This window comes from Leptodactylus fuscus, chromosome 2 (genome assembly GCF_031893055.1).
Source record: "Leptodactylus fuscus isolate aLepFus1 chromosome 2, aLepFus1.hap2, whole genome shotgun sequence".
Lineage (NCBI taxonomy): Eukaryota > Metazoa > Chordata > Amphibia > Anura > Leptodactylidae > Leptodactylus > Leptodactylus fuscus.
Window position 1 is genome coordinate 179,940,580 of NC_134266.1, and position 123,428 is coordinate 180,064,007.

At 40.4% G+C, this 123,428-nt stretch overlaps 3 protein-coding genes across 3 annotated transcripts; 1 reads left to right on the forward strand and 2 right to left on the reverse strand.

Moving 5' to 3' along the window:
* Positions 1-20,813: 20,813 nt before the first annotated feature.
* On the reverse strand, positions 20,814-32,649 carry LOC142194106 (cytokine receptor-like factor 2). The gene is made up of 6 exons (XM_075263131.1): positions 32,583-32,649; positions 31,422-31,558; positions 25,227-25,419; positions 25,019-25,130; positions 22,407-22,491; positions 20,814-21,056 (listed from the first exon to the last, which is right to left on the reverse strand). Exons 1-6 carry the CDS (start codon positions 32,647-32,649, stop codon positions 20,814-20,816), a joined length of 837 nt encoding a protein of 278 aa, XP_075119232.1.
* Positions 32,650-56,901: 24,252 nt separating this feature from the next.
* Positions 56,902-97,353, reverse strand: GRK1 (G protein-coupled receptor kinase 1). Its single transcript, XM_075265246.1, has 7 exons — positions 96,313-97,353; positions 83,470-83,597; positions 79,151-79,308; positions 77,761-77,844; positions 74,097-74,221; positions 68,383-68,584; positions 56,902-57,613 (listed from the first exon to the last, which is right to left on the reverse strand). The coding sequence occupies exons 1-7, from the start codon at positions 97,012-97,014 to the stop codon at positions 57,333-57,335; spliced, it is 1,680 nt and encodes a 559-aa protein (XP_075121347.1). The 5' UTR covers positions 97,015-97,353; the 3' UTR covers positions 56,902-57,332.
* A 13,818-nt stretch (positions 97,354-111,171) lies between these two features.
* Positions 111,172-121,230, forward strand: ATP4B (ATPase H+/K+ transporting subunit beta). Its single transcript, XM_075265264.1, has 8 exons — positions 111,172-111,340; positions 113,411-113,539; positions 114,201-114,314; positions 116,539-116,741; positions 117,297-117,353; positions 118,503-118,592; positions 118,678-118,865; positions 120,775-121,230. Exons 1-7 carry the CDS (start codon positions 111,229-111,231, stop codon positions 118,837-118,839), a joined length of 867 nt encoding a protein of 288 aa, XP_075121365.1. The 5' UTR covers positions 111,172-111,228; the 3' UTR covers positions 118,840-118,865; positions 120,775-121,230.
* The last annotated feature ends 2,198 nt before the right edge of the window (positions 121,231-123,428 follow it).

Below are 123,428 nucleotides of genomic sequence, written 5' to 3' on the forward strand. Positions count from 1 at the left end.
GCACCAGAGTTGAAATCTATGCCGCTCAGGAACTGCCATAGATTTCAGTTATAAGTCAAGCCAGCTTTCTGGCATGAGCTATAGTAAATTTGTTGGGCTGGGTCTATGACCAACTCCACCCATTTTCTTAACAAGTGGCAAGTCGGGCACAGAGTCTACAAGGTGGCTGTGTGCCAAAGATGCTTTCTATTTAAACCCATTTGCTTTCCAAAACCTGCGTACATGAGTCAAAAAATTCTCCCCATTGTTTTTTAATATAATTTTATTTTTTTTAAAAACCACACCTTTTTCTCATTTTAAAGCGGCTGTTCCATGTCAAGGATCTTATCTATACTGGTAGCTTGTGTAAATTGAAGACTTTTCCTAAATATATTGCTTTAGAAATTCTGCTTTGTTTGCCTGCTATGTGATCTTATTCCTCCCACTGTTTACAGAGCGCTGCTATAACCATGGACCTTGGAGATAGGACAAGTGATGTCACTTAATGCCGGCAGGGCAAGCATTCAGCTAATTGCAGTTTGCTGATAAAGCCTGTCTGTCATCTCTCTATGTAAACACACAGATAACACAGAGTCTGTTCTATACAAGCATCTGCATATTATCTGATCTGCAGAAGTGTTTTGTGTCCTATTCAGCAGGGGGGAGAAATACAGGAAGTGAGAAGTAGACACTGGCTGCAAGAGTGAGATGGGAAAACCCCTTTAAAAGTATGTTCACATAGAGAATTTGCAGGCGGATTTTGACTTGGAATCCGCCTCAAAATCTCCTTGCAAAAACGTCTGCCATTCATTTCAATGGGAGTCCCTCACTTTTTTTTTTCCGTTAGCTGAAAAAAAGAAAACGGCATGACTTCTCTTCATACGGCTCGAGATATCCTCCTGTTTAGGTCAATCCATCCGAGCCTTATCAGGAGCGGAATGCCGTGACTGACAGCTGATACTGCATCGACATCCCGTCGCGGGTGGCCGCATCAAAAAGTCACGCGGTGGAAAAGGTTTCCGCCGTGTGAACTTACCCTTAGTCTTTTTTTATTCACATACATCAAGTATCTCAAAAATATTTAAACGTAAAACAATAACACATTTATAAAATAAAGAATAACTGAGGAAAGTTGGTGTCTTTGGCATTAATTTAATAGCAAGACAAGATAGATGTTGGTTTTGGTAACTAATTACTATGCCATGTATTACTGTTCTACATTGCCATACTGTCTATGTAAGATTCATTGATGGGTGTCTACTAGGTTTGCTATATCTGAATCTTTTATTACAAACATTTTTACAACACTCCTTAGGTCTTATAAGAGTCTGCATGTACGGATTTGAATGTACTAAGAAAAAATATGTTAGCATAGTATTAAGGATAATGTAAATTTCACTTTTAAATTAAAATATATGAATCTCAATGACCAGAAATACTCATTATATTAAATACTTTAGCGTCTTAAAAAAGGCTGTAGACAGACAGAAAAAAATTGTAATAGAAGAGCTTAAAGAGATCTGCTGCCATCTGCTGGACACATTCTAAACTTGCAATACCTTCTAAAGTCTTACAATGAACAACACAAATTCAGAGAAATACATTTTCACATGACACACAGCAGGCTTCTTACTGTTAAACACAGATGTTTCCACCCTTAGCTTGAATATATCATGAAACCAGTTCAATATAATATCACAACATTCTTGCAAAATCCTTTAAAGACTGCAATGCACCAAACAAACAATGATACAAAACAGTATTGTCTTAAAAAGCTATTGCCACATATCTGGAGATATCCAGCCAAAATGAAGATAAGAGAGAACACATTTATATTGATGTTTTTCTCTGATATACAATTGTACATATTTAGAAGACATCCATATTTGTGCTATTGCATATTACGTATATTATTAAATAAACCTTTGTCCACACTTTAATATTTATATTTGATATATTGATATAATGGTGTAACGTTTCGGTTCAATTAAGACCTTCATCAGACCGTGGGATTTCCCAGTGTGCAACATTAAGAAACCATTAAGAACGTTCCACAGCAGCTTTGTCCGCAATACATCTTAACACTCTATACTTATGATAGTCTTATCCTGGGCAATCCGATGGTCTGATGAAGGTCCTAATTGGACCAAAACGTTACACTTTATTTTGTAGATTGCATATGAATACAATATATCATTAACCGCTCCTGAGACCCTGAATCTTTTCATTATTACATTGGATTGAATGAAATGTGTTCAGTGCACCAGAACTTTCCCTGACACTGGAATCATTGTAGAAATAAAGATTATTATGAATATTTTTATTCAGTCATTTCTTTCCAAATTCCCTTTTCTGCATTGAATCCAAAAAAGATTTTACTATTAATTTTTATTTCATTGACGTAAACCTGAAAAGTCTACACTGCCAGCAGCATGCTACAGTGCAGGAACAGCTAAGCAGATTAATATAGAGTTTTGTATGGAGAGATATAGCAAAACTTGCAATTTCTCATTGTAATTTGTACTAAATCTTAATTTAGACGTCCTGTGGGTCTTATACGCAAAGAAGAAGACTGTTAGTCATTAAGTAGCATTGCCACTAGACTACCCAGTATGAGCAGAAATAATAAAAAAAAAATGTTATAGCGTTACAAGTTATAAGATTTTCCCACAAAGCTATATATCAATCAGATGGTATATACTGGCAGATCAGACTGCATGTTCAATGACTCAGATTCACTTTAAGATGAGGTTATAGCCTTATTGACTATGTGATTGCTAGTACAAGAGGAGTCCTGGACATAATGATACGGCCCCCGCAGAGCCCTGATTTCAACACAATCCAGTCTGTCTGGAATTATACAGGAAGATACAGAACAATTTGAGCAAGTCTACATCCACATAAGATCTGGGCTTAGTTCTCCAAGGTGTTTGGAACAACCTCCATGCTGGTCTGTCCCATACACCTGTACCCAATGCAGTTTGTAGAGCTATAGGATTTGCCAAAGGGGGATGGTCACTTGAAATGGCTGGATCTACAAACATTTTCTTGTATATGGCATCATATGAAAGCTGAGATTCTCAACTTTCACATGCTGTCACAATTGCAGCTTTAGCTATAATAAAAAATGTAGATTTAATTAGTTAAAAACACAGTTAGGAACACTGTTTTTATATGTAACATGAACTGCCTCATATATTGCTCAAATGCTAGTTTTTAACTAGGGATCTCTCAGGTTATTTTATAGGTACAGCAGTCTTGGCTCTATATGAAAGCTTGGAACCAGAACCATTGTTCTAAGTTGTATAAACCCGGAGATTCTGCCATTTGAAGTGACCATTTCTCCTTTGGCAAATGCTCTACATACTAGCAATACAAATGTGTATGGATTTCCCTGATCACAGCTTTGTAAGGGAGAATTTTAGAACCTAATTTCTATGAATAGGAAGTTAGATTAACTCCTTCGTGATATCCGCCGTACTATCATTAGGGAATATTATATATAGATAGATAGATAGATAGATAGATAGATAGATAGATAGATAGATAGATAGATAAACACATACACATACTGGTCAAAAAATAAAGGGAGCACTCAAAACAACACATCCTAGGTCTGAATGAAATATCCTCACTGAGTACTTTGAATCTGATGACAACAAAATCACACAAAAATCATCAATGTAAATCAAATTTATTAACCAATGGAGGCCTGGATTTGGAATCACCCCAAAAGCTGATCCAACTTTGATGTAATGTCCTTAAAACATGTGAAAATGAGGCTGTGTGGCCTGCACATGCCTGTATGACCTCCCTACAATGCCTGGGCATGCTCCTGATGAGGTTGCAGATGGTCTCCTGAGGGATCTCCTCCCAGACCTGGACTAAAGCATCTGCCAACTCCTGAGGGAGTAGAAATAAAACATAACTTTTATTTTTTATTTTATTAAAATTGTGCCCATTATAGCATAAAATATTCCAATAGGGAGATTCACTAACCAGTAAAGAGATTAGGTAGATATGGCTTCTATCTCTTTGATAAAGTGAAACTCTCCCCTTTATCTTTCCAATTGGCAGGAAAAAATAGATAAGTATTCCATTTGTTCAGCAGGACTTGGAGGAGCAAGAGTTAATATGCAGCATTAGCTCCCAACAGTTGCAGTCTAACCTAATACCACGTCCTACCACCAAGGACGTGGGAAGTGCAGTTTCCACTGCAGCTTTCATCTTTCCTTAGAAAAATCTCTTGATGAGCTAGAATATCAGCTAGTGAAATACGTATAGAGGGTATTAGGAAATAGTTTTTTCTCCATGTAGTAGTTCAGGGACTTACAATACATTTAAATTGAACCAGAGGATAGATAGGACTGCTGCTTATCCATTGTATACTGGCTATATCATTACCTGGTCAGACCTCTGAGTACTGTTGGGAGCTAATGCTGCATATTAACTCTTGCTCCTCCAAGTCCTGCTGAACAAATGGAATACTTATCTATTTTTTCCTGCCAATTGGAAAGATAAAGGGGAGAGTTTCACTTTATCAAAGAGATAGAAGCCATATCTACCTAATCTCTTTACTGGTTAGTGAATCTCCCTATTGGAATATTTTATGCTATAATGGGCACAATTTTAATAAAATAAAAAATAAAAGTTATGTTTTATTTCTACTCCCTCAGCTGTATATACAAAATATTTTGAGTAGAATACCCGTCAGTGAATTGATCTGCCAACTCCTGGACAGTCTGTGGTGCAATGTGACATGCTGGAGGCGCTACCAGGAGACAGGCCAGTACACCAAGAGACGTTGAGGTGGCCGTAGGAAGTCAGCAACGCAGCAGCAGGACCGCTACCTCCGCCTTTGTGCAAGGAGGAAGAGGAGGAACACTGCCAGAGCCCTGCAAAATGACCTCCAGCAGGCCACAAATGTGCTTGTGTCTGCACAAATGGTTAGAAACCGACTCCATGAGGATGGTATGAGGGCCCGACATCCACAGATAGGGGTTGTGCTCACAGCCCAACACCGTGCAGGACGCTTGGCATTTGCCACAGAACACCAGGATTGGCAACTTCGCCACTGGCACCCTGTGCTCTTCACAGATGAAAGCAGGTTCACACTGAGCACATGTGATAGAGTCTGGACAGCGATCTGCTGCCTGCAACATCCTTCAGCATGACCAGTTTGGCAGTGGGTCAACAATGGTGTGGGGTGGCATTTCTTTGGAGGGTCGCACAGCCCTCCATGTGCTCACCATAAGTATCCTGACTGCCATTAGATACTGAGATGAGATCCTCAGACCACTTGTGAGGCCATATGCTGGTGCGGTTGGCCCTGGGTTCCTCCTAGTGCAGGACAATGCCAGACCTCATGTGGCTGCAGTGTTTCAGCAGTTCCTGCAAGATGAAGGCATTGAAGCTATGGACTGGCCTGCCCGTTCCCCAGACCTAAATCTGATTGAGCACATCTGAGACATCATGTCTCGCTCCATCCACCAACGTCACGTTGCACCACAGACTGTCCAGGAGTTGGCAGATGCTTTAGTCCAGGTCTGGGAGGAGATCCCTCAGGAGACCATCTGCAACCTCATCAGGAGCATGCCCAGTCATTATAGGGAGGTCATACAGGCATGTGGAGGCCACACACACTACTGAGCCTCATTTTGACATGTTTTAAGGACATTACATCAAAGTTGCACCAGCCTGTAGTGTGTTTTTCCACTTTAATTTTGAGGTGACTTCAAGTTTCCATTGATTTTTGTGTGATTTTGTGGTCATCAGATTCAACTTTGCACAAAACAAAGTATTCAATGAGAATATTTCATTCATTCAGATCTAGGATGTGTTATTTGAGTGTTCCCTTAATTTTTTTTGAGTAACTATATATATATATATATATATATATATATATATATATATATATATATACACACACATATATATATATATATATATATATATACACACACACATATATATATATATATATATATACACACACATATATATATACATATATATATATATATATATATATATATATATATATATATATATATATATTAGTACATCCTTAGTGATCTTGTTTTCCTAAATAGGTTTACCTGTACTGTAAGCATTTGGCCCGTTTTTGTATTCTTGTTACTGGCGATCTTGACACATGTACAGTAGGTAATATATAAATGCTAAAACTATGGAATCACAAAACAGCCTCTTGCAATAATTTTTTTCTTAAGCTGCTATTATTTCTCACATTCCTCCTCTTTATTATTCTCATTTATTGTAAGTCTGCTTGTTACTTTTCTTCTTCTCATTATAAGTGCTCCTAAATGCTTATGAAAGACTTCTGTTTTTGCTCATTCATTCAACCTAACCATATTCTTGGTAATTTTATTTCACTTTATGTATGGGAAATGTCTTATTTGCCAAGATGGAATTAGATATGAATGTTTAACCACTGCCATCTAACAGGTCATAAAATACTTTAATCCACAAGGTTTCTATCTTGTAAGTTGCATAATGTGTTATTCATTGAATATTTATAAAGATAATATTTCGGATACACAGATATATTCATAGATATAGATGCATGTGTTTATTTTTAATATTTATTTTGATTTTTAAGTAAAATAATGCAGGTAATAAATTCCATGTAAGTCCTTTTATATATTTTTATATTAAATACATACATTCGTATATTGTGCCAAAATATAAGCACATATGTGCGTATTTATTAGACTGCATGATATTCGGTGAAATCAGTTTAATGAGGGTAATATAAAATGCATACATGTTTGACAAAGCCATTTTGAATAATTGTTAAATCCTGTGCTGGCCTCTTAATAGGAAGCCCTGTTTCCTTTTAAAAGCAAAATGTCTATTATATTCTTCAGTGGAAAGTTTACACATTATATTTCTTCTTTCATATGTAATTTAACTTTTGGCAGTTTCATTTCCCTACTTAATGTAAAGGAAGTTGCCCATCTGCTAAAATTTTGCTGATCAGCATTTTAAAAATCTGTTAAATAGTAAGAAAAAATAGCTAAGAACCAAATATAATCAGCTAGTTGCAAAATAATTAGGATTTTTAGCATTTAGAAAAATATAAATTTCAATACTTTCAAAAATTGTTAAATGTAATAAAATAGTGTGTGTGTATATACATATAATAGTAGTATTGTGTTGTATTTTAATAATAGGTTCTAAATATGTATACAAAAATATGCCACACAGATATGTGATGTACCTGAATTCAGAAAATCATGGGTTGAATTTGAGATAAAATGAAAAATAACCCAGAATTAATATCAGGAATCTATTTAACTTCTGCTGCTTTAAGGGTACCAACATGTGAAGTTTCTGCAGTCTTCAGCACTCACTTGATCTGATTAGCAGCTGTGGAGGGATATTTAAAGGGGATATGCATTTTAAACTAAACACACATCGGAATAGTCTTTAGGGTGAGTTCACATGGAGTTTTTTGGTCAGGATTTTGGTGCGGAATCCCCGTCAGAATCCACGTCAAAATCCACCTCCAAAAACCACCTCACAATAGACTCCTATGTAAATTGTTTAGCATTTTATACAGGTCTGTAAAGACCAGATTCACTATTAGTGTCCTGCAACACCACAACCCCCCAAAAAGGGCAGCACCTTCATTCACTGAGTCAATGCCTAAAGTGAACGATAAAGGAGGGATATGAAGCACAGAACACACAAAATAACACATATCCATTATCTAAGAGCCAGTAAAAGCACGACTGTATTTGCTAACTGACCACTGACTTGGGAGCTTACATTACACTCCCTCAAATTGCTTTCTAAGGTGAGAAAATCAGCCATGATTTCCTTATTGTGGCCGGGACATCTTCTGATACATGTAGTGTCCCTGCCTGATAACCCCGGTACAATAAGAAAATCATAGCTGGGTTCCTGACAAGTCCCAGACCATAGAAAGTTTCTGCAATGGTGGTCATATCCATGACAACTGATCAAGATCACAGACTGTCACCACTAAGAAAGTTAGAGAAAATCTTTAAAACTCTGCAGAATTTTTAATTACTTATATTTGCAAAAATGTTTAACTTTTAATTATCTACAAATATAGATATGATTATGTACATGGAATACCCCTTTAAGAGGGAAAAACAATAACCACTACCATTACCAATACTGAAAAAAATCAAGTGTCAAACCGCTGTTTTTTCACTGTCTTTGAAAAAATTCTCCAAAATGGTATAGCTAATAATTACACAAGACCTTGCAAAAATAAAAAGACGCCCTATGATATATATATATATATATATATATATATATATATATATATATATATATAGATATAGATATAGATATTATATTATTATTATATATTATTATTATATTATATATTTTACAGGTGTCAGAATATGGCGACTTTTAAAAAAAATTCTTTTGCAAAGTTTTAGATTTTTGTTAAGTGGTTAAAATGTAAATAAAACCATATAAATCTTCCATAGATTGCAGGTTCAAGCCCCCTAGGGGAGGCTTATAAAATAATAGAAAAATATACAGAACAGACCAAAAGTTGGGAAACACCTTCTCATTCAAAGAGTTTTCTGTATTTTCATGAAAACTGTAATTTTCACACTGAAGGCATCAAAACTATGAATTAACACATGTGGAATTATATACTTAAAGTGTGAAACAACTGAAAATATGTCTTATATTCTAGGTTCTTCAAAGTAACCTCCTTTTGCTTTGATTCCTACTTTGCACACTCTTAGCATTCTCTTGATGAGCTTCAAGAGGTAGTCACCGGAAATGGTTTTCACTTCTTTTCTTATAAATAAGGTTGGGACCATCAGTTGTGTTGTGCAGAAGTCAGTTGGATACACAGCTGATAGACCTACTGAATAGACTATTAGAATTTGTATTATGGCAAGAAAAAAGCAGCTAAGTAAAGAAAAACAAGTGGCCATCATTACTTTAAGAAATGAAGGTCAGTCAGTCCGAGAAATTGGGAAAACTTTGAAAGTCTCCCCAAATGCAGTTGCAAAAATCAAGTGCTACAAAGAAACTGGCTCACATGAGGACCGCCCCAGGAAAGGAAAACCAAGAGTCACCTCTGCTGTGGAGGATAAGTTCATCCGAGTCACCAGCCTCAGAAATTGCAGGTTAACAGCAGCTCAACACACTAATGGTCCCTATTTGAAAAACAAAAAGAATAAAACTTAACTTTTAATACCTAGTCATTAAAACTTAGTCAATTCAGTCACTATAAGATAATTAGACACTCATAGTTAACCACTCTTTTTGATTCAATTAAAGTGGATATATAGAGCAAAAACACAAATAAAGTGTGGTTAGAGAAATTTCACTGGGCGAGTCATTAACAGTCTCCTTGTTTACCACCTGCTGTTCCTCCCCAAAACTTCCTCGTCTCTCTCCACACTTAAAGTAATCACACTGTTGCTGGTCTATTAAGAGCTGTTAGTGTATCAACTTCGGAGTCATAAACAGAGTTATAGTAGACTGGTAGTGGTGCATATGCCTGGTAAGATAATTAGAACGATCCCTCGTCAGTCAGTCCGTTCCCCAGCCCACAGCTACCAGTCCCTCGTCTCCACTAACTGATTAGAGTGGTCTACTCCTTCCACTAACAGACTTTCATATTTAAATTGGCCCTACGCATTTCCCTACAACAAAAGTTCATCAGGGGGATATTGTTTCAGATAAGCCTTTAGACCCAGTATGCGGTAAAAACCACAGTTCGCGGGACCACGGTGGTTGGCCCCGCTACTTTAGTGACTGACACTGAGCGTTGGATCTCCTCAGACTTAAATAGAGCCGTCCGGGAGCGATCCCCCTCCAGGTCCCCGCCTCCTAGTACAGACCGCACCAATCCCTGTGCGTCTGGACACATTACATCAAAAGTAGGTGGGGTCAATGTTCTGGTCCGGGATCGCGAATACTTGGCACATATGACCAACATGCCACAGAAGTCTCCAACATTTTTGATAGATATTGGGAGATATTGAGACAAGATAGTGACATAAGGGATGTCATTACAACACGCCCTTCTATTACCTACAGAAAGGGGAGAAATGTGGCTGATATAGTGACAAGGAGCCATTTGTCCCCCAGGACCACTGATGGCACCTGGCTGGACGCGGCCAGATTGACAGGAACATTTAAATGTGGCACATGCAGACAGGGTCGGACTGGGGTGTCTAGGGCCCACCAGTGGAATTGTTTCTAGGGGCCCACCGCCAGGACCCTGCAGATCAGCGGTACCGAGACAGGGTGGTTAAAGGTTATAACATTTTGGGAGCCATGCTACTCACGCACTATACCATGTGCACTACATATACCTACTGCTACAGCCTCTATGGCAAGTGAACAGCATGGCTCCTAGAAATGTTACCATTACCCGTAGCTGAAGTGTCCTGGAAAAAGCTGATCTGCAGAGGTCCAGGCTGTTGTATCATCGCATATGTAATATTGATGGCCTATCCTAAGGACAGACCATCAATATTAGAAACATGGCTAAATCCTTTAAAGGGGTTGTTCAGGAATTGGAACGACCCATGTGCTGGGAGGGAGGTGTAAAATAAAAAACAAATAAATAAAAAAAGAATACTCACCTGTCCCCGGTGCTCCGTTGTCCACCGGTAGTGTCTATTCGGTTTCGTGCCGGAGCCTCCATGCTGGGAGTCCTGCACCTCATGTGATTGCTGAGACCAATTAGGTACAGGATTTCCAGAAATGAAGCCATGAGACCTAACAGACACAGGTGGGGACAACGGGGTGCTGGGGACAGGTGAGTAGGCTTTTAAAAAAAATATATATATATTTTACACCTCCCTGGTGGCCACCACAGCGATCACTCCAGTTTATAGACAACCTGTTTTAAGGGGTTGTCTGGGACAAATATTTTATGGCCACTTCACTGGTCTCCCGTAATGTTTTCCGGGAGCCGTTTTGTTCCAGCTCCTGGAAAAAGTAGCGTGGTGCTCATTCTTCAGGTCATTTCGCCTCACGATTCGGCCTGAAGACACTCACTCCTCCCATCTAGGCCCATTTATTGGGCCTAATCTGGAGCAGAGTGCGTGACTGGAGGCCGGTGCAGTGCACCGGCATTCAGTCAAGGCTACCTGTTTTTTGGTCCGGAACCTGAGGCAGCCTCCGCCTCAGGTTCCGGAGCATAAAACCCTGTGTGAACTTAGACTTATACCTATAGGGAAACTGCAGGTGTTTCTGCAGATATAAGTGACATGCTGCGATTTCCAAAACCGCAACAGTTTTGGAAATTGCAGTGTGTCCACCATGTGTGTTTTTCTGCAATGTGTGGATGGGATTGCACTCACTATATACCTACACACTCAGGCCTGGTTCACATCTGCGTTCAGTAATCCATTCGGGGAGTCCTCATGGGGACCCTCCCAAACAGACTACCGAACGCATTAGCAAGTGGTGTGCAGTGAAAGCACACATAGACTATAATGGGGTCCATGTGCTTTCTGTGCAGCGTCCGCAAAGAACATGCAGACAGAAAAGTACTTCACAATCTACTTTCCTGTCCACATGACTCGTGCGGACACCGCGTGGAAAGCACCCTATTATAGTCTATGGGGTCCGCATACTTTCACTGCACACTGCTTGCTAATGCGTTTGATAATCCGTTCGGGGGGGGGGGGTGTTTCCCATGCAGACTCCCCAAACTCACCGAACGCAGATGTGAACCAGGCCTTATACATATACAATATATACTCACACATATACAATACTATAGCACATATACATTTATATACATTTATATACCATATATGTCATATATATACTTGTATGAATACTATATATACACACATATATATATACATATACACATTATTATAGCATACTGTATATACTCACACATACCTGTATACAAACATACAGTACTCACACAGTATACAGGACACATACTTTACACAAATGTACACATATATACATTAAACATACAGATTTTACAAAAAGAATTTACTCACCTATTCCCGCAGTAGTAAACTCATCAGACGACTCCTGTCTTCCCCACACGCTGCGATGTAAGAGCATTCAGTGTGAGGGGGAGGGGGAGAGAGGAAGTGCGTGCAGGAGAGACCTCACAGGAGAGCAGCAAAGCAGCTGCAGGTAAGTGAAGGGAGAGGCCGTTAGCTGAGGCTGAAGCTGCACATGCTATACAGCTTCAGCATCAGCTAATGGGGGCCCCTGTGTGTGGAGACAGATGCATTGGCCAGGTACCCGGTTGGGGCCCCTGGCCATCCCGATCGGGCCCCGACCAATGCATCTGCATTGTTAAAATGAAAACTTTAAGTCGGGGCCCACCGGGGGATTCCCCGGTGCTCCGGCGGGCCAGTCCGACCCTGCATGCAGAGCATGTGCATACATCAAAAAATGCACGGAGGTGAGGGCACATGGAGCAGGTAGGATGTTTAAGATCAAACAATTTATCAACTGTAAAAGCGAAGGGGTAATCTACGCTACCACCTGCTCATGCCCTGTCAATTATGTTGGAAAGACAAAACGTGAACTAAGGAGGAGAGTGTTGGATCATATAGGGGACATTGTCCATAGAAGGGACACACCTGTGGCCAACCATGTATGGCTGCATCATGCAGGGGATCCTTTTGCCATCAAGTTCCAGGGAATCGAGAGGGTTCCAAGGTCCATTAGACGGGGGAATTGGGATGGACAAATTCTCCGAAAGGAGACACAATGGATCTTTCGATTTAAGTCGGTAAAACCGACTGGTCTTAATGACTCCATCTCATTCCTACCTTTTATACAATGATATAATGGACTACTTTGAGGCCACTTGTAGGGTGTGTTCAAATATTGTACAATGTGTCATCTCTAATAACACATATAGCAGAACATGTGACACGCATGTGTAGTTACTCTATTTCCATGGTGCCCATGTGATATGCTACATAGGTTATTGATTTATAACAATTGACAAAGCATTCCTAATGTTGGACTTTATCGATATATTCTCATTGATTGAATCGGGGACACCTAAGCGGTTAAATATCTGTTAACAGTTCGGAGTTGGAATGGGGATGACAGAGTAGGAAGATTGGATGAGGGCTATATATAATCTGATGAAGTATATGATGTTATATATTCAGAGATGTCATAATCACTCATTGACCATCTGAGGATATTACAAATATGACCATAATAGTCTGGAATGATTAACTGGATGCAACATCTTGATGGTATACCTGCATGAATAATAAGCCCCATACTGAAATACTTACCTTTCTAGGCTGTAAAATATACTTCCATGAGACTGGAGCTGTAGAACATACTGTAGGCATCCCCGACGCAGTGATATAAACAGACCGCAGCGGAGAAGAAAAACTTGCGCTTTATTTTCAGATCGCGCATGCGCGAGTATTCGCGATCCCAGACCAGAACATTGACCCCACCTACTTTTGATGTAATGTGTCCAGACGCACAGGGATTGGTGCGGTCTGTACTAGGAGGCGGGGACCTGGAGGGGGATCGCTCCCGGACGGCTCTATTTAAGTCTGAGGAGATCCAACGCTCAGTGTCAGTCACTAAAGTAGCGGGGCCAACCACCGTGGTCCCGCGAACTGTGGTTTTTACCGCATACTGGGTCTAAAGGCTTATCTGAAACAATATCCCCCTGATTAACTATTGTTGTAGGGAAACGCGTAGGGCCAATTTAAATATGAAAGTCTGTTAGTGGAAGGAGTAGACCACTCTAATCAGTTAGTGGAGACGAGGGACTGGTAGCTGTGGGCTGGGGAAAGGACTGACTGACGAGGGATCGTTCTAATTATCTTACCAGGCATATGCACCACTACCAGTCTACTATAACTCTGTTTATGACTCCGAAGTTGATACACTAACAGCTCTTAATAGACCAGCAACAGTGTGATTACTTTAAGTGTGGAGAGAGACGAGGAAGTTTTGGGGAGGAACAGCAGGTGGTAAACAAGGAGACTGTTAATGACTCGCCCAGTGAAATTTCTCTAACCACACTTTATTTGTGTTTTTGCTCTATATATCCACTTTAATTGAATCAAAAAGAGTGGTTAACTATGAGTGTCTAATTATCTTATAGTGACTGAATTGACTAAGTTTTAATGACTAGGTATTAAAAGTTAAGTTTTATTCTTTTTGTTTTTCAAATAGGGACCATTAGTGTGTTGACAATTGTTAGTTTCCCTATACGCTTGTATTTATATTAACAGCAGCTCAGCAGTGGCATGCTATTCCATTTGGTTTGTGTTTAGTTGGACCATCATTTATTTTTCAAAAGGACAATGACCCCAAACACACCTCCAGGCTGTGTAAGGGCTATTTGACCAAGAAGGAGAGTGATGGGGCGCTACGCCAGATGACCTGGCCGCCACAGTCACCAGACCTGAACCCAATCGATATGGTTTGGGGTGAGCTGGACCGCAGAGTGAAGGCAAAATGGCCAACATGTGCTAAGAATTTCTGGGAACTCCTTCAAGAATGTTGGAAGACCATTTCCGGTGACTTCCTCTTGAAGAGCATCAAGAGAATGCCAAGAGTGTGCAAAGCAGGAATCAAAGAAAAAGGTAGCTACCAATGCCTTAACTAGGAATGGCAGGGGCCCGTGATGAACTTTTGACATGCCCCCCCCCCCCCCGACCGACACCAAAGACTTTGACCACCCCCCTCCTCCGCACTCTATTATGCCCCTTAGTGGCCCCTGCACACAGTATTATACCCCATAGTGGCCCCAGCACACAGTATTATATCCCTTAGTGGCCCCTGCACACAGTATTATGTCCCTTAGTGGCACCTACACACAGTATTATGTCTCTCAGTGGCCCCTACACACAGTATTATACCCCTTAGTGGCCCCTGCACACAGTATTATATGCCTTAGTGGCCCCTGCGCACAGTATTATGTCCCTTAGTGGCCCCTACACACAGTATTATGTCCCTCAGTGACCCCTGCACACAGTATTATGTCCCTCAGTGACCCCTGCACACAGTATTATGTCCCTCAGTGGCCCCTGCACACAGTATTTTGACCAACTATGGACACCCATAAACAATTATTATAATAGAGGCTCATCTGTGAGGAGGCGGAGTCTAAGATCGGATCACAGCAGTCTCCATTGTGGTCTAATCTTAGATTCCGCCTCATCACAGACGAGCCAGCTGCAGAACCAGCGTTGATTTGCCAAATGCTATACACTGTATAGCATTCAGCCAATCAACGCTGGTTCTAAATAGAATCTTTCTAATACCGTAGTATTCTATCGAATGCCTACTTGATTGAATACTACTTGCTCATCTCTAGTAGAGTTACATTTCCAGTTTGAGGTGATGAGAGGCTTCGGAATTGAGGATAAATTCATCAACATTGTTAAAAAAAAAAAATTTATATAATGTTCTGAGAGTTTGGATAAACATCAATGGGGATCTCTTATGTAAGTTCCAGCTACACAGGGGTACCTGACAAGGCAATGTCTCTTTTTCCCTCTAATCTTTGGTTATACAATCTCTACCCGTATCAATAAGCGATGACCCCTTAACAGAGGGTTTGAAGCAGGGGAATAAATGCTAAAACATCACTGTATGACTATGACATATTTTGGACCCTATTAATCCATATAAATTAATTGTTTATATAATACAGATGTAAGGCTTTTTCTTAGGTTTACTAATTAATTTGTCCAAATAGACACTAACGATGCTCAGGAAGGTTGACCTCTTGCTGGGTAATAGGCTCAACATTCTGGCTCAAGATGAAAGCTTTGAATATTTAGGTGTTACTATATCTGAAAAACTTGTCAAATTTGCTTAATTAAATTTTATTTCAATATTCAACTAAATTAAAAGTAAAATTCCTATTTGGATTGAACTCGCTATATCAATGGCTGAAGCACTGCCATAATTAGTATGGTGATTCCTTGATTTCTTTGTCTTTGTGCGATCTAGCATAATGACTAGATAAACTGCTCCCTATCTAGTCACCACTTTACAGGTTCCCTTCAAAGGTTCACTTAAAAATAATTATTGATTGATACAACGTAAAATATTATGTAGAGTAAATTATATATTACAACTTTTGTTGATCAAAATGAAAATTAAGAATAATTCTTAATGCCTTAGGGTTGGGTCAATTATAGTGGGATTGTTCATAAATAAAAATTAATCTAGGAGAAAGGCTTTGGAGCTATTTAACCTAATTATTGTAAGGGATTTTTAACCCCACCCCCCACCCCCTTCTCCAAAAAAATAGACATTTAGGATATATTGTTAATAACTAGAGATGAGCGAACACTAAAATGTTCGAGGTTCGAAATTCGATTCGAACAGCCGCTCACTGTTCGAGTGTTCGAATGGGTTTCGAACCCCATTATAGTCTATGGGGAACATAAACTCGTTAAGGGGGAAACCCAAATTCGTGTCTGGAGGGTCACCAAGTCCACTATGACACCCCAGGAAATGATACCAACACCCTGGAATGACACTGGGACAGCAGGGGAAGCATGTCTGGGGGCATAAAAGTCACTTTATTTCATGGAAATCCCTGTCAGTTTGCGATTTTCGCAAGCTAACTTTTCCCCATAGAAATGCATTGGCCAGTGCTGATTGGCCAGAGTACGGAACTCGACCAATCAGCGCTGGCTCTGCTGGAGGAGGCGGAGTCTAAGATAGCTCCACACCAGTCTCCATTCAGGTCCGACCTTAGACTCCGCCTCCTCCGGCAGAGCCAGCGCTGATTGGCCGAAGGCTGGCCAATGCATTCCTATGCGAATGCAGACTTAGCAGTGCTGAGTCAGTTTTGCTCAACTACACATCTGATGCACACTCGGCACTGCTACATCAGATGTAGCAATCTGATGTAGCAGAGCCGAGGGTGCACTAGAACCCCTGTGCAAACTCAGTTCACGCTAATAGAATGCATTGGCCAGCGCTGATTGGCCAATGCATTCTATTAGCCCGATGAAGTAGAGCTGAATGTGTGTGCTAAGCACACTCATTCAGCACTGCTTCATCACGCCAATACAATGCATTAGCCAGTGCTGATTGGCCAGAGTACGGAATTCGGCCAATCAGCGCTGGCCAATGCATTCTATTAGCCCGATGAAGTAGAGCTGAATGTGTGTGCTAAGCACACACATTCAGCACTGCTTCATCACGCCAATACAATGCATTAGCCAGTGCTGATTGGCCAGAGTACGGAATTCGGCCAATCAGCGCTGGCTCTGCTGGAGGAGGCGGAGTCTAAGGTCGGACCTGAATGGAGACTGGTGTGGAGCGATCTTAGACTCCGCCTCCTCCAGCAGAGCCAGCGCTGATTGGCCGAATTCCGTACTCTGGCCAATCAGCGCTGGCCAATGCATTCTATTAGCTTGATGAAGCAGAGTGTGCACAAGGGTTCAAGCGCACCCTCGGCTCTATAGAACTACAAGAGCAAGAGAAGCCGAAGAGGCAGAGTTGCTGCAGAACAAGGAGGCAGCGCAGGAAAGAGCTCTGTGCAGCAATGGGGACGCGCTCATCGGTGTTTCAGCACTGGGGCCCGCCCTCATTGCTGCGGAGAGCTCATTTGCATACCGGTTAAAACCGGTATTTCTACGGAACGGCGCGACGGAGACCATGTCTAAAGGTAGGAGACGAATAGCCTTTCTTAAGGCTATTCCGACGTGGTAATTAGAAAAAAAAAAAAGTAGTTTAATGGTAGAATCCCTTTAAGGTCAGTTCACACAGAGTTTTTTGTGAGGATTTTGACGCTGAATCCGCCTCAAAATCAGCATCCAAAAAAGCCTCCCAATAGATCTTAAGGCTAAGGCCCCACGGGCCGTATCCCTAGCACTAAAGCGCTGCGGGAAGAACCGCTGCATGAACGTATTGCGGTTCTTTCCGCAGCGCTTTTAAGAGAAAGTTCACATAGTTTTCCTCTGCAGACTTTCTCTTAACATTATATCTACGGGAAAGCCGCCAGCATTTCCGTAGATATAATTGACATGCTGAGATCTTTTCCGCAAAGTGGGGATGGGATTCGCATGATTTGCATGAATCCCATCCACTTTGCCTGCACTGTACAACGCTGCAATTTTTCCCGCAGCGGCTCCGCTGCGGGCAAATCGCTGCATTTCCGGTCTGTGGGGCCCCGGCCTAAAGCAGATTTCCATACTCTGTGTACTCATATAGAGGCTGGGAACACATTCTCATTAAAACAGCAACACAAGTGAATCAGCATTCTACATGTGCGGAGGACCTTTACTCACAATTAGGATGCATAGCCTCAGACTGAAGACTTAGAGAATCCAGGGGTTGCAGAGTTCATTACAGGTTTAGCAGGCTGTCCATGATATCCTCAAACCCCTATTGCAAAATTTATCTCCACCACATTTCAGCATTGAGACAACAAGAGTACACCGCGCTCTTACTGTGCCATGGGCTGAAAGTTTGCCAAGAGATATAATGAAGAAACCTCATTATTTCTTGGTGAAAGAACATATCATGAACCGGATACAGTTGTCCTGTATATAGGGGGCTTTGGTACTTGCTATGTCTGTTCCTGATGTATTCTTGCATTGCGAAGCTAGCAGAAATTGCAAATTGGAAACTGCAGTGTGTTAACTGTGCATATTTTTCCACAATGTGTGGATGGGTTTCACTAGAATCCCATCCACTTTGCCCTGGCCTTAAAGTGATTAAGAATATAAAAACTTAAAATTTATAAGCAATATAGAAACAGCAATAACAGGCTGTGTAATAGAATTACTAAATCAAGCTCATATAGAAAGTTCCACAGAACAATGATCACAAGTAAAATAAAAATATTTATGTGTTTGTTTTTATTTTGTATTTGTTTGTGCAATAACAATAAAAACCTAATTAATTAAAAAGCAATAGTAAATTTAAAAACACCCCAAAAATTACATTGGGTGTTGTCTAGAGCAACCAAACCCTAGTATTGTGTAGATACCAAACACCCAGCTCACCACAGCATTATATACATGATTTTATTTAATGTAACATTTACATTAACAAAAGCAAATATTAGAAGCTTCTTCTTACAGAAATTCAGATGTGACATCACCTAAAACTAAAATTGCTGTCATATAACTGCCCATAGGATTGCATTCAGTAGTTTAAATTTCTCTTCAAAACTGCACAAGTCAAGGGTCAATTTATTTTTTTAAAAGGAAACCTGTGAGGTTAACTTGGAACGCTAACACAAGCATAGCAAGTATGACACACATGCAAGGGGGATATGTTATGAGACCCTCCATTATGGTACAAAATAGGCAAGATTAGCTATATTGTACAAAGTAACTTTACATATGAAAAAGCAAAATATCAAGGTCATGAAATCCTAAATTTTAAGGGGTTTCCCATTTTTAAAATATTGCTGACCTGTTCTTAGGTTAGGTTGTCACAATGAGACAGGTATGACACAGGACAGCGAATATCAGGAGTTGCTATTGCTGAGTAAAGGACACTCATCTTGTGGTCTATATTCTGATTCACAGCATTTCACTTCTTTAAATGCATGTTAACTTTGCAACAAACTTTGCAAAAATCAATGGTAAAAATAAATGTACATGAGCTCTAGCAGGTCATGCTAGATACTTACATCCTCCTCCTGATGAGCCCTTTGTACCTGAGTATAGCTGATTCATCCTTCAGCATACGGTGTTATAGGACATGTTTATCGTAGATACTCATATCCTTTTAATTTGCAGTCTCAGAGTAGGTCAAAACTCGCCAATTCCGTTTCCCATGGATTATCTGTTATATCTGTGTTTTGTGTCGATAGTGAGTGCACACTGGTTCTGAATAACCTATTTCTATCTTTAGAATTTATTAATAAGCACTAAATTGTCATTTTCAGTCTTTATTCCCTTCAATGATGCGTTTTTCAGACTTGAGTAATAAATATCACAGTGATTTAGTCAAATAAATATACAGTAAGAAACTCTGTATTATATGTTATATTATATTAATATGTAATGTATGTTACATTATATTAATATTCACTCTAAACTCTCTGATTCTCTTGAATGTGTCTTACTAGAATAAAAGGGAGAGAAAGTCACAGGTGTCACATTATAGATGACCAAAGAAGGCATGGTAGATGGGAGGAATGGGCAGGAGCTGAATGAGAGACAGCGTAGAAATAGACAAAGACTGCTGCAGATAACAGTAAGTTTTGGATCTCACCCCAAATTCTTTACTTACATTAATATTAGTCTTTGCCTTTCTATAATGTCCTTTATGGTACTGTAGATGCTTTTGGTTAAGAGAGTTATGGAGCAGTTTCTCCTGTATTTACTGTAGCTAATCTCCCCCCAACCGGTCTGAAACTATAAAAAAAATATCAAAAGAGCCAGCGAAAGGAAAGCTGCTAAGATAAAATGCAGGATGTATATAATGGCCAGAAATAGTGTCACTCCTTGTGGTTACACACTGTATTATTGATTCTCGTGAAATTTATAGAAAGGTTTGGTACTCTTTAACTCCTTAAAACAAATATTTCAATTAATACATACAATGTGGGAAAATAGCAAATGTAGATCTTTTTTAATAAATTGTTGCAAAATACATTGCAAATAGCTATTCAAAAGGCCATATTTTTGGACTGCGTGCTGTCCATGAATACTGCATCCATCTCTGTATCCATTGCACCCATTTCAATAGGTATCTGCAGCATCCAAATCTTTGGACATGCTACCCCCATTCTTTTAGCTCCACATGCTCTAATAGAGTATACAGTAAAGTGTTGTCTTGAGCAGGAAACCCCTTTAAAGTTGATTCAAAGGTAAGTAGTATATCTATAGCAAATATCCAGATCACTATAGTTTTACATACATGCTTTCATTCATTGTAAAGTTCATATTTCCAAAGCAAATATTAAAAGCATTCTCCTCGGATGCAGGTTTGACATTGTCCTCTTGTTCCTCAAAAACAGATTGATTTACTGGCATCACCACCTCATTTTCCTTCACATATGTTAATAGCGGCTGGTCATTCTGCTCATCTGTGATGCACTCGACTATTTCCTGATGAGTGTCAGTCATTGTTGTCTTTACCCATTCCTTAATAATCAGAAATACAAACATATTCAGAGAAAAGTATAGCCAAAAAGTGAGAAATTGGGTATGTGTGATTCCAACCATTACGGCACAAATTTGAATCTAACCTTTGGTGTGTATAACCAAAAGAACTCAGCACTTCTATAGAGTAATGTAGTCAGGTATTTTATAAAAAAGTAATTCACAACAAAATCACAAGTGACGTTTCGGTCCTCTGGACCATCATCAGACTGGGAAAGGTGGATGATCACTAAGTAATGTGCAGCATTACACCATTACTTAGTGGTCACCCACCTTTCCCGGTGCCAAACATTCTGTACCCATAACAAGATGTAAGTCTGATGAAGGTCCAGAAGACCAAAACATCACTTGTGATTTTTTTTTTTTTTGTGGATTATACTTTATGAGTAGAATACCTGACTGAATTACTCTATGAGAGTGCTGAGATTTTTGGTTATATGCTATAGGGTTGGGAGCCTACTCTAGCATCCTGACCTTGATAATACAGAGTACCACACACAGATGTTCTTTGCTGATATAACATTTGAAGCTATCACATCACAATAGTCTAATATTTTGTAATATATGGAGTGATGAGGAACCACTGAGTGTAAAAAACTGCTCTGAGTATAAACCCACAGAATGATTACCAATAGGATAAAACTTCAACAACCAGCTTCTTCTAAAAACACATCTACTAGAGGACATTTACCATGCCATCACCATCACATCACATCCCTTTATCTTAATAGTAGCTGTAACTTGTTTTCCAAAGCTTTTTATTGAGATATAGAAAAAATACAAGCACTTGCTCTTCACCTATTTTGCACCCTTAAAGGGAGTCTATCACTGAAAAAAATCGATTAGATATCGATAGATCCAAACAATAAAGCTACTATACTATACATACTGTAGTATTTTGAATAGGAAGCGTTATCTTGGCAAGTGTTGACAATTTTATTTGGAAGTCTTATTGAGGTGTTATTTAAAGGAAATGTGAGGGGAATTGATAGACTTTAAGGCACAAGGCACCAGCTCATTTTATTTTCATTATTTTTTGTGGTTATAAAATAACTCTGTAAACTTTAATATAACCGTGCCTGCTGTTCTATTGTGTTATTGTCTGTAGCTACGAGCTTAAAGGGGTTGGCCACTTTCAGACCAATATTGAGAGACGAATGCTATTGTTTTTATAATAAAAAATATATACAATTTTCCAATATACTTTCTGTATCTCTGTACAGCCTGTAATAGAACCAGAGAAATTTTACAACGCATTGATATTAATATAATAAATATTGTATTTATCATTTGGACTTTCTATTTATTCTATTTATATTAAATAAATGATACCTGAAAATATCCATTGTGATTGTCAAATAAGTTATGAAATGAATTCTTTGGATCAGGTACTATTGGAAATACATAGTTCTTCATTCTGTTAAGAGAACACCCACATATATAGACAAATTAGACATTGTGAAAACACATAAGCTTTTATCTATCCCAGACACGGGAGAAATCTTTAAAGAAACTGTAACTTCCTGTCTGTACAGTATACTGAAAAGTGCTATCTGTGATCTCAGTCACTAAAAGCACAGGACTATATAAGGAAGTCAATAAAGACTACTAGCATAATATATAACAAAGCATTTATATATTAATAAATGTATGAAGTTATGACATTTTACCCCTTTAAGAAATTGTCATTCATCAATAATATCTATTACAAATCTAGGGGTTTAAAGGTGTATTCCCATGTACATAATCATTTTTAAATTTGTAGATAATTAAAAGTTAAACATTTTTGCAAATATAAGTAATTAAATATTTTGCAGAATTTTAAATATTTTCTCTAAATACCTTGTGGTCACAGTTTTGTAGTCTTGATCAGTTGCCATGAATACGACCATGAATGCAGGAACTTTCTAAGGTCAGAAAATCAGCCATGATTTCCTTATTGTGGCCGGGATATCTTCTCATACATGTAGTGTCCATGTCTAATAACCGAGCTACAATGAGAAAATCATGGCTGGGTTTTTCACAAGTCCCAGACCACAGAAAGTTTCTGCATTGGTGGTCGTATCCATTGGCAACCAATCAAGACAACAAACTGTCACTACTAAGATGATTAGAGGAAATCTTTAAAATGTTGCAGAATTTTTAATTACCTATACACTGTATTTGCAAAACTGTTTAACTTTTAATTATCTACAAATATAGATATGATTATGTACATGGGAATACCCCTTTAATGTAAGAAATTTTTTTCCAAATTTCAAATAACATTTTTACTATGAACAAAGAGGTAGTCAGCTTTAAATTGAATTTATCACCTCCCTCATGCTTACTCAACTGTCTGCAGCATATTACAGAGCACAATAGAGTGATGAATAATATACTTTTTTCATGTATGTCACTTTTGTAGATTAGGAGAAAAAACACTTAGAATCCATATGTAAAAGAGGCGGTTGTGCACTGGGGCAGACTTTCACTTTCAGAGAAAACTCACAAACCTAAGGTGGGACCTGTTCAGAATAGAGATGGGAAAACCAACTCATACTGAGCCGGGTTTGATCCAAATATTCTAAATTCTTTTATATTTTTTAATTAAATCAAAGAAATGAAGATTCATCTTGGGTGAACTAAAATGGACACTGTATTATATTCTCTTCAGACTCCAGAGTATAATAGGTAGAGGCCCAAGGGAGGTGAAAAAATAAAAAAAACATTCATACTCACCTTCCCTTACCTTTTTTTTTTTTTTTTTTTAAATGTAGATTGTGAGCCCCACATAGGGCTCACAATGTACATTTTTCCCTATCAGTATGTCTTTGGAATATGGGATGGAAATCCATGCAAACACGGGGAGAACATACAAACTCCTTGCAGATGTTTTTTTGCCCTTGGCAGGATTTGAACCAAGGACTCCAGCGCTGCAAGGCTGCAGTGCTAACCACTGAGCCACCGTGTGGCCCCCTTCCCTTACCTTTTTTTAAGTCTCCTCGTCGCATCTGGTGCTTACCTGGTAACGGTCATGCACCCACGATCACTGCTGAGGCCTGGGATTTGGCTACCAGCGATCACATGACCACTCAGAATGTCATGACCTCATATGACCCTTGTGCCCATGTCACCGCTGAAGCCCAATCACAGGTCTCAGCAGTGACCTGGATGCATGACGTCACTGATGAAACAACTTCGGCTGTTTTTGCCTTAGAGAACTAGAATTTGGATAGATAGGTTGCCAGGAGACCTAAGAATGTTCTACACTATGTTTTAAGGTGTGGTTCATACCAAACTTGTTAGACCCAAAACAAATCTTGGACCCGAGCCACCCCAAACTGAAGCAAAATGAACACCCATCTCTAGTTCAGACCCTATTAGCCAAAAGGAAAGCTGTTGAAAAGATCATTTGGCACAATCATTTATTACATGGGTTAAACTTAAAGGGGATCTGTCACCAGAACACAGCATATCAACCCAGACCCGCACATAGATTGATTCAGGTGACCCTATCCTGTGTATGCCGGGTCCTGGTCATAGATTCCCTTTAACAATGCCATGATTGCCAAGATCACTACATTCTGTAAAATAACTGTGTTATTGGGACACTTTTTACCTCCTGTACAGTATTATTTAGATATAAGTGGCAGATCTTCTTGGTCTCCTCTTGCAGTTTGTATAGTTTTACAAAGCCTTTCCCTCCTTAGCTTATGTATTCTCTGAGAACGTTTTTGATTTATAGCACTTATCTTAGCTTGTCAGTTGTAAAGAACCTCCACAATTAAAACTCAGATATAAATAATGAAATATCTACATTTACTGCTGTATGTAGGTTTTGGCATCTGATAACTTGTATCTAAAATGAGTCACACAGTATACAATGAACATTTCTAGCTGAGATGAATAGTAAGCAGTAGCACAGCCCACCTTATAAGCTACTAAGTTACTAAGTCACGTACCTTTCAATATTACACCTGATAAACACTATAATAAATATGATCAGTGTAGAAATTGATGAAAATAAAATGATGAAGTCTGACACTCCAAGTGCTGTGGGTGAATCACACGACTCTGAAAAAGATGAAGGAACAAATAAGCATACCATATCCAGCAAAACAACAGGACAAAGCACAGTATGGTGCCGATATGACATGGCATGACTCATACCTACTAGACGGTAATTCTTGATGAAGATTTCATTACTCCACTCACTATTAAGCTCAAACCCACAAACATTTTTAGTCTGAAACAGCAATCGTGAATAGAAACACTTCTCTGGATCCAGGTTTGGATGGTCAAAATTGCAATGCATTTGTGTTGATGAGGCCATTTTGTAACATCCTGAAGATGTAATATTTCTCTAGCAAAGGGTAAAGCAACATGTTACAAAAGAAAACGTGCAAAGAGCGGATATTTGTTGGCGTACAATAATGCACTTGCTGAAGCATCCTGGAGCACTGCTATTTTTTTGTGTTTGTCTATTGTGCCTTTAGGTTATGTTGGTATGTCCCGTCTTCTATGTACTGTGTTACATGTATTTACTATGCAGCTTTCCCTGTGTTTTTCCCCCTTGGTTCAGGCCTGGCCAATCACATGCCACCTGGCGGGGTTGTAGGAAAACTATAGTCTTCCCGGTAACCATTGAAAGTCAGTGCTAGCAGTCACCCTGCATGGGTCATGCTGGACTGTGCATAAGGAAGACCCAGACTGGAGGTCCAGTACAGTCTCTAGGAGGATTATACAGGGCCCCAGGCTAAATCAAAAACAGCCCTGATTCAGGAAAATTCCTTTGTGTGTCTTTACTGGAACATTTGTCAGCAGTGCCAGGGGGAGTAATGGAGGATCCTGACAGGAAATAGTCATTTGGGCCTAGTCTCCAGGTAACCAGATCCCTGTCAGGACTCCTTGCCTCACTACTATCCCTATCATCCTAGCTTGGGAGTGGCACGAGGGGAGTAGTAGTTATAGTCTGTTATACCTGAGCCTGTAACACCTCTGGGCAGCCTCCTATGACCAAGGCAGAGGGATTGGACTGTGAACTACTACCCCTATTTGCAAGCTGCTGGTTCTGCTGTTCAACTCAGTTAATAAGCAGTTACCTGGTTTTCACTGCATCCTGCACTCCTGAGTCGTGCCTGCATTACCATCAGGGCCCTTCTGAACACCACCACACCGGCTCAGCGAGGAGAGGTCCCATCTCTGAACTAGAAGTCCCCCAGGGGAATACTACCACCACTATCCAGTAGTGCTGAAGGACCCCCCTCAACTGTATCCGGCCCTGGAGTGGGATTGGGTGCATGTGGAGTGTGCTCGGCCTAGCAGGTGGCACAGCCGACACCACTTCTACTCCCATCTTCCAGTCTGCTCCACTGGGTTGCAGCATTATAATGCCCATTTGATCCAATATCCATATGGTAAAATCAGCGCATTCCCAGGAAATCCTTCATTGAAATAACCAATTTTAGGCAGAATTTCCATAATCTTCATAGAAAATTCCTGGCCAATCCCTTTAATGAGGACGCAATCAATATCATCTAAGGATTGGTCACCTCCACAACCAATCAGCGTCCAAAGCATTTACGTATGCACTTGGCAACAAGAGGGCTGTCAAATCCATTGTTCACATTGCATTACCTGTAGTCTACCAGTTTGGAAGCTGCTTTTGCCTTTAGCTAATATGAGATGTCCCAAGGGGAGAAAAAAAACTAGCTACTCATGAAATAAGAAATGAGAAGAAAAAAGATGCCAATTGCTTGTATTAAGTGGTGTCTCAAGTTCATTGGTTAATTATCAAAAAGGCATACACATAGGATATCTATTTAATATTGGGAAAGGGTGCTATCTATACAATAAGTACTAATGTGGTCCACCAGTACAGAGGCGTCACTAAAGCTTCTGGGCCCCTATGCAAAATCTGTCATGAGGTCCCTATAAGCTATGTACCATTATTATATTTTATATGGCAGATAAATCTGGAGGTCCCCTTTAGGGTCCAGGGCCCTATGCACTAGTTAGATACTATGAGAAGGTCCAAAGTCTATTGCCCTAAAGGTGTCCTAAAGAATGTATGGAAATATGTCCTAAAGAACATAGGAACAAGCTATTATTTTTCTACATATTTGTGACATTGTATTACATGAATTCCATCTTTGTTATTTTCTTTGATTGATGTTACATTGTTGACCTAAATGATAGAGGTCATATAATTGGTCACTTTAGACACCAATAATGTTTATATGCAACTCCTTTATATATTTCTTCCATTATCCATTGTACAGTTCAGTGGAGAGCTTTATGCTATACCACTTGGGTGAACACTGGAAAATTTTTGATGCAATACCTATGATGATGCCACAAATCATTCCATGCTTACTAAGAACAACCAGTGTAACAGTTGAAAGTGTAACAGTTGCTGATGTAATATCTAGAATCAGATAACCAAATGCTGACAATAAGGAAAACCACAGAGATAAAAAAGGTAAGAATTACGTAAAGAAGTTGAAAAAATGTATACAGTAATAAGAATAAATGTATCAATCTGTATATTGTAGGTCTTGTATGACTGCAACGTCGTACTACAGCTCTCCATCTTATTAATTAAACTTATATATATATTTCATGAATATGTAGAAGGAGACCCTGATCCAGTGGCGTAACTAGGAATGGCGGGGCCCCGTGGCGAACTTTTAGCATGGGGCCCCCCCCCAACCAACACCGACGCCGAAGACCTCGACCGACCCCCTCCTCTGCACTCTTTTATGTCCCTTAGTAAGCCCTGCATACAGTATTATGTCCATTAGAGGCCCCTGCACACAGTATTATGTCCAATAGTGGCCCCTGCATACAGTATTATGCCCCATAGTGGCCCCTGCACACAGTATTATGTCCCATAGTGGCCCCTGCACACAGTATTATGTCCCCACAGTGTCCCCTGTACACAGTATTATCCCCCATAGTGGCCCCTGCACACAGTATTATGTCCCATAGTGGCCCCTGCACACAGTATTATGTCCAATAGTGGCCCCTGCACACAGTATTATCCCCAATAGTGGCCCCTGCACACAGTATTATCCCCCATAGTGGCCCCTGCACACAGTATTATGTCCCATAGTGGCCCCTGCACACAGTATTATGTCCCATAGTGGCCCCTGCACACAGTATTATCCCCAATAGTGGCCCCTGCACACAGTATTATCCCCCATAGTGGCCCCTGCACACAGTATTATCCCCAATAGTGGCCCCTACACACAGTATTATCCCCAATAGTGGCCCCTGTCACCGGGCCCCCTAATGGCCTGGGCCCTTTGGCAGCCGCCTCCGCTGCCTCTATGGTAGTTACGCCCCTGCCCGGATCCCAATATTAAACCAGCAGATAGAAGAAGAGAACCTGATGCAAGCCACAGCGGTCACCATAAATAAGGCCACAGACTCTTTATTTTTCAATTCAAACAAATAACACACAGTGTTCTCCTATCCGCTGGTTTGGTGTTGGGATCCGGGTCTGATTTTGTTCTCTTACTACATGGTTTTGAACGTCTCTCCAGTGACATGTATTCTGGTGTCAGCTGCTTCCATGGGCCCTAACCCAGTAAGGGGTGAAATACAAGTAGGGTTGTTGTGTCTAACACACAACCCCAGAAGATGAGTCTTTTCACTTGATCTGCATGAATACCAGCATATATTATGCTATGCACTACTCAGTGCTATTCTTATTTTTCTAGTATATTTGATGAATAGTCCTCTTCTGTTATTCTACCAGGGTGAAACACATTAAACTAGCAACACAGATAGGTCAGGCTCACCAAAATGTAACACCTTTTACTCCTGAAATTTCGTGCCTCCATTGCATAAATATTCATTTTTTTTTCACACTATGCAAATAAGTAGTTTTGAGCACCGACAGCGGCTCCATTGTTCCAAGTTGTTGTGCCCCACACAATGCATCAGTGCAAACACAAGGACAAGCAAGCTTTCAACTTCCACAAGTTCCCTGGCCATGTTGCTAAAAAAAAAAGGAAGAGTGGAAGGAGAGTGTGTTAGAGCATTGCGAAGTGCTGCAGTTAGGAGCAAAGGAGCTACCCTCAGTGAAATAAATTAATATTTTGGAAGGAGGCACAAATTTTCATGGGGGAAAAGACATTATGTCACATTTTACACAGGTAAACCTGCTAAAGGAATGGGAAGGCAGAGAGAGTCTGCTTACAGAAAGGTCTTCAGCTAAACTGTCTCCCGTGAAATCCCCACAGGATGTAGTTGGGAGTACAGAAGTAGCAGCAGGGGTAGGAATATCAGAGACCCTCACAAAAAGCCAGCAACAAGAATGCAAAGAGTTGGCATCTAGGAATACAGATGTGTTCTCTGAGCAACTCGGGTGTACATCTCTAATCAAACATGATATTGTTACTGAGCCCCATGTGAAAGTACGGATGAGGCCGTACTGGGTCCCCAAGGCTCGCCGACAAGCCATTTCAGGGGAGGTGCAGAAAATGCTGAAATTGAGTTATCGAGGAGTCCAAAAGTGAATGAGCCAGTCCCATTGTTCTAGTTCCCAAACCAGATGGGACATTGCGTTTCTGCAATGACTACAGGAAACTAAACGAGGTGTCTACGTTTGACGCCTACCCCATGCCGCGGGTAGACGAGCTTATTGAGACGCTGGGAGGGGCCCTGTATTTCTCTACGCTTGATCTAACTAAGGGATATTGGCAGGTATCCCTGACAGATAGCGCCAAAGAAAAGACTGCCTTTATCAGCCCTGAGGGACTCTTTCACTATGTCGTGTTACCGTTCGGGCTCCATGAGGCCCCAGCTACATTCCAACGGTTAATGGACATAGTGTTGTAACCTCATAGAAAATACGCCTGGCTGACATCATCATTTTCAGCAATGACTGGGAGAGTCATTTGGCCAAGGTACAAGCTGTAGTGGATTCTTTGAGAGCAGCTGACCTGACTGCCAACCCCAAAAAGTGTGCTTTGGGGATGGAGGAGACACGCTATTTGGGGTATGTGATCGGCCGTGGTATCATCAAACCCCAGGTCAACAAGGTCGACACTATCCGGGAATGGCCTCGACCTCTGAGCACCAAACAAGTTAGGTAATTCCTGGGCATAGTTGAGTATTACAGGCAGTTTATACCCAATTTTGCCATGGTATCTGCTCCCCTGACGGACTTTCTAAAGGGTAAAAAGTCCGTTATGGTGCAGTGGAATGACCAGGCCAGGTGCTTTTCAGGCGCTAAAGATGGCCCTTTGTGGATCTCCTGTCCTCATTACGCCCAACTTTAAGAGGGAGTTTGTGGTCCAGACGGACGCATAAGATGTAGGGCTGGGAGCTGTCCTGTCTTAGGAGGTGAATGGAGAAGAACATCCAGTCACCTACCTGAGTAGGAAACTCACGCCAGCAGAAAAGAACTACAGCATAGTGGAGAAGGAGTGTCTGGCCATAAAATGGGCATTAGAGGCCGTGAGGTACTATCTGCTTGGGAGGCAGCTCCACCTGATGACCGACCAATCACCCCTCACTTGGATGAGCAGGACCAAGGACAAGAATGCCAGGGTTACTAGGTGGTTCTTGTCACTTTAGAACTTTAGGTTCACAGAGCCGGAAAACTGCAAGGCAATGCGGATGCCTTGTCCTGGGCTTATTGTTTGGTGTCTGGAGTTCGCCCCAAGGGGTCAGAACTGAGGGGGGGGGGTATGTGAGAGAGTGAAGGGTGTGGTCTGGGAAGACAGGTATGTCGCAGCCAGGCAGCTAAAGGGTGTTTGGTAAAGACTCACACCAGGGAGGTCAACTGACTAATCAGGTCCTAATAATAGTCTGAGTGTGAAGACTAGCAGTGTGACACCACACTGACAGAGTTGAACTGTCCAGATCGGACCTCCAAAGCAGGTACTGTGCCACCCGTTGTTGTTGCCAAGGTGGGAGACTGGTAGCCAGTCTCTTGTATAGTCAGGGAAAAGTTTCCTTATGTTTAAGTTAGTTTCTCAGCCAAGAAGGGTTTTGTTTTGTTTATCCTGTGGCTTTGCAAAAGCAGTGTATGCGTTACATGTGAATAAAAGCCTGAATTCGTGTGCAATCCAGTGTCTGTGTCCCTGTTTCCTGCACTGCTACAAGCATCTACCTGAGCGATTCCCCACAGTATTTTATTTATTTTTCTTACATTTCTTTTAATCCTACTATTGGACTTGACCACTGAGGGGCACACTCACTAGTATAATACAGTAAATATTAGGCAATGATAGGCAATACTAGTAGCTCATTCTGAAAGTTGAACTTAGAAGGCAAGAAGGTTTCAAAACTTAAAGAAGTGTGCAGCTTTTATAATCTTTTAAAGTTAAGAATATGAAAATGACTACTGACATGCCATTCGCTCTTTTGTCTGGTTTTCAGTTGCAGAAAAAGTTTAAAGCAATCTTCTGTGATTTCCCATGGAACCTTTGACGTTTGAATTACCATAACTGGGTTATTCCATGTCAAAGTTATATTTTTGGGGGGACCTGCAAAAATAAAACATGGTAAATATTACTGTATGTCACAGTATTATAATTATGATATATTTTGACATAAATTATATAAATATAGACATAATGTTAATAAAAAAAAAAGGAAAAAAGCAAAAAATAATTGAAGTAGTTAGTGTGGCTATAAAGCTGTAAGGACATGTGTGTGCAGGGCTCATTGACCTTTCAATACTGTTTTTGATGAATTTACCTGATTTTCATTGTTATAGATACGGCAGGTAGGTCAGAAACCTCTCTCTTCCTTGGACATCAGTACTTTGTCAGTGGCTTAAATTAGTTCCTCCAGTCAACTTGCGTGGCCATGGTGTACTCTGTCTAGATAGATATGGTGTCTTCCCCTTCATGTCTTCTCTTGAACTATGAGTTAGCCCTCAATCAAGTGAACACTGATACAGACAAACAATCTGACTCTCCCTCCATTTTTGACCTGTTGCTGTCCACACTAGTTCTATTCAGAGATTAAACTTCAGATAGAGGTTGGTCTCTGTTTGTTCTGAAACCTATAATGTTGTCCTCAATTCAACTTGAGCATCAGCAGTTAAGGCTGAGTTCACATGGAGTTTTTTGGACCATATTTTGACGCGGAATCCGCCTCAGAATCCGGCTCCAAAAAATGCCTCCCATTGACTTCAATGGGGACCGTTCACTTCTTTTTTCCGCTAGCAGCTTTTTCACGCTCGCAGAAAAAAGAAGTGAGCTGCCATATCTTGCCGAGGATTCCACAGCTGAATCTGGCTCGGCGTCCGCGACGCGACACTCCCTCCCAACTAGGCCCATTCATTTAGGCCTAATCCGGAGCGGAATGCCACGACTGGATGCTGGTGCACTGCATCGGCATTCAGGCGAGGATAGCCACGGGAGGCATTTTTTGTACCAGATTCTGAGACGGCCTCCACGTCAAAATCCAGTCCAAAAAACTCTGTGTGAACTCTGCCTTAGAGATCTGCTCCTCACTATACTGACAAAACAGGATCCTGGTGACCTGGTGCCGTTGACTGACCTGTCAACAGCAGAGCTTTGAAACACTTTGAGGTGATATTGACCAACTCTCTACTCTCTTTAGTCATTGCCATTAAAACTATATATCACAGTTAATTCAATATTGTATTTACTATATCATAAAAGTTCCAAGAGGCGCGAGTGACACTATCCACCCATAGAAATACTAAAACATCACTTTTATTAAATGCCCTTACAAACAATCAAAAGATGTATAAACATTGTTAAACACTGTGCTCAAAGTGTTCCCTCAATTGTGAAGAGAAGATCAATGGAGCGACAGATTGTTGGTACCTGTCCCTATGAGACAGTGTTGCCCTCACTCACACAATTTCCCACGTGGCTATTAATCCCATATACCTGTCCAAAAGGGACCCTGTATGCAGGCTCAGTGGATACTACCCTCCTCCCTTCTGAGGTTACTGGCCTACCGCCATGCCAACAGAGAGGAAGGAAGGCATCGATGGCCAGGTTTCCTCTTTTCCAAAAAGATTCATCAGGGGTCCTATAAGTATTTTCTCCCTCACAGCTAGAAGTAGTAAAAATTGCTATTGTGTAACAGTGTGGTGTTACCACTGGCAGCACCGCCACTCTACATTCAGCGGTCTGCATTCAAGCCACAAGAAAATGCCCACTTACTTACTGTGTCAGTGGCCATTTTTCTTGTGGCTGCAGCCATGTGCAGTCTGCTCTGCCCGAGACCCAAGGCCGAGAAGTTTCACCTCCACTTCTGGAAAAAGACGCGTGAGGAGGCCGTTATTGAAGAAGATGGAGCCAGCGCTGGAGAGTTCTCTCGCAGCATTGGGGACGCCCCCAGTGCTGTTTGAGTGCTGGGGACCACCCCCAGTGCTGTGAGAGAACTCATTTGCATACCAACGAAAACCAAGATTTTTACCATACAGCAGCACGGAGAAGACATCTAAAGGTAGGAGAAGAATAGCCTTTCTTAAAGGGGTATTCCCATGTACATAATCATATCTATATTTGTAGATAATGAAAAGTTAAACATTTTTGCAAATATAAGTAATTAAAAATTCTGCAGAGTTTTAAAGATTTTCTCTAACTTTCTTAGTGGTGACAGTCTTTTATCTTGATTGGTTGCCAGTGGATACAACCACTAATGCAGAAACTTTCTATGGTCTGGGATTTTGTCAGGAGCCCAGCCATGATGTTCTTATTGTACCTGGGTTATCAGGCAGAGACACTACATGTATCAGAAGATATCCCGGCCACAATAAGAAAATCATAGCTGATTTTATGACCTTAGAAAGTTTCTGCATTGGTGGTCATATCCAATGGCTACCGATCAAGATAACAGACTGTCACCACTAAGAAAGTTAGAGAAAATCTTTAAAACTCTGCAGAATTTTTAATTACTTATATTTGAAAAAATGTTTAACTTTTAATCATCTACAAATTAAAAAATAATTATGTAGATGAGAATACCTCTTTCAGCTAATTCCTACATGTTAGTCACAAAAAATTGTGTTTTAATAATAGGATCCCTTTAAAGAGGACCTTCTATTTTTTGTAAGATAGGGAATGTAATATACCATTGCAAAACTAATACTGCACTGGATTCAGAGCACGTTCAATGTTACAAGCATCTGATATACTTCCAGAAATATCTGTGCCACTACTGGACAGTGAGAAACACCTTCCTGACAGTACATTTGTATGGTCTTGTACAGTGATACTCACAAAAGCGAATGTGTGATGAATTCAGTCAGCTTTGCAACAATATATTATATTCCCTATAATAGAGGACAGGAAAGGTCCTCTCTAAAAAACTAATTGTAATAAAGTAACACAGTGCAGAGAGATAAGTAAATAAACATACACTTTTGATCAAATCAGCTTGCATGAAATGCATATTAAAGGTAAGCTTAACTTACACACCACTGTGGTGTAGTAAACCTCTACAGGAGTTTCTACAGAAATTTCCTACATTTCTATTGCTATAATGATTTGACTCTTCCCTATATCTCCCTAAAATACCTGTGAAACCACTGTCTAAGACATAGGTGGAGCTGTCAGGGCAGTCAGCACCGGTCAAACTCGTTTTTATTTTAGTGTGGAAGAATGAATCAATGGTCTAAAACAGTGTCTTCTGAAATTTTGCAGAGCTCCCACGGATTCTCCTGTTGACCATTGCTGGTGTTGCATAAATGAGATAGGCTCCCTTGTCCACATCTGGTGGGATTGCCGTCCAATTAAACCGTTCCAGCAAACATTATTCAGTTATATCAAACCCCTTACAGGATTAACTATTTCTATTTCTTCACCAGTAACTGTGCTACTTTGAGTCCCCACACCATGTTACAGGCCTGTGAGAAATGATCTGGCCACCAATGTACTCGCAGCTGCCAAGCTCTTAATACTTCTTCATTGGAAGTCCTCATCACCAATTGTATATGAGAATCAGTAAAAAAAAAAGCAGATCATATCTATAGTATGGGAGACTTGTGTAACTATTTTGTTTTCTCTTTCAGCACTGGAACTGTTATATATAGTTTTAGGTACCCCCTCCCTTTATATACACACATTGCTGTTTCAGGACGTGCTACTGAGGACTACGATGTGAATCATCTCTTTCTGGAGTGTCCAATAATCTACTACTTTTCTTTGCTACTATGTGTTACTTTCTTGTACTCATATTTGTTCTTGCTCTAGTTCCTTGTAATTCATTTAAATTTTCAAGAAAAAAAAAAGTAACTTGAAAAAGAATGAATTGTAGTTTATTATTGTTACTATATAAAAACATAGCTTGTACAAATAACCACTTACACAATTTTACATTGTACATATTGGTAAAAATAAAAAAATAGATAAGTAAATTTTTACTCAGCTTCATCTGTGACTAGAGGGAAAGCTTAAAAATAGTGCATATGGACATGATAGAGGGGGTTCCTTAGCCAGAAAGAATGAAAAGTCACTTTGTAAAATACAGATGTGGTCCTTGCATTGTATAGTTGCAGGACAAATAAATGGCTGGACATAATATCACTCCGCCAGCCTTTCCCTGTAGTTGAATGTTCAGGGTTAGATAAATCAGATTTACAGAGATTAGCTGAATGTTCAGACACATATTGTTTAAGGCTAAGGCCCCACATAGCAAAAAGCAAATGCTGTCGAAAAAAAATGCAGCAAAAACATGTTGCATTTTTTTGTCAACATTTTTATTGAGTTTTTGCTGCTTTTTCACATGCAGTTTTCTAATTCAAAGCCAGCAGTGGTTTTAAACAGAATGAAAAAAATAAAGGAAGGCCATATATGTCTTTCTGGTGGGTTTTTACTTCTGACTTTGGTGCAAAAAGCTGCAGCAAAAATGGCCACAAAAAGTCTGTTTCCGGAACCATCTTTGGAATGAGGCCACACTTTATGGAGGAAAAAATTCTGCAATGTACAGGCCCAGCAAAGAGAATTTGATTTTTTTAATCTGATCTCCCCATTGTAAAAAACACAGCGTTTTCTAAAACTCACATGCTGCATTTTACCTATGGACTCATATGGGGAAAGAAAATGACAAAACACAGCATGATCCTGACACTGGAATTATTTGTCACTGGTGACCTCTACCCAGAGAAAACAATAATGGCCTCAATCTCTCCATTTATAAAACCTATTCTCATCCAGATACTGTGAGTAAATCCTATAGTGCAGAGTGACTTCCTCAGCGTGCCAACTATTACTGCAGGCTGTACCTGTGGACTTCACCCCTTGCAACGAATAGAAACTGCATACAGATAACCCAATCAGATGTCAAAACAATCCATTTGGATTTACTTAAAATGACAGCTTCACTTTAGATAGGTTTAGACATTTCTATAATAACTTATCTATAATACATGAAATCCTAAAGTTCCCCCACAAATCTTTATTACTTTACCTACCTTTAAATTTACTTGAATGAGTCTGAACAGATTCAATGAAAGAAATGCACATGAGGAGGAAGAACATTGTCTTCTGCAGATGATCATGCTGATGTGTCTCAAGTGGGGCAGGCGAGATTCTGTATCTTATATTTTGTCACTAGGAAAATGATCTTTAATGATGAGGGAAGAGTCTGAGGAAGTGACAACAGGAAAGAACTATTCAACAGTCTTGTACAAAACTGAAAAGATTCAAGATAAAAAAAAAACCAGTTAAAGATTCTTTTATCTGTGTTCATTGGCTTGAAGCTGGTTATTACTAATAGATACTAGATATAAGCTGTGATATCTAAGGTTGAGCTGATCTTGAGATTTCAGGATCGATTTTGAAATCCAATTTCCGATCATTTTCCATTCGAACCCAATCTTGATCCCAATTCCGGTCCTAATGCAAGTCAATGGGATTTTTTTATTTTCTAAGATCATTTTCAAAAGCTATAAAAAGTTACCAAAAAATACATACACATTCTTAGAATGCATAGAAAAAGCAAGGGAACACTTAAATGGCCATGAAACATTGTTTTTTAATCATTTTGTGAGGACACCGAGGCACTCGTCATATAATAAGCCATGGCTGAAGTTCGAGAGTAGAGATACTATCCAGCAGAAAAAAACTCTTCGGGATAAACTGTAGTGGCAAAGCATCACGGTTCTTCCCACAGCACTTTTGACAGAAAGTTTGAAGAGTTTCTGCTTCAATTATACCTATAGTGAAACCACTGGCATTTCCATAGGCATAGCTGACAAGCTGCGATTTCCGTAACCATCATGTCCACAGCGTGTATTTTAACACAAAGAGGGAATGGGATTGTCTAGAATCCTATCCACTTTGCTGTGGCTGTAAAATTCCGCGGGCAAACTGGGGTTTACGCTATGTGGAGCCCCAGCCTGATACGTTTTCTTTAACCTCCTCCTGTAAGAAAATCCTCAGTATGTCCTGGACATAGTATCTCTATATTTAAAGGAGTACACCCACCAACCATATTATGTGTTCCCTTTACTATCCTTTGTAAATAGCATCCAGATTTTACTATGGAAAATACCCAATACAGTGGCATACTTACAATGACAGACTGACCCATGCATCATGTATCTGTCACGTTAACCTTTATGTATTTCTAGGAACATTTCTTTAACGACATGTCAGAGAATTACTTTTAAACAGAAACATTGTATAAAATCATGTTATTGCTATATGGAAACCACAGATACAAATCAGTGTGAACTGCAGAAAAATAACTTGCTAAAGCACAAAAAAGGAAATTCAAGCGGATAACTGTCAAGATAACATTTTGCATTTGGTTTATTTTCATAGCAGTATTTTACAAGAGATGAGTGAGTCACCAGAACTTTGATTTGTGGTGATTCTTGTGCCATTTATGTAAATTGACTTTAACCCCTTAACGACCGGCCCATAGTAAAATTACGTCGGCACTGACAGGTCCTTCCTGACTGCCCTATAGTAAAATTACGTTGGGCAGTCAGGGAAGGATTCCCTGTCAGTGCCGACGTAACTGGAGCGGATCTTAGCTGTACCTGACAGCTAAGACCCTGCTCCATTACCCCCTATCGGAGGGGGCTCCGATCGGGGGGTTTTAACCCCTTCAGTTCCGTGATCAAACATGATCACGGAACTGAAGTGGTTCCGTGATGCTGCCGGCCGAATCGGCACCCCCGCGGCGAGATCGGGGGGTGCTGATGTCTCTAACATGGAGCCTGGGGTCTGGCCAGTGACCCCAAGCTCCAAGAGACCCCCAATACCTGGTTGATCCTGCCCGGGGTAAGAGGAAGTCAGCCGCAGGCAGCCCCTGCGACTGACTTCCTCTAGACGCTGCAAGACACTGACTGCTGTGTCCTGCAGCGTCTAATACAGAATTAGTGATGCTTTTATCAAAGCATCACTAATCCAAGTGTCCTAAAGGGACACATGAAAAAGTAAGAGAAAAAAAGTGAAAAATAAATAAAGTTTATAATAAAAATGAATAAAGTTATAAAGCCCCAAAAATGCCCTTTTTTTTAATAGAAAATGAATTATATAAAAAAAACCTAAAAATTAATAAAAACAATGCATATTTGGTATCGCCGCATCCGTAACAATCTGTACAATAAAACTGAAGCAATATTTAATGTACACGGTGCACGTCGGAAAAAAAAAAAGGAAAAAAAACCTGCCGAAAGTAGTGATTTTTCGAATCTTACCTTACAAAATATGCTATAAAAAGTGATCAAAAAGTCATATGCACCCCACAACAGTACTAATAAAAAGCGCAGGTTCTCCCACAAAAAATAAACCCCCCAACCAACACTGTCAACCGAAAAATAAAAATGTTACGCCTCTCAGAAGATGGTGATGCAAAAATCACTGATTTATGTCCCCAAATGTGTTTTTATTCTACAGAATTAGTATCACATAAAAAAATAATATAAATGAGGTATCGCCGTAACCGTACCAACCTGCAGAATAAAGGTCACATGTTACTTACGCTGTACGCTGCATGGCGCAAAATTAAAAAGGTAAAATGCAATGCCAGAATTGATTTTTTTTCTTTTTTAAATCCAGCAAAAAAGTATGTATTCAATAAGTTGTAAGCACCCAAAAATGGTGTAATTACAAAAATGCATCTCATCCCGCAAAGAATAAGCCCTTATATGGCCACGTCACCAGAAAAATAAAGAAAATATAGCATCTAGCAATGTGAAGGCAAAAAAGCCCCAAAATCGCCAAATTATTAGAACACAACTGGCTGCGGCAGGAAGGGAATGTATAAGCTGTGCGAGCGAATATCAGGGGACACCCCAGATTTACAGCTTATGAGGGATCAGACACCAGAAGTGACCCCCTAAGTGACCCCCAGAGTGACTCCCCCAATCATAGGAGCTACTGGGACATAGTAGGGAATTTGGTGTCTGCAATGTCCTCCGCACCGCTTACATATTCCCTCTTCACCATCCGCTGTGCAGTCACGTCTGGGATACTAATACTCACTACACCCCCTGAGAAATTCTTTGAGGGGTGCAGTTTTGAAAATGGGGTCATTCCTTTGGGGAATCCACTTTTCTGGTACCTTACAGGCTCTACAAACATGACATGGCTTCAAGATACCAAATCTGTATCTTGAAGCCATGAATCTGAATCTGTACTCCAAAAGCCGCATCGCACTCCTTCCCTTCTGCACCCTGCTGTGCGCCCAAACTGCAGTTTATGCCACATGTATGACACTGGTGTACCCGGGATAATGGACGTAATGTCATATGTGGGAATAAACTGATATTAGGGCACAGCCGGACACATAAGGGTTATTGGGTTTTTGGAGCGCAGACGGTTTGGTTTTTGGATGCCATGACACTTTTGCAGAGCTGAAACACCAGTAAAGTGGAATCCCCTGATATGAGACCTTATTTTGGAAACTACACCCCTGAAGGATTTATTCAAGGGTACAGAGAGCATTTTTAAACCCCAAGTGTTGCTATAACTTATTATCCATAAATGAATATGAAGCTGATTGTGAGAGGTGAAAATAACAATTTTTCCAGGAATCCGTCATTTCAGTGCATAATATGTTGTGCCCAACTTGTATCAGAGATGAACGCTCTAAAAGCTGTTGTGCCCGGGATACCCACTTAACAGTTTTTGGAGTGTGTATCTCTGCTGACATAAGTTGGGCACAACATATCGGGCACTGAAATGGCGAATATCTGGAAAAATTTTATTTTTAACTTCTCATTATCAGCTACGATTTCATTTCTGGAAACTAAATAAATGCAACAATCAATGGTTAAAATGCTTGCTACGCTACTTGATAAATCCCATCAGTGGGATAGTGTCCAAAATGCGGTGACATGTCTGCAGATTCCACTTTATTGGCACTTCAGGGGCTTTGCAAAAGTGGCATGACGCCCAAAAACCAAACTGCTCCAAAAACCAAAATAGCGCTCCTTCCCTTCTGTGCCCAGCTGTACCCAAATAGCCATTTCTACCCACATATGGCATTAAGTATGTTATCTGGGGTACACCAGTGTCATACATGTGGGCATACACCACCATTTGGGTACACAGCAGGGTGCAGATGTGAAGGAGCGATATGTGCTTTTGGAGTGCAGATTTAGATTCTTCGTTTTTGGACACCATGTCACATTTGGGAAGACCCTAAAATTGCCCCTACAAAATGGGGTCACTTCTTGGGGAATTCCAGTTTACTGTCACCTCCAGGGCTCTGCAAAAATGTCATGGCGCCCAGAGGGTCCCTCTAACTCTGTACCCCAAAATCTAAAAAGTGCAATGCACCTTCCCTTCTGAGCCCTGCTGTGTGCCCAAGCAGTAGTTTACACCCACATATATAATTTTTTGCCCCTTGGTATGGCCCACTTAATAGTTTTAGGAGTGCAGGTCTCTGACAACACAAAGTGGGTGCAATGTATTGGGCACCGAAATGGCATATTTCTTTAAAAATTTCAATTTTCATTTTGTACATTAATTTTTTGGAAGAATTTTTAGGCTCAAAGTGATAATACGCCTTGATACATTCTTTGAAGGGTGTAGTTTTTAAAATGGGGTCACATTTGAGGGGTTTGCATTGTATTGGTACTTTAGGGGCTCAGCAAATGCGACATGGCACCTGAAAACTATTCCAGCCACATCTGCCCTCCAAAAGCCAAATAGCGCTCTTCCCATTCTGATCCCCCCCCATGTACCCATACAGCAAATTATGGCCACACATGGGGTATTGCCGTGTTCAGGAGAAATTGTTTAACAAACTGTGGGGGGCTTTTTCTCTTTTAACCCCTTGTGAAAATGAAAACTTTGGGGATAAAGGGACATTTTAGTAATTTTTAACCTACACATCCCAAGGTTAGTAAAATCTGTGAAACGGCTATAGGGTCAAAATACTCACTATACTCCTCAATGAATACCTCAAGGGGTCTAGTTTATAAAATGGGGTAATTTATTGGGGTTTTAAATTATTTTGGTAACGCAAATCTTGTTTTAATGCGCAATGGGCCTGAAACATTTGGAAGCAAAAATTGTGTCTTGAAATCCAGTTGGTGCTCCCTTCGTTTTGGGGCCTACCGTGCGTCCGTACATAGGATTAAGGCCACAAAGTGTACATTTTTGAACACGGGGGAAATGGGGCCATCTATTTTGGGGTGTTTTTCTTCATTTTCATGCGTTGTTGTGTAAAAAAACTGCCTTTAAAATGACTCTTTTGTGTAAAAAATATGAGAATTTTTTGTTTGACACATTCTTTTAAAATCTATGGTGTCAAAATACTCACTATACCCGTCAATAAATACCTCAAGGGGTCTAGTTTATAAAATGGGGTCATTTATTGGGTTTTTCAATTGTTTTGGTAACTCAAATCTTGTTTGAATGTGCAATGGGCCTAAAATATCTGCAAACAACATTTGTGTCTTAAAATCCCGTTGGTGCTCCCTTCTTTTGGGCCCTACCGTGCATCCGTACATAGAATTAAGGCCACAAAGTGTACATTTTTGAACACAGGAGAAATGGGGTGATCTATTTTGGGGTGTTTTTCTTCATTTTCATGTGATATGTGCAAAAAAACTGCCTATAAAATGACACTTTTGTGTAAAAAATATGACATTTTTTTGTTTGCTGCAAATTTTCTCAAAACTTATGGGGCCAAAGTACTCACTATACCCCTCAATGAATACCTTAAGGGGTCTAGTATATAAAATGGGGTCATTTATGGGGGTTTTCAATTGCTTTGGTAACTCAAATCTTGTTGAAATGTGCAATGGGCCTAAAATATCTGCAAGCAAAATTTGTGTTTTGAAATCCATTTGGCCCTCCCTACCTCTTGGGCCCTCCTGTATGTGCGTACATAGTACTAAGGCCACAATGTGTACATTTTTTAACACGGGAGAAGTGGGGTGATATATTTTTGGGGTGTGTTTCTTCTTTTTGATGTGTTGTGTGCAAAAAAACTGGCTTTAAAATGACACATATTTGAAGAAAATGAAAATGTAATTTTTTTCATCATTTGTAATAATTCTTATAAAACAATATTTGTTTGATCAAAATGCTCACTATACCCCTCAAAGAATACCTGAAGGGGTCTAGTTTTCCAAATTGGGTCATTTAATGGGAGTTTCTGTCATTATGACACCTATTCCTGTCTGCAAACATAGCTTGGTACAGGAAAAAATCACAAACTCAAAATTTGCTTATAAACTTGATAAACTTCTAAATTGTCTAAATTACTCAAATATGTTAAAATTATTTCAAATATGCTTGAAACACAAAAGGAACATTTGGAAGTATATAACTACTAACTTTTTTGCCCTGCATTATTGTGCATATGTGAGATATTGCAGCTGAAAATGGAAAACATTGAAAAATTTTCAAAATTTTCAGCATTTGCGAGTTTTTTAATAAATTTACGCAAGTTATATCAGTCTAATTGTACCTTCTCAGTAAAGTACATGTCAAGAAAAAACAATATCAGAATCTCTTAGATGCCTAATACTGTTACAGAATTATTCACTGATAAAGTCACACAGGGCAAATTTCCAAAATGTGGCTTGGTCATTAAGGTCCAAACCAGGCTGGTCACTAAGGGGTTAAAGATCCTCTAAAAGGAATTTTACATGACCATGATGTCAGCTTTTCCTTGAAGACATGAATCTTTTCTTATGCTGTTATTTAGTTATGTGGGCACTCCTCTGAATGGGTAGGTAGGACCACCCCCATGGCTAGATGAATTTTTCTAAGCATGGAAAGAGCAAACATAAGAATAAATAAATGTCAAGCTATTCCGAATCCATCCCACAGAACTCTATGGCAGTATGCCCAATGACTATAAAACCTGCTGTTTGCAGATTGCATTTCATTTTAATGGTGACAGGTTTGTTCTAACCATTTAGTTATATATGATTTTACAGTTATCAGCTCAATATGTGGCCATTCTATTTAAGTCCCATATTTCACTTTTTATATAGTGATGAACAACTAGCATGACATTTGCTATAGTGATGAAGTTACTAACATGAATCTCTACCCAAAAAAACTTACAATCTTAATTCCCTCTGCCAATGTTTGCTGCTTTGTACTTTTAACTAGAGATGATCGAACAGTAAAATGTTCGATATTCGATATTCGTTTCGAGTAGCCCCTCAATATTCGACTACTCGAATTGAATATCGAATCCTATTATAGTCTATGGCGGGAAAATGCTCATTTCAGGGGTAGGCAACATTCGATCAAATTACACTTACCAAGTCCACGAGTGAGGGTCTGGCTGGATCCTCCGAGAAGTCTTCTCCGTGCAGCGTCCCCGTGGCATCTTCTGGCTCTGAATTCACTCTGCCAGGCATCGGGCCTGGGCAGAGCTGACTGCACATGCCCACACTACAAGAAAATGGCCACTTACAGTCAAAGCGGCCATATTCTTGTAGCGCGGGCATGCGCAGTCGGCTCTGCCCAGGCCCGATGCCTGGCAGAGTCAATTCAGAGCCGGAAGACGCCGCGGGGAAGCTGCACGGAGAAGACTTCTAAATGTAGGAGAAGAACCAGCATTGATTGGCCGACTGTATAACATTCGGCCAATCAATGCTGGTTCTGCATCAAACTTTTTCATTCGAATAGCGAGTGGTACTCGATTGAGTACGAGTATTTCGAATACCGTAGTATTCGATCGAATACCTACTCGATCGAATACTACTCGCTCATCTCTACTTTTAACCAATAAAAAAATCCAATCCAGTGTGACTGTGAATCAGCCCATTGAAGTGTGCGTTCTGTCCACCCACTCATCGGGTTCTCCAACTGGATTGTTTGCATCTTTCTGACGTCCTTGTTGACATAGGACATTTTCACTGCCACCCATCACTGGGTTTTCATACAAAGTCATATCGGTTGTTGTAACCCCTCACAACCCATCAAGGTGAGAGGTCACTCTAGCTTGCTATTGTTAATTTCATTCAGTGAGAATTTATCACACGATGTGCTGCTCGGCGTTTTTCTTTCTCTTCTTGTGAGCATCGAAGACATATTCACAGTGTGACCTCTTTTTTCTAGCATGTTTTGCTGTACAAACAGCTGCTGCCTGCATCTACTACTGTGATTTACCATGAGACTTCAGTTTCATCAAAGTCCTGCTCCCTGGGATGCTGCCTCACCTCTTCTGCATCTCACATAATCTGCTGGCTATAGCCCCTATCTCTCACATATTGCCCACAGTCAGGTGACTATCATCATTACCTTTCCCAGTTCTATCAGCAGCAATTTGTGGAGCTTTAAGGACCTGAAATCAACCTTATACTGCAGGATTGTGGAGGGTCAGTTCTAGTATCAGCTTTGCGAAAAGGAAATAGATTTGGGTACAACTACTAGATAAGGAAAAAAGCTAGTGTGTCACTTTAATATGAGGCTGATTTTTGCAGAGAATTCTGTGAATCCATTCTCTAGATATTGGGGTTATTTAATCTGTATGTACGGGGATTTCTGCATATACCTTAGTTCTACTAGGTAGTTATAGAAATTTCTGCAATCCATTTACTTCATGTGACCATTATTGGCAAAGATCAAAAATCACAACCAACTACCTCTTAAGAGTAATTTAACACAAAGCTTTTTTGGAAAACACTGCAGTGTTTTATGTATTTTTTTCAGCCAAAGCCAGTAGTGTATTCGGCAGGGAGGAAACATATAAGTCTTGTTGGGGACATTAAGGGGTCCCCATGATAGAGTATGTTGCTGAGTTCCAAATTAAATATCAGGCCTGAAGTAATTACGCCCATTATCAGGTCTGGAGAAGCCACACACACACAACTGATGGTGTATCAAGTGAGTTCTAATTTAATGGTGCACAAAGGTGGTTTAAATACAATACAGACAAGAGCAGGTTGGACTATTCTAACATAGTTGGCATAAAATAATTGGTTATAAGATAAACCTGGCACATGACTATTGGCTGAGGCCTTATGTATTTTGCATATCATTACAGCTTAATGGACTTTGTACTTTGTCCTTAAACAAAGAAAGCTTCAAAAACACTTATGTGTGAACTAGCAGCTCACAGTATGTCTATATGCATATATCATGTAAACAGAGATAAGATGTCATGTTGGTGCTAAATGAGTCTCAGTGATCTCCATATACCATGAAGATAAGATATACAAATAGCCAGCTGCGACTTACTTATACAGTTTATGTGTGAAAGGTTACAAGATGACTGACAAAATACAAAGATGGAGGATTTGACTCTAACATTCCCCCATTTTGAGATGGTTGAATACAGGAATTCATATTTAGGTACTTCAGTGACCTAATGTCTACTGCCGGACTTTACCAGATTCCCCTCATATGTTCCTGTATTCTAACCTAATCTCAATCATAGTTCTGGCCTTTTATATCTTGGTCTGCTCATCCTTTTGTATATGCTTTGTATTAAACAAACAAAATGAACATAAGATTTTTACTACAACTTGCTGATATTTACTTGTTTATACTATGTATTGTTCCTAAAATATGAGGTGGTATTTTCTTAACTATATACTTCAAACATTTCCTGTTGCGTCAAAGAAACAGCTATATATGACATGACTTAGGCTAATATGGGGTTATGAGGACATATCCTACAATCTGACACATTCAGATCTTCGATCAAAATCATATGATGTTTAAGAAACGTATTGTCCCACTTCATTGTTAAATGTTCTATGCAGGCTTATCGTCAGGACCATCTGTAACAGCATTATCAGGAGAATCTTCATCGCTTTGTGTGTAGATACTTTCTTGCAATATGAAGCATGGATACAATTAGGCTCTCCTTCAAATATCACAGAAGGACTGGTTATCAGCAGCATTTGGAAGGACCATCAAATCTTGGCTCCAAGGTTTTTCTCACGTGTCTCTTCATCACCATCAATCTCTTGGCTCAAATGAATAGGTCCCGCCCACTAACTTAAAATCTGAGAAGGAGAGAAAACTCAAAACTATACATTAGTCAGATGTTTTTGCCAAGACATCACATAGTCAGCCAGTACACCATACCACATCTGTAGGAGTTGCCAAGAATACAACCCCCAAAGAAAGTTTGACATGGGTTAAAGCCAATTCTTCTCTTAGGAGGGTACCTTACAGAAAATACCAATACAAGTGACACACTATTTCTTCAGTAGCCGTCTATCTGCAGCCCCGTTTGTGATGGCTTTCTTCACCAGATATGCCTCAGACTTTTCTGAAGATAGATAACTATACACACAAGCACGTACTTATACCGTCTCACCTTTAGTAACTGCATATAGTTAACCTGCAATCTCTGGAACAGGTACAAGGGCTCTGGGCCTGGCTCTGAGAAACTTTTCACTTTTTGGCCTACTTTGCATTTAACACATGCCATGCAGTGTCTGTAGTGATGTTAAATCCTGCAGCCACCCATCCTCTGCTTACCAGGTCACACATGGCTACTCCTAAACACTGCTTTATGCCATCAGTGGGGACAATGCACTTAGTAAATATATTCTCTTACCACCGGAGATCAGGACTTGTACATCCTCTTTTACTGTAGTCCTGGACCATTTTTGGTGCCTCAGTGTTGTAAAACCTGAAAAGAGAACTAAAAGGGGGGTTTGGGTCGAGTATAGTGACCACTTCTCAGTAAGGCATATCCCCTAGGCCTCTGCAACTGGGTTAGCGGCAGTGTCTCTGCCCACATGTTACCTCTACCTTCTTTCATATCAGCCTTGGTGTGTGTCCTGACTTTTGACTATACCCACCTATGTGGGGGCAGCAGGGTCTATCACTACCTGAACAGCATGGAAATCCTTTTAAGCTTAACATTGACCCTACAGAAAGCTCTCGCTTTCCAGATTGGACCATAGTCCCACTATATCAAACACCTACCCTCAGACATTGTACCCTGTCTCAGTGATGGCTTCTAGTTCAACTTCATGAGCTGAGACCCATACAGTTCTATAATGGTTCTACTTGTGCTTGGTTTTACCCTTGGTTTACCTCATATTCAGTGATCATGACATATCTGGTGCAGAATCCACCATCATTCCCAAATCGAGAATCATCTAAAATAAAAGAACTCTCATCAGAGTTAACAATAGATTCATCATTTACATAACCAAATCAGCAAAAATAAAATTAATTTTAAGTTATCTGACTTTCCCTCCCCTGAAACTATTGTTAACAGGTTAGAAGGGACTTGTAGTGCAGCACAGAATGCAAAGCTTACATTAGAAGACATAGATAAGACACACTGCAGTCTGAGATATCCAGCCATTGTCATCTTTGTTTCCAATGAAAGATTTATTACCCCTTTGTCTTATCATGGAAGCAGCTGCGCTGGCTCTCCCCACACTTGTCATAGCTGTAGTACTACATATCCCAGCAGACTTATTTATACAATCCCAAGTAAATTCAGTTCTTTAAAACTTCTAAACACTCCAAAAATTCATTAAGGTAAGTAAATACTCAACATATATCAGCAGAGAAGGCGGAAGCCTTAAATTACAGAGCAGATATGCGAGTGACTTCTGATCTACTTACACAGCTATCTAACACCTTGTAGCAAACAATGACCCAGAAACACCACTTTAATTTTGTAGAACTGCAATTTATCTTTACCTGCATGTACATATTAGGGGCGTTCTGTGCCCCTTGTGGCAAGATAGTTCACATGTATTGCCTACCCCTATGGGGCCTAATCCCATATCAGAAGGAACATCTGAATAACTTTTTCACACAATAAATCCCGATTGTTAACATTCATGGATTTATAGTATAAACCCATAACAAATATTTATGTTACAAGTGTAAAGCCCATCTGATATAATTGATACACATACGCACCAATAAACACTGAGTACATAATACATGTACATGGTATATCAAGTACATCTCATTTACACCAGAACACACATATATGTATTCAACAATGGAAAGAACTTTTATGCCTCCCTCTCATATCTACTTGTCACCACCCTCTGTGGTTATCAGCATTCAATATCTGCTTGCTGTGGAGACTGAAAATGTAACAATACAGACATGGACAAACAGAACATGTACACATAGCAGACACATGTAACATGTACATATAACTGACACACATATATGGGCCCATTCACTTTTCTGAACCTTCCATACAAACATGCAACGTCACACTGGAGCTCCAGACAAAACAAAACAAATGTCAATTAAATCAAAAAGAACTTGTCTGAACTAAAATAAAAATTTTCATATATTTTGTACCGTGATATCACTTATCGTCTCGGGACGGCTTATTCCTACAAATAGGCACAGAGTTAGTTATAATTCCCGCACAGCTAAATATTGAGGAGAAAACAAACCAAAACATGTAAATAGTTGCCTTCATCTTCTTACCAATTTGCATATTACTATAAAATAAACATAATAATGTTGATCTCATATTTATGCCATTTATCCAATTTTAAAAACATTACCATGAGAGGAGCATTCTCAAAATGGGAAACCTTTCCTGAATAAAAGGACACTATAGACATTCTAGAAATAACTTAATGTCCACCCCCAAGCCTATATACACACATATGTGTATACACATACCTACACTTAACCTGCAGTATCCTCACCACAAAACATATCATGTTTCCACTTTCCACTAACCAACAAACTAACAACACAATGCTAAGTGCCAAGCACATTAACCCTTTAGCTGGACTGTCAATGGATGCTCACTATACATTTCCTTACACTCAAAGCCTTTGTCCTTCGCTTAGGACACCAGCAATCTCTAGCCAAATGTCCCTGGTTTCCACAATTAAAACACTTCCTGGTTACCCTCTATCCCTGTATCTGTCCTGCCTATTCTCCATTGGTAACTCCTGCTCTTTTTTTTTTTTTTTTTTTTTTTTTTTTTCTTGAGCGGCATCTTCTTCTCTCTCTCCCATTCCTATTAGTTCATATGGGGGTATACCCTACCTCAGAGGGTCCCTCCCCCATAATAGCTGATGGCCAGTCAGCCGTGAGCATCCCACTCCTCTAGGGCAATTAAGACAATAGAGGGTCACTTTTGACTCACCTAGTGGGACCTCCCAAACAGTCACTCTGTTTTCATTGAACTAATCTCTAATGTGCATGTTCTGGCGTAGTGCTCAGGGCAAAACCCTCATTTGGTTTCCACAGACTCCACTTTGTCTGTGTCCCTCTATCGAACACCCCTGAATCATTGCATGTACTTACTCAGATTCTACTCAGTCCTTAGTGTCCAAAACAAGGACTTTTCAATCACTCAGTACTTCCACTCTCGCAACTCTAGGGATTAAGGATGAAGAATAACTCTCTCTTCTGCACCGCTTTTTACACTCTATAACAGATGTAACAACCAAATGACAGCATGGACAGTAGACAAAGAATGAGGTATAACATTTCCCACCCCACTACAGACAACATACTATTCAATTCTTGCACACTATATAATATGGCATCGATTGTTATAACATATGCAGCACTAATCTTCACTCACCGACACACAGGATCCGGGACACGTAGGAACTCAGATTAGTTATTTGGCAAGAAAAGGACTTACCGTTACAGCGCCGTTTTATTCATCTGAGGTCCTCCGGGCCCGTCTCCAAATCGGTTGGTGAGTGGATCAGTACACTATCGGCTGCACATTAAACGATTATCGATTCCCCACGATGGGCGTCAGGTTCTGTTAGGGACATTAAGGGGTCCCCATGATAGAGTATGTTGCTGAGTTCCAAATTAAATATCAGGCCTGAAGTAATTACGCCCATTATCAGGTCTGGAGAAGCCACACACACACAACTGATGGTGTATCAAGTGAGTTCTAATTTAATGGTGCACAAAGGTGGTTTAAATACAATACAGACAAGAGCAGGTTGGACTATTCTAACATAGTTGGCATAAAATAATTGGTTATAAGATAAACCTGGCAGATGACTATTGGCTGAGGCCTTATGTATTTTGCATATCATTACAGCTTAATGGACTTTGTACTTTGTCCTTAAACAAAGAAAGCTTCAAAAACACTTATGTGTGAACTAGCAGCTCACACTATGTCTATGTGCATATATCATGGAAACAGAGATAAGATGTCATGTTGGTGCTAAATGAGTCTCAGTGACCTCCATATACCATGAAGATAAGATATACAAATAGCCAGCTGTGACTTACTTATACAGTTTATGTGTGAAAGGTTACAAGATGACTGACAAAATACAAAGATGGAGGATTTGACTCTAACAGTCTTTTCTTCATATTTTTTTTTTTAATTGACTTCTTGCCCTGGCTCAGAAAACTGCATAAACTGTGACATCTGTCTGAAGAACATGGCATGGGAAACCAAAAGGAAAATGTAAAATATTCAAAAAATATTTTTAATATTTAAATGGTGATAAATATTCCTTTTTAAACCTGTTTTTATTGTCTTATTGTAGATATTTTTATTCTATTTAATATATAGGATTACTGTAGCTGTTTTTAACAGCATTTACAGATATGCTTTGCAACTAATATATTGGCCATTAATAACAATAGTCTGGAGATTAACCTTCATGGCTGGGGTTTTCTTACCTGTACAGAGATCAGATGCAAACATTATGCAAAGAGTGACCATCACCTATTATAAATAGTATATCCTATAATACAGGGGCTAATGGTTAATGCGATAAATATAAGATTCTAAAATGTTTTGTAATTAAAATAAATATAACCAAAAATGATTTAAAATAAGTTTAAAATAAAATCTTGATTCAGACAATAGGCAAATTTTTTATTACACGTTCCATTTAAGCCCTTCTCCAACTGCGCCTTACTAGCGCCGAGCATTACTTACTGCTCGGCACCTTACTTACTGCGCCGAGCATTAATGTACAAACTACCCTGCATCCTTAAAGGGTTAAACTAACAACATAAAATGTGATTACCGTATTTTTCGGACTATAAGACGCACCGGACCATAAGACGCACTAAGGTTTTAGAGGAGGAAAATAGGGAAAAAAAAATTTTAAGGAAAAAAAATTGGTGAAATATTTAATAACCTAATAATATAATATTTCACCAATGTAAATAGAACCGGGGGCTTTCGGACACAGGGATACCAAATGTGTATGTGTTTCACAGTAATGTTTTTGTTTTATATGTATTCTAGGGATATGGGGGTGATTTGAACATATATCTCTATCTATCTATCTATCTATCTATCTATCTATCTATCTATCTATCTATCTATCTATCTATCTATCTATCCGTCTGTCTGTCTGTGTCTGTCTGTCTTTCTGTCTATCTATCTATCTATATCTAATCTATCTCATCCATGGATGGAAAGAGACACCCTGCAGTGAAGCTATGCAAGAAGAGAAAAAGGGGCGGGCCAGACGGGTGAAGGAGGTGTGGTTTTCTAAGCAAACTTGAAACCACGCCTCTTTCACCTGTCTGGCTCGTCCCTCCTTCACTGCCTCTCACATCTTGCTCCGGCAATGAAGCCACACAGACAGGGAAGGAGGGGCGGGCCAGACGGGTGAAGGAGGCGTGGTTTCAAGCTTGCCGAGAAAACCACGCCTCCTCCTCCCGTTTTGCCCGCCCCTCCTTCCCTGTCTGTGTGGCATCATTGCCAGAGCCAGATCAGAGAGGCAGTGAAGGAGGGGCGGGCCAGACGGGAGAAGGAGGCGTGGTTTTCTCGGCAAGCTTGAAACCACGCTTCCTTCACCTGTCTGGCCCGCCCTTACTTCCCTGCCTCTCAGATCTCGCTCCTGCAAAGACGCGACACAGACAGGGAAGGAGGGGCAGAGCAGGCAGGCACCGTGCTGCTCTCCTTTTGATTCACACAGACGGGACACAGACGCTGCACACGCTGCATTCGGACTATAAGACGCACACACATTTTCCTCCCATATTGGGAGGAAAAAAAAGTGCGTCTTATAGTCCGAAAAATACGGTATATAACATTTCAAAAATATTACAACTAATTGTTTAAGAAAAACAATGATTTTTCTCATTTTTATTTTAACGTTTAACAAAGTCATTCTATACAGTATATTCAGCAGTGTACAAAGCAGATAAGTTCACATTACAAATTTACATTCTTAAGAGAAATGTAACTCATTGCAACTATGTCATAAAAACAAAGATAACACATTCAGTGGGATGTTGTGAACTGAGAAATATTCAGAAGATAAAGTTTCTACAATTATGCTGAATTTAAATCAATGTATTCACTTATTTAACTATTTTTGTTGAAAATATATTTTAAAACTTTTATTATAAATTATGAACAGACTATATGTTTGTGACACTGAATCACTTTCATCGAATATTTTACCTAATAAAAAAGAAGTGTAACATCAGTAATTTGTAAAAGGCAGTCCATCTCATTACAACGAATTTTGCCATTTTCTATTTTATTTTAATTCTGTTTCTAGTATTGTAAAGCTTAAACAACCGCAATGTTTATCTACTAGAATCAAAAATGTAGAATCAATGCAGATATAATAGTAATAAATCATCTCAAATAAATAAAGTTAGTGACGTGCAAAACATCTAAAGAATATTACATTTTTCAGATAAAACCCTTAGCAGATAAGATTTCAATGTATCAGCCATGTTTGACTATCATTAAAAATATAAGAAGAAAAATCTAAGAATTATTGATTTTAGGGGAACTTTTTAAAACTAAAAATAAATTTAGAAAAATACATTTTCTGTCATCTTTTTTTGGTTTCTAGATCTATTGTGCATCAGTTACACAATTGTTTAGTGCCAGATAGAAATGATCAAGCACAGCTTTTCCAATAATAAACATTATGCACATTTGCTTTAATATAGTTTTATTTTCCATAGATAAAACACTTTTGTGGTGACATAGAGAAGCGGTATATATGTGAAGACTATGACGTTTAAATGTAAAGCTCAAATAACTAAGAGCCTTTGTGATTTATATCATGTCCAAAAGCCGCCCCTTAGTAGCATTACGTTACTTTAAGTGGTATTTCTATGAATAATGTGTCGCATTTCCTGTCTAATGTTGCATCCGCTGCCCATGTTTCTAGTCTCAGCATTCATGAAAGTACATCTCCACAGAGCATCTTCAGATCTACATATGGAAGTACTGTATAGACTGAATTCTAAACTCTATAAGGCTAAAGCCCCATGTTGAGCAAACACAGCTGTTTTTAACTGCATCAGAAACGGGAAAGAAACATTGCATATTACAATATCAGCAAAGTGAATGAGATTTTGGTTAAGCTCATCCACATATTGCAGAAAAAAAAGAGCTGAGGAAAAGATTTAATAGGGGAAGGAAAAAAAACAGAGAAAACCAAAGAAAAAACACTATAAAAAAATATGCATTTTCACTACATTTTTTACTACAGTTTTATATACCGCTAGAAAGACAACAGTGCATTGAATTCAGCGCACTGTCGGCTTTCCCGTTATGTGCCCCGAGGGAAGAGCTATTGGTGCCGTTACCAATAGCTCTTCACTGTCAGAAGGATGGTTCCTGACAGTCTAGCTGAGAACACCCCTCCAAACAGTACGGTGTGTAGCGCTATACTGTTAGAGGGGCATTCCTTACCACCTAGCCATGATGCTGAGTGGTGAGGAATGCCCCCCCCCCCCAGTTCTAGTTTATGGACGAGTAGGTAGAGGTGGCGTTCCTCGCCACTCAGCGTCATGGCTGGGCAGTAAGAAATGCCCCCTCTGACAGTACAGCACTACACACCGTACTGTCTGGAGGGGTGTTCTCAGCTAGACTGTCCGGAACCACCCTTCTGACAGTGAAGATCTATCGGTAATGGCACCAATAACTCTTGCCCTGGAGTATATGATGGGAAAGCCGATAGTGTGCTGACTTCAGCACACTGTTGGCTTTCTAGCAATATATAAAACCACATGTGCCCGAAAACATGAAAGATCCTAATTATTGTTTTTTTGTTTTTTTTTAGCTGCATTTCACTATGTAAGGTCTTAGCCTAAATGAACTTTATGGACGTCTTTGCATAAACAAACAGATTGCTCATAGCAGCCAACCACAGAACAATTTTCTTTTTCTGTGTTGCAATTGTTTGCTATGAACTGTTTTATAACTCTGCCCCAAAGTATAATATGTATTCCGGAGAGTTCAGCTTAGGCACTGTATTGGGAGATAATATAAATTACACAGAGCCACAATTTCATGTGTTAACATATAGTATAAGCATAGGTAATAATAATAATAATAATAATAATAATAATAATAATAATCTAGTTTAAAATTTATTTTTGTACACTTTGGTTAATTTGTTATAGTTTTTCATACTTACTACAGTTATAGAAGTAAAATCATTAAAATGTTTAATAAAAAAGGTTTTCATTTTTAGCAACTTTTTAAAGAGGACCTTTCATGTCCTTGGGCACACGTGGTTTTATATACTGCTAGAAAGCCACATTATGTGCCCCTGGTGAATAGATATTGGTTCCATTACCATAGCTCTTCACTGTCAGAAGGGCGTTTCTGACAGTCTGTGAGGAAAGCCCCTCCTGACAGTAGAGTTCATAGCGCTGTACTGTCAGAGGGGATGTTCCTCACCACCCAGCCATGACGCTTCCTCATAGCTTAGCGTCTGGGCGGTAAGGAACACCCCCTCTGACAGTATAACGCTATGGACTCTACTGTCAGGAGGGGTGTTCCTTAATTCAGTGCACTGTCGGCTTTCTAGCGGTATATAAATCTGCATGTGCCCGAGGACATGAAAGGTCCTCTTTAAATAAACCTTATTAGGAGATTCCTGAGAGTTTTATTAGAAATAATTCTCTGCCCCCTCCCCAGAGACTAAATGAGCTTTGCTAAGGAGTATCAGTATTCCATAGGTACGTGCTGAATATGGATAACAGAACATGCACAGGCCTATGTCAGAGCCTCCATAAAAACTATCATTTCTATATTTTCCCTACACTATTCCATTTGTATTTGAGCACTGACAGTCCGACTTCCCTGGTCTTCCAGGTATATCCCAGCAAGCTAGTCATTAAGCACACCAGGAACATAGAGGAGAGCCGGTCTGTCAGTGCCTGGAGGCACAACTACATTAAACATACACATACAATAGCGTAAGGAGACATAGAAATCATAGTTTTTATGAAGGCAATGGTGCAGGGACAGGAAAGACAGGTTGAGAAGCCTCTGCATATACTGGTATCCACATTTGTGCATGTAATACGCAACAACTCGGTTATTGAAGTACTGGGGGGGTGTCACTTTTCTTTTATTTTATGACAAAATTTTCATAAATTTCCTAATAAAGTATATTACATGATTTTTCTAAAATCCCTTCCCATACATCTAAAAAAATGTACACTGTAAAGGCAATGCACACCTTCACAACCAATTTTTGTTGCTCCAATACAACCAAAATGTGCATGAAACAATTTTTAAATAAATAAATATAATAAATTAATATCCTACCACTTTATGTATACAGGGGTGTACCTATCACAAAATTAAGAGTGCAGACAGCCTCCTGTTGTTTTTTTTTTTCTTTTTCATTTTTCTTTTATATAGGCTGCTATATACGGGATTACTCCAGTGGGTAATGGACAACTTTCACGTACCTTTCCCTGCTATCTCAGTAGGCCCAAGTGGAAACAGACATGGATGCAAGCGGGGAAAGGTAAGTGAAAATTGTCCTTTATACGCAGGAGTAATCCAACTGGTGAGCCTATGGGGAGCCCTTAATCTATGGGGGCCTGTAGTAGGGACAGTATACTGTATGGGTCCAATAAAAGCGGCTATACACTGTGTGAAAGGATTAGTAAATGGGGAATTAAACGAAGTGTGGGGAGATGAGGCACCCCAGTCAAAATCTTGCTATGGGGCCCCATTTTTCCTTGTTATGCCCTTGTATGTATGTATGTATCTTATATGCAAATCTATATGTACCCATGTTTACAGACTACGAACAATCCCTGTGCAGTCTGATCCTGACTCCCTTCCATTCATCAGCAGGAAAGTAGTAAAAGAATAAAAATGTTGCAAAAGTATACATATCCTTAAAAGAGAGCCTATCAGTGCCAAAAACATTACAAAACCAGGCCCAGTACCTTATAGTGCTCAGAGCCATGAGTACAGTTCTATAGTTTGTTCGTAGAATGGCTGCTCAATTATGACAAGAAGCTGCTTTTTATTCCCATGTAAATGAGCTAGGAGTGTACCGGGGAGGCTGAGTATTACAACAAATGATTTTCCTCTTGCTCAGAATGACAGTGGTTGGGGGGGGGGACATAAAAATTAAACAAAATTCCACAAACACATTATAGCACAGTACTCACAGCTCAGAGTATATTATAGCACATTATAGCTATAGTACTCACTATAAAGTACTTGGGCTGGTTTAATAACGTTTTTCGTCCCTGACAGACGCCTTTTAACCAAGCTCTTTTACAAAATTTCATGTTGTAAAATTTATAGGTATGACTTGATAATATGGTTATAAAAGGATCTTTTACATAGTCATATTTTCCATCAATATGTCCAAGAAGTCCATAAAATCCAGTGTTGGCAAATCCAAGGTCAAGAAAACACCTTCACTTAAGAGCAGAATATAAACGTCCACGTTAATGTGTTAAATAGAGTTTTATTGCAAATACTGATCATTGGATTTCTGGTCCATCCCTGGCCCCTATTTTCAATAATTAACTAATACATTCTTACTTGGGGAAGGGGAGGGGAAAATTGTATTTGCCGTAATATAATGTCTTTAATTAGTTCTGAATTCTTCAACAGCCTAATGTGAAGTTCTTACATACAGACAGAAAATAAGATAATTAACTTCACGTTTATATATCTGGAGAAGGGAGAGAACTCTTTCTATGCAATTCGACATACTCCAGACTTAGCGTTAGAGTTGTCATTCGCAACGGAATGTCGCCTGACGTCATTCACTTCTGATTCTATTTCATCATAAATGCCAGTTTCAATCATTTCTTCTTGCCATGGTATAGAAATGTTGCCAGAAGCAAATTCCTCAAAGAACTGCTTATCATTATCATCAAGGTTAACTCCTCTTACTGTTGAAAATGCTCCTACATCCTGAATATCCTTAGCATATACTGTCCTGGAGTCGGGGATGAAAGGTGGCGGAAGAATACCTGTTGGAATGAAAAAAAATAAAGAGAAATTAATTCAAAGAGGCTTACTTATTAACACAAGTCAAAGGGAAATGTCTTGACGGATATTATACCGTATCTCAAAATACTGTATAATATTACAAGCTGACCCAAATCTGTGGATACTCCAAATAAAATATTAAAAAATACAGCACTAATGCAGCAAAAAGGCAATGAAAAAGATGCAAAAAAGGTTTCTTAGCCTATATCAGTGCAACATTTCAGCTCCCCAATGGATGCTTTTTCAAGCCATGTGAAGCAGTTATTTCAATGGAGCAGAGTAGAGATGAGTGAATTTTTCAAAAAATCGATTTGGCAGCTTTGCCAAATTTTCTGATTTGATCCGATCCAAATTAATTTGCAGTGAACCACACTAAAAAACAGCAATTTCCTGGCTGAGGAGAGACTGTATAGTGGTGTAGAACACTGAGCCTTGCAAGGATTCTTAGTGATGTCCCATTACGGAACCTGAACCAGCGATGCACTGATCACTGGTTCAGCACTATAGAGTGCAATACTCGTGTATTGTAGTCTATAGAGGAAATCAGACTATGAAGACGCATAGGATGACTTCCTCACTTCTGGGCAGTATCAAACAGGTACTGGGGACTACTAGCTGCTCAGGGTCATTGCCAGACCAAGGGCTGCAAAAGATGCATATAGGCACCTCCAATCTCGCCACGTCAGTTGCCAAGGGGGACATGTAGCATGGCGGAAGCCCTTGGATGCTGCAGTCATATTTGACTGCTGCATCCAAGGGGTTCAAAAACCCCCATCAGAGCTGTGCTCCAACCAGGGGGCTATTGAGCAGGGTATTTGCTGTCAATTGCAGCTAACACCCGCTCCCAATGCCATGGGCAGTTGCGAAGGGGTAAAAGGCTGTGATATCACAGGGCTGGCTGGCAGCTGATTGGCTGCACGTATGGCATTTTTGGTGATCCCATGTTCCCAGAGTTCCTTGCCCTATGTCCTAATATATGCAGCATGTTTTTTTAGAAAAAATGTGATCCATTACTGTAACGTCTCTGCCTGTTCGGGCCTCTGCGCCACCCTCTGCTCGCGTGCTGCGGCGCAGGAGGCTTGTGCAGTTTGATAATCTGCTTAAAGTTTTTAGTCGCACTGTGTGAACTCAGCTCTAGTTCTGTGATTGCATTTGCACCACACCCGTCTTCTGCCAATGTTGCCTCTGTCCATTAAGTGTTTGATTTTGTCTTGCCTGTGATTGACAGCTTTCCTTCCTATCAGGTTCAGGGTGGGTTCTTCCTCCCCTATTTAGTCTTGGCTCACATTCACACTGGTGCCGGTTATTGCCTCTTGCTTGCTGGTATCTCTTGCTGTTAAATTACTTGTATTCTAATCCTTGACCTCTGGCTTCCCTACTGATTATTCTTTTGGATTCTGATTTGGCACTGCATCTTTCTACTGTTACTGAACCCTGGCTAGCTGACCTCCCTTTGTTGTTGTTCGTCTTGTCTGCGTTTTGTGTATCACTTATACGGGGAGGGACTGTCTTCATGGTTGTCGCCTATTACCTAGGATAGGGTCTGGCAATAGGAAGGGAAAGTTGGGGGCTTCAGCTTAGGGCTCACTGTCCCTTGTGCCCCTTCCTCCAGGGTTCACCAGCAGCTTCTGGGGAATTATCATCTGGCTATTCCCTAACAGTTACCACGAAGAATTAAGAAATCCGGATTCAATGCAAATCGAATATTTCCTGAAATATGGATCGAACTTCACTTCGTCAGCACGATTTGCTCATCTCGAGTGCAGAGCAATTACATTATTAAATGCAAAGTGCCAAAGAAGATGACAAAGTGAATATATAGGCTTTTATACAATCAGGACATACATATGTATCAATGACTGGTAGTTGTCTGTTGTTCCCTCCCTACACATATGTATCTACTGATTACAAACTGATCAATTTATTGCTATAACTGTATTTTATGAATTTGGACACTTTGTAGCACTTGTTCCTATTATATGAACATTCATAAACTATACATCATTGTGTTTTTATATGTTTATATACTCAGCTTTGTCATTTCATTCAGCACTTTGCATTGAACAGTGAAATTGCTCTGCACCATTCAAGGCTAATGCCCCATGTTGCGAAAAAGCTGCTTAATTTGTTGCAGGTTTTGCGGCTTTTTTTTTTTTTTTTTTTAAGCCAAAGCCAAGAGTGGATTCAGCAGAAGGAAGAGGTATAAGAGCTTTCTTTATATTTGCCATTCCTACTGCAGCAACCTCTGGCTTTGGCTTAAAAAAATGCATCAAAATCTGTAACAAAAAAGCAGCTTTTCCACCACAAGGAGATTTAGCCTCAGGCAGTGAGTGCAGCAAAAACAAAAACACTGCAGAAAAGAAACACAGCATTTTTCACAGAAAGTCCACAGGGTTTTTCTCTACTGACTTTCTGCCCCTATTATACCTATACAGAAAATGGCAGCAATTCCACAGGTATAAATGACATGCTGCGATTTTCAAAAATGCGAGCGTTTATAGTCCCTGCCGTAGTCTTAGGCTAAGGCCCCACATTGCGTCCCACAGTAAAAAAACGCAGCGGCAACACATCGTGGTTCTTACCACAGCGCTTTGCACAGAAAGTTTGCAGAAGTTTCCTTTCTGCTTTAATTATACCTATACGGAAACTGTTGGTGTTTCCGTAGGAATAATTGAAATGCTGCAATTTCCAAAACTGTGTTGGTTTTCAAAATCGCTGCACATCCACTGCGCATATTTTACTGCAAAGTGGGGATTTACTAGAGTTTTTGGATTTTGGATGCTACAGTAGGCTGGAGTTACCGTGCACCATATTGTCAAGTGAAGCTAATGACATGGGGAGCTGATTTCTTTGTTTATCTCTATAATATTTCTGTTGCAGCAAAGTGAATTTATAAATGTTTTAAAGCAAAAAAAAGTCAGATTATTCTAATTATTAGCAGTGGATGGGAATCAGCTTCAGTCGAATCACACCATTATTTTGCCAATCACAGGTCCTGGACGTGACAGACATCTCCCTCACAGTCTCCTCAGTCCCTGGCATCACAGTGGAGATGACAGCCATGCCCAGGAAGTGTATTTTGTAACTTAGGTTCATTTACATGTAACTTTTTATGCTTTCATGCATTTATAACTTCACTTTTCTGCAACAAAAAAAGATTACAGAGAGGCCGCCATAGAAAGGCAAATACTTCATCCTGCACATGATGGGACCGATATCTGCTTCATATGTATTAGTATGCTTGAAAAAAGTTCCATTCTGTAACTGAAATGTTGCACTGACATGAGCTAGTAAATTTTATTTGATTTTAAATCATGCTATTATAGATCTGATTTGTGATTATTGCCGGAATATTCTATTTTATGTTATTAGTTGATATTTCAGTTAGGTAGAATAAAGATAGTATCAAGTACCAAGAATGAGAATGGGTTTAGCAAGACTGCTACCAACTTACCACTAATTCCTAGAAGATACTTGTGATGATTTTTAGAAGATATATCAAACTTTACACAACATTGTATGCATTCACCTCTAAAATAATGTATGGGTGAGGGAAGGTACAGTGAATTATAAGGGGTTATATATTCTGTTTGCCTCAGCAGAACCATATGTGCTGCCTTAAATTCTGTCTGGCGTCATTGATGTTTTAAATTAGTGGATCAAATAAAGTTGTGTAATGCACAATGAGATGTCCATGTGGATTGGTAGTTTACTTATTCTATTTCCCGCTCTTAAAGGATCCCTGTCAACCACTAAACTACCAGAATTCCATGATGCAGATGGGATTGAGGGTTCCAAACCATGTAACTTTCAGAAGCTACAACTGGCCTGGTGTTCACTCATTGGAGGTCAGTACCAGTAGCGTAACTAAAGTCTTGTGTGCCCAGGTACAATCTTTTGTCTGGGGCCCCCTAACTCATCCCTACAGCAAATTCTTGACAGTGATGGTTACAGGAGCTAAGGAGTTTTATCAACCTATCATTATAATCCTTTTTTTTCTAACTAACACGTAGGAATAGCCTTAAGAAAGGCTATTCTTCTCCTACCTTATATACCTATCATATACCGACCGCCAGGACCTACCGCTGCCTTTATCGACCACTTCACCACCTGGCTCACACACTTCCTATCTACAGACACCCCCACCATCATCATGGGGGATTTCAACATCCCCATTAACACAGACCACCCTTCCGCCTCCAGTCTCTTGTCCCTCACCACCTCCTTTGGTCTCTCCCTCTGGTCCTCTTCTGCCACCCACACAAAGGGGGGCACACTAGACCTAATATTCACCCGCCTCTGCTCCATATGCAACCTCTCTAACTCTCCATCCACGCTCTCTGACCACAACCTGCTAACGTTCTCTGCCCTCTCTTCTCCAACGGACCCCCCACTCTCTAAACCACCACGCCCCCGCAGGAACCTCAACCGCCTTGACACCTGCACCCTCTCAGACTCTCTCCTACCACTCGCTGACATATCCTCAATCCAGGACATAGATGCCGCTGCTGCCTTCTATAATACCACCATTACCTCAGCCCTTGATTCTGTAGCCCCCTACACAAACTCCAGAGCCCGACCAACCAATAGACAACCCTGGCACACTGACCAGACTAAAAAACTGAGACGTGCCTCGCGGGTTGCAGAGCGCCTCTGGAAGAAAAGCCACTCCCAGGAGGACTTCCTCAGGTACAAAGAGGCAGTTCTCACATTTAAGAACGCACTCACCGCCGCCAAGCAGGTCTACTTCACCACACTCATATCCGCACTCTCTCGCAACCCCAAACAACTATTCTCCACCTTCAACTCCCTCCTCCGTCCTCCCGCCCCCCCTCCGACATCACTTATCTCAGCTGACGACTTCGCCTCCTACTTTAAAACTAAAATTGACACCATCAGGGACAGCCTCACCCTACTCCCCCGACAATCCATCCACCCAACTACTCGCTGCTCCCCATCCCTGACCTGTTTCTCCTCCATCACTGATGAAAAACTCTCCTCCCTAATCTCCAAATCCCACCTCACCTCCTGTGCGCTCGACCCGATTCAATCACATCTCATCCCCAAGCTCACTGAAGTTATCACTCCAGCCCTAATCCATCTCTTCAATCTATCCCTAACCAATGGATCCTTCCCCTCAGCCTTCAAACACGCCACTGTCACTCCTATACTTAAGAAACCGTCCCTCAACCCGTCCTCTCCTGCCAACTATCGTCCCATCTCACTGCTCCCGTACGCCTCAAAACTTCTTGAGCAACACGTCCACTCAGAACTCTCCTCCTATCTCTCGTCCAACCTGCTCTTTGACAGACTTCAGTCAGGCTTCAGACCCCGGCACTCCACTGAAACTGCCCTAACAAAAGTCACTAACGACCTGCTAACCGCCAAAGCCAAGCGCCATTACTCTGTCCTCCTCCTCCTCGACCTCTCCTCTGCCTTTGACACAGTTGACCACTCCCTCCTGTTAGAAATTCTCTCATCCCTTGGTATCTCAGACCTGGCCCATTCCTGGATCTCCTCATACCTCTCTGACCGCACATTCAGCGTCTCCCACTCGCACACCACCTCCTCACCACGCCCTCTCTCTGTAGGTGTCCCCCAAGGCTCCGTCCTAGGACCCCTCCTGTTCTCCATCTACACCCTTGGCCTGGGCCAACTCATAGAATCTCATGGCTTTCAGTACCATTGCTATGCCGACGACACCCAAATATATATCTCTGGACCAGACATTACCTCCCTGTTGGCCAGAGTTCCAGATTGTTTAGCGGCCGTAGCCTCCTTCCTCTCCTCCCGCTTTCTCAAACTCAACATGGAGAAAACAGAGTTTATCATCTTCAGCCCATCCTGTATGGCCCCTCCACCTGACCCATCTATCAAAGTTAATGGAACCCCACTTACCCCTGTCCCACAGGCCCGATGCCTTGGGGTAACCCTGGACTCCGACTTATCCTTCAAACCACATATTCAAACCCTCAACACCTCTTGTCGCCTCCAGCTCAAGAACATCCACCGAATCCGCTCCTTCCTCACCCCAGAAACTACCAAGATGCTCGTCCAGGCCCTCATAATCTCCCGCTTAGACTACTGTAACACCCTTCTGCATGGACTCCCGGCAAACACCCTCGCCCCCCTCCAGTCCACCTTAAACTGTGCTGCTCGCTTAATCCACCTCACCCCCCGATCTTCATCAGCTGCTCCCCTCTGCCAGTCCCTCCACTGGTTACCTATAGCCCAGCGAATTGAGTTCAAGCTACTAACACTAACATACAAAGCCATCCACAACCTGTCCCCTCCATATATCTCTGACCTCATCTCCTGCTACCTGCCCACACGTAACCTCAGATCCTCCAACGACCTCCTACTCCGCTCTGCCCTCATCCGCTCCTCACACAACCGTCTCCAAGACTTCTCCCGTGCATCCCCCATACTCTGGAACTCCTTACCACGACACATAAGACTGACCCCCACAATCACAGGATTCAAGAAGGCCCTGAAGACTCACCTATTCAGGAAGGCCTACAACCTCCAATAACACTATCACCGCACTGCCATCTGTACAGTCTCCCCCTCTCATTCTGTCTCTACCCCCTTCCCTCATAGATTGTAAGCCCTCGCGGGCAGGGCCCTCTACCCCACTGTGCCAGCCGATCACTGTTAGTATGATATGTACCTGTATATTTTGTGAATTGTATGTAACCCCCAAATGTAAAGCACCATGGAATTAATGGTGCTATATAAATAAACAATAATAATAATAATAATACCTTTAGATGTCTTCTCTGCGCCGCCGTTCGGTAGATAATCCGTTTTCCGTATTTATGCAAATTAGTTCTCTTGCAGCACTGGGGGTGGGTCCAGTGCTGCGAGAGAACTCTGCAGCGGTGGCTCCATCTTCTTCAGGAACCAGCCTCTATGTGTCGTCTTCCGGCCTGGCTTTCAATCTTCTACGCATACGCAATCGGCTCTGCCAGTAGACCTCGGGCAGAGCCCACTGCACTTGCGCATGGCCATTTTTTTATGGCGACTTACTACAAGAGCTCGCATAAGAGGCCATAAAAAAATGGCCGCACGCAGATGCAGTCAGCTTTGCCTGCTGTTAGAGCCGATTGCGCTTGCATAGAAGATTGAAAGCCAGGCCGGAAGACGGCGTGTAGAGGCCGGTTCCTGAAGAAGATGGAGGCAGTGCTGGAGAGTTCTCTTGCAGCATTGGGGACGCCCCCAGTGCTGTTTGAGTGCTGGGGCCCGCCCCCAGTGCTGCAAGAGAACTCATTTGCATAAAGACGGAAAACTGAATATCTACTGAACGGTGGTGTGGAGAAGACATCTAAAGGTAGGAAAAGAATAGCCTTTCTTAAAGCTATTCCTACGTGTTAGAAAAAAAGGGATTCTAATGATAGGATCTCTTTAAACCTGTTCAACAAGTCAACAGCCAATAGACAGGTAAAGGGCAAGTAAGAGGATGAGATGCATCCATACTTCCTCTTTTATAAACTAAGCACAGTTCCTATTGGTTACGATGATTCTTGCCAACATTTGGCAAAAAGGTGTTGTGAGAATGGCAAGATGTGTGTGCCATGAGAATTTTTAGGCAGAGGACATATCCACATTAGTTAGGTCATACTGTCCCCTCTTGGGACCTATAATGCCACATTTTTGAGGGCTACAAAAATGTGCTAAACACATTTTTTTTCAGGACATGGCGTAATGTGCTCATGTCACATCTAAAATAACAAAGAGCCCACCAGATGCAGGAGGAATCCTCAGGACCCAGGAGATTTGACAGCTTTTCCAGGAGTCTGGGAGGACACCCCTTTATTTCGCAGCCTCCCAAACATTCTGCAAGAGTTGGCATGTATGGCTACCATTGACTGTTAAGGCAATACTATCCATGTCAGTACCCCATGTTATGGTGTGTATTTTATTACTAGGAAATGCTAGTGTTATATCTGCTATATGGCTATGTGCATATGTAAAGCATAGATGTATACTAAACTAGTCTTAGCTATGTAGCTGTGGTGCTATAAAGAGAATTACACTCACCGGCCACTTTATTAGGTACACCTGTCCAACTGCTCGTTAACACTTAATTTCTAATCAGCCAATCACATGGTGGCAACTCAGTGCATTTAGGCATGTAGACATGGTCAAGACAATCTCCTGCAGTTCAAACCGAGCATCAGTATGGGGAAGAAGGTGATTTGAGTGCCTTTGAACGTGGCATGGTTGTTGGTGCCAGAAGGGCTGGTCTGAGTATTTCAGAAACTGCTGATCTACTGGGATTTTCACGCACAACCATCTCTAGGGTTTACAGAGAATGGTCCGAAAAAGAAAAAACATCCAGTGAGCGGCAGTTCTGTGGGCGGAAATGCGTTGTTGATGCCAGAGGTCAGAGGAGAATGGCCAGACTGGTTCGAGCTGATAGAAAGGCAACAGTGACTCAAATAGCCACCCGTTACAACCAAGGTAGCCAGAAGAGCATCTCTGAACGCACAGTACGTTGAAATTTGAGGCAGATGGGCTACAGCAGCAGAAGACCACACCGGGTGCCACTCCTTTCAGCTAAGAACAGGAAACTGAGGCTACAATTTGCACAAGCTCATCGAAATTGGACAATTGAAGATCGGAAAAACGTTGCCTGGTCTGATGAGTCTCGATTTCTGCTGCGACATTCGGATGGTAGGGTCAGAATTTGGCGTCAACAACATGAAAGCATGGATCCATCCTGCCTTGTATCAACAGTTCAGGCTGGTGGTGGTGGTGTCTTGGTGTGGGGAATATTTTCTTGGCACTCTTTGGGCCCCTTGGTACCAATTGAGCATCGTTGCAACGCCAAAGCCTACCTGAGTATTGTTGCTGACCATGTCCATCCCTTTATGACCACAATGTACCCAACATCTGATGGCTACTTTCAGCAGGATAATGCAATGCCATGTCATAAAGCTGGAATCATCTCAGACTGGTTTCTTGAACATGACAATGAGTTCACTGTACTCCAATGGCCTCCACAGTCACCAGATCTCAATCCAATAGAGCATCTTTGGGATGTGGTGGAACGGGAGATTCGCATCATGGATGTGCAGCCGACAAATCTGCGGCAACTGTGTGATGCCATCATGTCAATATGGACCAAAATCTCTGAGGAATGCTTCCAGCACCTTGTTGAATCTATGCCACGAAGAATTGAGGCAGTTCTGAAGGCAAAAGGGGGTCCAACCCGTCACTACCATGGTGTACCTAATAAAGTGGCCGGTGAGTGTATATTGGGATAACACTCTTTGGAGTCATATAAGATGTTTGCAGGCCATGTAAACAAATGTGTAAAATGTATTTTTAATATGTATTTTGTGAAAACATATACATATATTCCTAGTGGTGTAGAAAGTATTGCTAAGTGCACAAGGATCAGCCACTAGTGGAAGTGACGTATCAACTATCTTGGTGGTGGTTAGCTAGCAATGGGGTGACACTTGACAATTGTTGTCAGGGCTAAATTTTTAGTGGCTAAAGAAGACCTCTAGTTTGCAATAGCACCTATAGTACTTTGGTAGTATTCAGCAGGAGCAGCCAACCAAAGCACTTCCTTACGCTCGCACCCACAAACATTCAGGACTTGATGAAGTTGCCAAGTCAGAAGGAACTGACCGGAAAGCTTGCCACAGTAGAGAATCCTGTTGTGATTAAGAAATACTAAAATACTGGACTATATCTTGAGATCTACAAACCAGTCTCTACACACATTAGTATTGTTACAAAACCATGAACTTTGTCGTTTAGAGGGAGTCTTCCACCATCAATATTGTTTCTAAATTGATTTTGTGTTATTGTAAGAAGTGGCACAACCACCACTACGACTACTGTGGGTCCCTGCTACCTTTATTAGTTGCTTCAGCCCAATTTACTTACCGTTCCCCACTCCAGCCCATGGCTGCCTCTGTTTCCCCTTCAGCCTTTCTGGGGCCCCATGTGTCACGCTGTCATCACTGAGCGTCAGGAAGTCACTGACAGGGATGTCATATGGAACACATGGGGCCCGCTGGAGGGTTGAAGTGGAATTGGAGGAGGCCATTGGCAAGAGCAGGGGATCAGTAGGTAGCCGGAACTCGCAAAATTCGTCTTGTGAGGTTTGTTTGGTGACAAAACACATCCAAACCAAAATGCTATTATTATACTCTGGGGTCTCTTCAGACCCCAGAGTATAATGATTGGAGACCCAGAGGAGGTGATCAAACATAGTAACCTCTAGAGATAAGCAAACACTGTTTGAAACAACTGTTTCGAATAGCACGCTCCCATAGAAATGAATGGACGTAGCCGGCACGTGGGGGGCCGGCCGCTTCCATTCATTTCTATGGGAGCGTGCTATTCGAAATGGCTGTTTCGAATAGTGTTCGCTCATCACTACTCACCTCCTATGTGCCCTGGTGCGGGTCTTCGGGAATCTTCAGCGATTCACAGACATCAAATGGGTCGGCTGCCGTAATGACATATAATGATGCTGGCATGCCGAGTCTGTGATGCTATTTAAGAGGGCCAAAGACCTGCAACGGAGCCCAGATATATGAATACCACTGTTGTTTTTGTTTGATCACCTCTCCTGAGCTTGTGATCATTATACTCTGAAAGACTCCCTTTAAGGCTAAGGCCTTAAATATGTGACCAAAAAAACAGCTTTTCCACAACCTAAAACAGTAGTAACAATTTTGTAGTGGGTTTTGATTCAGTCATTCATATATGAAGGAGTTAGACGTACCGGCTTCAAGCTTCCTCCAATTTATATTTTTAAAGAAAGGAGATACTCGCAGATCATTGCAATTTCCATTTCTAAACCCAAGACGTTTCTTACAGTCTTTTTCCAGTAAGGCTTCACAGAAGATTCTGCAATCCCTACTGAACTTTCCCGTGTATGTGACTGTATCATTGAGGATTCGATTCTTTAAATCCTTATTCTCTACCTAAAACATAAAATCACAAAACATATTATACATATTAGTATTCATACATTACTTGTTTATTCAGTTTGTGAAACTATGAGTTATGGCACAATTCTTATCCTTGGGAAAAACTATTTCAGTTTTATACTTTTTCAGCTTTTAAATAAATGTATAAATTGGTGCTGACAAGGGGAGTAAAAATATTACCTATAGTCTAAAGTATAGATCATCTACAACTGAAATGGATGGGAGATGAAACTGAAAATTTACAAGAATTCTCAAAACTAAACAAAATGACTTGTCAAGCATTTGGTTTCACCGTCAGATGTTACAACAGACCACAGGAGGGCAGTGCAATGCTTTCTAATACAGATACTATACCGTCGTCTAAATGTCGTTTTGTGAAATAAAGTATATTTAATTCCAGCTGAACAACTGGAGGTAAGATTAAAGAAAATAGGAGCCTTCACACAATGTAACGCTGCACTCATTCTGATCGTAAAAACACGTTCAGAATGAGCTCGTAAAAAGCAGCTCCCATTGACTTGAATGGGAGCCGGCATATGCGCGCTCCCCATTGAAATCAATGGGAGGCCTTTTTTCCCCTATGCTTTCAATGGGATACGCGCGTACGCATACATTGAAAGCAATAGGGAAAAAAGCCTCCCATTGATTTCAATGGGGAGCGCACGTATGCCGGCTCCCATTCAAGTCAATGGGAGCTGCTTTTTATGCGCTCATTCTGAACGTCTTTTTACGATCAGAATGAGCGCAGCGTTTACTGGTTTACTGTCACTAAATAGTTAAAATTGATCAGTAGCATTACAAAATGCCAGTGTGGCCCCAGCTTTGAAATAAATATTAGAGATGAGCGAACAGTAAAATGTTCGAGGTTCGATATTCGTTTTGAGTAGCCCCTCAATATTCGACTACTCAAATCGAATATCGAACCCTATTATAGTCTACGAGTGAGGGTCGGGCTGGATCCTCCGAGAAGTCTTCTCCTTGCAGCATCCCCGCGGCATCTTCCGGCTCTGAATTTACTCTGCCAGGCATCGGGCCTGGGCAGAGCTGACTGCGCATGCCTGGACTACAAGCGGACATGCGCAGTCGGCTCTGCCCAGGCCTGATGCCTGGCAGAGTGAATGAAGAGCCGGAAGACGCCGCGGGGAGCTGCACGGAGAAGACTTCTAAAGGTAGGAGAAGAACCGGCGTTCAATGGCCGACTGTATAGCATTCGGCCAATCAATGCTGGTTCTGCATCGAACTTTTACATTCGAATAGCGAGTGGTACCCGATCGAGTACGAGTATTTCGAATACCGTAGTATTCGATCGAATACCTACTCGATCGAATACTACTCGCTCATCTCGATTTAATCTCCCATATGCGGCGATCCTTTTTGTTTCTAAAATTCCCTCTTAGTACCAGGATCTTCATATCCTTGGTCATATTATGATTTTCATTGCAGAAGTGTTTTGGCACAGGGAGGTCCAGTCTCTGTTCTCTTATTGTATGACTGTGTGAGTTCATCCTTGATCAAGTACGAGTATTTCGAATACCGTAGTATTCGATTGAATACCTATTCGATCGAATACCTATTCGATCGATAACTACTCGCTCATCTCTAATAAATATCAGTGTAAGGGTGCATTCACACTGAGTAAACGCTAGCTTATTTTGTAGAGTAAAATTACACTTGTAAATTTTGCTATTCCATTGACTTCAATGATATTTTTTTACAAGTGTAAAAATACGCCTGTAAAAAATACGCCTGTAAAAAATACGCCTGTAAAAATACGCCTGTAAAATGTCATTGAAGTCAATGGGATAGCAAAATTTACAAGTGTAATTTTACTCTACAAAATAAGCTAGCGTTTACTCAGTGTGAATGCACCCTAAAGAGTTTGATTTAGTAGTAAGTCCATTGTACAGTAAACCTGGCCACACGCCATTGACCTGTGGATTTTGCTGCAATCAACAAACCATCTAATGTACATGTGTGCCTCCATTGACAACATGTTGGATTGTTGGACAACCTTTCAGGAAGAAAAGACACTGCCCTTCCATTCAGTATACACAGTGCTTAAAGGGGCTCTATCATTGGGAAAAAGCATTTTTAGACAAGCACATCCTTGCATAGCCTTTAGAAATTCTATACCACACATACCTTTATTATGTAAATTGCCTCAGTAGATTTTGAATAAGTCCGTTTTTATTCATATGCTAATGAGCTTCAACCATGCAGCGGAAGTGTCTGTGTGCACTGTCTGCTCTATGTGTATGCATGGCAGAGACGAGTCATCAGCACAGCAGCCTCTGCTGTCCATATACATAGAGCAGACTTATTCAAAATTGACTAATTCAAAATCTACTGAGGTAATTTACATACTGAAGGTATGTGTGAAATAGCCCTTCTAAAGGCTATGCAAGGATGTGCTTATCTAAAAATGACATTTCCCAATGATTGAGCCCCTTTAAATTGAGGGGAAAAAATTAGGGGGAACTATGGGGCATAATTTATAGGCATATAATGGCATGAGCAGAGGGCTAAAGGTCCACCCCCAGTGCACCGATTTATTTGCATAAGGCTTTTAAGTTGTTTTTTTTTCACCAAATCTACATAAGTGACATACATAACAGGTACATCACTGTAATGTGCTCTGTAAAAGAGTTGTAACAGTTGATATACTCAGGGAAGGTGGTCGACTCTCTTTAAGCACCCCTGATTCTGATGCAGGGGACATAATGACCAGCAATCCCCCTATGTGTTGTTTTACATGAGGGGTGTGTTAAAAGTGTTGTTTGTGTGCCCCCTGAAAACTGTTTATAATGTAGTATGTCTAAGGCTGCATTCACACGGAGTAAACGCCGCGTATACGCCGCTTTAACGCCGCGCTATTTAGCGGTGGCGTTGCCCGGCGTTAACGCGGCGTATACGCGGCGTTAACGCGGCGCTACGCGGCGTAAACGCGGCGCTATGTGCAAAAAACACACAAAAAACGCCAGCGTTTACTCCGTGTGAATGCAGCCTTATTGTGCATTTTATGAGGTATATTGTATGGCATATGCTGATGCCTTTTCCACTGTTTTTATGCCTTTTTTCAGTAGTTCTCTCCAGTGCTTCCAGTGCTTTGCTGCCATCAAGTGGCCAAATAGTGTAAATAGAAATGTGCTGCATCATTGCTGTTATTAAGTTGCAAATAAGTTAAAATATATTATAGTTAAAAGGGCTGTCCAAGATAAACTGAGAATTAACCCCAAAACTATACCCCCTCTCCCCACCTAACTTCTAATTTACTTCAATTTAAAAAAAATCCACTGACATTCCATTTCACTGCTTCCGAAACGGAACATCACCATTACTCTCCCCCACCTATCCCCATCAATACTTATCAAGCCTTCCTAACTCCGGGAACAGTTCCTCTCGTCTTCCTCTCTGCCGTTAGTGGGCGGAATAGGTTAGCTAGGGAGACAGGGGAAGGTGGGAGTGGCTAGTGAGAAGGAAGAATGAGGCAGAGTGAAATAGAGCTACTGTAGAAGTTACACAGGAACCTGCAAAGCAGGAAGCTAAAAACTGTAAACAAATGCAGAGGATGCTGGCAGCAACCAGAGACACTCAGAAATCACTGCAAACACTGTTAAAGGTATATGGGTGTACTAGCACTAGCACTAACAGACCTTTCTAAAAAAAAAAAGAAAAAAAAAAAGTGCTGGAAAACCTGTTTAAGTATACTATGGTATATACAGCAGAGTATAATATAATGTTGTGTCTAGGAAAGCCTGAAATTCTGACTAGGTACATTTAGGGACTATAAACTACTGCCATATTGTTTGAATAGTGTTAGACAATCCAGTGTGTGGGAAGCTGAAGAGTCCAGGCCAGAATAGCCCATGCCTTGGGACACAGGTCTTGACTTGAGCAATAGAGGAGAGATCATCAAGATGTTTGTTGTTTTTCCACTTTAGTTTGTATTTTTGCATTTTCTTACACTAAACACGATATACACCATCAGGTTTCTGTTTGCTGTGTCCGTACCACACCTGCTATACCTCGGTTACACCTACTGTAGGTAACCCCTATATCTACTTCCTGTTCCCTCTCAACACACAGGGATTGATGTAGCAGAGACGAGTGTGCACACTCGGCTCTGCTATATCAGATGGGCTGACCGGCACATCAGATGTAGCAGAGCAGAGTGTGCACACTCGGCTCTGCTACATCTGATGTGCCGGTCAGCCCATCTGATATAGCAGAGCCGAGTGTGGATATAGGAATCCATAGGAATGCATTGGCCAGCGCTGATTGGCCAGAGTACGGAATTCGACCAATCAGCGCTGGCTCTGCTGGAGGAGGCGGAGTCTAAGATTGCTCCACACCAGTCTCCATTCAGGTCCGACCTTAGACTCCGCCTCCTCCGGCTGAGCCAGTGCTGATTGGCCGAAGGCTGGCCAATGCATTCCTACATCTGATGCATTCCTACATCTGATGTGCACACTCGGCTCTGCTACATCAGATGTAGCAGAGCCGAGTGTGCCGGTCAGCCCATCTGATATAGCAGAGCCGATGTAGCAGATGTAGCTACATCTACATCTACATGTAGATGTAGCAGAGCTGATGTAGCAGAGCCGAGTGCACACTCGGCTCTGCTACATCTGATGTAGCAGAGCCGAGTATGCACACTCGGCTCTGCTACATCTGATGTAGCAGAGCCGAGTGTGCACACTCAGCTCTGCTATATCAGATGGGCTGATAGGCACACTCGGCTCTGCTACATCTGATGTAGCAGAGCCGAGTGTGCACACTCGGCTCTGCTATATCAGATGGGCTGACCGGCACACTCGGCTCTGCTACATCTGATGTAGCAGAGCCGAGTGTGCACACTCGGCTCTGCTATATCAGATGGGCTGACCGGCATCAGATGTAGGAATGCATTGGCCAGCCTTCGGCCAATCAGCGCTGGCTCTGCCGGAGGAGGCGGAGTCTAAGGTTGGACCTGAATGGAGACTGGTGTGGAGCGATCTTAGACTCCGCCTCCTCCAGCAGAGCCAGCGCTGATTGGTCGAATTCCGTACTCTGGCCAATCAGCGCTGTCCAATGCATTCCTATAGGAAAATGTTAGCTTGCGAAAATCGCAAGCTGACAGGGATTTCCATGAAATAAAGTGACTTTTATGCCCCCAGACATGCTTCCCCTGCTGTCCCAGTGTCATTCCAGGATGTTGGTACCATTTCCTGGGGTGTCATAGTGGACTTGGTGACCCTCCAGACACGGATTTGGGTTTCCCCCTTAACGAGTATATGTTCCCCATAGACTATAATGGGGTTCGAAACCCGTTCGAACACTCAAACAGTGAGCGGCTGTTTGAATCGAATTTCGAACCTCGAACATTTTAGTGTTCGTTCATCTCTAGTAAAAACAATATGTCATGATTCTCAATGAATACATTTTGCTAGAATGAACTGCAAAACTTGAAATATTAAAAAAATACAAATAGTCACGTGATCAGAATGATTTACTTATATTTAGTTACCTTTTCCCCTCTAGATCTGAATGGACCACGTGCAGCAATCATTTCATATAAAGTTACACCCAAAGAGAAGTAGTCCACGGAATAATCGTATTCTTCTCCATTTAGTAGCTCAGGAGCCATGAATCCTGGAAAAGATTTATTTTAGTCTGTATGAAACATAAGAATATTAGTAAACAAATTGTAAAACGCTATACGGGCATTAAAGAGGACCTTTCACCACTTTTGGGCACAGGCAGTTCTATATACTGCCAGAAAGCTGACAGTGCGCTGAATTCAGCGCACTGTCGGCTTTCCCGATCTGTGCCCGGTGTGAAGAGCTTACGGCCCGGTACCGTAGCTCTTCTATGGTCAGAAGGGCGTTTCTGACCATTAGCCAGGAACGTCCTTCTGCCTCGCGGCGCCAATCGCGCTGTGCTGTGGAGCGGGGAGGAACGCCCCCTCCCTCTGCTCACACAGCTTGTCCGTAGACGAGTATTATCAGGAGCGGGAGGGGGCGTTCCTCCCGGACCCACAGCACAGCGCGATTGGCGCCGCGAGGCAGAAGGACGTCTCTGGCTAATGGTCAGAAACGCCCTTCTGACTGTAAAGCGCTACGGTACCGGGACCGATAGCACTTTACACCGGGCACGGATCGGGAAAGCCGACAGTGCGCTGAATTCAGCGCACTGTCAGCTTTCTGGCAGTATATAACACTGCCTGTGCCCAGATATGGTGAAAGGTCCTCTTTAACCACTTCCATACCGGGCCAGTTTATGGTTCAGGACCAGATACATTTTCAGGTTTTTTTGTATGTGTGGTTTTGAGAGCTATAACATTTTTATCCTTTGGGTTATTCAACTAATTTCTACATGTTTTTTCGGTGACACAAAGGGCTTTATTTTTAAGTACTTCCGTACTATAATTAGAATCCCCAAAATTTAACCCTCCTCTGTCCCCGCTCCCACATTTTCCCACATGATATGATGTCTTTTCAGGCTAACCTTATAGGTCCAAGCTCCATCCACATGTTAAAGGACACGACTAGTGACGGCTCATAAAGTTTTAAGTTTGTGTAATGACAGTCACCTCTATTGCAAAAGTGTCTGACCTCTGCATAAGCAATGCCTCCCCTGCTACCTCTTGTGTCACCCCCTCTACCTCATAGATTGTAAGCTCTTGCGAACAGGGCCCTCAGTCCCATTGTGTGAAATGACTTTCTTTGTTATGTATCTTTCTGCCTGTATTTGAACCCTACAAATTGTACAGCGCTGCGGAATATGTTGGCGCTATATAAATACATTTTATTATTATTATTATTATGTTGTTTTTATTTTTGCATGTGTTTTAACTTTATTAATTGCCAGAAAAATATAAACAAAAGAGGAGGGAAATCATGTCTTTTTTCACTTTTCTTTTTTTTTTAATTTAATAGCTTAAATTGCTACTAAAAAAAACTTTATAAAATAGTTTTTCCTCTCCATTGCAGTAATTTTATTTTTTATGGTGTTGTTGGGGCTGAGGCTAGAACCTTTAATAAGGGCGACTTATTGCTGTATTATTTTATTTTTATTTTTTTTAATTATTTAAAGTTTGGGGGGGGGGTTTACTTTTCTATTAATTTTTTAAAAATGTTTTACATAGTGTCCCCATAACGTCATAATAGACCTTTGGCGAAATCTGAACACTATTTTTTGGTGGGAGGAGGCTGATTTCCCCTGTAACTGGGGATGGTACATTTATTCTCTCTTACAGGAAGAATATAGCCTCCTACCCATAACTACAGAGCTGATCTGGGACCTGTAGGACACAGTAGCTCTTACAGACTCTGAACCCAGCAGAATCACTTGACAGCTGGGTCAGAGGGGAGCCGCATCATGGTGATGCCCATAGCTGTGTATAGCTCATTATAGTTAGAAGCGGCTCCAGATTGGACGTACCAGTATGTCTTTGCAGAACAAAGCAACCACTTTCTGGAAGTAAAGACCCAATGGGTGGTTCACAAGTGGTTAAGTATCTTCCTGCACGATGGTCCCAACTAGGATATTTTTGGAAAATAGCAAAAGTCTACACTTAGGGTCCATTCACACGGAGGTAAATGGTGAGGAATTTGGTGTAATTTCAGCGCTGAAAAAAAAGCCTCCTATTGACTACAATGGGTTCCTTCAAATGCTAGCAGAAAAATGAACCCATTGAAGTCAATGGTAGGCTTTTTTTTTCAGCGCTGAAATTCCACACCAAATTCTTCACCATTTTCCTTCGTGTGAATGGACCCTAAGGGTGGCCCACCTAGCAGCAGCCTTGTCTGCCTAGTCATTACTAATGCTAGTCTTCTTTGCCCAGGAGCTGGCAGAGGGTGCACCTCCTATACATGCCTCGCAATAAACATTTAATACATTCCAGACTAGTGAACAAACACAATAGGCAATACACAGGAAGAACTGGAAAGGAAAGGGAAGCCAGCCAGAGATTCTATAAAAGATAGTGAATGTCCGAGCCACCTCACAGTTTACTGTGTGAAATCTCGGTAACCTATCAATCCCTAGAAATGGATGAAAGGTATTGAAGAAAGTCATTCTGGGTTTAGGATTATTTCAACTGTTTTTTAATTTTGCGCTTCCCTGACCAGGGTTGTGGACTGCACAGGACCACCAGCGCTGCCAGATTTATGATCATTTACACCAGTTTGCTGACGTAAATGGCTCTGAAATATATGTCTTCTCCCACTCTGCTCAATCCACTCCTGGCTTTGGCTAAAAAAAAACGCAGCAAATTCTGTAACAAAAAAAGCTGCGATTTCGCAATGTAGGGCCTCTGCCTAAAGGCTTGCAATAAAAATATGTTCCTTTGTGTTTCAGCTTCTAGCTATTATCAAGATTGTCAAGATGGGGGAAGCACGGTGGCCTTGCTGTGATGGAGTCCTGGCTTCCAATCCTGCCAAGGACAACATCTGGACATTATAGTCTATGAGGTCCGTGTGCTTTTACAGCATAGCGCATGCAGTTGCGATTGTATTCCGTCCGGGGGGTCTCCATGAGGACTCTAACCGGGCTGAATACATGCGCTAATGTGAACCGGCCCTGAGCAACATCTTCCACTTTGTAACAGTTTGTAGTTAGCGGAGGATATCTAAAGAGGAAAGCAAACTCCCTACAAGAAAAGGAATATCGCTAAAGCCCTTTTCAGTCAATTTGTGTAAGAATAAAACATTGATTTTCATGAAAATGGAGCTACAATACAGAATAAGAAAGGCGTCTTTGGAAAGTGTAGAAGCATACCTCTACAAGGTATTGTCTTTGTTATGATAACAACTTTCCTGCTGATAGACTCCCTTTAAGGACCAGCAAAACTTTCTTATCTTTTATTTTTATGTAGCAATATGAAGTCTTGTTTTGGGCTTTAAGTTGTTATTGAGACATGAAATATACTTTAGACTTATTCCAAAGATAAGAGATTCATGTCTCAGTGATCAAACCCCAAATTATAACATGCACCCCCTATCCAAAATTTTCAGTACATACTTTTCAATTTCATTTATTAACAGCAGTGAAACGTGTGATCTAGTCTGGGCTATATTGTTATGTTATTACAATTTTACAACAATTAACATGGAACTGTATTATTAAATTATTAGTAAGTAGTCTTGATTCTGAAGATAAGCCTATACTACAGGATGTTTTTCTCTTACCTGGTGTTCCTGCATAGCCTTTGGTTTTGTTTTTCTTCTCCTTCAATTCCACGGCAAGCCCAAGGTCAGAAATACGCACATGCCCTAAAAAGTAAATACATACCTTGTTTTTTAAGACCAGATATTGTTCCTTCATCTCTATTCTACAATATTTTACTTGCATTGCCTGGAAATTTACTGGAAAATGCCCAAGAACCCAGATGCTGAACATAAAGTGGTTTTCTATTATTTGTGTGAAAGGTGAATAGATGAATCAGAGCACTTTTTTATTTTCTAATTGTAGTTATATTTATTATTTTCTGTACATAATTCTGCGGGCTGACATCTTGTCTGAGCTTCTTCTTTGCTCTATTAACAGCATGTAGTGATATGCTTCATATTCATGGCCATATGCGGCACTTATCTGGCGCTGACTCACTGAAGTCTATAGGAGCATTTTCTAGGCATGCTCTATGTGGGGAGAGGAAGTAGACAAGCTGTGACATTATCTATTGTCAGTAGTGGATGGATCATTATCTTCTATTGTAATATTTTCTATCTTGTCTGTGGAGTAAATGAAGTGTCTGCTGCAATTAAAACCCCTACAGACTGTCTATTATTGGGCTTAGTGGTCAGAGTGAAGATTGTAGGATGTAGTCCATGTTTTTACATATAGAAAGTGTCATGGAAAATTAAAATACAATCATTACAAATTCCTAAAATATATATTGAACATTAAAAAAAACTTGGTTTAAAAATTAGGCCATTTTGATGACACATTCCCTTTAAGTGCCCAATTTTTTTGATATTCAGTATTTTATTTGCATATTGGGAATGTAAAAAACATGTATAATTTTTGCATTGTAAAACATTGTTCTATAACAATACATGTGCTATATGCATCATCTGTATAATATAATATATTATTATATATAACTCAGAGAGCAATGCAGCAGGAACACTGAACACACAGGACGTATGCCTGAACTAACATCCACAGCAACATTTTGGGGTGCTGTCCCTTTCTCAAGCAGATATATTCACATCTTATTTGTTTGCCATTAAAACATGTATAAAAATAAGATTTGGTTGCAATGCTCTACCAAGTTTTTATTTCTGTATCAGCCATCTCTGCTTCTGACCTTTTCTTCCTTCTTTTGAAACTGGGATAAGTGTCTATAAATTTCATTTTCTGCACAAGCTGTAAAAAGTATCTAAAGCGGTTGTTATATAAGAGGGAGGACTTGTGCACCAGTTTTTCTTTTTGGTGTAAATTGCACTAGAATTCTGGCACAATATCTAGAAATGTACTTATCAGATGACATGTAGTATTTGGGGTTGCTGTCCTAATCTGCATTGACAGCCTGATGATAAAAGCTCTGACGTTGACCACCATCTAAGATAAACCTACCATCATTGTCCAGTAGCACATTTTCTGGTTTGAGGTCACGATAGATGATCCTGTTTTGGTGTAAATGTTCCATCCCACATATAATTTGTGCAGTATAGAAGCATGCTCTGGGTTCATCTATGCCTGGGTTTTCCTCATCAACATTATAAATGTGAAACCTAAAGACAATAAGATTTCGAGCAAAGGTTATTAATTGTAAATCATAAAGAAGGTAACCATGTAGTAATATCAGTAGCTACAAATAAAGAGTGACAATACAGAAAAAGAATTACAGACAAAAAAATTAAAAAAAATATCAATATGCAATATAGAGTTAATAAAAAGGCTACTCACTAACAGGAGTTGTCTTTAATGAGAACCTAACAACTCACATAGGCAATGTCCCTACACTATTCAGTCAGTGCATACCAGGCACACAACTGTGACCGTGGAAATAGTAAGTGATATTTACCTCACCCAATTCTAGCGGCGGATCCCAGAAGGGAAGGTTGTGGCTTTCTCCAACAGCGCAAATCTGGATCAGGCTGCATTTACTTTGTCCGGATGAGGCAGAGGGTTGCCAAGGCCCTGGCACTCAAATATGACATCAGGGCACTGCATCTTGGCAGCAGATCAGAGTACCTCCTTTGCTTGACTATTCTTCCTGTTTATATAGACTCTGTACTTGATTCCTAATCTTGACATTGACTGTGTTTTAAGCCTTGTACCTGTATTCTACTCCTTGGATTTGTCGTTTGATTCCTATACTTTAGCTTCTGGTATCAATGCCTGACCTGATTCCTGATTCCAGTTCTGTCTCACTTTCCAGTATGCTGCATCCTGACTGATAATATGTTAATGACTCCTAACAATGTTCCTGACTTACCTTCAAGTTTTTCACTACACTGTATCCAATACCAATTAATCTGAGATGTTCAGCACTACCCGATCTCTGTTTTATTAGTTTTTATATTCTTCCACAACAGTGTTTTTCCACTCCAATTCCCAGTTCCTACAATACCCAAGCTGCAGGGTTTAGGTTCTAAAAGCAGCTACAAATTGCAAGATGCTTGACTTATCCAAAAGCTTGGCATGGCCTAGTGAAAGACAATTCTCCTCACAGACTACATACACGTAGACAGTGGGATATTATAGGGATCAGCCCAGACACCTTGCTAGAACATTGTTAGAACATACTAAAGTTGAGGGGAATCTTTTTCTCCTGCTGCAACCACATAAGGTTAACCCTGCAAAGACAGTTACATAACCAAGACTAAAGAACTCCAGTAAAATATTCGATAAAGTGCAAATTTCAAAATAAACCAGACTTCTGACTGGCAAAACAAAGTGCAATGTCTTTAGTAGAGAACTTATCAAATAACACAATTAGTAGTGTCCTATCGTGGCATTATGCCTACACCATTGCCGGTAGACATTTATGAACTTGCTGACCAAGTAAACGAATAACCAGAAATTATATGTGGATTTCTAGGAATATCAAGTTGCTAGGACACCTCAGATAAAAAGCCATGAATAGGTCATTGTGCTAGCCGTGCCAGCTTACTTACGGTGCACACAGTCATGGCATGAGGCCTAAATACTGTGATTTCTAAAGCATAAGGAGGGGAGGTTGACTCCCTCTAAATTAAAGTTGGACTCTTTCCATTTGCTCAGGAGTATTTAATTGGAATAACACACACTCATAGAGTCTACTTCAGATTCCTATATGCCCAAGGCTATTTTAACTGAAATGGAGCCCAGCCCTGAATCCCACTTGCCCAGTGGTCACTTTGGGTCCAAGAGAGGTAGGTTTTAATGTAGGTTCCTATCTGAATGAGGTTGCCTTTTCGAGGCAGATGGGCTACTAAAAGCTTGATCAATTATGTATACAAAGAACATCAAAATTATATGGGTAGATAGTAACTAGTAGTTGCAGATTTGTATCTGTATATAACAAATATCTGTAATGCATTTTCAGCTCTGTTTATATCATCTATGGGCTTCATTTGGATCTAGTTAAAGGGGCTCTATCACTGAGAAAAGTCATTTTTAACTAATCACATCCTTACATAGGCTTTAGAAATGCTATTCCACACCTACCTTTAGTATGCAGATTTCCTCAGTGGTTTCTGAATAAGTCAGTTTTTATTCATATGCTAATGAGCTTCCAGCCAGCACAGGAAGTCCCCAGCAGGACTCGTCTCTACCATTATCTCCTATGTGTGTGTGCAAACAGGAAGCTGAGTCATCAGCCTGTGCTGTATACACCCATAGGAAACAATAGCAAAGAGGGTGCACGATGCATCGTGCACCCAGTCTAATTAGCATGTAAATAAAAACAGACTTATTCAGAAACCACTGAGGCAATTTACATACTAAAGGTAGGTGTGGAATAGCCTTTCTAAAGGCTATGCAAGGATGTGATTAGTTAAAAATGACTTTTCCTAGTGGTAATCCAATAAACCCTCTCAGTTAGTTTTTCTAGTCACTGTCCTAACTGAAAAACGGCGATTGCCCAAGCCTTCTTTTATCTGACATCTTGTACTTCATCAGCTCCTGTTTGGCTACCTTGACACTAAACAGGGATGAAGGAGAATAAGATTCCTTAGATTATGCATCAGACTTGCAACCGCTAAGTCTCCTCAGCTGAGGTAAAAAACATAATGCTAAATCCCAGTGGACAATTTATGCCTTTATTTTTAGAAGAAATAGATAAGAAACAGCACAATTCAAGATTCCAAGAAAATATGCTCCAGAATTGTTTCAAGGGGAATACAAGCATTTACTAAAAGAGGAACGCCATTGGTCTTCTTTAAGCTAAATGCAGATATGAAACTTATCCAGACTGAGAGATGGCCAATTGGTCATCCAACTGTATTTTTGTCCAGGATTTTTTTTTTACGCATATTGTTTTATCCACAATCCTGCCAGATGCATCAGGAAGGGGGGTGGGGTGAATTCCCTTTATATGAGATAAATTAGCAACTATAAAAAATCCATCAAGACTGATCAAAAACATGACAGATTTGGAAGATTTTCATGAGAATAATCTATCAATAAAACCGTCTTTGCTGTCTAGAGCTACCGATCATAGCATGGCTTTTATTTTTCAAGACCCCCATTTTTACACCAAATTTGCAACTTTCTGAAAAGGGGGTATAACAAGGTTGTGCTATGGGTAGGGCCATCACCCCCACCAGATTTATCATTCGATACATCTGTATTCTGGCATAAATAATGACTGAAATCTACATCCACTACCTTTTGGTCAGGCACATGGACTGCGTGAGAATGCACTTAATTCATGATGACGTATGGGCCTTGTCATAAATTACGTGCATCCTCCTCCAGAGGCACAAAGAATATCAAGGTGTATACACTGGTCTTGGAAAAACGTCTTCATTTTCTTTTGGTTGCTTGAATGAAAATAACATGATCAGTACATGGAAGACAATATGGAAAACTAGTTGAAATAATCTTTCTCTAGTGGTGCCCATACACATTAGATGAAAGTCAGCCAATCCCACCAATTTTGGCTATGTAATTTGTATGGTAGTACCTCGACTTTCCATATGTTGGGGGAAAGAAGGATATTGCATCCTTGATCCTTTGCTTTGGTAGGTAATAATACATACAGATTGTGATATATATTATTCCTTCATTGAGAGGGCCTGATGTTGTCTGTATTCATTTTGGGATGTGCTCTAGGAGAATCACATGTACGGTACTATTTGTGCAAATTATTATATGTTTCAAATAGCATAGAGTGTGGCATAAGCTAGTCTGCAAGGCATTTTCTGCCATTGTTTTTGGAATTTTTAGAAATGTTGACTAACCTAGGTTTCCCGGGAGTCTTCCACTTATCAGATGACAATTCCCATTATAAATGGGTTGCCTGTCTGGAAACTTTTGTTCATTTGCCATATTAGGACATATAAACATATACTTGGGCCTATAATAATTTTCTCTTGAAAGAGAATTCTATGAATGTAAAATTTACTACACACCTCCTAATATTACAGTTCCCTTGCAGCATTAAAAATGTGAGATTGCTAACAGCTTCAGTTTACAACGTGCTTACTGGTAGATCAACCATGTGAAACTCCATTCTATTGATTAGAGAGTGGCTAGGTATCCAAGGCCACCTCTTACCAAGAATCATTGAGCATATGCAATGGCACCCTCTATTCTCAGAATTAGCAGCTTCCCAGCTGACAGCTGCATTTTTGACTTGTCTCAATCTACTCTGTAGAAAAAAGAAAACCTTTACCAAACCATGGAAGAGCTGATTTTATATAGAGTATTAATAGAAGTTCTACAGAATCATTGTGACAACTTACCGTAGGTCACCTCCATTCATTATCGTCATTACTAAGCAGACGTCATTCTTTGTTTGGAATGCATATGCCAGAGAAACAATAAATCTACTATGCACTTTAGCCAGAATCCTTTTCTCCACCATGGCACCCTGTAAATGCAAAATAGAAAATTTAAAGAAATTTTGTATACACATTCATACTGCCTATTTGTGAGACCAAAGAGAGGAAGATCACAGCTGTGTTCTAAACTGATGATATTCGTACAGAACTGCCTGAGTTGGTGTTGCTAAAATCTGCCAATAGAGGTGTGTAGACACCAATTGTGCAGGTTACTCAATTATATTACACCTCTCTGTTTGGCCAGAGATCAAGAGGAGAATCTATTTGGGTCAACGATGTCCTTGACGTTTGGCCAGCATGTGGACAACTCAAGCATAGCGTTGGCACTCAGGAACTGACTGACTGCTGTGCTCATGAGTTTGAAGAATATAAGCAAAGATTGTGAACCTGATAGGAAACTCTCTTCTGGATCTCTGACCAAATGGAGTGGTGATTATGTACGTTTTTTTTTTATTATTTTATGCTTTTGCAGGGTCTTTTAAGACTTTTTAAGCCTTTGAAACCCCTGCAAATGGTGTCAAATAACAAAAAGAATATTTGCTTGTCCTATATTCCATTTAGCTAGTGTTGCTTCTCTCTTGGACCTCATGGTCTTTGTTCACAGTCACCTGATCTATTACTAGCATTGGCTATGTTAAGTTAGAGGCTATGTACTAAGATGCCTAACTACTGCGACCACAAATTGGGAGACTGTAAACAGAGACCAAGAAAGAGGAAGCAATCACTGGGGGAATGGACAGGCAAGTATTCTTTTTCTTTAACTTGATGTTGTGTGCAGAGGGTTTGAAAAAAAAGCTAAGGCCCCTTGTAGTGGGCATCAGCAAAAATGCACTGCAGGAAAAATTGTGGCGGCAAAGCATAACAGTTTTTCCCACAGCACTTTTCTCAGAAAGAGGAAACCGCAGACTTTCAGCTTCAATTACACCTATAGGGAAACTGACGACTTTTCCATATACTGTATAATTAACATGCTGCTATTTCCAAAATTGCAACGCTGCACATATTTTACCGCAATGTGTGTATGGGATTGGGCCAGACCATAGTGTCTACCCCACATGGAGCCCCAGCCTAAGGAAATCTGTATCTTATTAAGTGTAGAAAGACACCTGCTATATCCAATAAAGTGACAGCAGCATTCAAACATGCAGTGCATTCATGAGTCTTGAACATTAGCATAAGAAAACCATGCAATATAGAGCAAAATTTTATTCTCACAACACCAAGAAATGCACAACAGAGCACAAACACAGGAAGATAATAGGATAAGGCTTATCTTAAGTGTTTCTTCCCATCACGTATCACAAGTCCTACAGCTAAGACTGCAATTGTTGAAACGAGTGACTTCTACCAACTTACATATGCCTTGGCCATTAAAATTAAAGCAATGTAATCAGTGGTGTAACTACCACCATAGCAGCAGAGGCAGCTGCCACGGGGCCCGGGACATTAGAGGCCTGGTGACAGCCACTACTGCTGCTATCATTATACTCAGAGGTCTTTTCGGACCCCTGAGTATAATGATTGGCAGACCGGGAGAGGTAAGAAACATAAAAAAAACACTGTTACTTACCTCTCCACGATCCTGGCCAGGCCTCCTTCCTAGTTGTCTGACGTCTCTGACGTCACATGAACCCGACCTGCGTCCTGGGTCATGTGACGTCCGACATCATTGAAGAAGGACGGCAGCGGAGGCCGACAGCGTAGGAGCCGGGGGACAGGTAAGAAACAGTAGTTTTTTATGTTTTTGTTCCCCCGGGCAGCGCCGCACCTCCCATGAGGCGACCTGAAGCAAGCGCTTCAGGTGGCACTATGTCAGGACCCCAGGGAGGGCGGCATTTTTGATTATCTAAGCCAGTCCAGGACAAGCTGTCCTGGACTGGCTTAGCACCGAGCGGTGGTTTGGGGAGGCCACTGAAGCAGCGCTGCTCCAGCAGCCTCCCCTCATGCTCAGGCAGAGAGCAGGTCTTCTCCGTGCCTGCTCTCTGCCTGCGAACGGCGCTAAGCCCCGCCCCTTCACTACGTCACGCCCCCTTCGCTCCTTCACGCCCCAACGCTCCGCCCCCTCCTCCCGGGGGGGGGCGGCTTTCTGTAGTTCGCCTTGGGCGGCGAAAGGGGTAGGTTCACCCCTGCCCCCGGGTCTCCGATTATTATACTCTGGGGTCTGAAAAGACCCCAGAGTATAATAATTGTTTAGGGGTGTCCACTATGGGGTATAATACTGTGTGCAGGGGACACTATGGGGTACAATACTGTGTGCAGGTGCCACTATGGGGGATAATACTGTGTGAAGGGGCCACTAGGGGGCATAATACTGTGTGCAGGGGCCACTATGGGGATAATAGTGTGTGCATGGGCCATTACTGGGGATAATACTGTGTGGAGGGGCCACTATGGGGGATAATACTGTGTGCAGGGGCCACTAAGAGACATAATACTGTGTGCAGGGGCCACTAAGGGACATAATACTGTGTGCAGGGCCACTATGGGGGATAATACTGTGTGCAGGGGCCACTATGGGGCATAATAGAGCATGCAGGAATGCATAGGAGGGGGGCTGTCGAGGTCTTCGGCGTCGGTGTCGGTCGGGGGAGGGGGGCCATGTCAAAAGTTCGCCACGGGGCCCCGCCATTCCTAGTTACACCACTGCATGTAATACTTTAATAGGTCAGGTTTCTCACAACAGCCAAAAGGCAGGGCAGACAAACTAAAGGGAATCTGCAGGCAGTAAATTGGTTATTAAGCTAATTGAACTTCTCAAAGTGGTCCTTTGAGGAACTCCACCTTCCTATGAAATTTGAGCTCTAATCTTAATAGTCACCTGGAATGTTAAAGAACTACAGTTCCCCAAACGTTTTCTGGTTTTTGACATTTAAAATAACTAAGTGCCAACATTGCACTATTTCAGCTGTACTTAGGATAAGACTTTGAAAGGATTCAAATCTAGCCAATGAAAACTACAAGGAGTTTGTATGTTCTGCCTTGTCAGTTTCCTCCAGGTACTCCAGATTGCTTCTACGCTCCAAAGACATACTGATAAGGAATATAGATTGTGAGCCCTACTTGCCACAGTGGCAGAGTGTCTACTTGGCACAGTAAGTCATGTAAATATCTGTAAAGCACTGGAGAATATGTTGGTACTATATAAATTAGTAAAATTAATTTATTGCACTTATACTGGGTTCACACCAGCACCTGATCTACGTTTCAGGTTTCCATCTTCTGCCGACAGAAGATAAAAACCTGACAGACTGTGCCTGGTCCGGTGAGCGTTTTGTGCTCTTCGTGGTGAAACTTTTTTTTATGGGAGGAGATTTACCACGTTAGTCTTTTGTAGTAGAGACCAGGACATGAGAATCCGCTCCACAGGATCCCACAGCCAGCCATTGGTCTTGCAGATTTTTGGTAGATAGCTGATTGTGTCTGTATGTTTGCTGCATGCAATAATTCATCATATGCTGCTGCTCAAACTGATGATCTAGCATGTGCCACAGTGTCATTCAATGTGCACTTCACCTTAAAAGTATGAAATGGGGGAGGACGACTATAAGCAATGGCTTGCCCTGGTGTAGTTGATGGGCAGGAAATGGTCCAATGTAAATGTACTAGCATAGGCAGTTGGGTCCCACCTGGCATTGAAACTGTGCCTGCCCTGCACGCATGAGCTAATGTCAGTAGTAGAAAACACCAGGCCTTTCTGTGTTTCTAGACTGTGGCCTCTAATGCTCAAAACATTGACCCAGTTGGCCATAAAAGCTAAGTATTGTCCCTGCTCATAATTGCTGTTCCCCGTATAGACTGTGGTGTGCACCTTTCCTCACAATGACATTTAGATGGAAAGGCCCACATGGCCCATTCTGTCCTGTCTATAATGTCTATCACTATCTGCCTGAAATTGCTTAAATGTGACTAAGTTCCCTTGGTTGCAAATTTGTAACCTTTTAGGAACTACGGTATGTTCTGTATGATGCAGTGAGATGAATCACAGATCCTTCCCTTTGTCAACCATTAATGTAATTACCTCGTGATCGTGCTTACAGCACCCTATATAGTGTATACGATATCAGCACTGTGTTAAGCTGCTGTTATTTGATGGTGAAAGTGATATTTTGCACCTAAAAATTTATATACATTTCACTATTAAAGTTATATCTTAGTTTATACACATTTTTTCTAATACCTTTCCCGGTGAGCAGGTGGTGCTAGAGCATCATGCTGACTCTTATCTTGTCTGTAATTAACCTGCACAGCCATTGTAGTTCGTCTTAGATGAATTGCCATTTGTTTGATTTTGTTAAAAACAAACAATTTGGAATATTCAGGTTGAACCCAGTTCATGACAAATAAGTTTGCTTATCTCTAGTATTGAATACATCTGGAGATTTCTGACTTCTCTGGTGTGAGATGAGAGTTTTGCACAATTGATGTAGAAAGTTAAAGATTTTTGCAAACATAGATAATAAAAAGTTTTCCAGACTTTTGAAGATTTTCTCTAATCATCTTAGTAGTGACAGTCTGTTGTCTTAATCAGTTGCCAATGGATATGACCATGAATGCAAGAACCTTCCATGGTCTGGGACTTGTCATATTCCCAGCCATGATTTTCTTATTCAGGCTGTGTTATGTTCTCAAACATGTAGTGTCCCTGTCTGATAGCTTGTCCACAATGAGGGCCCCTTCACATGGAGTAAGCGCTCGGGTCATTCCGAGCCGTACACGCGAGCGCTTCTAAACAATTCCCATTCACTTCAATGGGAGCGCTTGTAAAGCCGGCTTTACGAGCGCTCCCATTGAAGTGAATGGGAAGTGTTTAGAAGCGCTCGCATGTACGGCTCGGAATGAGCCGAGCGCTTACGCCGTGTGAAGGGGCCCTAAGGAAATCATGACTAGGTTTCTGACAAGTCCCAGATCACAAAAAGTTTACATGGTCGTATCCACTGGCAACCAACCAAGAGAACAAACTGTCACCACTAAGATGATTAGAGAAAATCTCTCAAACTGTGCAAAATTTTCAATTATTTATATTTGTTAAATGTTACCTTGTAATTGTCTACAGATTGATATATACAGTTATATTTCTGGGAAAATCCCTTTAAGACTAAGTAGAATTTTGACGTAATGGACCATAAGACAAGTTTTCTTAAAACTTTGATAGGAATACAAAAGTTTTGGGGAAAGGTTTGGCAAGCTTTTAGCAAACTTAGCTAGGGGAGTGAGACCCTGTTAACATATTCATATAATCTTTTTGGACAAAATGAGACTGCACAGATTTTCAGAAGAGCAGTTGGAGTCACTGAGAGCCTGATCTTCCCTGATGAGATACAATCAGTCATCTGTTCTCTCCCCTTGGGTTCAGAAAAGCTTGTATTTTTGTAAATCACAGCTAGTCAATACAGAAATGCGAGCGTTTTCCATATAGGTATAATAGAAGCATAAATTCCACTGTGAAATCTGCTTTAGCATGAAGTTAAGGAATATGGTGTTGGAGGCCCGGAAATGTGGCATAGAATAATATTAATAGATCATACTGTATTGGGTCTGTCCACCAGTGAAAATGGATAAAATTGGACATGTCCTATTTTTTGACGAATAATAATAATAATAATAAAAAAAAAAAACTACATGTGAATTCACCCACAGGTTTTCATTGTTTGGGTTGCAAACCAAAACCAGTAGTTAGTTGATTAAACAGAACAGGTGCAAATATCTGTGTGCTATCCATTCCTGCTTTTGACTTACAGAAACTGATGCATAGTAGTCTGAATATGAGCCAGATTTATCACAGTGACTAATGCTAATTGATACATTGGTTCATCTTTAGACTGTCTCTCAGATGTTTTAGTCAGTACCTGAATTTTACATACATTTTAAGCCATATCCCTTCCTGTGAAATAACACCCCCTTTTCAGTGAAACCAGGCCCCTTTTTTGAATGAGACAGAAAAAATTGCTCAAAATCTAGGCATGCCAATTTACTTCAAATTATGGAACATTTTTTGCCAATACTAAACATGCCCCTTTGTTCTATCTTTAAAAAAAAAAAAAAAAAAAAAAGCTGTATTCCTTGATGTATTCGCATCTGCCTTGAAGTTTCCATAGACTCCAAAGACTCCATCGTAGATTCCGCTTAAAATCGGCAGAGAAGAGTCCTGCAAAGAGGACTCCAGCGGAGCCCATTAGGGTCTATAAGCAGACTGGGTCTCTGTCTTTCAGGTCCCCATGTGGATATGAACAAAGGAGACTCAAGTGCTAGTGTGAACCTAGAGAAAAATGGTTACGGGTGTCAGAATATGGCAGCTCCGAGAATTTTTTTTTTATTTTTCAAAGATTTTTTATTTAGTTTCATAGAATATTGTATGGAGTATTAAATGGCATCATAATGAAGGACAATCAGTGCCACAAAAATTAGCGATCATATAGTTCTGTGAATGAAAAACAAAAAAAAAATATGGCTTTTGCAAGGTGGGGAGTAAGAAATAAAAATTGAAAAATTGCTGAATCGGGGAAGTGCATACATATACAGTACAGTGCAAATGCATTTTTAAATATTTTCCACATGTGTTTACAAAAAGTTAATCTAACAAAAGCACAGCAGTATCCATCAATGTGACCTATGCTGCTCTGGGCGCCTTAATACTTTAAGTAGGTCAGATGCTGTTGGAAGGGACTGTACATCTGCTGGTACACTACGTTCAGTACAGTGCATTTTAGGATTAGACTGGTGTCATTTAATCATTTGCATGTCTGAGCAGTGCAAGCATGTGCTAGATCTAATAAAGACATTACATAGAAGCAGCTGCACAATATTGTTTATCTACTTGGAGAACTATGTACAAACTGTGAACTTCTTTTCTAGAGAGTATATAGAATCTGAGAAATTGAGGTCCATTCCTCCACCGGGAAAAAAGGTGGAAACAGTGTACTCTTAACCTAGATTGAAGACACATTCTAGATGTGGTTTGTATGCTGTACGCAAGCTGCAAAGCATCAAGGTCCAGAATTGTAAAAATGAATAAGCAGTCTTAGACTGAGCTGTCTAGGGCCCACCAGAAAAAAAAAATAATTCTGGGGCCCATTAAACAGTTACATAAAAATATTACCTAACACTCATGTACAAATTCTTAAAAGGTTGCCTAAATTTTATTAAACGTATTTATTTTTCAGTAGTAGCTTGCTGCTTAGCCCTTGACTCTTATTGTTTCTGTCCTAGGGCCCTGTCAGTAGTCTGCTGCTTGATTCTTCCTTGAACTAGGGCCCTTTTAGTTCTGTGACCTAGGGATACATACACACACAGCAGGAGGCTGCATGCAACAAGATGCTGCAAGATACCTGTTTATTGGGAACCCTGTACTGTCAAAGGGATCCAGGAAGAATACCAGTTGGACTGACTCTGCACATAGACGTCATTTCAGCCATCCATGTCTACATCAGTGTTTCCAACATTTACAGACTTGGGGCACCCTAGAAAAAACTATTTCCTTGGGCTCCTCTACCAAATAATTATTACCAAATGAGAAACAAAAACTATTGTTTTGGTGTGCTTGTAGAACATTTTTTGAAATTAGAACTGGAATAGAAATTTGCTGTAAATTCACAAAACTTCAACAAAAAACACATCAAAACTGCATGCATTTTTCTCCACAATAGAGACTGCTGTGGTCCGATCTTAGACTCTGCCTCCTCACAAACGAGTCTCCGGCAGAACCAGCGTTGATTGGCCGAATGCTGTACACTGGCCAATCAAGCTGGTCAATTCATTCCTATGAGAAAAAGTAAGCTCGCTCGTAACAGCAAGCTGCCAGCTCTCCCGGCCAGCAAGGACGAGCTTGCTGCAGAACCAGCGTTGATTTGCCGAATGCTATACACTGTATAGCATTCGGCCAATCAATGCTGGTTCTGAATCGGATATTTACTGCGAATAGCTAGTAGTATTCAATCGAGTACGAATATTTCGAATACCGTAGTATTCGATCGAATACCTACTCAATCAAATACTACTCGCTCATCTCTAGTAATAAAAATTGACCCTAGGCAAGTAATAATGTTTTCCAGTGTGCGCCAGGCAAGCAATAATGTTCTTCAGCAGCCACCAGACAAGCAAAAAAGTCCGACAGTGGTCCCCCGGCAAGCAAAAATGCCCTACAGTGGTCTCCAGGCAAGCTATAATGTCCTCCAGTGACCCCCAGACAAGAATAATGTCCCCCAGTGGCTCCCATGCAAGTAATAATGTCCCCAGTGATGGCCCATAATAAGTGTAATTGATAATAATTGTAATTGATAATAATAATAGGAATAAGCATACAAGACCCTGGACTGCATGCACCAACAGCATAGGCTTTGTAGGCCTTTGGCTATTGTTAGCTTTGGGAGAAGGGCATTTGGTACTGGAAATGTCCATCTAAATGCATGGAATTGTGTGCATAGATGTGTAACATTGATGTATTAATATGATAATTCAGTAATTACAGAGTTGTAGGAGTAGAAGGACAAGGAAAAGGCTGCAGGGGGTACTAAAAATTTTGAGGTGTGCATCACAGTGTTCTGATTTATTTTATCAGAGCAAACATTTGACAGTCTAATATGACAGAAGGAATTGTGCTTTCTCAGCAAGTTTTTCCCTATCCACAGATACCTTTCAGATTGGTAGGCATCCAACTGGTCACATAGTGGTTGGGTATTTATTTCAATGGAAGTGCCAGAAGTACATCGCTCAGCTATGTTTGGCACTCCCATTAAAAATGACCACTGCACAACCACTGTTCCATTCAAAATGGGGGACAAAAATTCCCTGCTCCCCTGATCAGTCAGACCCTGGCAATCAGCAAGTTATCCCCTCTCCTGTGGATAGGAAATAACTTACTATGATGGCAAAAGCCCTTTAAAAGAAATGGTGAATTTGGAACCCTAAACACGATTAGGTCCTTATGGATGTCAGGCATTCCAGTTTTGGGACCATCCTATGTGTGGTAGTTTGTAAAATTTCAATGATGGCAGATGTTGTAGGAAATGGATGATGGATTTCAACTTGTCCATGATGTTTTTTTCAGGGGCACTAAACTCCAACACGAGCTTGACAGCTTACCCTTCGCTGCCTATTGAGAACACAATCGTATCTGAGCATACACATGTTTAGGAGATCAGGAGGAATGAGCATTTGGTTGATAGCCATCTAATCTGTATAACTAACTATAGCCCCCTCTTCCGGTGGCAGGGCCAAATAGTCATTTTAACATTGACGTCAATACTATAGCATTGCAATGTATGGTATAAGTGATCTAATGATCACTGATACGAGTTCCCCTGGGGGGGCAAAAAGAAGATTAAAGAGATATTCCCGTTTTAAGGATCATATTCAGACTGGTAACTTATGCTATTTGAAGTGTTTTACCTAGGGTTGCCTAGGTTACAGTCCTGCTCTCAGCTGAGAATGATGAGTTAGAGCTTTCTCTTATATATTCTTTTCTCTTTCTCTCCCCTTAAATCACTTCCCAACATCCATCACAAGAGTACCGGGCAGCTGGGAAGGAAGTGCCACATACTGCCTTACTATTAAGGTGGAAGCATGGTGCGCACACAAAAACTGTGTGCACATCATACCTAGCGGGTGTCAGGCGTTATATACAGCTTACGCATTCCGCTAACACTAATGGTTAGAGCTGAGCTTGGTTCGCGATTGTTAACCCCTGAGATGCCATAGTCTAACATGACTGCAGTATCTCAGGGGTTTTACTACATATTATGCCCCCATGTTGGTGTTCTGTTTAAGCAGCCCATTGTCTGATCAGTGACCCAGGGTCTGCCCCACTGCATACCTGGTTGACCCTATCCATAATGGAGGCATGAGTACGGGTACAGAAAAGTTGGCTGGAATTCTATAGGAGTGGTGTACATAGCAATGTACATAGCAATCATCATTGACAAGATAAAACACAGGGTGTGACATCCAACTCTGACACTTAATGGTCATTATAGATCATATAATAGTGCACATATAACAGTCACTGAAACCCTAAATATTGTATATTCACCCATGGGATGGAGGGGTGTTGGTAAACTGTGTAGGTTTGTAGGATTGTGTGGTGCTCTGGGAGAAAAGATAAGTAAGTTTGAGGGAATACATATGAGAGCATCGTGTGAAGCCCAGGGAAAGGGACTTGTGGGGGTCAATGTGTCTGTAAGGATTGTGGGGAGTCAGGGGTAGAGTTTTAAAAATGTTTCTGAAAGGACTGTGTAAGGGGGAGGGGACAGTCAGAAGCTTGCTATGAGGCCCAATCATTCCTAGTTATGCCCCTGGTTTGAATATAAGAAACTTTCTAATATATCTTATTAACAAAGTATTAAAGTGCTATCCTCTTCCTTATCTTCATTTAGCCTTATTATAGTAAAGCCCAAACAATTTTATGTAATTCACAATTGAATATGTGAAATGTAAGATAATATATTACTAATAGGAAGACATTTACTTGAATATTACACTACAGTATCACCTTATTTTATCCTTTGTGATTTGAGGCTATGTACTGTATTATATAGATGCATACAGGTATATAATTATTGAGGGCCTGATCAATAGAATATAGTACTTTCAGCAACTGAAAGGGGTTGTGCCATTAATACAAATGAAAATAATTAAAGTAAATATCCATTGCAAACTAACTTTTTAAAGAGTAAAATTATTTCACACACAGAAATCTTTCAACTATTTGCTTGCGATAACACCCTCTGTTGTTCATAATATACAGGTCTATTCATATCATTCTAATAAAGCTCTGTTAGCTGTGAATAACCAAAAGGATACAGTACAGCTTCTGCTGTATCTTCAGTGAAAGAAGCTATATATAAGGAGATATAATTTTATGCTGGCCATGGACAGCAGCATTTATAAACAGTATAAGATAGAGATCCTTACACAGTAGAAAAATACTGAAAGCTAAGTGTTAATTTCTTATTGATGGTGTGATATGAAGACAGACGGTATATTTGTATCTACCGTAAATAAAGATATAAAGGAGTGATTAAGTTAATAGCTTTTCTGCAGTTGGTCATTCAAGTCAATTTGGTTTATGACAATTATATATATTTGTAATGCACTTTTTTCACCAAGGGACTCAAAGAGAAGGGAGCATTGTGGAGTAAAGGAGTTAAAAGTTGTCATACAGGCAAAAGCAGAAAACTACAAGCAGAGTTTGGTTTCCAGCAAAGAAAATACAGCATGTTTTTACGCGTTTCTTTGTGTGAAGTTTTGCATACAAAAGTAATAAATTAAAGGAGAGTTCTAGTTCTTTCCTAACTGTGAAAGTGTTGGAGGAGTCACTTACTGTCATAGTATTCAAGGAACAATAACTGGAGAAACCAAAGGTAAAGTGTCTACAAAGTTCTCACGTTTTTTTTGGTTGTTTTTTTTTTTACAAATTTTACTTTTTGTGCTAATTTAAGATGTTTTACTTTGGAAAAGTATTAGCTAAGCACAAACATGATGTATTATCATATATTTATATATACAGACATATATTGGGTCAAGGCCATACCATGCAGAGAAACAACAACATAGGCAAAAAAGCAACATTTAAAACTCTAGTCCGATAGCAGATTATTGTAAAACTTTTTGACCCTTTGTAAAAATTGTTGGCATAACATAAGCATAGTGTCATATATCACTGCTGCTCCCTCACAAAACCAGTGGCCCCGACGACCTTATTCTCCCCAGCATAAAATACTGTATTTTATATAATTGCCTCGCTACCAGAACTAGGTTTGCCAACATTACCTGTTTCTTACAGGAAAGCCCCTGAGTTTTGTTTAACAAAATTCCCAAAACAGCAAATATAGAAAATGATGGGAGGGGTTTAAGTTATATTCTAAGCATTATTTTAACAATTAGAACACCTTATAATAATAAAATATACCTTACACTGTATGTGTTCCCACATTGCATATTCCTATTTTTATAGGTGCAAGCTTTTGTATCCCTATAGTTATAGGACGAATTGTAAAAGTTTAATGAACCCATTGTGGAACTTGTATTAACTGTATAATGCCCTGTGTACTTTTTAGTTTTCCTTTTTATATATGCCCTTTATGCAACCAAATAATTGTATCCTCCCTGTAGAAATAGTATATACATATAGTCAGAAATTATATAGTTGCGGTAAAATATCTTTAACATGTAAGTATTTACATTAGAGATGTGTTAAGTAGGGTATATATAGTAAAGGTTTAGTCAGCTCATATGTCATAAATTTTAACTGACCCCATAATTTACAAAGGGGTGTGGTTAAGTGTTCACTATAGATCAGTATTCCAGTTATATAAACTGGAAAAGGTCAAACTTGTGCCATAATATTTAGCCAAAACGCTGCAGATGGATTCAGGGCTGTTAACATGATAACAAATGTGTTTCTAATGCTAAACTTTATAATCAAGCTAATCAAGCTGTAATCTAGCGACAATACTCATACTGATGCTTTGATATTTCCAAGATTGGTAAATATATATTACGCTACCATCACAAATCTTTTAATGAAATCATCAAACCAAGTTCAATGTATAGTTTTTGGAGAAAGAAGCCCAAAAACGTCATGTTAAGTGTGATTAACCCTGACCTTCAAACATCTAAGCCTGGTCAGTAAGCTGGTCATGTGACCTCTAGCCAATCATAGCCCAATAAAACTCATGCCTTCAAATCTGCTAAAGTTTTAACAGTGCTAAGTGGATCCTATTGACTAGTCATGAGCAATCAAATGCTTACTTCAAATCCCTTCCTTTTCTTCAAGCGTTTCTTGTTGAGTTTCTTACAAGCATACATTTTACCAGTTGCTCTCATTTGTGAAGCCGACACTTCCCCAAATCCACCTTTGCCAAGAATTCTAAAGTCCATAAACCATTCTTCACCAATAGGCTGAGATTCTAGCCATTTCCATTGAAGGAATTTTGAAAAATATTTGCTTTCCTTGTATTGCTGAAATGCATTTTCCTTTAAATAACTTGAGGTAGACTGAAGCAACGGCTTAAAGAGCCCATCGGGGACATTGTTGCTGTCCTTCACCACTTGGGCAATATCCTTTTCATTTAGATAGTGACAAAAATACTTAGAATCGCTGTCAAGGTATTTGTTAATGATGCTCTTGGCTTTTTGCAAACGGTCCTCATCCTCAGCTGTATCATAATCCTCAATATCGTTCCAGATCTCCAATACACGAACAAACAGATCAACGGATCCCAAAAACTCCTGGAACAACTTCTTACCAATGGGCTGCTTTTCACAAATATTTTCATATTCCAGATCAAGCTCATTCTTCAGATGTTCACACTGTTCAATGGGAGGCAGCTTTAGCTTGGCACGAAACTTCTTATTCCGAGTAATTTGAGGATTGAAGCCCCCATCAAAGCTACCACGTGCAGTAATATATGCAGAATTGGCTACCACTGTTTCCAGTGCCCCAAAATCCATCTTTGATTGTTTAGTCTCCTGTACCAAACATGAACCACTTGGTAGCTACCGAAAGAAAATCTTGACTGAAAGGAAGATCTGCCCACTGCATTCAGTGCTTCCAGGCTTAGCAAAATCCCTTTGATCGAGGTAGAATTATAGACTAAAGTCTTCAATCGGGTATTGCTTGTCCATGAAACTGTGCATGAGGAAATATAGGCCAAACAGCTCGTAGTCCGTAACTCTTCCAAAAAAGAGTGAATGCAAAAATAAAAAAATAAAAAAAGCAATCAATGTGCCGTGAAAATCACCTCAGACGTAAAATAGTAATCCAGATCCTGTGTGATATAATATAAGAATGTCTTATTAGAAGAGATAGCTAAATGACAGGTGAAGAACTAATACCCCTGACTCAACACCTCTGTAAACTCTTTATCCACTTAGGTAGATAATTCGACTCTCATTCTCTCTCTCTCTCTCCATCATTATCTCTAGCAAACAAAATATATTCCTCTGCAGTATGAAATTACTTATTTCCTAGTTACAGACTTAGTTTATTAATACTTGAAAGCAATACATTTACGCAAAAAAGAAAAATCTACATAGTAACTCTAAATGTGTATTATTATATATAGTGTTTATTTATGTTATGTGGGTAGCTTGATACATAGATAGATAGATAGATAGATAGATAGATAGATAGATAGATAGATAGAGTTCAGTTAATGTTATGTCTGTACATACCGTATATCTGTGTGCATATACATATATTCTATACCTATGCATTGGAACAGCCCGTAAAAGATTCTTCTTCATATGCCAGTTCTTTCATTGCAGTGGCAATAGGATTATAGTCTTTACAGACATATATATATAACAAATCTCTGGATTAGTTCAGGCCTTTTAGATTTTATTTTATCTGAGCACATAAAATGATCCGAACTGATGATGATTGACAATATAGGAACTCAATATTTAATTTTATATAATTTTTGTAAATGATTCCCACCCTCCTCCTCTATGGCGGTCCCCACAGTTGCTCACAATAACAGCAATGAAAAGTGAAAAAGAAGGTATAAGCAATGTTCCCTTTAAAGTTATGGTGCTCACCATAGAGCAGATGGTGAAGTAACATCATTAGAACTTTCTGCACTTGGCCAAAGTCACCTCAGGCCACAGGTGTTTGCGGCCTATTGTCTGTAAAAGTTTCTGGCAGCAATGAAGTCACCAAGCTATATGTGCCAGAGATCCTTCATCTCTTTGTGCCACCCATTTTCAACAAAAAGAGCAACAAAAATGCATGGACAATGGGGCAATGGGGCATGGTAACAGATGCAAGTACAAGTGGGTTCTATGGGAGAGGCATGGGCAGGGGGAACTGTGGCATAGTCAAGGATAAAGGGGTACTGTGGTGGACAAGAATCACTGTGGGGTTTGGGATAGACAGGAGACAAGAACAAGGTGACATGGGGGATAATGTCATGGGCACTGTTGGACATGAGGGTACACTGTGGCATTTTTGGCACAGAAAGGGGCTGTTACTGTTCTTCATCAGCATGGGAATATTATTAATACTAACAATAACCCCCATTCTGTCCTCAAATGTTAAAAACTGTATGTTTATAACTCTGTAGCAGGAGACATAGCTAATATAAATCATTATGGCAGTTTAGGTCAAATAGAAAAGTCGCAGAAAGGTAAAAATGGCTTCAATCATATATCAATTTCTGTCATCATACTGTATATATGTATATAATCTGCAGAGTGTATGTGTACACCGGTATCTACCACTATATAGCAACTGAAGTGTGGTGGCATTATATGTTTGAATATGGTGTTTTTTCAGTATTAGGATGGCGGCATTATTTATTCATTATGACATAATAACAGTAGTGATATTGTGTGGAGATCTTATTTGGATCTTATATTTTTGGGGAGTGGGAGGAAGAAGAGGTGATGCATACAGAGCCAACACAAGTTTATAACATGAAGGAGGGGTGGTACATGTAGTGTGCCATGAAAGTTTTAGGTTACACCACCTTGTGCCCTCTATAAAGTGGTTATAGACCTTTGGGGGTCATTTTAGGAGGATGAATAAAGCCTACTGAGGTCCTATGGGGTCTACATTTTCACCCTCTATTGATACTATAGAGTATATTTGTCCCCTGCTGGAACAGTGTATATTTAGTGATGGGTATCTATTTTCACAGGATTTGTGTAGTAAAGCTATGTAAAGCACCATGGAATTAATGATGCTATATAAATAAATAAATAATAATAATAATAATAATAATAATAAACATAGATGTAACCATTATTTGATTGCCGGATCTGGTAGCACAGTGTGAACCACAAGTTATTAACTACACCAATGATATTGCTTACAATATTACAATCAATTTTTGGACTCAGGATTGACTGAATGTACAGTATCCCCAAGATGTTGATGACAGCAGTTTTCTGGCGAAACATGGATTGTGGGATTTTAACATAAACTGAATTTTAACCCACTATCATGGTGTCTATCATATATCACTATCATACACATATGTTAAATATTATATTTACAATATTCTCTAGCAGACATGGGGTTAACACTCTACTGACATCATATCTGCTATATTTTGGGAACATGGCTGCGGTTAGAGTACACCATAGTAGAAATCTCCTTACATAGCAGCAAGATGGAAGGTAACACCCCCTCTCATGAATATAAATTAGTGACAAATACACATGTCTAGGTCTGTCTTTGGGAAGAAGACCAGGAGGTCGGTCGTTGGGATGACCAGGGTGGGTGACCCTGGCAGGTCGTCGTCATCCATGAGGGGGATCCATGGGGAATCTATGGCAGGTCTGTCTGCTATCCCTCTCTGTCATTCTGGACAAGATGTCGTGAATATCCCAGATGACCAGACCAGATGATCAAGCATGAACCAAGCTGTAACTACAAGATATCCAGATGATTTAACTTCTCTGAAGATGTAAGCTATTGACATTGACTGATATATGTGTTATTTGGACACTTTCCCTGTTCCTGTGTTTTCCTTCAAGATATTAATAAACCCATACATTGATTTATAACAAGCTGACTTCTTCCTATCGTGGATAAGGCCTACAACACGTGACACAAGTCTCACCCGCAAATACAAGATATTTAACAACATATCATTATGATAGACACCATGATAGAACCTAAGGGTTAAATAGCAGTGTTTGCTACTTTATAACACATATGGCACTAAGCGTTCCCTACTGTAGCTGAAGGGGTATTATTACATGTCCATTATTTGTGAACTTTCAAAATGATTCAAATGTTAGGCTGGAGCCCCACATGGCGCAAACGCCGTGGTAAAAAAAACACTGTGTTTTACAATCCCTGCAAAGTGGATGGCAGTGTCCCTATTAACTGAAGCAGAAAGTCCACAAAGGAAAACGCTTCTAACTTTTTATGTGAAAATCCCTGCCAGAAAAATCGCATTTGTTTCCGTTGCATTTTTCCCACAGCCCTTTTTCACTGTGGCCTGCTGTAAGGCCTTAGCCTTAAAGGGGTTGTTTAATCTCAGATGAATATAAGAGACAAATGTAATTGTTTGTATTATAAAAAGTTGGTCATGTGATGGACACACAGGTGCACAGCTCATTATAGTCTCGGCACAGTAATCAGACATCTGCCAGGTAACAAGCTGTGCACCTGTATATACATCACATGACCAAGGACTGTATATCACATGACCATGAACCGTATATCACATGACCATGAACCGTATATCACATGACCAAGGACTGTATATACATCACATGATCAAGGACTGTATATCACATGACCATGAACCGTATATCACATGACCATGAACAGTATATCACATGACCATGGACTGATTTTTATCCACTGGTAGTAAGCACAATGAATGAAAGCAGAGATGTAGAAAAATACAAGGAATTGATAAAGAAAGGTTATTGGAAACATCACATAGCACTTAAGATGACTATGATTATTATAGATTTTTTATTATATGGCAATTGTTAATATAATAATTGATTATAGGCAGCATCCCCATCTTTTTAGTTAACTATAACCAGTGTAAAAGTGATATTTTAAAGCTAATTACAATGAAAGTTATGCTTTGAGGGTGTGGAAAATGTACTTTTGTTGCCTTTGAGGTAAAAGTCCGCAAAATCACAGCCGCAAAATAACGCGGCGAATACGATCCAGGCTCCCATTGATTGCTTTTACGGCACTCAAAGTCTCACATGCCGTATACGTGCCACATCACACGGCACGTTTCTCCGTGTGAACTCCCCCTAAGGTTTAAGCTGAGGCCCCACGTTGCAGAAAGGCATCTTTTTTTATTGTAGATTTTGCTGTGTGTTTTTGAGCCAAAGCCAAGAGTGGATTGAGCAGAAGGCAGAAGCATAAGTACCTCCTATATTTTCCATTCCTTTTGTAGCCATTCGTGGCTTTGGCTCAAAAAAAAAAAGCAGCATAATCTGCAACAAAAAAAGCGTTGTTTCTGCTACGTGGGGCCTCAACCTAACTGGACTTCTAATCCAGCAAAATTACATGTAAAGGCAGAGATAAAAGGCTGAACTTCATCCTGTGCGTTCATTTTTGTTGTTATATAAAATAAAAATAATAGATATTTTATAATACTACTATACGCAATAATATTATGGTATTCTTTCTTTCCAGTAGATAGTTATTATAGCAAAATCTAATTGACAGCTACGGAAATTGTCTGATGGGATATACCATGACCGCAAGCAGCTTCTAGTAGTCAATGACAGTGTTGATCCTATAAGTCCAAGATTACAGTTCCTGACCTCTATTAGATCAAACAAAGGGATATGTGAATAATTGTAAATCCTATGGACAGAGACAACTATAGCCTACTTATCGTACTATGCTGGATTGGATTGATCTGCAGTGTAAACATTACAAACATTTATACTCTCAAGGGATAATGTTCATGTAGTCGCAAAAGCCAAAGCAGGTACCCCACAGATATAGATAGATAGATAGATAGATAGATAGATAGATAGATAGATAGATAGATTTTATATACAGTACATTATGCAAAGATAACACATATAACTATGAATAATACAATACTAAGAAATTTTATATCAATTTGGTCACTGTAAATGTCAAAGTGGAGACCCCTGTATGGGCAGTATGGCACACCTTTAACCCCTTCCCGCTGATGGCATTTTTTGATTTTCGTTTTTCGTTTTTGACTCCCCTCCTTCTAAACCCCATAACTTTTTTATTTCTCCGCTCCCAGAGTCATATGAGGTCTTAATTTTTGCGGGACAATTTTTTCTTCATGATGCCACCATTAATTATTCTATATAATGTACTGGGAAGCAGGAAAAAAATTCAGAATGGGGTGGATTTGAAGAAAAAATGCATTTCTGCGACTTTCTTACTGGCTTTGGTTTTACGGCGTTCACTGTGCAGCCAAAATGACATGTCCCCTGTATTCTGTGTTTCGGTACGGTTCCAGGGATACCAAATTTATATGGTTTTATTTACATTTTGACCCCTAAAAAAAATTCCAAAATGGTGTTAAAAAATTTTGTTTCTAAAAGTCGCCATATTCCGACGGCCGTAACTTTTTTATACATAGGTGTATGGGGATGCATAGGGCGTCTTTTTTTGCGGGGCTGGGTGTACTTTTAGTTCTACCATTTTCGGGAAATGTTATTGCTTTGATCACTTTTTATTAAAATTTTTATCAGAATTAAAACAGTGAAAAAACGGCGGTTTGGCACTTTTGACTATTTTTCCTGCTACGGCGTTTACCGAACAGGAAAAATATTTTTATAGATTTGTAGAGCGGGCGATTTCGGACGCGGGGATACCTAACATGTATATGTTTCACAGTTTTTAACTACTTTTATATTTGTTCTAGGGAAAGGGGGGTGATTTGAACTTTTAATACTTTTTATATTTTTTTATTTTTTTTTTTACTTTTTTTTTTTTTTTTTTTTTGCATTTATTAGACCCCCTAGGGGTGTTGAACCCCAGGGGGTCTGATCACTAATGCAATGCATTACAATGCTAATGCATTGCAATGCATTGCAAAAAATCATCATCTCTTTTGCAGGCTGCATACACCAGCCTGCAAAAGAGAGAATTTGCAGACCGGCTGGGAGCCTTTAACAAGGCTCCCGGCTGTCATGGCAACGGGGGTCGGCCCTGGAGCATGCTCCAGGAGCCGGCGATCCCTGCCAAAATGGCGGCGCCCATACGCCGCCGGGAAGATGGCGCCTCCGGCGCCTTTGACAGCAGCGCCGGAGGGGTTAATGCCTCCAATCGGTCCGGGGACCGATCGGAGGCATTAGAGCCGGTTGTCTACTGCTTAAAGCAGTAGACACCCGGCGGCTATGACGGCCGCCCGGCTCCCGGGCGGTCACCATAGTTACAGACCCGACACGCGCCGTACTATTACGGCGCATGTCGGGAAGGGGTTAAAGAGGACCTTTCATCAGATCGGGCACAGGCAGTTCTATATACTACTGGAAAGCTGACAGTGCGCTGAATTCAGCGCACTGTCGGCTTTCCCAATCTGTGAGTTCCTCCCCGCTCCACAGTACAGCGCGATAGGCGCATTCTGGCTAACTGTCAGAAATGCCCTTCTGACACTAAAGCGCTACAGTACCGATAGCGCTTTACCCGGGGCACAGATCGGGAAAGCTGACAGTGCACTGAATTCAGCGCACTGTCAGCTTTCCAGCAGTATATAGAACTGCCTGTGCCCAAATCGGTGAAAGGTCCTCTTTAAAGTTACCATACCATGTCAGATTAAAACATTGTATACATGCTTTTAATAATAACTAACATAAGTTCACGTCACATATTTTTCGCAGATTTTAAAGTAAATGTGGTTTTGTTTTTTTTGCCTATAGGTTTAATGTATTCTGTATGACATCTATAAATAGTATATGGCTCAGTGTTTAGCAGCACTGCTGTCTTACAGTACTGGGAGTTGCTCATGTTCACCCTGCGTGTTTCCTCCAACCCTACAAAAACGTGTTGCACACTTTACAAGATGAAAGTCGGATAGGCTGGAAATCACTGTGACATTGTTAGTCAAGGTCAGATATACATCCAAGACCAACTCTGAAAGTAATCTGCTCTCTGCTATATAGGAATCTTGGTTATGTTATAACAAATTATTATTATTAATTAATTATTATTATTATTATTTACAATATTAATAGGTTTGATTATTCATAACATCCAATCAACTGACATCAACATTTCTAGTCTTTAAATGAGTTAGATAGATTCTAAGAATTTTTCATCTAAAAACTACTAAACTAAAATTAGATATATTAGAAATACCAATAACGTTTCAGTCTATATAGATTCTATCGGAATGCCAGACCGCAATATAATAGATTATTATGATACTGTCAGTGACTGAGGATTCTCATATATTTTATACTTGTTCCTGGTGTAAAATTTGTGATGAAAGTAAAACATTTTAACGCACTGTAATGCACCAAAAATTGTGACTTTTAGGCCAGGGTTCCATAGACCAGAAATGTTGTGATTTGATTGTGGGGAAAATGAAGCGGGAAAAATCTCGGCGTTTTACAGTACAACAAATCTCATGCCCATTTTGCGGTAAAAACTGCAGGGTAGACACACCGCGATTTCCAAAACTGGTGCGGAAATCTCAGCATGTCAATCATATCTACGGAAACGCCGGCAGTTTCCCCATAGATATAATTGTAACATAAAGTCCGTGGAGAAAAACTCTGCAAACTTTCTGTTGAAAGTGCTGTGGGAAGAACTACAATGCATTGCCATCATGTTTTTTTCCCACAGTGCTTTTTGCCTGCAGGACGTACCATAGGGCCTTAATCTTACTCTTTTTATGGGCTAGTAGCAGAATGGTTCATAGGCCCAATACCTTGTGTATCAGATGTGTCAAATGGATCCTTAATGCATCATTAATAAATATAATAAAAGGAAGCAGCAGAAAATGATCACTTTCCACTTTCTTTACATAATCCCTTTGAATTGTGAGAGTAAGATTAAGTTTACTGCCCCTAAAATGCTATTAAATCCTCCTGTTGGCCACACATCTTTAAACAGCAGAGGCAGAATACGGCATTCTATTAGAGTTCTACCTTGTGAACTGTGCAAACAGTAATGTGATATTGGCAGATTGAGGGAGTTGCCCACAATGTCTCTTATCTTCAGCTAAAGCATGTACGTAGGGCGTCCTCTGACGCTAGCAAAGACATATTTGTAGTTTATTCCTGTCAGAGACACTATTCTGAATATTCCCCCTAGATAGGAAACCATGAATGCTCCTCCAGTAAAAGCCACTGGATAGAATCTCCTCCTAGTTGTTAATTTTACTAGAAGAGCATTCATAGTTTCCTATCTATTAATATTTAAAAAAAAACAAAATTTTTTTGAATCACCGTATTCTGACCTCTTTAGTTTTTTTTATATTTCAGTGTATGGAGCTGTGTAAGGTGTCTTTTTTTGTGGGACAATATGTAGTTTTTATTGGTACCATGATGTAAGTATGTATGTATGTATGTTGTTTTGATCACTTTTTATTCCATTTTTTAAGGGAGGTAATTTGGCAAAAAAAATGCCAAATCAGCCATTTGGATTCTTTTTCTTGCTACGCTGTTTACCGTATGGGACTAATGTTTTTATATTTTAATAATCTGGGTGTTTTCGGCCTTGGGGATGTCTGATGTGTTTATGTTCAAATTTATTTATTTATTTATATGTACTGTAGGGAAAGGGGGTGATATAAACTTTTAGATTTAAAAAAAAAAATTATATCTGGAAAAACTTTTTTTTTTTTTTTTCTAGTTTTTCTTAGTCCCCCTCTAAGGGGCTTGAGCATGTGATTTTTATATCACCTGTGTCATAGACTGCAATATTATTGTATTGCAGTCTATTGCAGATTTCGTATGTGACTATTGAAGTCTGCTGCATAGTTACAATACAATGGCAGCGCTGAGAGCCTTTAGAAGGCTCCAGGCTGCCATGGTAATTGGACGCCTCCTGCAATCGCACGGTGGGGGGGAGAAGTCCCATTACTCATGGTTACTGAGTGGCTAAATGCCCATGATCAGAGTCATCTCTGATCATAGGCAATGCTGCCAGGTCCCTACTGTAGGAAACAGTGTAGACCCGGCAGCTAGTATGGCTGCTCTGTTTCAGAGCGCCTGTCATGTTTTTTTCATGTGCACCAGGACGTAGCTATATGTCCTGGTGCACCTAAGGGTAAAAAAAATATATATACATTTGCTATCAATGTGGTCATATCAACCCAAAGAATAAATTTATCATATTAGGTATGCCATATGGTTGAACGCCACAAAATTTACATTGGTAAACAGTATTATTGCTGTTTTTTTCTCTTCTTCCCCACAAAGAGTACATACATGTTAATGAGCTATATGTAACCCAAAATGGTGCCATTAAATAGTACAACTTGTCCTGTAAAAACAGGCCCTCACATAATTATATTGATGGAAAAGTAAGGAAGTGATGGCTCTTGGAAGGTGACAATAGAAAGATTAAATAAAGAAACTGACCATTAAAGACCAGAGAACCTCCAGGGTTTAGGGTCCATTCACATGGAGGAAAATGGTGAGACTACTGTCTACAATGCTCTCTTTTGGTTTCTCATCAGCTTCAAAATAAACATTCTGTATACTAGCCATGAAAACAATGTATTAAACAGAAAGATATTCTGCATTGTCATCTCTGAACATACATCATGGCAAACATCAATTATGTGATATACTAGTGCATCTCAATAATGCGGCGTTCACACTTGTGCCACTGTCCGCCCTGTGTGTTTCTGCCTAAGTCCCCAGAAAAACTGCATAGGGACGGCTTTCCAGTGGTCAGTTTAGAAACCCATTCATTTCCATGGGTTTTTAAAGCAAACTGCCGGTGTCCGTATGCAATCTGTCCACGGTGAAACCAGTTTTTTGCATGGGCACAAAGTCCTGTATGTCCAACTTTGTGTCCGTTCAAAAGGAACAGTTTCACCACGGAGAGGATGCATACGGACACCGGTGGTTTGCTTTACAAACCACTGAAATTAATGGGTTTTCAAATGGAAACTTCACACGTGTGAAAACTTCACACTAGCCCTCATACAACTTGGATAGTGTGCAGCAGCCTCTCCATTCTTCCTCCAGACTCTGGGACCTCGATTTCCAAATGAAATGCAACATTTACTTTACAGTAATCTGAAAACAACCACTGAGCAACAGTCCAGAACTTTTTGATGATATTCTAATTTATTGAGATGCACTAGTATGTGTACAGTGTACATATATTATCAGTGGCGTAACTAGGAATGGCGGGGCCCTGTGGCGAACTTTTGACATGCCCCCTTTCCCCAACTGATGCCGAAGACCTCGACCGACCCCTCCTCCGCACTCTATTATGTCCCTTAGTAAGCCCTGCACACAGTATTATGTCCCTTAGTGGCCCCTGCACACATTATTATGTCCCTTAGTGGCCCCTGCACACAGTATTATGTCCCTTACTGGCCCCTGCACACAGTATTATCCCCCATAGTGACCCCTGCACACAGTATTATCCCCCATAGTGGCCCCTGCATACAGTATTATCCCCCATAGTGACCCCTGCACACAGTATTATGTCCCTTACTGGCCCCTGCACACAGTATTATCCCCCATAGTGACCCCTGCACACAGTATTATCCCCCATAGTGGCCCCTGCATACAGTATTATGTCCCTTACTGGCCCCTGCACACAGTATTATGTCCCTTACTGGCCCCTGCACACAGTATTATCCCCAATAGTGTCCCCTGCACACAGTATTATCCCCAATAGTGTCCCCTGCACACAGTATTATCCTCAATAGTGTCCCCTGCACACAGTATTATCCCCAATAGTGTCCCCTGCACAAAGTATTATCCCCAATAGTGTCCCCTGCACACAGTATTATGTCCCTTACTGGCCCCTGCATACAGTATTATTCCCAATAGTGTCCCCTGCACACAGTATTATCCCCTATAGTGTCCCCTGCACACACTATTATGTCCCTCTGTGGACCCCAGAGTATAATAATCAGAGACCCGGGGAATAAAAACATTAAAAAAAACACTGTTGCTTACCTGTCCCCGGCTCCTATGCTGTCAACCGCCGCTCGCGTCCTTCTTTAATGACGTCGGACGTCACATGACCCGGGAAGCATGCTGGGTTCATGTGACGTCAGAGACGTCAGACAAAGTAGGACGGAGACCTGGCAGGATCATGGAGAGGTAAGTAACAGTTTGTTATGTTCCCTTACATCTCCGGTCCGCCGATCATTATACTCGGGGGTCTGCAAAGACCCCCGAGTATAATGATAGTCTTTGTGGGGCCCGCGGTGTCACTTGCCGATCCCGGCCCAGCCAGGATTGGCAAGTGAATAGGGCCTGTAACAGCCTATTTAAAAAAACCGCAGCGGTAGCGGATGTCACCGGGCCCCCTAATGGCCCGGGCCCTGTGGCAGCCGCCTCCGCTGCCTCTACGGTAGTTACGCCCCTGTTATTATGTATACATACACTGATGATGAATGCTTATGTATAAGTAGGTTAATGTGTTATATTGGTAAGACAAGTATTAGCAATCAATTATTAAAAGAGTGGAAGAATCTGGCCATACAATATAGTGCTGTCCATATTATGTTCTCCTATAATCCCATGATATCCTCCTAAGTCTTGCTCTATCTTAAATATGTAAATCCGTTCTTAAGCAGTGTACGATGTACCTGTAGCTTTCTGTGCTCAAATAGACTGGATCTGTCTTTTTTTTTTTTTTAAATGGAGTTTCCTGTGTTGTTACTTTTTTCTTTCCAGGATTCCTCATGGTCCAGTATTAGCCCTTCCCTTGTTGACACTTTAGGGTCCATTCACACAGAGAAAAATGGTGAGGAATTTGGTGTGAAATTTCAGCACTGAAAAAAATCCTCCCATTGACTTCTCTGCAGAAAAAGGAACCCATTGAATCAATTCCTCTCACTTTCAATCCAGTAGGATCGCCATCATGGTAGAGGGCAAAGTGCCTAGCAACCGGCTAGGTTTGTACCATGTTGTTGTTGTGTGGCATCTAAGGGGGCGGAGATTCATGGGATGCTGCTGGCATTTAAGGGGGGCAGAGGTCCTTGGGGTGCTGCTGTCATCTAAGGGGGGCAGAGAAGAAGGACATTAACCTGGAGTAGATGGAGGGGGCAATAAACTGGGGCAACTAGAGGGGGACATTAAGCTGGGACAGCTGGAGAGGGACATTAAACTGTGGGATTAGCTGGTGGGGGACATTAAATTGTGGCAACTGGAGGCGGACATTAAACTCTGGGGGCAACTGGAGGGGGACATTAAACTGTGTGGCCCATTGGAGGGGGACATTAACCTTTGGGCAACATTAATGTCCCTCTTCCAGCTGTCCCCAGATTTATGTCCTCCTCCAGTTGCCTCATTTTAATGTTCTCCTCCAACTACCCCCTGGGTTTAATGTCTCCCTCCATCTGTCCCCAGTTTAATGTCTATTGTCATCTGCCCTCAGTTTAATGTCGCCTCCGTCTGTTTCACTTGACTAGAATGGAGATACTGCAGGTAGGTTCATGGTCTCTGTGTATTCTGTAGTTACTATAGGTAGGTCCTTCTTACAGCAACTCCATTCTAGCTGTCTCATTACTGACCTGACTAGAATGGAGTTGCTGCAGGTAGGTTCATGGTCTTGTTGCTTTCTGTGAAAATCAGCATAGAGTCTATGTCTAACAATAAGCCCGTACAGCACATTGGCAGCAGTCCACCAAGGTCCAGATCACAACAGCATACAGGAGGTAGCTACCCATGGACCAGTCTTACTCCAGCACAAAGGTGGCACCCCCATCGGACAACGCGAGCAGCCCCCCTTCCACCCAACACATAGGTGGCAAGACCCCAGTGGCTCGACCCCTCCAATACACAGGCAGCCCCCCAGGGACCACCACAATCAACCCCCACACACAAATAGGCAGCACCGCAGGAACCCCTCACTTACATAAAGTGACCTGCACAAAACACAGCAGCACCCCTCCGACCCTTCGCCATATGCACACAGGTGGAAGTACACAAGGGACCACCGCCAGCATCTCCTCAAACACAGGTAGCACCAGGGACCCCGAAACATGCACAAACGTGCCAGCACCCTGGGACCACTTGCAGAACCCTGTCTTACAAAAGGAATACCCCAAGAACCCCCCCCATAAAAAAAAAATCAATACCCCAGGGATCCCACACAAACACATGCAGCAGCCCCGTAGGATCCGAACCCCACAAGACCCTGCCCTCCCTTTGAATGCCAGCCGCACCCCATGAACCCCTGCCCCCCTCCTATTTAAATGCCAGACACACATCAAGGACACATGCCCCCATATTTAGATGCCAATGGCACCCTAGGTACCCATGTCTCCACACCCTTTAGTTTTCAGAAGTGCACCAGGGACCCCTGTCCCCTATCCATGGCAGCAGCATCGTGCTTAGATGCTAGAAGCACCCCTCCCCCCACATGATACTCCAGACTCCTGACATCCTTAATATGGGCTACCAGCGCAGGGCCGTTAGGTGGGGGTGGTGTATATTTTGCCAGTGGAGAGCTACCAACATCTTAGATATATAGAAACAGTTTAGATGTCTTTTTACCAAAGAGCTGCAGTGCCAAATTAAGAAGATAGACTAACAGGTCTAAGAGGATCCGTGAAGAAAAAGTACGTCAGTCTTGGCCTTAAAATTGTCTAAAAATTAAAATATGATTGTACAAAAAAACGTTATTCTGTTAATACACACAAACAAAACAATGAGCTTGCCTTTGCCAGACTATATTTAATGCAATAAGATGAGAATGTTTCTAAAGCCAAGTTACAAGAATTCTACATGAATGTCCTTATCAAGGCAAATAAACTAATCAAGGTGAACTTACACAAGTGCGTAATGCCAGTTAATGGATTCTGTAGGTGAAAATGGAAGGGCATGTGATATCCACAGATTCTTTTCTGCGTAATATCAGCGGCGAGAAGATAACAATGCTAATGCAGGAAGAATATTTGAGCTGATTTGATGGTAGAACATAGTGACATCTAAGCAACCTTCAGAAATTTCTATAAAAGAGAGTGACAGACTACGCACAGGCCGCCTTTGTGTTGGATTTGCTGTGCTGCGGAAGGGGTTCAATCTTGGAAATCAGAAATGGCTACGTTTAATGAAAAGAGGACATGCAGCGAGCGAATGCAAAACTTTGGCCGCTTCGTATGGAACCCTGACACTGGAGAGCTGATGGGAAGAACCTTAGTCAAATGGGGTATGTTCTTCAGCCATGTTAAAAAAAAATTATACCAATTACGCAATTAAATGTCATAAAAACTGTGAGGAGGTGCAGATTTTAACCTACTACATGTTATTTACATTCTGTGGATTTCACCATTTACAGTGCAAGGTTACAATCTGCGGCATTTTATTAACATAAAATGCAGCAATTCAAGCATTAAGTAAAGCACAAAGAAATATATCAATAGACTCAAATACATATAAAGTCAGAATATCCAATTAAATAAAATAATTCAATGGGATAGGGGGATATGGAAAATATGGGATAGGATGAAAGAAAAGATACAAGTTAACTGGAAGAACACATAGTGTATGTATGTGCTAAACATTCTACTAACTTAGATGATGCCATCCCACTTGGTAGCCGGTTTAGCATGTACTTATACTATGAGAATGTGTTAACTTTAGTTAGCTTGAATCTTTCATTTTATCATATCCTTTATTATATATTACTATTGTATACAGCACATTGAATGATATTATTTATTTGTATATTATGACTATATAAGTATAAGATAATATTTATGTATTTCTTTGTGCTTACTTAACTGTAAAATGGTCTGTCTAACAGAAATTGGCATGTTCTATCTTTGTCCGTTTTCATGGTCACCTGGCCCCTATTGAAGTCAATGGTTCTGTTTCTAACAACTGTCAAATTGGATTTGCATCTAAATGACAGCCCTTAGAAATGGATCAGTTTGTTGGGTTAAAAAAAGACCAATTAAATTCAATCATTCAATTTTTTATGGCCCTTTAAAAACAGATGCAAAACAGATGATAGCCGGTGTTAATAGACATGGAGTGGACTGATTTCTCCATTTTTCATTGACAAGAAACTGTTCCGATCATATCAATAAGTTTATAGGCTCCTTATAACATAATGTGGTTATAAACATATTTATTATTTGTTTAATATGACCGGTTATGAACAATCATGACAATAATTATATCCATGACATCAAGATGATGGCACCCAACTAAATTAAATTATTTTAATAATTTATAAATGTATTAGAAATATTTAACATTTCCATGTTTTATTTAATATATTTTTAAGTACTGTAATCTATGAATTGGCACCACTTGCTAATTATGTTATTGCTCCAGTTAAATTTCAACATTTCATGACTATATATAAATTCAGGTTTAGAGTAAGGTCTCACGTAGTGTCCCACAGCATAAAAGCGTTGCAGGAAAGACCGCCGCAGCAACGCATCAAGGTTTTTCCAACAGTGATTTTCACAGAAAGACTGCAGAGGTTTCTTCTGCGGATTTGCTGCTTCTATTGTACTTGAAGGAAAACAGCCGGCGTTTCTATAAGTGTAATTAACATGCTGCGAGTTCCAAAACTGCAAAGGTTTTGGAAATTGCAGCGTGCCCGTTGTGCGTATTCATGCAAATTGAGAATGGGATTTGCTAGAATCCCATCCACTACGCAGTGACTGTAAAACATAGTGGAAGCACCACGTAGGACAACAGCCTTAAAGGGTTTATCGGAATTTTAGTATTGATATCCTGTCCTTGATAGCCAAGTATTGATAGCCCAATATGTGTTGGGTTTCTGAGTGTTGGATTTCATTTGGACAGTGCTTCGATACCTACACTCATTGCTACAGTTTGTACAGTGAGCGAGCAGCATGGCTCTGGGAATATAAACAAATACCAAGAGCTGCGCTCTCTCAGTACATGGGATCTGTGGGGGTCTTTGATGTTGGAACCCCACAATCTAATATTAATGGTCTATCCTGAGGATAAGCCATCAATACTAGAAACCAAATAATCCCTTTAAAAGCAAAATGTCAATGTTAGAATAATGAAGATTGAAATCTATCATTACAATAAAATAGCATTTCTAAGAATAAGTATAAGAAAATATATATAAACATAACATACATTTTTTGTAGGTGTTTTTTCAGTGACCATATAACGATTTGTCTTTCGTTCTTAGGTTTGTTGTTTAGGAGACGAGTATATTGTTCTGTGATGGCTGTGTAATACAAGTGTCATGTATGAACATAATACATTTTGATGCTTCTCTTTGCAGTATATATAAGCCTTTACTATGTGGCTTTTTACATTGTTATGATTGGGCTGTTCGCACTTTCCATCTACTCTCTGATGCAAACAATCAGTCCGTACGAACCGGATTATCAAGATCAACTGCGGTCGCCAGGTACTATTAACCATGTATTATTCATGAGTATATGATGTACTAGGGACGTTCTGTTGTCCTGCTAACTTAAGGCGGATTATGATACAACATTATAGGATTGACAATTATGTAACTTAATAGCAGAGCTCAGAACTGCTCTTCTGTATGTGACTCGGATGACTTTGTTACTCAGGGGTTTTCTACACTAAAAATGGTCCCTAATGGGACAAGTATTAGACTTCTCTTTATCTTTCTTGATCTATTGCCTATGTATAAAGTGTAAAATATAACATGTGAACCTCACCTATACAACTAGCTCTACAGTGGCCATAGTATACTAAATAATATGACCATATACCAAGCTTTATTTTTATTACATCTGCATAACAAAAATTGCAGCTTTATGGAATGCTGTAAATTTGCATTTCCTACTACACACTGAACCATAGTGCATAACATAATATGTGTATAAATGCATATCTTCATGTGCATCAGGCCTTATACTATAAGTGCATAAGGTCACGCATACCGTATCTTAGACTCTTGCTGGATAAAAATTAAAATCTTCAACTACCTGTTCTTTTATCAACCGCCATGTAGCCACATCAATAACAATAATAAATCTTTATAATATGCATAAAAAAGCACTAATGCCACTTAAATGTACAATTGTGCTGGACAGGTGTTACGATGAGGCCGAATGTGTATGGAGAAGGCGGAATTGAAGTTTTTTACAATGTCTCAGAAGAAAAATCTTACAAAGGAATTGTGAAAAGCCTATGCGACTTTCTCTCCGGTATGTATTCATTGTGATCTTTATGCAACATTCATGAATGTTATAGAATAAGTGAACACAATATACAGGGCCGTACAGAAATCCATATATTCCTTAGGATTTCTCTATCTGCCATGAGCTTGTATGTGTTTCTCTCTTGTTATATACTACTGTACCATCTATGAAACTGTATTACTGAAATTTCCCTATTGTGGGACTATTAAAGGAATATCTTATCTTATCTTATAAATCCTTGGATTATATGGAGACTGAATATAGGTGCAGACCCCAAATCAAACATGCCAATAATTCAGACCCGCAACCAGATGGAACCATTAAGGCTAAGGCCCCACGGGCCGTAATTGCAGCGCTAAAGCGCTGCGGAAAGAACTGCTGAGTGAACGCATTGCATTTCTTTGCACAGCACTTTTAATAGAAAGTTCACAGAGTTTTCCTCTGCAGACTTTCTCTTAACATTATATCTATGGGAAAGCCGCCGGCGTTTCCATAGATATAATTGACATGCTGCGATTTCCGCTGTGGGCAAATCACGGCGTTTACGTCCCGTGGGGCCCCGGCCTTATTTAGATATTAGACCAAAATGAATAGGAGTCTGTCATCAGGAAAATAATTATCAAACTAATGACAGGACCTGGTTGAGCTGCTTCTACACTTGCCAAAGATGTCATTCTTTTTCTACATTGCAATTCCATTTTCAGGAAAATCTGAATTTTATTCTTATGCAAATTAGCTGAAAATGTCTTTCGGGGTGTTTTTTCTCCTATTAGGCCTTCAATCTCTGCTGTAGATAACCACCCCTAACCGCAGACAAAGTGTGACAAAGTGAAAGATGTCACTTAAGCAGTGGGGGGAGGAGCAGGGCGATGGTCGGGGATGATTATCTATAACAGACAGTAAAGCCCTTGATGGAGAGGATACACCGCTAAAGCCCTTTACAGTTGGTTTGCATAATAATAAAATGCTGATTTTCAAAAAATGGAGCTGCGGTGAAGAATAGCAAAGTCATCTTTGGAAAGTGTAGAAGCCGTCCTACAAGGTACTGTCATTAGTCCAATACCAATTTTGGTGCTAAGAAACTCCCTTTAAATCAAACCCCCAAAATGAATTCAGACTTTAAACAAGCCCACAAAATTAAAACACTGGACGCCTAAATAAATTCAGACTGGACCAAGTCTACAGTCAGTTAATAAATATATCAGCAACACAATGAGTGACTTATTACAATCAGACCCTATGTTGTCCTGAGCCTATAACATTCCTCCTGCAGGCTGTCTTTCTGTCTCTACCTGAGGACATACACAGGACAGGATGTATCTGATGGGTCAGGGCAGTGAGCGGGGTGTTTACCCCAACTTACCCCCATGCCTTGTCCCCTGTCCCAGCCATAGGGCCCATAAAAGTTGTGTGATCTGTTATTTGGAGGTATGCCATTGAGTGTTAGTATGATGTAAAGCAACTTGATAACATAGTCAAGGTCGTAGCTGGGGAAGGGGGGGGTGGCAAATCATGTGCTCTGGGTGCTGGGAGGAAGGTTGTGTGATAACAGGTCACATTGCCTCATCAGGGTTAGATACCGAATCAGGGCAGAAAATTTCATCTTTGTTCCTATTGAAGACAAGTCTACCTATGACTAAAGAACAGTACTCAATATGATAAGACAAAACCAAAACCATTACACTGTGTAATAGAGGCTGCTCATCGTATATGATGATAATAAATGCCTGATAACAGGCATCTCACAGGCTAGGTGGCAGAGTAGTGATGGAAGAAAATGATTGTTTTAAAGGGGTTGTCCAGTATAACCTGTTTTTGGAAAAGAGGCCGGAAAAGGTAAAAAAAACAAACAGTCACCTATTCTCAGTGCTCTCGGGGTCTTGTTTTGGCAGAAGTCCTCGCCACACATTGCCTCAGCGACCTAAGTAAAGGACAAAGAACATCACAGGTGAGGTATGCGAGTGATAACTGATTCCTTTACAAAGGCCACTGAGACTGCTGTTTGGCCTCAGTGGTCACCAGGGGCAAGGACTTATGCCAAAATAAAACCTCGGGAGCAGCAGGACCGAATCACCATAGGACAGACCGGATCATCGGGAACAGGAGAATATTTTTTTTCACCTTCCTGGCCTCCTTGCCAAAAACGAGTTGCCAAAACTGAGTCATATATAGACAACTGTGTTATACCAATACTCTATAACGCACTTATTGTCATCATCATAACTTATAGTGTACAACAAAACCAAACAAGAAGAAATGTTGAACAAGGAATGTAGTAACATCAGTGATGTAAAATCTTTGCTGAAGATTAGCGACACCTCCAGACATGCTTGTCAGTTCACTACCGAGATGCTTGGAAATTGCTCCTATGATAAGGATCCCACATTTGGCTTTGCAACAGGACAACCTTGTCTCTTCATAAAAATGAACAGGGTAAGTTTCCTTCTCTTTTATTATTTCTTCATACACTTCAGTAGTCATCAATGTGAAAATCAATCATTAAAGCAAAAAACTGCAACAAATACACATGACAGACAATTCACAAATCAATACCTGACATTGTAATGCATGTCCTCCGTATGTAGCTTCAACAAGACTTACCATAAGTTATTAGATAGCACATTCCTAGCTATAGAAGTGGTTTTAGGAAATATTCTCATCTTGGTATGCATGGCAATATATAAACACCTACCTGTCCCAAGAATGAGACCCCAAATGAACAGATTCTCATTAACTTTCATGGTCCTTCTGCAAATAGACAAGCAGGCAGCTTCAATTAGTACAAAATGAATAGAGACTTGTACATGAGCAGTCGCTCTCTCATTCACTTGTATCTACAAACCCCTTTCTCAAGTTAGACTTCTGGGATCTGGATCTATCAGGTACTTATATATCTGGATATAGCCATAAATAACCAGATGGAAATACCACTTTAATTTAGATCATTGTAGTAATATGTAACAAATGAAATACTTTTTCTGCTTTCAGATCATAGGTTTTATGCCTGACAATAAGACATCTCCAACTTTACATTGCTACTCCGAGGTTTGTATGATTTACACTTACCACATTCTGGTTTTATGCAGTCTGCTTGTGTATTTTACGTATCATTGCCATAAGATAAAGTTTATGTTATTTCATCTGGTCTTAAAAGATTATTACAGTAAAAAGCAGTTACTCTCCATCTGACCTAAGATTCTGTATGAAATCAGCAGCAGAGTAGAAGGCCAAATATCCCTCTATGGGTGCCATATTACTAGAGATGAGCGAGTAGTACTCGATCGAGTAGGTATTCGATCCAATACTACAGTATTCGAAATACTCGTACTCGATCGAGTACCACTCGCTATTCGAATGTAAAAGTTCGATGCAGAACCAGCATTGATTGGCCGAATGCTATACAGTCGGCCAATCAACACTGGTTCCTATCCTACCTTTAGAAGTCTTCTCCGTGCAGCTTCCCCGCAGCGTCTTCCGGCTCTGAATTCACTCTGCCAGGCATCGGGCCTGGGCAGAGCCGACTGAGCATGTCCGCTTGTAGTGTGGACATGCGCAGTCGGCTCTGCCCGGGCCCGATGCCTGGCAGAGTGAATGAAGAGCCAGAAGACGCTGCGGGGACACTGCAAGAAGAAGACTTCTCGGAGGATCCAGCCCGACCCTCACTCATGGACTTGGTAAGTATAATTTGATCGAACGTTGCCTACCCCTGAAACGAGCATTTTCCCCCCATAGACTATAATAGGGTTCGATATTCGATTCGAGTAGTCGAATATTGAGGGGCTACTTGAAACGAATATCGAACCTCAAACATTTTACTGTTCGCTCATCTCTACATATTACTACTCGGTACTCCTAATAACACATCCATGTGTATGTTCTCATTGTACTGGTATCATCTCTTCTGTATTTACGGCAGTGCAAATATAACCAATCAGTTTTCCATTGTTCTTTATTTTTTTTTACATTTTTATATAAACTGGTGACAAATATCTTAGAAGTAATAAAATTGTGGGAGGGTCAGATGGCAAAGCCTGTAAAAATAAAGTACATCATTATAGAGTATTCTTAATTTTGGATACCCCTCAAATTTTGTACCTTAAATTCTTGTTTATAATTATATTATAAAATACTAATAAATATAATAATGAAATTCTCAGTTGCAGGAATTCTAAAATATTTTCTTATACAATACAGGGTAAAAATGATTATCTTGGCCCTATAGAATATTATCCACATGCAGCTTTCGGTTTGCAGTATTTTCCATACTATGGAAGGAAGGCTCAGGTAATGTACAGATAAAATCTCCATCTTCTCCAGTTTTACTTTATCTCAGCAAAACTCACAGTATCTTCTTTCTGGTTTCTTTCAGCCAAACTACACCAACCCATTGGTGGCAGTGAAACTTACTAAAGTTATATTCAACCACGATATTGAAATTGTTTGCAAAGTCAACGGAAGTCACATCATAAATGACGACCCTCATGATCCATATGAAGGAAAAGTGACATTCCATCTGAACATAAAAAAATAGTTTGTCCTCAGTGACAAGAATACAAGGTATGAGCAGTATGGCAGCAGTTCATTGCACACCTCCCATGAAAGATATACTGACATTAAAACAGGACGAAAATCAAATACTCGTGTTTGCTAACCATGACTTTGGGAGATAAATAGTCACAATTGCAAGGTGATAAGTTATCAGTAAATTTACACACGCATTATACTCAAGGACTAATAGAACAAAGCATATACAGCAATAGCATTTTATAAGGTTATGTCTATGGACAGATTTAGATATCGCCTACAAGAGACTATATATATATATATATATATATATATATATATATATATATATATATATATTTCCTGTATGGTCTATAATATCTCACATGATATGTTATATATTGGGATGAGGGAAGTACAATTGCAATTCCAAAAAAGTGTAAAATGTAAAGAAAACATGAATGCAATTATTTGGAAATCTCATATAATCATATTTTATTCACCACAGAAAATAGAACACATCAGAAGTTTAAGTTTAAGAATTTTTCCATTTAATTTCCAAAAACAAATTCATTTAGAAATTGATAAAAGCAACACTTTGTCACGCTTTAAGTTGTGACAGGGTTAACAAAAGGCTGGAAAGCTATACAATGGAAGACATGGCATTGTCCGAAATTTTTGGAGATTGTTGACATCATTTTGTCAATTACATTTTTTTTCTTCAAATGAAATGGAAAAATGTCTAACTTTCAACTTCTTACATGTGCTATATAAGGGGTCGGCAGCCCCCGACACAAGTGACTAGAGTGAGACATAACTCCCTGGCACAGCAACTTCACACCTTTATGCTTTGTAATAGAAAATTGCTCAGTCCCCATTCTCTCAGATTCTGTCTCTTGCACATACCAATCCCATCCATAAGTTGGCAGCGAGTGGAGAACCATGTGACAGCACATCTTCCTCAGCTTCCTCACAAATGGGGTGTTATACCGTGTGGGGAGCTAAGGGGCATTATATTGTGTTTAGGAGAGGGCATTTTTCTATGTACAGAGACACTAAGAAGTAGAGATGAGCGAGTAGTATTTGATTGAATACCTCGCTCCAATAGGAATGCGTGTAAGCGGCCAAACACCAAGGGGTTAAGCGCATTGAATATTCACTGTGCTTAACCACTTGGTGTTTGGCCGCTTACACGCATTACTATGGGAGCGAAGTATTGGATCGAATACTACTCGCTCATCTCTACTAAGTAGTCTTATATTGTCTATATCAGGCACTATAGGGCATTATACTTTGTATAGGAGCACTGAGATGCATTGTACTGTGTATAAGGGACATAATAGGGCATTATTCTGCATATATGGGCACTAAGGAGAATCAAACTGTACATAAGGGTCCTGGCATTCTACCATACAAATGCTGCATAATTAAGTTAGAAGCTTCCATTGCAGGTAAAAAAAAAAAAAAAATCTAACAACCAATGCACATATGAACACAAATTTGTCCAGGCTCACACTGCTATAAGACTGTGGAAATTTACCCTGTAGGTCTGGGTATAGTAACTTTTATGTAAGAGTTGACAACATTAATTATTGCACAGCACACTGTACAAAAATGGTTTCCCACTTCTGGGTTGAATGTTCTGTTATGAATAACATATGGTTATATGAGATTTCCAAATCCTTGCATTCTTGCTTTCTTTAGATTTTACTTAGAATCCAAATGTTTTGGGATTGGTGTTGTAAAATTTTTTCTAAAAAGTTCTTTGTGTTAAAGTTCAGTAAATTGTAGATACAGACTGATACAGTAGATACAGATACCTTCATGCCTACGCGTTGTATCACGTTCCCTCATATTTCATTGAGTATATTAGACATGAACATTTATGATATTAGAATAAATGAAATCAGTGTAATAATAATAATAATAATAATAATAATAATATAGTTCTTTTCATTTACAGGTCTACACCCAAGAGGGCAAATTCTGTAATGAAACAGACATTATCACCAACACTCAGTCAAAACATGGAATCTGCTACAAAATGTCCATATCATAGACTCAACACAAGAGTAATCTGATGGGCTTCTTTTTTTTCTTTAGCACTGATACATGAAAACTGATAGATCAATACAAGGAGAGACATATTTCAGTAGATATTTAAACGGTTTATATTTACTTATGTTTGTTATACACCCATTCATCACAAGATATTCCAAGGAGCATCACACAAGACCAGCACAGAAAAAAAAAAAAATTACCATATATAACTAAGTTTTTGAATGATTCTGTATGACGTGTTCTATATATAAAAAAAAAATGTTATATTTAAGTCTAAAAAGTCATGCATTCTGAAGATGAGTCCTCTGACTCATACAAGATCCTAACTGTAGCAATGTAGAGATGTTAAGATACTCAGTTTTTTGCCTTGTTGTTACACTGGGGCTCGCTGATATAAACTTAGATTAAGCAAAGTGGTAGAATTGAGTCAAATAAGAGCTTCATAAAGCTACTAAACAAATTATTCTTCTATCTTCTGAGTATGTGTTTATGCCTCCGAACATTGATTCAATATTACTTTAGCTGTATATGTCACAATTAGCTAAGAATTGTAATTAAAAAAAAAATTAAGGAAAATACAAAATGTTGTCAAGAAATAGACATGTAAAAAAATTTAAGTATATACTGTATGTTCATCACAGCAAATGTTGAATCTATATTTTTCACTACTATCTATGCTATATGAAATATAAATGATTATTAGAATTATTAGATAGGACCTTTTGCCACTTCAACCAACTCCAACTCTTTGCATCCTTCAATAGGTGTAGGTCCATTGATTCCTGTGCGGTTGGAATATTTTCTGGAGCCCCCCATTGTTTCATTGCAATTGGTACTGTCTAATGTCACGTGAACGGTCCTGTCCTGGATCAGACAGTCAGAGACCACCCACCTGACTGCAGAGAGCATAATTAGCATATTGGGTGCTACAACTAACAAAAACGATTGCTCATGAATAGAGATGAGCGAACAGTAAAATGTTCGAGATTCGATATTCGTTTCGAGTAGCCCCTCAATATTCTACTACTCGAATCGAATATCGAACCCTATTATAGTCTATGGGGGGAAAATTCTCGTTTCAGGGGTAGGCAACATTCGATCAAATTATACTTACCAAGTCCACGAGTGAGGGTCGGGCTGGATCCTCCGAGAAGTCTTCTCCGTGCAGCGTCCCCGCGGCATCTTCCGGCTCTGAATTCACTCTGCCAGGCATCGGGCTTGGGCAGAGCCAACTGCGCATGTCCGCACTACAAGCGGGCATGTGCAGTCGGCTCTGCCCAGGCCCGATGCTTGGCAGAGTGAATGAAGAGCCGGAAGACGCCGCGGGGAAGCTGCACAGAGAAGACTTCTAAAGGTAGGAGAAGAACCAGCGTTGATTGGCCGACTGTTTAGCATTCGGCCAATCAATGCTGGTTCTGCATCGAACTTTTCCATTCGAATACCGAGTGGTACTTGATTGAGTACGAGTATTTCGAATACTGTAGTATTCGACTGAATACCTACTCGATCGAGTACTACTCGCTCATCTCTATTCAGGAATAATGGGGGCTAGAGAAAAAATACCAACTGTGCTGGAATCAGTGGAGCTGTAGCTACTAATAGATATGAAAAGTTGATGTTGGTGGAGGCAGTGAAAGATCCCCTTTAACAAAGGTTTTGTAGTATGGGTCCATCTACAATTTGGCATTTGCATTGGGCACGATATCTATAAAGTCCTGGCACCCCTTTTCCTGGCACATTTTGACACCAAGCATGACTATTCATCCTACCATTGGTTTTTCCAACAACAGAATTTGCACCGTTGAGAACTCTGTTGCATGCTGCATGAGGGGAAGGAGCAGCACATTGGTGCACCAATACTGAGACATCTCTATATAAAAAATTTTCTTGAAGAATTTATTCTGTTCTTTACAGAGACATGATTAAGAACTTCTCAATATATCGTGTTGAAGGTGCTGAGCAGATTGTAGGAAAAGATTCAGTATAATGCTGTAACTGATTCCTTTAAATCTCTGCCCATTGTAAGCTTAGGAGTCCAGTGGGCGGCCCTATGCATGTTAAACAGTTAACTCTGTATGCATGCTCACACAGGTAAGAATGACAATCATTGAATTGGACCGCCGACTGGACTTTTACACGCAATAAGTGCAGGGATTTCATAACTTATAACGGGTCTCTCCACTGTTCAGGTCCGATAAGGGACCCATAAAATGATATATCATCCTGCTCAGCCTCTGTTGCTGTATAATATGCTGACTGAAGACTGGATTACAGTTTCATTTCATTTTCCCAACAAATCTGTAGTCTATAAAAAAGTTCAAGTTGTAAAATGAGAAGCTAAAATCATTCAGTGTTTCTTGAGGCTGCAGATGTGGAGGTAGATAAGGTAAAACAGTAATGGGGGGGGGGGTTCAAGCATTTGGAGGTAAGCCGAGGCCCATGTCAGCAGACTTCAGGAAGTCATTATGTTTTAGTGTCAGCAGTTTAATAGCAAAGACACCATAATATAGGGCTTACCCTAGCATGCATGAAAAAATCTTATGCTTTTTTTGTTAC

Bases quoted from the DNA above. Each gene is read 5' to 3' on its own strand.
- LOC142194106 (XM_075263131.1), bottom strand. From the start codon at position 32,649: ATGACTAAAGAGAGTAGAGAGTTGGTCAATATCACCTCAAAGTGTTTC. The intron at 31,559-32,582 runs GTCAGTCAACGG...TTATTTTTGCAG, and splicing joins CAAAGCTCTGCTGTTGACAG to GTCCCCCCAAAAATATAACT. The intron at 22,492-25,018 runs GTACGTGACTTA...TTCTCTTAACAG, and splicing joins ATCAGGTGTAATATTGAAAG to AATGAAGAACTATGTATTTC.
- GRK1 (XM_075265246.1), bottom strand. From the start codon at position 97,014: ATGGATTTTGGGGCACTGGAAACAGTGGTAGCCAATTCTGCATATATT. The intron at 79,309-83,469 runs GTAAGTTGTCAC...TATTGTCTTTAG, and splicing joins ATGAATGGAGGTGACCTACG to GTTTCACATTTATAATGTTG. The intron at 77,845-79,150 runs GTAGGTTTATCT...TTTACTTTTTAG, and splicing joins TGTGCTACTGGACAATGATG to GGCATGTGCGTATTTCTGAC.
- ATP4B (XM_075265264.1), top strand. From the start codon at position 111,229: ATGGCTACGTTTAATGAAAAGAGGACATGCAGCGAGCGAATGCAAAAC. The intron at 114,315-116,538 runs GTATGTATTCAT...CATAACTTATAG, and splicing joins CCTATGCGACTTTCTCTCCG to TGTACAACAAAACCAAACAA. The intron at 117,354-118,502 runs GTTTGTATGATT...TATACAATACAG, and splicing joins CTTTACATTGCTACTCCGAG to GGTAAAAATGATTATCTTGG.